A 107,295-nucleotide genomic window follows, 5' to 3' on the forward strand; every position below is an offset into this window, starting at 1 on the left:
GAAAAGATTTCTCTCCTCTGGTTTCAAATGTGCCTTCCTGGAAGAAGCTGAGCTGGGCTAGGCTATCAGAGGAAGAGAGTGGCGGGGAGTGAGTGAGAGAGAGAGGGAGAGGGAAAGAGGGAGGGAGCGGGAGAGAGGGGGAGAGAGGGAGAGAGAGAATTTGAATTTAAAAAGTCTTTATTAGACAGTCAAAACTGCCATTAAAAATACACTCAAGTACAGAAAATGAATCCAGAGAAAGAAGAGAGAGAGGCAGAGGGGGAGGGGAGAGGGAGAGAGAGAGATGGCTGAGTCTGTATTCTTGTCCTCCTCCACTCCTAGTTTAGCTGTGATGAAGACAACAATGGTCAGTAACAGTAGGATACAGTAAATGAGTGTGTCAGTGTGCCAGAGGTCAAACTATCACCTCCTCCAGTATGAGGAGTGGCTCCACACACAGCTACTGTAGCTGTAAACATTCTCTCTCTGTCTCTCTGTCTTTCTCTCTCACCCTCTCTCTCTCTCTCTCTCTCTCTCTCTCTCTCTCTCTCTCTCTCTCTCTCTCTCGGGACCTTGTTTTTACACTTGGTTTAGACATAGACAGTGTTGACTCTGAGGAGTTGCGCACAGACCATGAATGGATACTGGAAGCAATAACTCATGAAAAGTGGTATATGGCTATGAACGAAGTGTAGCCTACCTTTGCTGAAAACACTGATTGTTTAAGCAATAAGCAGGTGAAGTGCTCACGCATGTTAAATGGCCTTTCTGCAGAGAAATTCTCCTCTGCCTTTAACAGCAATGTGGTGCAGCCTCCTCATGATGTTGATGTGAAGTTGATGTTGATTGTTTAGTCCACTCTTTTAGATTTAGTTGCTTCTCTAAGATTTAGTTGCTTCTCTAAAATCCTGTATTGTCATCACTGCAAATTCATCCCCATGGCTAAATTATGACATTTGTTGCTTTAGACGCAACTGTCGGAGAGTGGAGCGTCTGTGGAAGTCCACAAATCTCCAGGTCCATCGAATTTATTTTAAAGAATTTATAACCGAATTCAACACTGGTCAAGGTGGCGAGGGTTTCCTATTCAGTCGAGATCACTTTTGTCAAATTTGAACATTTATATACAAGCGGCATAATACATGCATATGAATTTTTTGGCGGTGTGCTCTGTCCGGGGGGCCCCCTGCCTTCCACCGGCGTGGAAAGCGCTCCACCGGCGTGGAGCGCGTTAGCAGGGGGAGGCAATCTAGGTGTTCCCCCCCTCTGGGCCAAGCCCTTGGCCCAGAGAGCCAGGAAGGGGGAACGGCATCTAGCCCCCTGCCTCAATGACGATCAGAGTGGGCCGCGATCGGGAAGACGCTCGGAGGTAACTCAGCCCACTAAGACCGTCAAAGAGTGCCACAGGAGGACTGCTGTACATTATAGTCCCTGGTCCCCACGGGCCGACGCTTCGTGGGTTCCGCGGGAGATACAGCCTAGTGTCTCTGCGTCCATGGCGCCCGCCACGGAAAGCCACAGAGACCAGCTAGCGGCTACTCTGGCATCCACCGGCCGACGCAGGTGGAATACCTGCAAACTACCCCCCAAAAGAACACACCAGCAACTCCGCGGCCCGCATGCGCAGAAGGGTTGACGGAGAGCGCTCTGACTGATGAGCCAGACAACATATAATAGTGCACCAGCCACATGACCACCTGAATACGCAGTACCCCCCCAACCCAATGTCACAGTCCACTCATAGCTCTCTGGGCATCCAGAACGTGGAGCAGAACGTAGTGAAGTGAGACCATGCAGAGTCGTATTGTTTTAGTGTGGTCTTGGCTAGACCGGCTCTCATGTATCGGGAGGCGGATGACAGGAGGGGCATCAGGGCTTCATTCAGTCCAGAACCGTCTGCCGAAAAAGAGGGCAGACCAGGCCGGACGGAGCCGCATCCGGGCATAAACTGCGGAACTTCTGCAAATTAAACCGGGACAGCGAGTCAGCGATTTTATTGTCGAGGCCAGGGATGTGCACGGCGCGGAAAACGAAGTTCCCCTGCACGGACAGCCATGTGAGGCGGCGTATGAATTTGTTGATGAACGGAACGTTCGAACGACCATTGTTTATTATTGTAACTGTGGCCTCGTTGTCGCAGAAGAATAAAATACGTTTTCTAGACCACTGAGGTCCCCACAATATTGTAGCGACTACGATGGGATACAGCTCCATGAGCGCCGTGGAGCTGGCTTGGTTAGTTTGTGAGGTCAGTTCGGTAGGCCAAGCGCTAGAAAACCAGTTAATACCGAATATACCCCCAAAACCCACCGAAGGCGCAGCATCAGTAAACAGCCGGAGGGACGCCGAAGAGTCATAGCCGTCGTTGTAGAAAAATGAAACGCCGTTCCACCCGTCGCACAACTGGGACCAAAACCGGAGGTCCAAACGACAGCCCTCGTCTAAGCAGACCGGGTCCTGCAACCGCACGACGGACCGGGCCAGCTCGAGCAGCCGGGAAACGAATGAGCGGCCCTGCGGGATGACGCGCATCGCGAAGTTCAGATGCCCGAGCAGTGAGAGCAATTCCCGCTTAGATTGATTGATGGGGACACAGCTAGCATTAGCCACACCGAACGGCTAACGCTAGCTGCGTGGAGGCACTCGCAATCATGGGTGCTAGCGAGTAGAGCAGTTCGGCCAGAACCCTCGGGCTGCAACAATTGAACGCGAGAATCATGAGCTAGTATTAGCAATCTAACATAATGAATCATGAGCTAGTAATAGCAATCTAACATAATGAATCATGAGCTAGTATCAGCAATCTAACATAATGAATCAAGAGCTAGTATTAGCAATCCAACATAATGAATCATGAGCTAGTATTAGCAATCTAACATAATGAACCATGAGCTAGTATTAGCAATCCAACATAATGAATCATGAGCTAGTATTAGCAATCCAACATAATGAATCATGAGCTAGTATTAGCAATCTAACATAATGAATCATGAGCTAGTATTAGCAATCTAACATAATGAATCATGAGCTAGTATTAGCAATCCAACATAATGACGCCCCGACGTGCAACACGGGAACCTTGACGAACGCCAGCTAGTTAGCAACGAGCAGGATAGCCTGTCATGCAGCCAGCGAACCCACGAACGAGCCGCGAGGGGAGGACTTAGATGAACCAAATACATACGAGAATCCACATAGCACGTCCACGCCCGAAACTGCAAACATTTCAATGGTGAACGCACCCGGCGCACATCGACAGTTGAGTAATGCGGCAGACGAGGCACGGACAACCTCCGACATCAGTGGCTCACGAATGAAACCCAGTGACCGGCGCGTAGCAATGCTTAAACGGACTTCCAACGCAAGCTATGCGAGCAACTGAACCATACGCAAGTATGGCACGACGGTGCTACAGAGGGACGGGCACCTCGGCCTCGGAAGCCGGCGCTCCACGACGCCACTAAACGGACCCCCAAACCACGGACCGGAGAGACGACGCGGGCAGAGAGGAACGCAAGAGCAGAGAACGCGGAAGCAGCGAGGACACCGCGGGCAGCAGGTAGCAAACGCACCAAATCACAAAATGAGCACGGAACGCGAGCAAGACGCGGAGCAGTGAGCGCGCAGACACGAGCAATAGCAGGAATAGCAGTAATAGCAGTAATAGCAGGAATGGCAGTAATAGCAGGAATGGCAGCGGACGCCAGCGCAGAGAACGCGGACGCAGCGAGCATGCAATGCACAACCAGCAGTAAAGGCAAGCGCGAACAATGACATGTTTTAACAGCTTAAATACATGCGCTCTAGTGAGCTGACCAATGCTATGACAGCTACAGTCAGCTGGTGCTGCGTCATGCGTGACTGATTAACCTCTGCTGACCCCCCCGGCCGTGACGTACGTGCCTCGGCTGAATTTGCGTCGGAGACTTCATTTTTGCAAATCTCATCACCTCGAGTAGGCAAAATCCCAAAGTGCGTTTTTGACACCATAAAGAATCCCCTGACACCTGCTGTACCCGTGTTCTCTGAAAAACCTGTGTTCTCTGAAAATGACTGCAATCTTTTTTTTCTCATTTTCAAGTAATCCCTTCCAACTCCCCCCTTCCGGTCTGCCCTAACCGGCATTCAATTCTAAGATATTTCTTGCCCATCTTCCCAGAACACTGAACTGAGATAGTGAGCAGTATGAAAATACAAATGCTCTATCCTGGTGCTGCTTGATCTCAGAGCAGCTTCCGATACTGTGGATCACCGCATCTTGATAGACAGGCTTAGGGAGTGGGTGGGCGTCTCAGGGAGCGCCCTCGTCTGGTTTGCTTCGTATCTCTCAGGTAAAAGTTTCTCTGTGGCTGTTGGGCCTCATATGTCCACTCCCTTGTCCTGTGGGGTTCCCCAGGGATCCATTTTAGGTCCGATTCTCTGTCTGATTCTGCCACCCCACTTTCTAATAATTGAAACACAAGACCCTCATAACAAATTGAATCAAACGCCTTCTTCTACAAAGCAGGACAATATTTTAGATTTGTTTTGATTTAGATGTGTTTTGATGTTGTGATCACTGAGAGAATGCTGTCGTCTGTTGTTAATAAATCAATAACATCTTCTCCAGGTTGCTGCTGACACATAATTATTAGGGTCAATTTTATCCCAATTTCTCTCTCTCTCTGCCTCTTTCTTTGTTTTTTTCTCTCTTTCTCTTTCTTTCTCTCTTCTCTGTACAGCAGCAGTAATTCCACTCTTTGTTTCAAGCCTTTTATCAATCTCTCATTACTATGCCACTTGACATACACACACAATAACAGGTCTCCACAGACACAGTGCCCTGGCCGGCAGTGCCCTGGTCCACACAGAGTCCTGGTCCACACACTGTCCTGGTCCACAGTGTCCTGGTCCACACAGAGTCCTGGTCCACACACTGTCCTGGTCCACAGTGTCCTGGTCCAGGTCCACCTCTCAACTTGGCGTACCGATTTAGACGGGTTTTTACACCCTTTTTGAACACAGGGGGAACTGGCGACGCAGGTGGTGCGTCGGTGAATTACAATGTTTGATGGAGAGAGGAAGAGCGAGAGTTTATGAACGCACAATCATGTAGGCTAATAGCCCAATTCAGCACAAACATATATCGCAATGCAAGATTGTGTCCTCTTACCGGCTCATTAATGGTCCGATGTGGATTTGTTCCCCAAACTTAACCTATGCGCAATATGTCCTCACACACCTAATGCAGGCACTCCATCAAACGGCAATAATTGACCAATTAGATTGTCATTAATATGTGATCATGTGGACCTGTTTGCTGTTTAGTAAGCATATAAATGACAGTCCTCCTGTGCGTAATGCGAGCCTAAATGAATCCGGCGCTACTCGGCCTAATGGCCGAGATAGAACTCCAAAGAGGTGACGGCGATGGCGACCGCACCCACATATTGATAAGGGCACCATCAGTGAATGAATACGTCTATGTGAATCGCAAAAATGTGCACACTATAAATACCCAAATCATATGTGACGCCGACATGCTCATCACAAGTGTAGTGGCACGGTGGCCTGGCTCCACGCATGACTCATTCATCCTGGCACACAGCAGGGTAGGGGCTAGACTGGAGGCAGGCGCTGCGCGTGACAGCTGGCTTGTTGGTGTGTGCATAGCCAAGATACATATTCTTTTTCTTTTTTACTTTAATCTTTATTTGCATTTTCCATCCATACAACGACAATACAATAAAACATAAAAACTAACAATAACAGCTTATGGGTACTTCCATCCATGCAGCTTTTTTCTCACGTGGAGAGGGCGGAACACGAGGCGTGTGCACGTCCGCTGTCTTCTACGACACCGTGGGATTTATCATTGAGAAATCGGCGCAGCAGCGTGTACGCCATGTTTGATATATCCGAAAAGCGTGTAAATATTCTCGTCGTACGCGGCAGTCCGCCCTTTTCTCGTTTTCGTCGTACGCCCTCTTTTACACCTGAATTTACACGCTCTTTGATAAATGAGGCCCCTGGTCCACACAGAGGCCTGGTCCACACAGAGGCCTGGTCTACACAGAGGCCTGGTCTACACAGAGGCCTTGTCCCCAATGTCCTGGTCTGCACTCCTCCTCCCTCCCCAGCCCCACCTCCATACAGAACCAGACCAGGAATAATCAACATTCTAACAGCTGACTTTATCTGACCTGCGGGTCATGTCCGCTGTTCAGACATGCAGCTCTGTGTGTGCATGCGTACGCATCTGCGAAGAGGAAGATGGACATGGCTGGATGCATTAAATATCAAGCTGATGTCCTCTGGGAGCCAAAGTTCAGTTCCTTCTCGAGAAATGTGGAAATGAAGGAATATGAAAATCAATGAGGAAATGGAGGAGTGGTTCATTCTGGGTTAGTTTGGACCAGAATCACCATATGGATGTAAGGAGATGAGGAGGAGGAGGAGGAGAGGGGATGACGGGAGGAGAGGGGAGGAATCGAGGGGAGGAGAAGGGATGAAGGTAGGGGGTGGGGGAGGAGAGGTGGGAAGGAGGTGAGAAGGAGGAGGAGAAGAGAAGCGGGCAGAGGCAGCTCGGTAATTGTCCGAGGGTAAGGAGCAGGGTGAAGGACTGGACGACGTCACCGAGTTTGATGTCAGAGTTCAGTCCCCGCTCTGCACCCTCGTCTCATACATCATACATTAAGCGCCGTCACCTCCTGATCCCCCCTGCACGGGATGGCAGGTAGGAGCTCAGGGGGTGCTGATCCTAAACACTCCGGAACGTTCTAGAACCCTGGGACATTCTGAGAATAATTCTGGAACGTTAACAAACGTTCTTCCCATACAGGAGCCCAACCCCCCCAGACAGCTCCGACTCTGCAGGGGCTTGTCACTGGAGCGGATCTGGGGTCCGAATGATGGGATTTCAGATTGAAACACTGTGTGGTCTGGTGCACTTGATTTGGCTATCTGCTCAAGCTTATTACACTTGGAGGACTACCAGGGACTATTGTGTCCGTGTTAAATCAAGTGTACCATATGTCTCACATAATCGGTAATGAGTATTTCATTTGACCGCGGTCCATTGGTAGGATGGCTAGCGTCAGCGTGACCGATGCTAATGTCATCTGATTCCACTGCGGCCAAGCAAACGCTCCGCTCTGCAAGCATGTGACGCCCACGCCTCCCTCTATACGCTAAGCTGCTTATCCTGAGCTGCTGTTTGGTGAATTAAATCTCACTGGCAATCCTGGCACGCTCAGTGAGCCAGGTGAGACCTGGAACGCTGTCAGAGACAGGGAGAGAGGAGTGAGAGAGAGAGCGAGAGAGAGGGGGGGGGGGGGTAGAGAGAAAGGAGTGAACAGGGAGAAAGAAGGTGACAAAAAAGAGAGGGAGAGAGTCAGAGAGGGGGGGGGGGGGGTCAAGAGAGAATGAGAGAGAGGCAGACCGAGTCATCTAGGAAAAGTATTTTAGCAATAGACCGAGCCTTCTAGGAAAAGTATTTTAGCAATGCAGAGAGGGTAAGTGTTCAGGGGGTTGAAGCCAAGCAGAGCCAAATGGTTTTCTGGAGGTTGAGTGAGTTGGCATAGGCCAGTGACATCCCCACAGAGCCAGGTAATAAGGCGGTAGAGAGACTGGCAGGCTTGGGGGGGTGGGAGAATAGAAGGCTATAGGTACTGGGGGTAGGTCCCATTAATCGTTTGTGGTCTTTAAAAAACAAAAAAAACAAATAAACACGTCTTTATATATATATATATATATATATACGTAAATTGAACGGAAATAATGTCGCGCATCATCAGTTCTGCAGCGCTATATTGATTGGAATGCAGGCTAAATTACAGCGTCAAAATCAATGGAATTGTGGCCTTTTCTTTCTCTCATTCCAGTAAACACGTCTTTTAAAATGCTGGAATCAAATCTTTATGAATGCTGGCACAAAAAAATCTGATTAATCGACATGAAAAATGTGAGTTGTGCACATCCCTACTACCTGGCTGGGATAGGAGGCTGGGTACCTGGGGAGGGTTGGAGGGGTGGGTACCTAGCAGGGTGGGTGGGATAAGTAGCTGGGAGGGTGGAAGGCTAGCTGGGTAGGAGGCTGGCTGGGTATAGGAGGCTGGGTGACAGGGTGGAGAGGAGAGGGTGGGTGGGATATAGATAACTGATGCCAGTAGGTCGTCCGACCCTTCGTCTTTGGCACTGCATACATATACCCACTAACACACACACACATGCTCAAACACACACGCACACACACATGCACACTGGAACAGAGATGGAAGCGTCACAGTGTGTGTGTGTGTCGTTGTGTGCAGGTGTTGGTGTGGGCGTGAGAGAGCAAGTCACATGTCCATGTATAGTTTGTATAGGTAAAGAACAGTCACCCAGGAGGGTCTGTGGTTCTGGGCGGGTGGTCAAAGCGTGTCCTGCTGACATTTTGAAATAGCTATGCACCCTAGAGTGGAAAAATACTTCCGTCTCGCGCCCTGCGGAAGAACCAACACGGTGGCGCCACCGCAGAGAAACAGCTCCATCTACTGGAGAACCGGGGTACTGCTCTGCATCTGCCTGAGTGTCAGCTAAAGGCGTTCAATTTAATCTTTTTGCTGAATCTACAGTCTGTCAGTTTATGGACCTTTTTCAACCACGTTGCTCTGGACTCAGACTTTTCATCCAGAACAAGAGGTGCGTTTTACAATGTGGTGATGCTCCTGTCATCGCAGTAAAATCTCTGTGAGGAAAATATCAAGTCAGTTGAGTTCTTAAGTTTTGATGCAGAAATTGTCAAGCTACGCCATGTTTTTTTTTCATAGTCAAGAATTGCACATCTATTTTAATTCTGATTCTGATCAACTACTATTCACTATCCAAATGTTTTTCAGGTGTTCAAAGAACGTCAAGTGCATTGAAGCATTATGCTACAGTGGAAGTAGATTGTGGTAAATAGAAAGAAAAAAGAAAACCAAATGAATAGCAGCATGAATAGCACGCTTTCCCTTGCCCATAAGACAGCGATCAAAGCTCCCTCAGACCGAGTTTGTGTGTAGTCAACCAACCCAGCCACTAGTGGCCAGTATAAGTTCGTTTTAAGCAAGTGTCATACATTCATAACACAGTGTACCCCTTATATAACACTTTAGTCACTACAAGTTGGCTACTACAGTTTATATATCATCTATTTATTTATTTAATGGATGTGACGCAGAGGAGAACAATTCAAATACTCCATCCACGTGGTTGATTAAATAAGTGTCCACCATGGTGTCCAGCAGTGTCCACTAACATGTCACAACACCGGCCTCAGAATCACTCCTCAGCAGCCTTGTCTTTCAGTGCCACCTCAGACCGGACCACACTTCTTATAGCCCGCTGCATGAGCCATGTGGCTACATGGACGCTGACAAAGGCCCCGCCGGCCACCCACAGCCAGTTCTTCCTCAGCCAGCTCGGATTCTTCATTCCCCAAGTGCCCTCAGTTGTTCTGTAGGTGTGTGTTATCCCTCCCAGCAGGTTGTAGTAGACAGTACTCACTGATCTTTCACCCACTACTTTGCCTTGGAAGGAGCTGAAGGTGCAACGTAGGAGACGATACCGGGCTCTGGTATATAATCAGATCTGTCCTTGCGGAGCGCAGGGTGCGTCTTCACGGCGTACCAGCCCCAGTGGATGAGACCCAGGCTTGCGCTCATAACAATCAGCACTTTGTAGTTGTTCCAGATGTCCCGCACGCCCATGACTGAAAAGCACCGGACTTCAAGAAGCTGTCGCTTATACCATGTTTGGGTCCTTCGAAGTCTCCCTTATGTTTTCAGGGTCGCTAGTCGCTTTAAGATGACGTAGAATTTGAGCGACCGTCAGAAAGGAAAGCAGCCATGGTAAGTGAGCCAGCAGTTTCCAGCGCTCAACAAATCCACGGTTATAGTGTTGTTTTTTTAGCTACAATTTATGACAATGACAATATACAAACACATTTGCAGCACGTCTGTAGCAATGGTCAAACGTGGTGTATCGTTTGCATGTATTTACTCTGATTCGATTCAGATTCTTCATGATGTACTCACAAAAAATACATTTAGGCCTACAAATTAAACAAACACCATACAAATAGAGGAATTGATGTATTATATAGGGCTACATGCTATACATAAAAATAATTCGTCTGTCATATCACTATACACATAGTGGCATTAACGTTACTAACGTTAGCCCAAATGTTACGCTACCGTTTCGCTAATGTTTCCCGACGTCGTATCTTAAATGTGAAGGTATCCACATGCTCCTACGGATGCCTGTAACAAATAGGGTGCAAAAAGCATAGGCCGGAGTGAAATTAACGTTTAAATCCGATTATTTTACAGATTGTAACATGAAACCGATTCTTCGTCTTTTCTCGCGTTACTGACAAGACTCGAGTATGACGAGATTTGTATGGGAAGGGAACGCTATATTAGCGAAGCGGCATACCGTCACTTTATACGGCTATTTATACACTAGAATATACTGACACTATACACTAGATAAAGTTACTATATACAGTAAATAAATAGTCATTCCGGTGCCGGATGGCCTGTGGGAAGAAACGTCCTTATCTCTCCGTGCACGCTGTGTGGGTAGCTACAAATGCGAAACCAGTGTAGCTAGACATTACATTTTGTGTATTATCATTATTATTATGATTTTGTGTATTGTAACAACCCTCTATAAGGCAACACCAAGAGAACTAGCTCGCTTGGCGTAGCTGTTAACGAGTCGGGTTGTTGGTTCGATCCCCACTTGGGGGGAGCTCTCTACTCTACCCCCCACTCACCCCCGTTCACTACAATTGGTGTCAGAAGTGGATTGTCACGGCTGTGGGGCCATCAGAGAGGTCGCTGGGGTCGTTGGTTTGATCCTCACTTGGGGCAAGTTCTCTACTCCCGTTCGCTACAATTGGTGTCAGAAGTGGGGCAGCTGTAGCTCAGGAGGTAGAGCAGGTCATCTAAGATCGCAAGGTTGTCAGTTCGAATCTCGGCTCCTCCTTACGACATGTCGAAGTGTCCTTGGGCAAGACACTGCATAGTAGCTTGGATGGTGTGTGAATGAGAGGCATTCATTGTAAAGTGCTTTGGATAAAAGCGCTATACAGGTGCAGTCCATTTACCATTTAGAAGTGGGATGGGGCCGTGGGGCCATCGGAGAGGCGCGTCAGCACGTGAGGGACTGAATACAGAGAAGCGTGAGGAGGACATGCTCTCCTAGACGAAGGGGGGGGGGGGGGTGTAACAACCCATTAATAGCTTTGCAAAAGGAGCTAGCTCTCTTGGTGTTGCAGTTAGCGAGTTGGGTTTGGAACTGGGAGGTCATTGGTTCGATCCCTGCTTGGGGCGAATTCTCTACTCCCCCTGTGCGCTATATTATGTGTACCCGTTAGCCTGCGAGCTACGTTATCAGTCATAGGTTTCACTGTCAGTCATTGTTTGGAATTTTAGCTCATCTATCTCACCAAGGCTGCAGCCACAGACAATACAGGAAGCACACTAATCTCAGCTGTCACTAATGTTGCTCACCAGGGTCAGAGTCAGAGCGGAGGACATGGTCCTGGAGGAGGGAAGAAAGACGACAAGGTAGCTATGAACAAATTTTAATAAATGCATCAATTGCTGTTTTATAGAGCTAACTAGCTAGCCACCACTTTTCCTCCCAGCCTAGCTATCTATCTGTTTATTCATGCTAATTAAATGTGGGAGGATACACCAGCGTGTGTGTTTTCCACCTTGAAAATGACCAGACTAATGGGGGGTTCTTCTCAGGACAAGAAGAAGAAGTATGAGCCGCCCATCCCCACCAGAGTGGGCAAGAGGAAGAAGAGGACCAAGGGTCCGGACGCCGCCAGCAAGCTGCCTCTGGGTACCCTAGCCTTCGTTATCACACACACGCACACACACACACCTGTCTTTCAGTACCCTAGCCTTCATTATCACACACATACACCTGTCTCTCAGTACTCTAGCCTTCATTATCACACACACACACCTGTCTCTCAGTACCCTAGCCTTCATTATCACACAGACACACCTGTCTCTCAGTACCGTGGCCTTTATTCAATCAATCAATCAATCAATCAATCAATACTTTATTTATATAGCACATTTCCTGCAAATTGCAACGCGATGTGCTTTACAGAAACACGACATGAAACAATAACAGACAATGCAAAACAACAACAGACAAGGTGGCCTTTATTATCACACACACCTTCTGTCAGTACCCTACCCGCTTCCCGTCTCTCCCGTGCACACCCACTCCATCTCGTCCTCCTGATGGACTGACAGCTGGTGTAGTCCAGGGCGGGCTTGTAGCTGACTGGCTGACCAGACGTAGGGGACATGGGTCTGGGATCTTACCCACCATCTTTTGCTCGTCCGGGAAAATAAAAGACCATCACTTTTGTCCTCCTTCCTTTTTTTTGCTACATCATCACTGCTCAGGTCAGCTTCTCACTAGTCTCTCACCGGACTCAAATATTATGTTGAATTGCTGCGCTCTGCATACTACATAATAGAGTCTGTGCCACTTCACCGACCAAGCTGGTGTTCTGAGGGCGTATCGACGGGTCAGAATTGAAAGAGTGACAGGTCATAGCAGCAAATGAGAGCAAATGAGAGAGACAGGTTAGATGGGCAGGGCATATCTATGGGTGGGAACACCTGATCGTGAAATTCGGGATTCCAGCGCTACCAATTAATTGTCAGGATTTGAACACGAATTTTGCATGAAGTGTCCCAAACCCATAGAGAGATCTGCAGCATGCAGTAACATAGTTAGCGTAGCTTACATAGTGTATCAGCGAAATAACTCTCAAGGGTCTGGCGTTGAGACTAGCCTCTCACAGCTCCCCCCACTTTGCCCCCCCCCTCCAGTGATCCCCCACACCTGTATCTCTGCTCTGACGGTCTCTCCCCCTCCAGTGACTTCCCACACCTGTATCTCTGCTCTGATGGTGTCTCCCCCTCCCTCCCCTCCAGTGACCCCCCACACCCAGTGCCGCCTGAAGCTGCTGAAGCAGGAAAGGGTGAAGGACTACCTGCTGATGGAGGAGGAGTTCATCAGGAACCAGGAGCAGATGAAGCCCCTGGAGGAGAAGCAGGAGGTACGGCACGCACACACCGTCTATTCCTCTCTTTCTCTCTCTCTCTCTCTGTCTCTCTCATTCTCTCATTGGTTGCCTCTCTTCTAGGAGGTGCACACCTCTCTGTCTCCCTCTCTCTGTCTCTCTGTCAGGAGGTTCTTGTCTGTCTCTCTCTCCCTCTCTGTCTCACTCACTGTCTCCTTTCCTTTCTTTATCCACCACCTATCACAACAAAAACTCTTTGAACACTTTGGTCTTGATTCCTCTCCCCTGCCCCCCCCCCCCCCCCCCCCCCCCACACACACACACACACACACACACGCCCATCCCCCTCCAGGAGGAGCGTTCCAAGGTGGACGACCTGAGAGGGACCCCCATGTCTGTGGGGAACCTGGAGGAGATCATCGATGACAACCACGCCATCGTGTCCACCTCGGTGGGCTCGGAGCACTATGTCAGCATCCTCTCCTTTGTGGATAAGGATCTGCTAGAGCCAGGTTGCTCCGTCCTCCTCAACCACAAGGTGTGTGTGTGCGTGTGCGTTGTGCGTGTGTTTGTGTGTGCGCATATCAGAAACGGAGAGAAAGAGTGAGTGTGTGAGAGAGTAATTAAGGGTGTGTGTACACTATGTTGCAATGCGTGATGTGTGTGTGTGTGATGCGTAATGCACATGGAAAGTATGTACAGTTACAGAAGGTCCATAAATATTTGGACATTGACCTGTCTTTTCATTTTGGGTCGGTACACCACTACAATGGATTTTAAATGAAACAATCAAGATGTGCTTTAAGTGCAGACTTTCAGCTTTGATTTGAGGGTATTTACATCCAAATCAGGTGAACGGTGTAGGAATTACAAACAATTTTATATGTTTTTTTTTTAAGGGACCAAAAGTAATATTGAGTTTATTTCAAGTGTGGTACTTGCATTTGGAATCTGTTGCTGTCAACTCTCAATATGAAATCCAAAGAGCTGTCACTATCAAGCAAGCTGTCACTATCAAGCCATCATTAAAAATCTAAAACATTAGATGTGGCCAAATCAACTCTTTGGTACATTGTTCAAAAGAAAGAACACACTGGTGAGCTCAGCAACACCAAAAGACCCGGAAGACTACGGAAAACAACTGTGGTGGATGACAGAAGAATTATTTCCCTGGTGAAGAAAGACCCCTCCGCAACAGTTGGCCAGATCAAGAACTCTCCCCAGGAGGAAGCGTTTCTGTGTCAAAGACAACAATCGAGAGAAGACTTCACTAGAGTAAATACAGAGGGTTCACCACACGATGTAAACCAAAACAGGAAGACCAGATTAGAGTTTGCCAAAACGCATCTAAAAACCCTGTACAGTTCTGGAACAACATCCTATGAACAGATGAGACAAATATCAGTTTGTACCACAAGAGAAGAGTATGGAGAAGGGAAGGAACAGCTCATGATCAATAGCATATCACTTCATCGGTGAAGCATGATGGTAGTAGTGTTATGACGTGGGCATCTATGGCTGCCAATGGAACTGGTTCCCTAAACTGAAGGGAAACGCCCAAAGAACAAGCAGTAACTGAAGACAGTTGCAGTAGAGGCCTGGTAGAGCATCACCAGGGATGAAACCTGGCGTCTGCTGATGTCTATGGGTTCCAGACTACAGGCTGTCATTGACTGCAAAGGATTTTTTTTCAACCAAATATTAAAAATAACATTTTGATTTATGATTGTTAGTTTGTCCAATTACTTTTGATCCCTTAAAAAGTGGGGTACCACATAAAATGTGTTGTAATTCCTTCACCGTTCACCTGACTTGGATGTAAATGCCCTCAAATTGAAGTCAATTCCAATCCGTTGTGGTAGTGTACAGAGCCAAAATGATGTCAATGTCCAAATATTTAGAGACCTAACCATGTCCTCAGGTCCATGAATGTGTGTGTATCCTCAGGTCAGTGCAGTGATTGGGGTGCTGATGTGCGTGTGTCCTCAAGTCCATGAATGTGTGTGTTATCTTCAGGTCAATGCAGTGATTAGGGTGCTGATGTGTGCATGTGTCCTCAGGTCCATGCCGTTATCGGAGTGCTGATGTATGCGTGTGTCCTCAGGTCCATGCCGTTATCGGGGTGCTGATGTGTGTGTGCATGCGTCCTCAGGTCCATGCCGTTATCGGGGTGCTGATGTGTATGTGCATGTGTCCTCAGGTCCATGCCGTTATCGGGGTGCTGATGGATGACGCTGACCCTCTAGTGACGGTAATGAAGGTGGAGAAGGCCCCTACGGAGACCTATGCCGACATCGGAGGACTGGACGCCCAGATCCAGGAGATCAAGGTCAGAACACACACACACACACCCTTTTACACACACACACACAAACACGTACATAGAGCCTAAATGATGGTCAGATCATGAACAATAGATATTTTGATATAGGGATAGCAAATAGAAATGTACTCTTCTGTTCTGTCTTTTCTAACGCCCAAATTTCCCCTCTAGGGGATTATTTAAGTTATATCTCTATCTTATCTTGAATAGAGGTGAAATACAGTGCAAAAAGAACACAATTACCATAAGTTAATATCATTGTGTTATTTTAATTTATTACTTTTTTCATCGGATTGACTGGCTGATTGGCTGGATGTTTGACTGATGCCGATTGGCTGTCCAAGCTGTTGTGTGTTCAGACAATGCGACATTGCGACACAGTGAGAGCTTCTAGGAACTCAAATGACTTGAGAGGAGGATGATTGGTAGCCTAGTAGTTGGTAGAAAAAAAGCCCCCCCGTTCAGTAGCCTACTATGATTACTTTACTGTTTCACTTCACTCTGTGTTGTCATTTGTTGTCTATTGTGGGCATGTAGTTTTGCAAATTCACAAAAAATTCCAACGAAAGTTAAAATCAAAACGTAATTAACCTGATTATGACTGACACCCCTGCTCTGCTGTGTGATCCAATCAGGAGTCTGTGGAGCTGCCGCTGACCCACCCAGAATACTATGAGGAAATGGGCATCAAGCCCCCCAAAGGAGTCATCCTCTACGGACCCCCTGGCACAGGTCAGACATACATACACACACACACACACACACACACACACACACACAGGGCCGACATTCACACTTAGAAGCACAGCTAACAATCCAGTGTGTGACCCTCCTCCTCCTCCCGATTGGCAGGTAAGACCCTGCTGGCCAAGGCAGTGGCCAACCAGACGTCGGCGACGTTCCTGCGCGTGGTCGGCTCCGAGCTGATCCAAAAGTACCTGGGAGACGGGCCCAAGCTGGTCAGAGAGCTGTTCAGGGTGGCTGAAGAACACGCCCCCTCCATCGTCTTCATCGACGAGATCGACGCCATTGGAACCAAGAGGTATAGGGGGAGAGAGAGAGAGAGAGAAGGGGAGGAGAGATTGTGAAGGGAGGAGAGAGAGTGAAGGATGGAGATAGAAGCTGAGAGAAAGAAAAAGACTGACTGACTGGGCAATGCGTGTGTCTGTGTGAATAGAAGGATAACTTTCTATCAGTCATAGCTGTGTTGTGGATGTATTTATTTGTGTGTGTGTGTGTGTGTGTGTGTGTGTGTGTGTGTGTGTGTGTGTGTGTGTGTGTGTGTGTGTGTGTGTGTGTGTGTGTGTGTGTGTGTGTGTGTGTGTGTGTGTGTGTGTGTGTGTGTGTGTGTCTCTCCAGGTATGAGTCTAACTCTGGGGGGGAGAGGGAGATCCAGAGGACCATGCTGGAGCTGCTCAACCAGCTGGACGGCTTCGACTCCAGAGGGGACGTCAAGGTCGTCATGGCCACCAACCGCATCGAGACGCTGGACCCCGCCCTTATTAGACCTGGTACACACATACTCTCACACACTCACACACTAAGCATGCACTAATCAGACCTGGTACACACACACACACACATACACACACACACACGGTCACGCAAAAACTCCCACCCAGTATCTCCACTAATTCCCCGTCCCTCCCCAGGTCGTATTGACCGGAAGATAGAGTTTCCCCTGCCCGATGAGAAGACCAAGAGGAGGATCTTCCAGATCCATACCAGCAGGATGACAGTGGCCAATGACGTCACTCTGGACGAGCTCATCCTGGCCAAGGACGACCTGTCAGGGGCTGACATCAAGGTGCACTATGGGAGTTGTAGTGAAATGTGTTATGGGTCTGGTTCACATTGGGGAGTCCTGTTTGGTTGGAATAGGTGCATATCCTCCATCTGTAAATGAAGGGTACACCGGGATCTTACTGTTCTGTCTTTCTTCTTCATCCCTCTCTCCATCTGTCTCACTCACATTGGATCCCCCTTTTTCCCTTCCTCTCATTCTTCCCTCTCCTTCTATCTCTCCCCATATCTTCCCCCGTCTCTCCCCCTCTCCCTTCCTCCCTCCATCTCCCAGGCCATCTGCACAGAGGCGGGGCTGATGGCCCTGAGGGAGAGGAGGATGAAGGTGACCAACGAAGACTTCAAGAAATCCAAGGAGAACGTCCTCTACAAGAAGCAGGAGGGGACTCCCGAGGGACTCTACCTGTAAAGTCACCCCAAACCCAGTTATCCCCCCAGGCACCCTGACCCATTACCCTGTCAATTTTTTCACTGCTTCAGTCTGTGGTTCTCTAAAGATGCATCCCTCAACCTTTCATTCCTGGAGGTCATCTCTGATCTAGTCTGACTCAACAAATGTATAGTAGATTTTGGAGCTAGCCTTGTCATTAGGAGGCTGGAGATTCTCCAGGCCCCAATCAGATTCAATCCAGACTCCTCCCCTTCTGTTGTCTGAGTGTTACCATTTTCAAACTCCTCTAGTTGGGTGGTTTAAAGAAATGGTGTCAAAACATGCATCTATGGACTCGGAGCAGATTTGTATTTACAATAAAGTTTGTATTGACACTGAAAATATGTCTTCACTCACTCTAATCTCAATGGCAGAATACTAGTCAGTCTCCAGGCAACGGAGGGGGGTGGGCGCTCAATAGTCTCGTGTCACCAGGCTCTCCTTGGGGGGACAGCCTGGTTTCTATTCGCTTGGTTTCCGGTCTAGAGCCCGCTGGCATCCTGCCACAGAAATGCTGAATTGAGCAGCCTAGATGCATCTGTAAAATATATACATACCAAACAAAGAGCCTATTCCAGAAGAAGTTATTGCCGCATTGCATCATAGATTTATGGGTAGGTCTGTTTTTGGACGGTATCCGCATAGACCGGAAACCACAACTGCAAAGCAAATAGACCCCAGGCTAGGGTTTGAACTGTAGGTTTTGGTAATAAACCTTGTCATTCGTTTATCACTGCCCAATCAGTGGAACCGATTCCAGACTCCTCCCCTAATCCGATCTGAGACTAATGCTGCATTCACATGCTACTCGGATGGTCCAATTTCCAGAGTTTGGTCCCGGTGTGTTCATGAGCTTTTAAGCCGTAATATGGAAACAACATGGATGCTATAAATAAGATAATTTTATTGCCAAGGGGATTTAAACAACCTGCTGGTAGCTGTTTCTAGTTTTGCGTGACAAAGAGCTAAGGATTCCTGATGGATGACTAATATATGACTAAAAACTAAAATAAAAAAATGACAAACTAAATGGCATTTTAGTCAAAAGACAATCAAACTTTGCTGTCAAAATTAACACGGCTTCACTATGGTGGTGTGCAGTGGGTGGCCTTGTCCATGATGGACAGCAGCTTTCCCAGGGTCCTTCTCTGTCATGGGCACCAGATTGTCCATCTTCTCTCCAACCACAGAGCCAACGTTTATTGAAACAGAAATGGTGGTGCGTTGGAACATCCTGCTGATTGGCTAACACCCATCAAACATGTAGTTCAAAACAATGCACACCATTTTCAGATTGAACTCACCTTCTCAATCTGATAGGGGAAAATGCCATATATGCTGTATATCTTTAAACCAATCACAATACCTCTCCCTGGAATGGAAAACCCAGTGTACCCTCATGTCACGGTTAACAAACTCAGTTTTCACTAAACCTGCTGTCTGGAATACCTCCGAGGCAACAAACTGTCTAGTAGATTAAACTGTAGTAGAATACATATCAGATTCCACCTTTATAAAAAGTAAACATTTATTTCATAAGAAGTTTAAAGTAATAGATACAATATTCAATCCATCAAAATATGGATATTTCTGAATGAACATTTTCACATATTCCATCTGTTTTTATTGTCAATCACTGGCAGTGTGGGATCCTCAATCCCCCAGCAGCAGTGCATGTGGGATGTGTTGGTCCTCCAGCAGAACTTCTACCTCCTGCATGGACAGGCTTGGCAGCAGTGCATTGTGGGATATGTCAGTCCTCCAGCAGGATGTCTATCTCTTCCATGGGCAGCCTCAGTCTCAGCTCCTTCTCTGTCATCAGGTCCAAAAACTCCTGAACACACTCCGGGAACAGACGCACCGCGTCCATGTACACACCCTGGACCACACACACACACAGTGAATATTTTTATCAGGTGGAATATTACAGTGCAAAAGGTTCCACACATGCAGTAGTAAGTAGTGTATCAGTGTTGACCTTAGCCCAGGGGACATCCTGCAGAGCCTTGTAGAAGATACCCCTGGCTCTCTCCACATTCCCCTCAGACACCTGGACAACACACACACACACAAATAAATAAATACACATGTAAACACACACACACAAATAAAAACAAGGCATCTTGTATACACACACAACCACAGGTGTAACAGGAAGTGTTTCCTATTTTACCAGGAAGTGCATGTACATCCTCCACAGCAGTGGACAGTGAGCCCCTTGCTCCGTCGCCAAGGCATTCTCGAACAGTGAGCGGATACGGTTGCTAAGGCCGTTTTCCGGAAGGGCAGGCAGCACATCTCCATGGGAACCAGACCTGCAGAAACGGAGAGACAGCCCAGGAACAAAGTAACTGTAGGGCTCGGTCATAACACACACCACCATGCTGATACTCCACAGGTGTGTCCACCAACAAGCTGGATGTAGCTAAACAGTGCCAATCGCACAGCTGCTGAGAACACACTGGGAGAGTGCTCAGCACTATACAGCTAGCTAGCTAACATTATTTAGAATCTATGGTTGTATCATATATCATCAGTATGTACAGTAAGGGATAACGGATTCGCCTCGGGGATCCGAACGCATTGTCTGGCTTTTATTTTCCGATAATGACCAGCTGGCCATACGTTATCCCGCTTAATACACGGCTACTTACCAACGACATTAATACTATAGGCTTACACTTTTTATTACGCCAGCGACATGGTTCCGTGTGCTTGGGCAACGGGCGTTTTCAGACATAATTTCAGGCTACAACAGCCAAACTGGTATTGTTTAGAATGTTCGGCAACTTTCAACTGTCGCCCATAGACGTGTTGCCCTAAGCAGTGGTCAATATTGCTCAGTTGCCCTGACGTCAGTCAATTATCGAGAAATTATTGACCGGTAGAATGCGCAATTGTGATGATGTTGAGAATGTGATGATGTTGAGAAAGATGATGAAGATGAAGGTGGTTCACACAGCATCCATCTCACACAGCTTACAGAGTCCTTCCTACACTCGGACAGCATGTCCCCCAAAATGACACCTCCCCATCATCCTCTCACCTGAGGGCGGAGTCCAGCAGCTGCTTCCTGCGCTGCTCGGCGCTGATGGCGAAAAGGTGGGGCACCACGCAGGCGTTGCCCCTAGAGATGCGGTGGTAGAACCTGCGTGCGCGGCCGGCGCTATGGTAGCGGTTCTCCACCTGCACGTACAGCCGCCACAGGGGGGCGCTGGAGGGGTGGAGCTGCAGGGATGAGGTCAGGGCCTCCCTCAGGGGCCGCAGGGGGAACACGCTGGTGCTGGTGTGATGGCGCAGGAGAGCCGCCCGCTGGACGGCCAGGGACTCGCACTCCGTGGCTAGCTGGCTAGCCTCCTCGTTGTTAGCGCCGTTAGCATGGCTAGGATCACCGTTCACGTTAGCCTTGCCAACCTGGCTAGCGTCGCTGTTAGCGTTAGCCTGGCAGGCCCTGGAGTGGAGCCCGCCTAGCCTCTCCTTGGCCAGGCCGTACACAGCCTCAGCTGCCTCCACCCCCACCGTCAGGTATTGAAACAGGGCATAGCACCCCACCAGACCAGACACCAGGCTGGGCTGGTTGAACCGTCCCAGGCCGGCCGTCTCCTGCCCCTGGTCCACCTGCCTCTCCAGGCTGGTCAGGCAGCTGTCCAGGGCTAGCTCATAGGCCCTCCTTGCCTTCAGCACCGCTACAGGGGCCAGCTGCCCTGAGAACGCCGTGTAGCCGCCCCCCTCCGCCAGCTTGGTCAATAAGTACACCGCCGCCGACCCCGCCCCTTCCGCCACTTCCAACTGGGCATACAGCAGGCACAGGTGGCAGAGGGCGGAGTCGGCCAGCCCCCCGGCTACGCCCATCCCCAGGGCGGTGTCGAACACCTTGCGGGCGTCGGCCAGGTTGCCCAGGAGCCACTCCAGGTGGGCGTACTCACGCCAGAGCGCCAGGCGGCCGCGGTTCTCCGGCTCCTTCAGCAGGCACTTGGCCACGCGCTTGCTCCGCCTACCCTGGGCGCGCAGGCGCTTCCTGTTGCCGCTCCGCACACAGCGCAGCACCTGGGGAGGCGAGGAGGAGACACCGTCATTCCCTTGTTGTGCAACTTTTGCCTCCTGCTACTTGCAGATTGTAAGCTTGCGAGATTGCTTAGCTTGCTAGCTGAGTATTTGTTCATGACTTGTTAGTTTGCCCAAGTTTAGATTTCACTTTCACGTTCTGACAAGTATTTTAAAGTATTAAAAAAATGTTTTTTTCGCATTCTGGCTACATCCATAAACATTTGAAAACCACTTCCAATTCATTTTTATAAAAATCTATTTTGTTACACGATAAACTAGAGGCTGATAATAGTCTACCAAGAGCAATCAAAACATGAAATGGCTTAAAAAATGTTTTTCGCTGTTGGCTACCAAATGTAGGCTACGTCATCCTAGTCCATGCTTTTCTCGCTCCAACTCTTGCCCTAACAACGTGCTTGTGTTGAACCACAAAGGAAAAATAATATAGGCTATTCTTGCTAAATAGCAAGCTAGTAGCTGGGTCAGGGTAGTCAATTTAAGAAGCATTTTCGCATCTGTCTACTCCACTCTGCCCCGGGGTGCTGCCCCGCACACAAGTGTGCGTGTGTGTGTATGTGTGTGTGTGTGTGTTTGTGTGACAGCCACAGCACCGGAGCGGAGGAGAGAGAGGCGAAAATGCTTCTTAAATTGACAGCCCTAACCAGAGACCCGCAGAGAGTGTTTTGAGGGAGAAAACACAAGCATGAAATCAGCTTCTGTTCAGTTGCACTTTTCGCGAGTAACTCAAAGGTTATGACGACGTTAGTATTGGTTGTGAGTATCGGGACAAAAAATGAATACTCTGAATGCTAAATTGAACCCTGTATACCAACCTACCGAACGAATAGTGGAATAGTCAAATTACTCAGGCCAGCCCTAAGAAGTACTATAGTATAGTAGCACTTTGGAAGTACTGTAGCACGTGTACACATTTGCGGTAAAGTAGTAGTAGAGTAGTAGTACTGATTTCCTTTCTGTTGGTTTACAAACAAGTGTTCTAGCCCTGAAACCTCCCACTGTCCCAGTTCTGTCACTCAATGAATAGAAAAGAGGAGAGGAAAGAGAGAGAGAAGAAAGGGAGAGGAGGAAGAGGAGAGGAAGGAGAGAGAGAGGAGTGGAAAGAGAGAGAAGAGAGGGAGAGGAGGGGGAGGGAGAGGAAGGAGAGAGAGAGAGAAAGAGGAGAGGCCTCCCTTTTACCTTGAGTTTCTCGTAGCGCAGCCAGCAGAGATACAGCACCGCCCTGTGTTCAGCGGGGAACAAGGGGAGGAGCATCTGGAACATGTCGGTCAGAAACTCCTCCCCCTGTTTCCCGAGACCTGCCCACTTCCTGGCGCCTTGCAGGGTGGTCATGTGACCCACGGGAACGACCAGCGGGGTGGGAAGGTGGTACGCTGTGAGCGTGGGCTGGGGCCCCTCCTCCTCTCCCAACAGAGACAGGTCCTCCAGTAGCAGGCTCTGCCAGGGGGCACCGTGAGATGGGGCGCAATCTGGCACCCCCACTGGCACACCCAGGAACTGCAGGAAGTGGAGCACCAGGCGCAGCTGCAGCTCCGGACCAATCACACGTATAAGAGATGAACCAATGTCATCAAACAAAACCTGGGGAGAGAGAGGGATGAAGGGACAGAGGGGGAGGTGGAGGGATGGAGAGAGGGAGGGATGGAGGGAGGGAGAGAGAGAGGGATGGAGGGAGGGAGAGAGAGGGAGGGAGGGAGACGGAGAGGGAGGGAGAGAAGGAGAGAAGAAAGTGGGAGAGGGAGAAGGAGAGGTCAGATGGTGAGAAAAACAGAGGGATTGAGACAGCAGAAGAGGTATGTTGACAGTGAATACAGACAGATACACCCAGTCTTGAGAGTTCATTAGACACAAGCACGTGACCACAGGTCTCAGCCAATACCTGTCTGTCTGGGTCCTCACAGTCCTCCACTGATTGGCCCTTGGCTTTGTCCGGCCTCCAGGGCAACCAGTGGCTGGCCTCGCGGGACATCTCCACATCCAACCAGATCCTCCACCTCGGCCAGGTCTTATCCTTCAGCTCCGCCTCCTGATCTTCATCATCATCCTCATCATCCTCATCTGCCACACACCATTCAGTCACCGAGGTTAGAGGCTGGATTCAAGGAATCAATCATGCTTATTTGTCATAAGTACAAGATACAGTGCAATGCTCGTGTGTGTGTGTGTGTGTGTGTGTGTGTGTGCGCGCATGCGTGCTTTCACATTAACTATACAAAGAATAGTTAAACAAGAAATGTGGTCTCTTGTGGGGACACTGGATGTGTGGATTTTCGAGACAGTGACTGTTTATCTTCTGTGTACGGTATTGTGATAACACACGTCCTCTACTCTAATGAGACCTCACACCGTGTGTGTGTGTGTGTGTCCTCACAAGTTTAGGGTTAATTTTAGGGTCAAAGGGTACAATAAGGGTTAGGTTTAAGGTTCAGAGGTTATGTTTAGTCTTAGGTTTAGGGTTAGTTTTTGGTGGTTTTCTGGGGTTTTAGGTTTAGGGTTAAGGACAGGGTTAGGGTCAGGGTGAAGAGTCAAAGGTTATGTTTAGGGTTATATTTAGGGTTTAGGGTAAGGGTTAGGTTTAGGCGGTCCCCACAAAGATAGGAAGGTCCGGGCTGTGTGTGTGTTACCTGTATTAGGGAGCAGCCAGCCTCCTCTCTCCTGCTGCAGCATCCAAGCCTTCCAGCCCCTGGCGGCCCTCTCCCCCACCCTGGGCTCCCCGCTGTCCCAGAACGGCTCAAAGAACTCCACCTGGACACACACGCACGCACGCACGCACCACGCACACGCGTGCGCGCGCGCACACACACACATATATATACACACACACACACACACACACACACAAACCCACAAACACACACACAAAGGGTTGATGATCTTGTTAGGTAATGAATGATAATGATGTGTTTACCATGCCCACCCATGGAGGTACGTGGTGTTCATTAGAGCAGTTAACATGCGTGATCACGTCTTTGACTTTGTCTCTGTCTCACTCACTCTCTCTCACACACACTCAGACTCACACACACACAGTGTGAGGTCTCATTAGAGAAGGGGATATGTGTTATCACGATACCGGAGACAGAAGATAAACAGTCACTGTCTAGAGAATCCACTTGCACACACACACTGTGTGTGAGTGTGCGCTTGAGTTTGTGTGTGCGTGCGTGTGTGTGTGTGTGTGTGTGTGCGTGTGCGTGCATGTGTGAGTGTGTGTTTGTATGCGTGTGTGTGTGTGTACCTGCTGTCTGGTAGGCAGGTCTTTGACACTGTCTGGTTTGAAGAAGGTGAAGTCCAGCAGAGCCTGGAACAGACAGGTGGACTTCTCTGAGTGACCTGCCTGCCGCAGGAAATGACACTGCTGAATGAAGATGTCTGAGGACGGGGGAGAGAGAGAGAGAGAGAGGGAGGGAGAGAGGGAGAGGGAGGGGGAGAGAGGGAGGGAGATAGAGAGAGGGGAGAGAGGGAGGGAGATAGAGAGAGGGTGAGAGAAGGAGGGAGGAAGGGAGGGAGAGAGAGCGAGACAGACTCATTAAACATCCATTCCAGCATCTTCTGGTGTTTCAGAGCAACACTCCGAGCAACCGAGCGAGAGAGAAGCATAAAACCAAATAATCTCTCCAGAATGAAATATTTAACAGGCCAATCAAATCCCCTGTCCCGCGGTAATATGGTTCTCATAATCCTTTATTACTCTCTTAATTATTAATCTGAGGTCATAATTATTCATCTAGAACTGAGCCTAATCTGGCTCTGGGTAATCAGCCCCTTCTGGATCTGGAATTCTCTACATGGTGCAGCTGGTTTTATATACAAGTATCTATGCTCTGTTGTATACACAGGCTGCAATGTTCCTGTTTGAACACTAGATGGCGCCGGTGTCCAGGAGTGGAGATGGAGAGAGCCTGTGGTAGAACAGCTCCAGAGCCAGGCCCTGCAATCTATCTCTGCCCACTCCTCACATTTACCCATCCACCCACCCACCCACCCTCACTCTCCTCCCTCCCTCTCTCCATCCTCCACCTTCGTTCCATCCTCCCTTCACCTCCTCTTGCTTCTCAACCTCCCTCCATCCCTCCATCCACCCACCATCTTTCCTCTCTCCTCCTCACCGGTCCACTCTAACCAGTCAGCCAGCCAGACCAGTGGCACCACCAGGTGGATGGATGGTGCAGGACAGACAGTATGCACACAGCAACACCTGATCCAGCCTGCTCTGCTGGGCTAATATCTCCATCAGTTGTTTACATCAGCTCTAGCCTGGCGTCACCATCCTGATCACGTGAGCTCACATTCTGTTTCTCTCTGCAGATCAGTCTGGTCATGCTCCCATTCAGACTGCTAGTCACAACCGTTCATCTAATATGGGGCGGGTTGATACAACGACTGTACTCATTTAATACGATGATACAATGACTAACCCACGTTTTCGTTGCTCTGATTGGTTGTAGGTCTACCCTATTGCGTCCAGAGGCATTTTGGTCTGAGACTGTTATTGACGCCCCTCGGAAATCGAAAATAAATTCAGAAGCTCCAGACCCTTCGCATCTTTGTGAATTGGGTCTGGGGAAGCCAGGCTACAAAACATCAGCTCTACACCAAGCCTACATCATGCTGTGTGCAGAGAGCAGAGAAACAGACAGAGAGAGGGGCTGGGAAACAGAAGAAGACAGACAGAAGCAGAGAGAGAGAGAGAGAGACTGGGAGAAAGAGAGATAGAAAAAGACAGAGAAACAGAGAGACCTGTAGTCTAGCGTATGAGCAGTATCAGCAATGTGAACTCATTTACCCAGCATGCTTTCCTGGGTGCCGGGGAGGGCAGGATGTGACACCATACTCCCGTCCTGCACGGCGGAGAGCGTGCTCAGGCACTTCCCGTAGGCGGCGTTCACCCTGGAGACGGAGAAGGCACTGAAGTGGCTCTGCGCGAACAGCAGGTACTCCCGCCACAGGGGGGCGCTGTTGGGGTGCAGGAACACCAGCTTCCTCCACTCCTTCTGCAGCCTGGCAGGCTCCCAGAGCTCCCGGCTCAGACGCAGCCTCTCCAGCTGCAGGGCCACGCAGCCGGGGTTGGTCTCCACTGCGCGCTCCACGATGCACAGCTTCCTCTCCACGGAGGCTCGCACCGACCGCCCGCCACGGCCCGCCTCACCATCGGACCCCTGGAACGCTGCGCCTCCCGCCTCCCACAGCTCGTCCTGAGACACAGAGAGGGAGAGAGGGATGGGGGGAGAAAGGAGAGGTAGAAGAGAGAAAAGGGAGGAAGGGTGAGAGAGGTGAGAGAGAAAGTCAGTAACGATGGCAATGAGTAGTCAATCAGTCAATTCCTAACCAGTTAACCAATTAAACAGCTCACCAGTTCACCAATTAAACAGCTAATCTGTTAACCATGTAACCAGCTAACCATGTCACCAGCTAACCATGTAACCAGCGTACCATGTAACCAGGTAACCAGCATGCCATGTAACGAGCTAACCAGGTAACCATGTAACCAGCCAACAATGTAACCAGTTAACCAGGTAACCAGCTTACCAAATAACCAGCTAACAAGGTAACCAGCTAACAAGGTAACCAGCTAACCAGGTCACCAGCATACCATGTAACCAGTGTACCATGTAACCAGTGTACCAGCTAACCAGGTACTCAGCTTACCTGGAAGTTGAGGAACTGCAGCCAGAGCTGGGTGTCTGTGGGCGTCTCCCTCAGCCTCCTGTTGAAGTCCTCCACCCTCTCAGCCAGCAGGGCGGCGACGCCGTCCCCATCTTTGGGGGGGTCCTGGCCACACCCCTTGTCTGCCTGGCCACGCCCCTGCAGCCAGAGGGAGGTGGAGTCATCGTACACCCCCAGGGGGTTGGCCCAAGTTACCCGCCCCGGGGCGGATCCCGACGTCCCCGCAGCCCCGCCCTCAGCAGCATTGGGCGGCAGGGGGATGAAGGAGGCCGCGGTGGCGCCGGGCACTGGCTCCGCCCCCCCGGGCAGGCTGGGGATGGGTGGGGCTCTCAGCAGGGGGCGGGCGGAGGAGGAGAAGTAGCGTTCGTTCTGCTTCCTGTTCCTGTCGGACCGCTTCCTGTCTGACTCCGCCCAGCTGACCGCCTGCCTGCGAGGGTCCAGACCGAGAGAGGACTCCCCCTTCCTACGGTACCTGGGGGGAGGAGAGGGGGAGAAGAGGAGGAGAGAGGGAGAGGGAGAAGAGAGGGAGAGAGAAGAGAGAAGAGGAGAGCGTGGGAGAGGGAGGAGAGGGGTGAGGGTTCAGAAGAGGAGGAGGAACGGGGGTGATGTTTTAGGAGGACTGAGAGGGGTGAGCTCACCTGGCGATGTCCCCCCTGTACAGGGACTTGTACTCCCAGTTGGCGGGGTCTGCCTTGCGGTCCAGGCAGAAGGGGCGAGCAGGGGGGCTCTGGAGGTCATCCAGCCACACAAAGCTGCCCTCTAGCTGGGCCTGGCTCGGGGCCTGGGGGGGCGGCTGGCTGGAGGAGGAGGCAGGACAGACTTCACATCAAAGCAGAGTGAGAGTCAATCCTAACACTCAGAACACTGCGCTGGCTAGATCCTAATGCAGGGTTGCCCACACTTTTTTGAGTTGTGAGCTACTTTTAAAATGACCAGCTCCATTCTGGGGCCTCTTCTGTTCAACATTTACATGCTCTCACTAGCTCATATTATGGAAAACAACAAAATATGCTACCATAGCTATGCAGACGACACACAAATTTATTCATGTTAGTGCAGAGGAGGCAGAATCAAGAGAGTATTGAGACAACGCTCAATCAGTCGGTGATGTTTAACTGATGTCACCTCAGTTATTGGCCTATGTTAGAGCATTCTGAAGGAGGCTAGGGTCAGTAAGTCGCGGTCAGCAGATTTAGACTGCAGATGAGGACTAACTGACCGTGGGGGACTAGAACCCTCACTGGTACAGTACAGCTCTTCCTGCTATTCAAACTCTATGTCTACATACATTTAATGTAATTATAATTCTACAAATTACCCACGGAGTACCCTCACTGCTGTAACACGTCCCCTCTCATTTGGTATGACAGAATTGGGCACATAAGGTAAGTGAACATGTGAGTGGCGGCAGGTATAGCGAGTAGGGACACTCACCATATCACCAGGGGACTATAATCCCATACAAGTGCTGAGTAAGTGCATTGAACAAATCAACGATTGGATGTGCCAGAACTTTCTTCAACTAAACAAAAATAAAACTGAGGTAATTGTCTGTGGAGCCAAAGAAGAATGATTAAAAGTAAGCGCTCAGCTCCAATCAGTAATGCTAAAAACCACAAACGAAGCCAGAAATCTTGGTGTAGTCATGGACTCAGACCTGAATTTCAACAGTCACATTAAGACAATTACAAAGTCAGCCTACTATTACCTGAAGAATATATCAAGGATTTATGTCTCAGCAGGATCTGGAAAAATGTGTCCATGCGTTTATCTTCATTAGACTCGACTACTGTAACGGTGTGTTTACAGGTTTCTCTAAAAAATCGATCAGACAGCTGCAGCTGATTCAGAACGTCAAGAAAGTGGATAACATCACTCCAGTTCTGAGGTCTTTACACTGGCTTCCTATCTGTCAAAGAATTGACTTTAAAATACTGCTGTTGGTTTATAAAGCACTGAATGGTTTAGGGCCAAAATATATTTCTGATCTGCTGCTACGTTATGAACTATCCAGACCTCTCAGGTCGTCTGGCACAGACCTGCTTTCTATCCCCAGAGTTAAAACAAAACATGGAGAAGCAGCGTTCCGTTTGTATGCTCCACGTATCTGGAACAAACTTCCAGAAAACTGCAGGTCTGCTGCAACTCTCAGTTCTTTTAAATCAAGATGGAAGACTCTTCTTTTTGCCGCTGCTTTTTATTAAATCAAAGAATTACTCATTCACACACTGCATTGTAACTTTTCCTGTATTTTATTTTTCCTGCATTTTGTTTTAAATGTGCTTTTTTGCATGTTGTTTTATATGACCTTTGTCTTGATGCTTTTAATGTCTCATGTAAAGCACTTTGAATTGCCTTGTTGCTGAAATGTGCTATACAAATAAACTTGCCTTGCCTTACCAATTACTTCACACTGGAAGTAGAACGTTAACTTTGTTGTACAGTATATTTGCCTTACACAATCTTAACAGGTAACAATCAGCTTGCTTGTCAGAACAGTGTCTTCTTTAGCATACTTAAATAACTCAATCACACAGCACAATACACTCTGATGACTTGCACTGAATGGATCAGCCAGGGTTGCATAATCCTGACTATTTTGAGTGTCTGATTGATTTTGGTAGGCTTCTATCAGCCCTTTAGGGCCATGGTTCAAAATAGATTTTATAAAATGAGTTGTACAAGCCTAAGCAATGACAAAATCAGCCCACATAAAATAAAATCATTAAAATACTCAGCTAAACTGTAGTACAAAACGGTCATGTTTGTAATCTACAAAGTAGCAGGAGGAAAAAGTTGCTAATTTGGACAAGAGAGGTGACGTGACTGCTTGCCTCCGCACACGCAACTTCAACTCGCGTCATGAAGTCACCTTTTTTATGGCTTTTCTTTTGAATGGCTTGGGATCTACCAGCATAGCCTCTTCAATCTACTGGTCGATCACGATCGACGTATTGGGTACCCCTATCCTAAGGTATGGTCCCATGATTCCCCTGGAAAAGTGTTAATCACATTCACAGAAGTCAGTTTATGTAACCAACGTCAAAGCACCACGTTAGCATTGACGTTTCAACTTAATTCAAAGGGGGGCTGCTTCTGACCAATTTTGCTGCAGGAAATTCCAGCTCCGAACAGAAAATAGATTTAAAACTCCCATGAAGTTGTGGAGGTCGTTAAATGTAGGCTAGGACTGGAACGGGAGAGAATCTCAATGAAGTCTCTGTCGTTGAGAGCAGAGAGAGAGAGAGAGAGAGAGAGAGAGAGAGAGAGAGAGAGAGAGAGAGAGAGAGAGAATGTGTGTGTGTGTGTGTGTGTGTATACAGTGTGTGTGTGTGTGGGGGGGGATTTCAGAGACTGGCCCCAGCTCCAGGCGGTCATTTCTCAAGGGTCAGGGGTCATACCTAGGCTCCTCCTCCTTGGCCTTTCTCAGCAGGTCGCTGGGGTAGACGGTGTCCGAGTCCGACCCACTGCTCCTCCTCCTGTGTTTCTTCTTTTTCTTCTTCTTCTCCTTCTTCTTCTTCCTCTTCTTGGACAGCACATCGTTCCTGTCCTCCTCCTCCTCTTTCTCACTTGCCAACAGTCTGCTGGGGAGGAAGGAAATAATATAACACACACACACTCACACGTGACCCTCATGAGATCACCCACCCTAGAAGACAGAACGCAAAGTCTGAATACTGTTATATACTTGAAGACGCTATGCTATGTTCGAGCAAGGACAATATGCCATGTTGGAGGTAGACATAACACTGACATTTCAAGATTGAGTTTAGCACACTAGAAGATCCAGCTCTCAGAACGAACAGATCCACGGTGCTGCTGTGTGGAGGGATAGAAACAGAGAGTTCTTCCATCTCCAGAACAACGAAATACAATCGATCGTCAGAGCAGCAGAGGTAATAATGGCCTAACGATTAGGTGTGATTATGATGACCATGCGGCAGCAGCAGCAGCCGGCGGTACCTGGATTCTGCCTGGTCCTTCTGAGGCTCGTTGGCCTTTTCCAGCGCACGCTGGTGGAGGGAGAGAGCCTCCTCCGTACAGAAGCTCTGGTTGGTCAGCCATCCCAGCTCTGCGCAGAGGAGAGATCAATGGTTAATCAATGGCAATTAGCTCTCTGGAGCTTTCAGCCTGAGGATTTATCAGCCCTGGTGACGGCTATATCGGGCCGTGCAGAAAGAGAAAGGGGAGATGGGGGAAGGAGGGAGAGAGAGTGTGTTGAGGCCAGCAGAGATAGGTAACACAAGCCAGAGAGCAGCCATGGCTCTATTCTAATCGGGCTAAAATTTTAGAGGATTAGAGAATTAGTAATGCATTCTACAACTCTGTCTGATGATGGTAGTGGAGACAACACACAGTGCTGTTGATGAGGAGTGTGGGTTGACATCTTCCTGTTGATCATGCGCCTGTTGCTGTACTCGACTCAAGAGATCATCATCAGGGAGCCATTCATCCTCCACACTAATCTGCTGTGTTCAGTCTGTATCTGTCAGTTTCACTGTTCCCCATGATTAAAATGTAAAAGTCCATTCTACTCAAGAGCCCTAGCTTCTACTTTTCAAATCCAGTTCAGAGCTTTATGAGCTTCCTTGTTTGTCTGGTCCTTGTCCAACGTTGTCAGAATTCTCATAGGCTAGTGTGTGCAGGTTAGGTGCATTCTACACACTCTATACAAATTCAAACGGACAGTGAACGCATTCTGCTCTTTTTTTCTGTCTTGTTTTCTCATTGAATAGTAGTGGCTTGGGGCTGGCAGCACTCCAAATGTAGGTAGTTTCAAGGCCAGACACATGAGTTATTTCGCTGATATACACTCGCTGATACACGTAAACTACGTTAGCCTACTGTACGCTGCAGATCTGTATTATGTAGTATGTGGAGCGCAGCGAGCCAACGTAATATTTGAGTCTTGAGGGGTAGTAGTAGGCAGGCTACCTGCCTGCACCCTCATGTCTATTACACACCTGTTAGCCACGCTGTATTGAGGTTTACATTCACGACATAAACTCGGACAAGTAAAGGGGATCATGCATATCGCACTGAATTGGCAGGTTAGGTTTTATAACGGTAGCAGTTGAGCAACTCAAACTAACGTTCACATAACGCTAGCTAACTTCGGTGGCTAGCTAGCCAAGGCAGCAAAGTAGGTAGAGAAAGACAGCGATTTCAGGTAACTGCGCGCACAACATCTCTATACATGAATACATGGGATTCTTACCTTTAGGCGCTTTATCATCTTTTTTACTCGCTAATTCTGCAAACGCTGGAAACAGAGCCATCTCCCAGCAAGCATGTAAACAGTCGCACTAAAATGATGTCACTGCCACTGGACAATCTTACAGATAAATGGATCCTTTTCCCCTTAGCTCAACTTTTAATATTTTCCAACGCTTAATTGGCATGCATTATAGATATCGTTCTGCCCCAACTGTATTAGGTATATATCTGGTTTGTAACATTTTCTAGTCTCAAAAATAATAACATACAGAATAGAAAATATACCGGTTTGTGTATGTTTTTGTTCATAGGAAAAACACAATTTAATTTCATTTAATAATTCGTTTTTGAGCATACTTGATTAATCCTTCTCCTATAGCCTAGTTAAGTGAATTCATAATTATCGTATGGTTTGCCCCATTCAATCTGTAAACCACATAATAGGTACACAGAACACATTATGGTAGACCCATCATGTCGTTTCGAATTCTGCGACTGCTTAAATAGGCTATAGGTTTTTTTTTATTTTTGAGCGACCAATCGCTGATCACCGCTCCTTCCGACAGGAATCAAACCCCTGTCATACTGGGAGATGTGGACTATAAACTCGAATGACAAACTGAACGGAAAAAATATTGTCGGAAACATTCTTGTTACATTGCAATCAAATAAACACAGTTACAACGCATATGTGCACCGTCTTCTTTAACTGCGCTGGTATCCTCGGCGCCATTGCTTGACGCATTGCAGATCTAACGTAGCCAATCCCGGACGCTTGTACAGTGTGCAGAACATTGCAGGTCTACTGTAACCAATCAGCAGGCCCGTCTCAAAAAGAGCTGCAATTTCCCCAGCGTCAACAAAAGAGGCAGGCCAACGTGTAACCTTCCGCAGACGGAAAGAACAGTGCGTAGCATAAAGTAGTCCGCCACTGATCCAAATCAAACGCAATAGCGCACCAGCGGCGCACTACTGTCAAACCATAAAACATGGACAGAGCAGAGCAGGCCAGCGGACTGCAGATATGCTGCTGTGCCAAACCAGAGTGCTCTCTGCATTATCACTGTCAGGCGCTTTTGGAAACTTTATGTGAAACTATGCACAAGCATTATGTGTATATTTGGATAGAATTTGGAATAATATGAAGACTGGCACAAGTCAATGTACTGATAATCGATACCTTGACCGTCTTAGGCCTGCAAAGGCTATTACATTGATCAGATATAAGATGTTTGGATCTTGACTGAATTATTGTGAGTGAAGTTGAGGATTTGACGCTACAGTTATGTTGGTTTTAGTGCTAGCAAGACAGGCAACTCCATACTATAACAAATACATAACATGTATGTAACATGCCAATACTGGCATACGTGTTGTGTTCCTTCAACACAACATTTGTCAAATGGAGTCTGATATGGTCCTTTCTGCACTGAGTTACATATCCTCATGTGTCTGTTAGTGCTGATGGCTATAGTCTGTTATCATATTCCACTACATGTGTTAGCCTATTTCTCTGTGTCTGCTCTTCTCTGTCTCTCCCTCCACCCCCCATCCACCCCCCATCCCTCCATCCGTGCCAAGTGATGCTGATGAGAGAGGGATGTCGCCTACCCTGCAGAGGGAAAATGCGGAAGTGAGTGAGCAGTGTTTCCAGCGGCGGAGGAATACAGCGCGCTATATAGACGCAGCCCGCGGTGGCCGCACACACCTCCAACCCATCAGAGAGTTCACTGGGTGCGGGTCAATCTCCTAGCCTCTAGCTTTAGAAAAACCAACCCACGCAGCGCCGACAGATATGGTATGTATAATGTATTAATAGAATGCATTAAGAATATACGATTGTGTACGTTTTAAATGTTACATTAGGGCATTTGGATGGTTGTTTGGTTTTTGATTCTCGTTGCGTAAAGCGCTTCCCAACGGCGCCCGCGGATCGGCTTTGGGATCGCGCACTGACTGGGGGTAGTCGCTCCGTGCCTGGTGGTCGTTCTACTGTCTGTATTTTATGTTTCACGGCTATTCTGTGCTCCGATGTCGCGGTACGTCGTGGCTGTCGACTAGTCAGAAGCACGGTGATAACTGATCTGTGTGGATCTCAAGAGAAATGAGGATGTGGCTTCGTGTCTGCAGGACCGAGTCCACGCGCGCTGCAGATTAGGCGCAGTTAACGGTTTTGTCTGATGTTTTATCATAATCCCGGAGACACCGGGATCTGAACGGTCTAAATCTTTTAACTTGTAGCGGGTGATCAGACTTTGGCCAGGCTGGTTGTATAATATTCTGTCATATGTTCACACACACACACACACACACACACACACACACACACACACACACACACGCACAAACACACACAGTTGGACTTCTGAGGAGAACGTAGGGTATCTGTTGATGCGGTCCTGGGACCACTGCTGGACCGTAGCCTAGGCTACTCCAGATCTGAAAGGCAGCTGAGGGGGTTTGGCAGGTTTTCTTCGCAGCCCGCTCTTCTATACTTCATATCAGCTATACTTCATATCAGCGATGGCGTCTATCCCAGTAGCCTACCGATCTCTCTCAATTATAACCGGGAGAGACGATGAAATAATAATGAATCAGTCACCGTTCTGAAGCATGAAAGTAGAGGCTATTTCCATGTAATATTAATGAAGAGCGATCTGGCTCAGACTCACAGTAATGCCTGTCCCATTTCTATTGGATTCATTCTTCAATCTGTTTGATAGGCTACATCATATGGATTTATTGATCATTGTATGGTCAGAACCAGTACTTTTCATTCAAGTAACATTGATTCTTTGAAATGAGGTCTTGTTCTTGCGGTAGTCTACTAGACTGTGCGCCAGATGGGTTGCAGGAGCTCTTGGCGTGACAGATCTGTCAGTTCAGATGGGAGCGCGGCGCCTCCCCTGTCCCGCTCCCGTTCATCATCACAGGACCCAGGTTCTCTTCATCATGTGGTTCACCGTTTCTAATTGCTGTCACATGAGGCCCAGCGTTCAGGAGGGAGGGCGAGCCTCGCTGGGCGAGCCCACCGTGGGAGACTTGGATCCGGGTTGTGTAACCAGCGGGGGGGGGGGGTATCTTGGAGAAGACAACGTTTCCCCGAGCTCAAAGCGTGCCTTGTTTCCCCCGAGAGCACTGGAGGAATGTCTCCAGCTGAGTGGGAGTAACAAAGCCACGGATTGTAGCCTGTGAGAAACAACACACAAACAAACACACGCACGCACACACACAAACAAACACACACAAACACACACACGTACATACACACATCATCATCATCATCACTTCATGAGATGGATGAGTGCATTTAGTCTCCTTGTGCTTTAAGAGGTGAAATGATGTCCTGAGCTTGCTCTGCAGCCAAAGAGAGAAAGAGGAGGAGATGAGAGTAGGAGGAGAGAAGATGACAGCAGAGGAGGGAAGAAAGACTTCCCCGCAGAGTGACACAGAAGATGTCTCTTAACTTCTATGGCGTCATCCTATAGAGAGAGAAGACTCAGCGAGCAGCTCTCAACAGCCCTGGTGTCTCCATGCAGTAGAAGCAACTCTTTTACTCTCAGTTCACTGTCTCACAATGCCCACAGGCTCCATGCTAACTCTTGCTGACTGACTGACTGACTGACTGACTGACTGACTGACTGACTGACTGGCTGGCTGACTGGTTGGTTGGCTGACTGACTGACTGACTGGCTGGCTGGCTGGCTGGCTGACTGGCTGGCTGGCTGGCTGACTGGTTGGTTGGCTGGCTGACTGACTGGCTGATTGACTGGCTGGCTGGCTGACTGACTGGCTGACTGATTGGCTGGTTGACCGACTGGCTGATTGGCTGACTAGCTGACTGACTGACTGGCTGACTGACTGACTGACTGGCTTGCTGCCTGGGCCGGCTGACAAGCTATAGTAACTGACCGACTGACTTGTAACAGACACAGACAGATTCTGACTTGCCTGCCTGTCTATTTTCACTGTCTGGCCAACTCCTGCTGGCCTTTTGCAGCCTGTTAAGTTGTCCTGCCGACTTTTTACAGCCTGTTAGGCTGTCTAGTTGGCTTTTTACAGCCTGTTAGGTTGTCCTGCCGGCCTCAGAAAAGCAGGACGAGGGCTGAAGGAATGCCCACCCAGCTCACATCACCAACCCTCCGGGCGTGATTAGGGATGGGTATCGGGAACCGGTGTTTTTTGGTACCGTCACATACATCATTGGATCAGTACTGAAATATCAATAAGCTCATGGACAAACGGTGCTGCTATCGGTATTTAATGCATTCGTTTCATAAATCCATGGAGCCACGTTCATTTCATAAATCAGCCAACGCAGCTGGCATCTGTCCCCTAATCACGACGAAGCTGCTGGTGACAGGCGATGATGTCGCAAATATTGTTTGCCTCTCTCTAGTAGGCCACTTAAGGAAGTAGGCATAGTGGCGGGCAGGGCAAAATGGTACTTCACCAAATCTACCGACGGTGCTAAATGCAATTTATGTAAAAAGTTAGTTGTGTCCAAAGGGGGTAACATCAGCAACCTCATGAAACACTTACAAGTTTCACATTTGGTTAATGTGAAGCAGTGCACCATGTTTGAGTGCTTTAGCAAAGCGGCTAATGCTAACTCTGGTGGTTCTGATAGCAATGCTGCAGCAGTAGATGAGCCAGGCTAAAAATGCAGGTAACACCCATTATCATTATTATAAATAAGTCTGTACAGTGTTTCCCCAACCATTGCCTTGGAGAGGCAGCCTGCCCCCCAACGGGACGTCCCACCCCTCCTTAAAAGAACCCCCCAAAAATGAATGCCAACAATCGCAGACTTTAAGATCGCTAACGTTTTTTGTCATAAGTCAATGGAGTTTAACATATCGAAAATGAGTGAGAGATGATGAAAAGAAAATATTTTCGGTTGCTGTAGCTAGCTACATAAGTAATGTAGCCACAGTTTAGTCTATGTCTTCTGATGTTAGTAACTGTTACTGTTAACTGGTTACTGGAGATTACCACAGCCCTTAACCCCAGTTACCACCCCCCTTCCAGAGGCACATTATCAGACACCCTCATAACTGCTTGGTATGCAGTGTAAAAGAGCAACATCATAGGTGAGCTTGCCAATGTGTCAAAAGTAGCCGTAACCAGCAATGACTGGACAAGTATCACACAGGCTCACTATTACAGTGACAGTCCACTATGTAGATGAAGGCCAGCTGAGACAGAAACATCGACCCAGGCAGTGTATGAGTCCCAAAGTGGTAGATTAGTATCGATAAGTATCGGTATCAATACCGGTATCGATAAAATCCTAACGATACCCATCCCAAAGCGTGATGCTGCAATGGTCCCAGACCTCCCACCGTGTAGTGATGACTAGCTCTGGCCCTCCCGAGGCCCCCCCTAAGCCCCAGCTCAGAGATCAGGGGGAGCAGGGGGATGTAGGATGGTCCCTCATGAGAGCTGGGTAGTCAACCAGACCCAGAGACTGGCATCAGAGCTACAGAAAGAATCAATATTACATAATATACAGTATATTATGTAACATATACTGTACAGTACACTCATAGAGCAGATGAGTTAAAAACAACATGTTGTGTTATTTTAACACATCCGTGTGTTTAGTAAAGTTCAGTATAACACAACGTGTTGTTTTTAACACAAGTTCTAAGTGTGCATACAGTACAGTAAGGCCTACATTTGGTTGGTACAGTATGGTGTTTAGTCATGATGAACCAAGTCCTGTCAAGCTGTAGAATAGAGGAGTGTTTCAGTATGAGTTCTTCTGGTGATGAGAAGCCATACAGGCGTGTATTGGTCAGAGTAGGGGATCCCCGATAGACAGGCAGACAGACAGACACAGGCAGGCTGACAGACAGACAGTTAGGGAATCCCAACAAGACCCCTCCCTTCTCTCTCTCTCTCTCTCTCTCTCTCTCTCTCTCTCTCTCTCTCTCTCTCTCACTCTCTCTCTCTCTCTCTGCCTTTTTCTCTTGATCACTCACCCTTTTGCCCATTCTGTCTCTCTCTCTCTCCCTCCTTCCCCCCAGCCCTCTGAGCTTCCCTGTGATGTGTGTGTGTGCATGCGTGAGTGTGTGTGGTTTTTAGCTCAGTGTGTGTGGTTTTTGGCTCAGTGGACCAACAGCACCAGCAGAGCAGGACTGCAATAGCCCAGATTTCTGGGAGGTGTGTGTGTGTGTGTGTGTATGTATGTTTCTGCAGTATCCTAGGTCTGCACACCCATTGTAATAACCATTGTTAATGTAATAGGTGCAGATTAGGATGTGTGTGTGTAATGCAGTATCCTAGGTCTGCAGAGAATGGAGGCTGCAGCATGCCTGGCCCGGGGGCCCTCTGGGCTGTCTGTCTGTGTCATGGTTCCCAACCACCTCTGCTGCACCAGCCTGCGGTCACACTCCAGGCCGTAGGGCAATGGACAGGAGCGTGTGTGTATATCTGTGTGTGTGTATCTATGTGTGGGTGTGCGCGCGCCATGGTGCGCAGTAGTGTGTGTGTGTGCTTGTGCGCTGTAGAAAGTGCTGTTTGTGTGTGTGCGCTGACCCAGGATGCACCTGGTCATGTGACCTGTCCCTAATCAGCGGAGTGCTCTGCCACTCCCTCCCCGGGAGGGTAACTGTAGAGACGCGCTGACAGGCCAGCTCACCGCGGGGGGGTTGAGACTGAAAACCACATCAGTCACCTGCGGCAACAGGTCGCCGTCACAACCATGACATATTGAAACGGAGGAAGCGATGCGTGTCTCCAGATACCCAATACTGCTGACACCCCTCAGACCATCACCTCCAGCCAGACCACCCCGGGAGGGACTGACCTGTCCAGCCCTGACCTCTCCTGGAGCTGGGCTGAGCACCTGACCAGGATCCACTCCCCAGCACCACAAGCCTTCAGGCTGGGGCTCGGGACGGATTCTCTCTCTCTCTCTCTCTCTCTCTCTCTCTCTCTCTCTCTCTCTCTCTCTCTCTCTCTCTCTCTCACACACACACACACACACACTCAGACAGACACAGACAGACAGATGGTGAGAGAGAGACAGACAACTTGGCAGAGAGACAGAAGGCTTGGCAGACAGACAGCGATACAGTAGATCGACAGACAGAAAGTCACATTGACAGACTGGAGGGCCAACAGACCGACCGACTGACAGGTCAGACAGACCGACCGACTGACTAACAGGCATAGGCCGACAGACAAGACGAAGCTGGCCGTCCGACCCTCCTCCGGCTGTCCGTCGCCATGCCTAAGCACCGCGCGCCCCTCTACCCCCCCGAGGACGAGCTGGTGTGCCTCTCCACGGTGTACGACCTCCTGGACCAGCAGCGGCTCTTCTACCAGGAGCTGCTGCGGCAGCAGGAGCGCAGCTACCGCGGCTTCCTGCAGGTCCTGGCGGACTCGGCCACGGCGCGCGCCGACGGCCTGCTGAGGGAGCTGCGGGGCGGTCTGGCGGCCGCGCACCGCGACCTGGCCGAGGTCAGGCGCCAGGGCAGCCGGAACACCGAGCGCCTGGCCGAGGGGCTGGCCGAGGGGCTGTCGGCGGTGCGGCAGACGCTGGACGGATTGGCGGCGGGGGGCGGGGCCGGCGGGAGAGCGAGGGCGGCGGCGGGGGCCATGGGGAAGATGGGGGCGGGGCCTCTGCGTCTGGAGGCGAAGGAGCCCAGAGCCAAGAAGCTGGTGGCCGACCTGACGGACATTCACTTTGACGCCTTTCAGGTCGAGACGCGCGCACAGGCCAAGATAAGCAGTTATCTGGAGTAGTACGGGTGTACGGGAAGGAGATAAGCTCTGTCTACTGGTAGTAGTCCAACTCGTGGCTACATTAGCGCTGTCTGCTTGCCAGTTCTATTATAGGTAGTGGATTAGTCAGGTCTGAGTGATGTTTAGATGTCCTCGCCAGACTGTGACATAGTAGTACAGATACGTCTTAGCCGCGCATGCGTGTGTGTGAGCGTGTGTGTACACAGCAGGCTGCCATGGGTAACTGTTCCATCTTGTAAGACATACCTCTCATGTCCTCATCAGGGGTCTCTGAACTCAGACTGGATGGTTGGGCTGTCTGACTGTGTGCGGTCCTGGGCTGTCTGACTGTTTGACAGGCTATCTGTGAGGACAGAAAGGAACTCAACCCGCTGATGCATATATTCATTTATATATATGCTCATGAATATTCACATGTAATCAGCCACTCACAAGGTTTACATTACAGCAGAATCGATGCATGAGCGGCAGAAGGAGCTAATCAACATGCATTTCAAAGAGCTCGGAGTATCGACTAGCCCAGGTGGATGTCTTGTAGCAGTAGATACCTCATCCGTCAGTGTGTATACCACATCAGCTTGTAATGTAGCCTGCTGGATCAGCTACTACAGCTGTGTACTAGAAGCAGGGGTTGACGACAGCGGCTCATGTTCCATCTGACTACTGAAACTGTACATACATTGATTGAATACTGTTGATCATCTCCTCTCTCTCTCTCTCTCTCTCTCTCTCTCTCTCCCATCCCTCCCTCCAGGCTGACCAGCTAACAGAAGAGCAGATTGCCGGTAAGCATCAATATCAGCTAGTCTGTCTGTAAATATGTGACTCTGACTGGGAGGGTTAGAGTAGACACTACACCCAGTATACTATAGCAGTGTCTGTATCTGCAGTGTGTACTCAACTGAACTCTATTGCACTGTACTGTACTGAACTCTACTGTCATAGCAACCACACGTGTTGTAATGAGCACACTCTGACATCCATCATGAATCACCTGTATCTTCAACACATCACAGGAGCTTGTCCTCTCCATCGTTAGTTCCATCAGCTACAGTCTGGGACGTGTTTTTCAACAGCCCTGAAGGGAATCACTCCTGTGCATAGTTTGGCAGTGACTCATGACCATCTGGCAGTGATGATTTAAAGAGAACTGTGCTGAGGATTTACCTCAATGATACCGAGGCTGTTCATTTACATTTACAGTTTGGAACTATTGTTTTATAGGTTCCTTTACATGTCCATACTGACTCTCTCCTCTCCCCTCTTCCCCCCACTCCCTTCTTCTCATCTCTTCTCCTCCTCTCTTCTCATCTCCTATCATTCTCTCCTCATCTCCACTCCTCACCTCCTCTCCGCTTCTCTCTCCTCCTCTCTCCTCGCCTCCTCTCTTCCTTCCCTCTCTCTCTCTTCCTCTCCTCTTCTCTGCTCATCTCCATTTCTCACCTCCTCGCCTCTTCACCTCCTCTCCTCATCTCCACTCCTCTCTTCCTCCCCTCTGCTCTCTCTCCTCCTCCCCTCCCCTCTCCTCCTCTCCTGTGCAGAGTTCAAGGAGGCGTTTTCCCTGTTTGATAAGGATGGTGATGGCACCATCACCACTAAGGAGCTGGGCACCGTCATGAGGTCGCTGGGCCAGAACCCCACCGAGGCTGAGCTGCAGGACATGATCAACGAGGTGGACGCTGACGGTCAGTACGGCCACCAGGAGGGTGTCTGTGTGTAGGGCAGGCTGTAACTAAGCAGGTGGTGTAGTAACAGATGATGATCTACCCTGAGTTCTGGACTGTGTTGGTACAGCTCCCTGGGACCGGACAATATCTGGAGTCCAGTCAGTTCACACACACACACACACACACACACACACACACACACACATACACATACACACACACCTAGGATAGAACGGGGGCTGCACTGCAGTTAGTCAAACTCTATTTCAGGGATGTAACCTTTACTTGGAACACACAAACAAACACACGCACAGATAAACACACACAAACAAGCACACAGACAGACAAACACACACTAACAAACACAAACAAACACACACACAAACTCCCCCAACATAAACACACCTCCATAATCCTCAAGTAAATCCCATCAGCAGAGGTGTGTGTGTGTGTGTGTGTGTGTGTGTGTGTGTGTGTGTGTGTGTGTGTGTGTGTGTGTGTGATCCTGTCATGGATATAGCCACCGGGTCACCTGACCCAATCTGACCGGCCCACCTGACCTCTGACACTGCTTCTCTCTCCGGTTGCTAGGCAACGGTACCATTGACTTCCCGGAGTTCCTGACGATGATGGCGAGGAAGATGAAGGACACAGACAGTGAGGAGGAGATCAGAGAGGCCTTCAGGGTGTTCGACAAGGTGGGTCTGTGTGTGTGTGTGTGTATGTATGTGCATATGCCTCTGTGAGTGTGGGTGTGTGTGTTTGTGTGTGTGTGTGTGTGTGTGTGTGTGTGTGTGTGTGTGTGTGTGTGTATGAGAGAGAGAGTGTGAGTGTGTATGTACATTTGCCTCTGTCTGTGTGTGTGTGTTTGTGTAACAGTGTCCACGCCTCCCTTCAGGATGGTAATGGCTACATCAGTGCAGCAGAGCTGCGTCATGTGATGACCAACCTGGGAGAGAAGCTGACGGACGAGGAGGTGGACGAGATGATCAGAGAGGCCGACATCGATGGAGACGGACAGGTCAACTATGAAGGTACACGCATGCACGGGTACTCGCGCACACACACACACACGAGCACACACACTCATACACACACGGGCACTCACACACACATACACGCACGGGTGCGCACACACACACACACACATACACGGGGGCACAAGAGAGAGACAGATGCACAGGACAGGTCAAATATGAATCTTCACAGTTGTTGATGTTTTTGTTGTTGTGATGATTTGCTCCATCCTCCTAATGGTGTTTGTTTGTTTCCTTCTTGTCCCTGCAGAGTTTGTACAAATGATGACAGCCAAATGAAGCCCCGCCCCTCCTGATCTCCTTAGAAGACAAAAAAGAATCAGTCAAATGTTTTACTTACCTCTCGCAAAAATATACATTTATTCATACCGTTTCTGTATAGAAAACATAACTGAATGTTGAAAAATGATTAAATCTGTCCACATAAAGACGTTTAAAGAAAAAAAAAACTCGGAAAAAAAGCAAAAATACAAAAAATGAGTTGCATGTACTGGTTAGTGGTTATGGTCCCATGGTCGCAGAGTTGAACACCAGTAATACCAGATCTAATAACCAACCAGCAGCCACGCACAGCTCCGGGGGGCCCTGCCCCCTGGTCACACGTGCTTGTGGCGATGTTTGGGCTGGCCAATCGTCTTCTTTTATCTCCTCTTTCTCTTCTTCATGCATGCAGCTTGAGAGGTGGAGTCACGGCGTGGCGAGGGCTAGGGCCCCGCCCCCGCGGCACTCTGGGATTGGTGGGAACTTCTGAACAGCCTATCCGGAGAGAGACAAGCTCCCGGGGGAGGGGGGGGGGGGGGGGGGGGGGGGGGTGATCGAGACCTGCGCAGAGAGGCGGAGTGAATGGGACATTTGCAGTTTGCTTAACGAATTACAAAAGAGATATTTTTAAGAAAACTTTCATTTAAATAAAAATAACTCATTTTAGACTCTATGTTTGGCATGTTGGGATATTTGAAGTTCAGTTTCCTTGTTGTGCGTTGACCTTGGGTGGGGTTTGGGGGGGTGGTCAGGTGAGGGGAGGGTGGTAGGGGTCTAGACTCTTAGTTCCTGGGGCGGGTGGGGGTTGGGACACGGTTGAGCCGTACCTGCAGTATGTTTCTGACTTCTGTTTGAGACTCTGGCGTGGGGGGAGGGAGGGGGAGTCGGGGGGATAGTGTATCTCCAGCTCCCAGAGAGAGGGAGGGGGGGGGGGGGGAGCAGCACCAGAGTCTTCTCCTGACTGTTCATCTTGAGTTCAGTTGACCTTCATTCCAGGTTGTACATGTTAGCCTTTTCTTTTTTTTTTTCCAATAAAAAGACCATGAACTTAACCGTGGTTTTCTCTCTTTTGTGTGTGTGAGTGTGTGTGTCACTGGGTGTTTCTTTCCAATGAGCCTAGTGCCCTAGTCAACCTTTAATATTCACAGATTACTGCACACACACAGTCTTATCAACCATTTATAGCAGGCACTGGCTTCACCATTGCAACACATAATTTTTGTGAGTTGTTGCTCAATATGATAACGCATGTGTGCGTGTTGGACTTCATGAGGACTTTTCCGAGTGGTTTGCTGTGGAGAACGTCTGCCTTAAGAGAACCTGTGGTTGCCAGGCAACAGCAGCACCCTGGGCCAGATGACAGGATGGGGAGAGACATGTGGGAGTTCTGAAGAGAGAGACCGAGAGATACCGTGGTGAGGAAGAGAGAGGGATGAGGAAGAGATGGATAGCGGAAGTGATATAGAAAGGGAGAGCATGAGAGAGGGATAAAAGAGGAAAATGTGGAGAGAGGAAGGGAGATGTACTGAGGAGGGATGAGGGGAGGGATGTGAGAAGCCACTGAGCCTGGAGCTCCGCGAGTCTCAGCCTCTCTCCCCCCTCCCCCTCTCCTCTTCCTTTACCCCTCCCTTCTCCCTCTCCTCTCTGTCCCTCTCATTGCCCTTCTCTCTCCTCCCCCTCTCTCTCTCCCCTCCCCCACAGAACCAGCCTTTCTCTCCTCAGCCAGATTTGTATGCAACATAACTTATTAAGGCAATGAGCCACACTCCTCCATTAGTCCATCCTTCCATCTCTGTCCTAACAGATACCCGTCCATCTCTCCATCCCTGCCGGATACCTGTCATCCCTCCATCTCTGCCCTAACGGATACCTCTACTGTCCACTCCTCCGTTCTCTCTCCTCAGTCCACTCCTCCATGGCCTGTTCCGTACTGTGTATTGGTTCATTCAATTTCAATCAATCAAAGCTTTATTTGTATAGCGATTGGTTTGTTCTGTACTGTGTATTTGATTGGTTTGTTCTATTTGATTGGCTTGTTCTGTACTGTGTATTTGATTGGTTTGTTCTGAACTGTGTATTTGATTGGCTTGTTGTATGGCAGGGCTCTTCAGCTGTGAAGTGGAGCTCCCTGTGCTACTGTAATACAGGATTCAACTCTGACTCTGTAGTACTAGGACTGACTGGAGCAGGACAGACACACAGCAGGCTACAGTAGAGACATACAACCTACTGTGTGTGTGTGTGTGGGGGGGGGGGGGGTGAGCGGTAGTGTCTTGGCTGCTACTATGTTGTTCAGTGATGGGGAACAGAGCATGACGACAGAGCGTGGGAGGAGAAGAGGATGAGGAGAGGGAGAGGAGGAGAGGGAGAGGGGGAGATGGAGGAGAGAGGCTCAGCCTAGCATGGTGTGACAGTGGCCCACGCCTCACAGACCCTTCAACAGGCAAGCTGCAGGCGGATTGCCACGTGTGTGTGCGTGTGTGTATCTGTGTGTGTGTGTGCCTAGATTGTGTCCACATACACATAATAATGATAAACGGCAATAAAGCTGAAGAAGGAGGAGGAAGCAGAGATGATGCAACAATGAGCTGCATGTGCTTTTCTCCAGGGAGGTAGAGCTCTGACCTGTGTGTGTGTGTGTGTGTGTGTGTGTGTGTGTGTGTGTGTGTGTGTGTGTGTGTGTGGTCAGGCTCACCCTGCAGTCTAACCTCTCTCTGGGTAAGAGACCCCCCCCCCCCCCCCGCGGAGGTGAGACATGTTACCTGATCCCTCTAGCCCACAGCTGAACTCTGGGTCATGTAATTCTCTCTATGACACACCAATTCATTAACTGGAGGTTGTGGCCCTAAATCTTAAAAGTGAGTCTGTGTGTGTGTGTGTGTGTGTGTGTGTGTGTGTGTGTGTGTGTGTGTGTGTGTGTGTGTGTGTGTGTGTGTGTGTGTGTGTGACAACGGAACACTGTGACGGTACGCTAACGGGGATAGTGCTGCAGCCTCAGTCGAGGTCAGCTGTTAATAACCCAGCTTTTTACTGCAAATGAAAACATTCACTATCAGGACAGGGAGGTGTGGTATATCACCTGGGTGAGGTATATAAGGTGAGGTAAATGTCACAGGTATGTCACACACATACAGAGTGGTGCACTATATTTCCTGAAGGGTGTTCCATACACACTAGTTAGGTTAAGTGAAGCCTGCAGCCTTCATCAATATTTCATAAGGAGAGCAGCAGAGTGCTGTGATGGGCAGAGGAGAGATGAGGGAGGCTGGGGGGAGAGGAGGAGTTGAGAGGAGGAGGGAGGTGGGGGGAGAGGAGGAGGGAGGTTGTGAGAGGAGAGAGGTGGGGGGAGAGGAGGAGGTGAGAGGAGGGAGGTTGGGGAAGAGGAGGAGGGAGGTGGGGGGATAGGAGGAGGGAGGTGGGGTAGAGTAGGAGGGAGGTTGGGGTAGAGGAGGAGAGAGGAGGGGGAGAGGAGGAGTTCAGCCAGTCTGGGATTAGTCTCCTATTACTGATATTGGAGGTGCCTCTCTCTCTCTCTGACACACACACACACACACACACACAAACAAACACATACACATGCACACACTCTCCATCTGCAGTATATTACATCTGCTTTACATACTGTAGTACAGCAGAACAGAGCAAGAAGCAGAACAGAGACGACTAGGACATCCAGAGGGTGTTGACGGCTCCTCCTATCTGTAACACACAGGCTCATGGAGGGCTGTGACATTGCAGGTTCCTTGGGAGGGCTTCTTCGAGGGCACAGAGGCTTACAGAGGGGCACGACTTTGTAGAGAGGGACTCTGGAGAGAAGGAGAACAGCAGATTAATTACCTCCTTCCTAAGTAGGAAGGAAGTAGGCGTCAGGGGAAATCAACAAATCAAGAGTGCTGGGGATCTGCAGACGGAGGGTTAGAGGAGCTGCCCTGTGCAGACTCTCGCCCTGTCCCAACGTCACCCTGCGTCTCTCGCCCTGTCACTACTCTACCCTGCGTCTCTCTTCCCACCTCCCGACCAAACCTGGGGTGAGAGGGTGAGAGATATGGTGAGACGGGGTGGGGCTCAGGAATGCCAACTAGAGGCTTTATTTGATCCCAGCTCTTCTCCCTTCCCTCTCGCCACACCCTGCCACACACACACACACACACACACCAGTCCGGGCAAGCTGACTGATACGGACACCAGGGTTAGAGTCAGGGAGTCTGTATACGTTAGCTGGGCCCACTCTCTCTCAGACTAGTCTGGGGCCTGTCTCTATCGCAGTTGTTTCGCCGGTCTAGAGGGGAAGAGCCTAGGATGACGCGTCGCAAAATCTTCCGGTCTGGACCGGAAGAAGAACAGTTGTTGTAATGTGTGTAATGTGTGATATTATGTATCCGGCACACTTCTTCCATGACTTCTTGAAATATTTCTTCAGGTATGTCCATGTTTTCTTCCATCTCTCAGTTGCCTCGCATCAAGTATCATGCAATGTAAATAAATCAAGCGGAAGTAGGAGGCGGGCTCTACAGCCTCGAGCCGGAAGAAGAGGTGGGCTTAAGGCAGCGAAGTAAATAGACACCAGACTCTCATCCCCAAGGAAAGACTGGTGACGCAAGGCTACTCTCAGACAGAATCAGGTCCACTCATCCAGCAGCACGCTGTGTCGGTGTGAGTTTGTGAGGACTTTTTCCTGTTAGACACACGTACTGTATTGTGTTCGTGTATGGTTTGATGGAGGCCCTCACAACGTTGTTTTCACTTCATTTCATTTTCAAACCTTTATTTATACTCATGAAGCACTGAGGTTCCTCATTTACAGTGACGAGGAGTTCCCCTCCCCTGGTCCCATAATAAATTGAAGATTTTGTACTGAGAGTGTCACGTTTCTATGCATTTGTCATTGCATCTGTGCATAAAATCATCCATCCATCCATCCATCCATCTTCATCCGCTTATCCGTGGTCGGGTCGCGGAGGCAGCAGTTCCAGCAGGGGGCCCCAGACATCCCTTTCCCTGGCAGCATCAACCAGCTCTGCCTGGGGAATCTTTAGCCGCTCCCAGGCCAGTGCGGAGATGTGGTCCCGCCACCTGGTCCTGGGTCTACCCCGCGGCCTCCTCCCAGCCGGACACGCCTGGAACACCTCCCTAGGGAGGCGCCCAGGAGGCATCCTCACTAAATGCCCGAACCACCTCAACTGGCTCCTTTCGACGCAAAGGAGCAGCAGCTCTACTCCGAGACTCTACCGGATGACTGAACTTCTCACCCGATCTCTCAGGGAGACCCCAGCCACCCTCCGGAGAAAACTAATTTCAGCTGCTTGTATCCGTGATCTCGTTCTTTCGGTCATGACCCATCCTTCATGACCATAGGTGAGGGTGGGGACGAAGATAGACCGGTAGATCGAGAGCTTTGCCTTTTGGCTCAGCTCCCTTTTCGTCACAACAGTGCGGTAAAGCGACTGCAGAACCGCACCAGCTGCTCTGATTCTCCGGCCGAACTCCCTCTCCATGGTTTCCTCACTCATGAACAAGACCCCCAGATACTTGAACTCCTTCACTTGGGGTAAGGACTCATTTCCTACTCGGAGCAAACAGACCACCGGTTTCCTGCTGAGAACCATGGCCTCAGATTTAGAAGTGCTGATTCTCATCCCAGCCGCTTCACACTCAGTTGCGAACCTATCCAGAGAGTGCTGGAGGTCGCAGGCAGATGATGCCATCAGGACCACATCATCTGCAGGGACGCGATCCCCAGCTCACCAAACTGCAAAACCACCTCCTCCCGGCTACGCCTTGATATCCTGTCCATGAAAATCACAAACAGGATTGGTGACAAAGCGCTGCCCTGGCTTAGGCCAACCCCACCGGAAAGGAAGACGACTTACTGCCGAGGACACAGACAAAGTTCTCGCTCTGGGTGTACAGGGATTGGATGGCCCTAAGTAGGGACCCCCTCACCCCATACTCCCGCATAACCCTCCACAAGACCTCTTGAGGGACCCGGTTGTAAGCCTTCTCCAAGTCCACAAAATACATGTAGATAGGTCGGGCAAACTCCCAAGCCCCCTCCAAGATCCTTGCGAGAGTGAAGAGCTGGTCGGTGGTTCCACGACCAGGACGAAATCCGCATTGTTCCTCTTCGATCTGAGGTTCGACTATTGGCCGGACCCTCCTTTCCAGCACCTTGGAGTAAACATTCCCTGGGAGGCTGAGTAATGTGATGCCTCTATAATTGGCACACACCCTCTGGTCCCCTTTTTTGAATATTGGGACCACCACCCCAGTCTGCCACTCCTTTGGCACTGACCCGGACTTCCACGCAATGTTAACGTAGGTACTGTAGTCAGTGTACTACTACTCGGCAGATATAAGTTCTAAAAAAATAAAAGTGAGGGAAAAACATTTTATTATATATATATATATATATATATATATATAAGTGTGTTTGTGTGTGCAAATCAAACACTCCCAAATTACTAACTGATCAATGTTTGATAGGTGATCCTAAATAGAGTATGCGCATTGATTTTGTAGTTGTCCTTCTTATTCTTCAGTAAAGTGCAGTAACTGAAGCTCTGAGTCCGCCTGTTAATTTTAATATATATAATTGTCACAAACACAACAGTCCCAAAATCAAAATGTCAGCTCTTAGTGGCATACTAAAACACCTTTAAAATGTTGAGGAAGTGTTTCTATTTATTTTGCTCCATTCAAATAAATAGGTTTAGCTATTGTGTGTGTGTGTGTGTGTGTGTGTGTGTGTGTGTGTGTGTGTGTGTGTGTGTGTGTGTACATAGTATGTGAGAGTGTGTGTTGTTGTTGTTGTTGTTGTGCACACACAATCTATAACTGACTGCCAGGCACGCATCCGGATCTGTCAAATCTGTGAAAACAGACAATAGTAACATTTTCAGTGGATCGTCCTCACTGAAAGTATAATTCAGCGCAGAACCTTATATCAGATTCTAAAGAGAGACTTTACCAGCTCTTTCTCGGCTGAAGGGGCAGCAGCACCCAGCTGAATAGTGAAGCTCAAGCTCACTAATGCAGGGTTCAGATGGAAATTAATGTCCTTCAGATCTGAAATCACAAAATTAACATTGTTTAATCTACACAGCTACTACTGGAGAGCATTAAAAAAAAAATGCTGTCCAGGCTGTTTTGACCTCACCCCATTCCTGTTCATGAGCAAGTCGTCCCGAGCCTTTCAGAGCACGTTTTGAGGAGCATGACAGCCCTGTCTGTCTCTCCTTCGTCAGAGGCTTGTCCTCTGCCTTCAGTGCCAGGCCCATAGTTGGAGTTGATGCGGGATAAACACAAGGCCAAAAACCTGTTTTCCCACTCTCCCTGAGGCGTGGGGGGCTCAGCTTGGTCTCCAGCTGCTGTGCTAGGTCATTGACCTCATCCTCGATGGTTGGGGAGGCCATCACAGGTGGAGCGGGTTTAATGGCACCAATGGTGTCAGGCATTGTGCCGTCAGGTGCCCTGACAGTGGGGTTAGCCCCAGCCTGCCCCCTGAGAAGAGGGGAGCTCAATATGAGCTTGGCCTCCAGCTGCAGTGCCAAGCCATTGACATCATCCTCAATTGTCGGAGAGGCAATCAGAGGTGGAGCGAGTTTATGGGCACTCAGAGCAGCACAGATATAAGAACAGGAGAGCCCTGTCTGTCCATCCTCCATCCTCAAAGGCTTGCCCTCTGCCTCCAGTGCCAGGCCAATAAGTGGAGTTGGTTCAGGGGCATCACAAGGCCAAAATCCTTTCCTCCCACTCTCCCTGAGGCGAGGGGGGCTCAGCTCGGCCTCCAGCTGCAGCGCTAGATCATTGACCTCATCCTCAATTGTTGGAGAGGCCATCAGAGGTGGAGTTTTCTGTTTTAATGAGAAGGAAGTCACTGAAGCTAATCCAATAATTTCTTTGCTCATTGGTCATGTTATGTAAGTAAATCCTGAGCTTGACCTTGAGGTTCTCCCTCTTAAGCTCAGTTATTGTCTGAAATTGAGTATGAATATTAACCTCGAGAACCTTTACAGTGGCCTGGCAATAAAGAGTTGTCTGATCTTAATATAGGGTGGGTCTACAGTATGTCCAAGCCTGTACACCAGATAAACCAGATACCAGATAAACTTGACTGATCATGCTTACATGGTATATGAAATATAAACTTTTAGGGGGATCACTTACCTTTTGGTAACCAGAAATGGTCTTGTGTTGGCTGGTCCAAGAATGCATGTTGTATTCTTGAGGGGAAAATTGGATGGTTAATTTAAGTTAACTGGGGGCACAATCTTTACAGGGGCTTTAAGTTTTGGGGCAGGCAATTGACGGTGAACCAAACAATTAACAGTGAACAGTCCACCAGACCACTACACTCACCCAGCATCTGCTTCCGTTGCTGTAGTGGAATGGCAGCCAGAGTGGAGGTTGTCCGAGACTCCTCGCTCAGCAGGTGGATACCGGGATGCACAGGGGCTGCAGGAGCAGAGGTTGGACGAAGGCCCGTGGTCTGGGCAGAAACACATTGGATGGATGCTCGAGAGATGGCAGCCATGGAGGATCCAGAAGGCAGTGCAGGCAGGTTGATCTCCGTGTTGGGCATAGCACGCATGACGGTCTTTCGCTGCATGGACCTGTTGGCTAGGTACGCCCGTCGATGTTCCTTGGGCCGAACCAGGGCCACGTACAGGGGCTTGGTGGCCAGGATACGTCCATTCATCGCTGCAATGGCCTTGGTGGCCTCTTCAGTGGAGGACAGAGACACAAATCCAAAGCCCTTGCTGCGACCGCGCTCCATCATGACTTTGGCACTGATGATGGTACCAAAGGGAGAGAACTCCTTCCTCAGTTGCATGTCATCGATCTCTTCCTCCAAGTTCTTTATATAGAGATTGATGCCAGTAAACGCTTTGGTTCGGACCCTCAGCTCGGCCCCTCGTTCTTTGCTGGATTTAAAAGGGCCAACAAATACCTTTTTGTCATTGAGAAGCATGCCATTCATTCTCTTGATGGCCCTCTCAGCATCCTCCGGAGCCTCAAAATGCACAAAGCCGTAGCCCTTGGAGCCATTCTCATCACTCTCCACTTTACAAGAGAGGATGTTGCCGAAGGCAGAGAAGGTGTCATACAGGGCCTGGCTGTCGATGGACTTCTCCAAACCCTTCAGGAAGATGTTGCCAATTCCATTGTCCCTCAGGGTGCGGTCGGGCTGAGACCACATGATCCGGAGCTGTCGGCCCATGACTGTGTCATAGCTCATGGTGTCAAGAGCATGTTTGGCATGAGCTGGCTGCTGGAAGTTGACAAATGCATACCGTAATGAGCGCCTAGTGATCCTGTTTCGACAGACTCGGATAGAATGGAGTGTCCCTATGGGGCTAAATAAATCGTACAACATGGCCTCTGTCATGTCAGGGTGCAGATCCCCGACATACAGGGAGGCCATGGACATATTAGGAGCACTGGATTGCATCGCATACACCAACCACTTTGAAATGTCACTGACCACTGAAGGAGCAAAATCTAACTATGAAATAGAATGTGGTTGTCATATCATTGTGTTCAATTATGATGTCATAGTTTCATTGTGAGACAATCTGTTACAGTATGGTCAAACTTGAATTCTAGAATTGTCATATCTGACTCAATTCAAGGAAGATGAAAGGGGGACAGTGGCCATTTGTTAAAAAAAAAAAAAATCTGGGGGCTATATAACATGATGGAAAAAATACTACAACCTGCTCACGCACCGGCAGATTGTTCGGACACGCAAAGTAAAGAGCCCCTGACTCCCAATGGCAAAATCAATCGAGTTTAAACTGATTAAACTGGTAGAAATTCACGAGTATATTTTTCCGGAAAAAATAATCCTATTCACCTGTAGTGTCTCCCCTTAGTCTATAACAGTTGAGATTATCTCCTAAATTAAGTGCATACATATCTAAGCCAGGCCCTAGACTACAGTATAGGTGTAGAGGTGAGCAGCAGGAGGTTAGTATAATCAGGCTGTCAACTATGAAATACTTTACCATGCTACCATGTTACCAGTTACATACCAACCCCTATACTGTATAGCTTCCCACTGTCCCATGTTCCTCATGCTGGGAGCCAGTGCCATTACTATGAATTTTGGGCCCCCTTAAAGAATATTGGTGTGGGCCCCTACCCCTCCGACTTTTCGTCACCACTTTTTTCGACCCCTTTTTTATATATATATATATATTTATTTTTCTGTTTGTCTATGTTCTTTTTCCAATTAACCTCTCCATAGACATTTACTTGTGTACTTCCTGTGCTTGGACCGTCTCTGTCTGTAGCAGTTTCATGACTGGAACTACTATGAGCCTCTTCACTCCCTTCACTCTCTGTTTCTAACTGGCTAGGACCTTGTAGACCAGGGGTGCCCACACTTTTTGGGCGGTGAGCTACTTTTAAAATGACCAGCTCATCAAGATCTACCACCCAAACCCTGCCCCCATGGCGGGCCCCCGCCTCACACCCCCGGAACCCCCGCCCTTCTGTCACTTGTCACTTAACATTGGCTAGGTTTTAATTCGTGTCATTAAAGTCATATCTTAAAAGAAAAAATAATCCCATACTGAAAATAACATAACATTAATTAACACCTCTTGTGGTGCCAACAGAGAAATGCAGGTAGGGAGGGAGTGATAACCGGTCAAACGCTTCTAGGTGCGCTGGCCTACAGCCATGCACAAAAAAACACTGCCTCTTGTGGTAGCAACATAGAACTGCAGGTCAACAACCCGACGGAGGGAGGGAGGGAGTGACCACTGGATATTTGCCATCTTTGGTGCGTCGACACGCACAAAAATAATAACATACAACCGAAATAACAACATACGGCTACTGTTTCAAAATCAATTATTATTAATTATTAATCAAGCTACCAATTACTTCACACTGGAAGTGGAACGTTAACTTTGTTGTATATATGCCTTGCACAATCTTAACAGGTAACAATCAACTAGTGGTCAGAACAGAGTGTCTTTAGCCTGCTTACATGACTCAATCACAGCACAATACACTCTGCTGACTTGCACTGAATGGATCAGTCAGGGTTGCAGAATTCGGGCTTTTTTGAGTTTCTGATTGATTTTGCTGTGCTACTATCAGCTGTCAGCTACACATACAAGACTAAACAATGATGAAATCAGCCCACACATGATTAAATCATTAAAACGCTCAGCTAAACTGCAGGTCACCCTTGTAATCTACAAAGTAGCAGGAGGAAAAAGTTGCTCATTTGGACAAAAAGAGAGGTGATGAGACTGCTTATCTCTGCACACGCATCATCAAGTCGCCTTTTAATGGCTTTTCTTTTGAATGGCTGGAGATCTACCATAGAGATCTACCAGCATAGAGATCTACCAACATAGAGATCTACTAGCATAACCTCTGAGATCTACTGGTCGATCGCGATCGACGTATTGGGCACCCCTGTTGTAGACAGTAAGAACAGAACAGTGTATTCTTAAAGGACAATGCTCGTTTTTGACAACCTGGACCTTATTTACGACATATTATAAGATGTTTGACTCACCGAGATCACTTTGGTGTAGTTCGGAGGTCTGTAGAAGAAATTTAAAATCCAGCGCGAGCCAGTATATCCATGTAATGGCGGTGGTGGGGGCAACGAGAATGCAGTTTCTAAAAATCTATTTTCTGCCGCGAAACGGTTGTTTTCATCAATCTGTCTTGATGAATCGCTAGTTGTGCTTACATAGAGAGCATAGGCCTGTTGTGGTATTTCACATGCCTCTGTAATATGATCTTTAGAAACGTCTTTAGACACGAAATAGCTTCCTCACTTGCTCCAGCACGCATGCACACAGCGTGCTGGAGCAACGATTGCACGATGTGCGCATTAGTGCTGGAGCAAGTGAGGAAGCTATTTCGTTTCGAAAGACGTTTCTAAAGATCATGGCATGTGAAAACCACAACAGTTATGCTCTATGTAAGCACAACTAGCGATTCATCAAGACAGATTGATGAAAACAACCGTTTCGCGGCAGAAAATAGATTTTTAGAAGCTGCATTCTGGTTGCCCCCACCACCGCCATTACATGGATATACTGGCTCGCGCTGGATTTTAAATTTCTTCTACAGGCCTCCGAACTACACCAAAGTGATCTCGGTGAGTCAAACGTCTTATAATATGTCGTAAATAAGGTCCAGGTTGTCAAAAACAAGCATTGTCCTTTAAGACTTGGGAATAAATCTATGTAGCACTGTAGAGTTTACAGAAAGCTGGCTAGGCGGCTGTTGATTGGCTATTAAACGCCTCTCTTATTTCAAGAGCAAATACCCTCTAAAATAACAAAAATGAACTGAACAAATCAGCATTTAAACTGAAATCAACTCTATATTAATTTCTATGAATTAACAACACTTTATTTATTTATTGATTAACCATGAATTTCTTTATGTAATGTAACTGTTTCATAATAGGCTATCTTAACCTGGATTACATCTACATGTTGCTATTCAGTACAGTAGTTCAGTAAAAAGTTTAACTAGCCAACCAGTGTCTACCTCACTCACTCACCATCTAAAGCATCTTCTGGGTGCTGCGGGTGGGTGTCTAGGCCAGACAAGGCCACAGCTGATTCTGTGAGTAGCAGGACATAAAGGTTTTAAAAAGAAATCAACTCTATATGAATTTCTATTAATTAACTTAACACTTTTGAAGCCTCGGCGCTACCATTAAATAACTTACCGCCACCACCACAGAAGAAGACTACCTCTGAAAAATAATTTAACTCGGACAGAACGCGTCTAAATAAGTTATTTAATGGTAGCGCCGAGGCTTCAAACCCCAGCATTTGTTTAAATAGACCCTTTTGCTTAGGTAAGTGAAGTTTCATGTTTATCTGACACTTGTAAATATGAGGGCCTCTCCTACTGTAAATAGGCCGACACCGATTTATTTTGCCGGCGAAGTGAATGGAGGGTGAAAGGACTGTTTTCTGGCATGAGCGAGCATGCGACAACAGGACTGAAAAGGGCTAGGTTAATGTGAGACCGCGGGCAACTGACCGACTAAAAGTCAGGTAAAAAAAAGATGGCTGACCGACTAAAAGTCAGGTAAAAAAAGATGGCTGACCGGCTTTTAGCCAGAATTCACTAAAGAAATGACCAAACTACCTTTTCCTGGTGGGATTTCGAAGTTTCAAAAACACTGACACGTAAAACGCACATATCTAGGAAAAGTCATGAAAGCAGGGCGCTGTAACTTGAACGGTTGCAGAGAATAATTTTTTAATGTAGTTGCATGGGTCACCTTGACCCACCCTCAGCTATTCTAGTGTTAAAGAGGCGTGTCAACCACGACAGCCCCTCAACACCCAGAGCCTTCAGCATTTCTGGACGGATCTCATCAGTCCCTGGGGCTTTTCATCAGTCCCTGGGGCTTTGCCACTGTGGAGTTGTTTGACTACCTCAGTGACCTCCTCCAGGGAAATTGATGATGACCCCCCATCATCTTCCGGCTCTGCCTCGATCGTAGAGGGTGGATTAGTCGGGTTCAGGAGTTCCTCAAAGTGCTCCTTCCAACGCTCAACAACCTCCTCAGTTGAGGTCAGCAGTGTCCCTTCCTTGCTGTATACAGCTTGGATGGTCCCCCGCATTCCCTTCCCGAGGTGTCTGATGGTCATGGTATGAAATCATATGCTGTATAAATAACTTTTTATTTGATTGGTGTGCCTGTAGCTGGGACTGGTAGCCTCTCAGAGAGGAACACAGGCTATGTGTGTGGAGCAGGAGAGTTCATAACCTCCTGACTGACACATGGGAGGAGCCTGAACCTGTGTGTGTGTGTGTGTGTGTGTGTGTGTGTGTGTGTGTACAGTAGGCCTATGCTTGTGTGTGTGTGTGTGATGCAGCCTGTCACTGGAGGATTAGCATGCATGTGGAGCTGCTGACACTCTTTGTCCTGCTGTGCACAGCACTGACAACCCTCTGGCAGACCGACACCGGCCACGCCATCCTGGGTTACACACACACACACACACACTCCTCCTCGCACACATTTACACACAAACCAACACAGGCACTCACACTGGTATGGCACACATACATACAAACACACCTATATATGTGCAGCGTACACAAAAACACACACACAAGCAATGTAAGCCCTCTTTGGTTTCCAGCCTCAGCTGGAATTATGTCCAATTATGTCTATCTCTTGACATTTGGTTGATTTTACTGACCGCTAGATCGACCAGAAGATGACTAATTTCAACAACTTGTCCTGTGAGTGGGTGTGTGATCCAAGATGGCGGATGGAGACATGTAATCATTCATAATTATTCATCAGTAGTTGACCATTTAGTCAGCCCCAATTACCCCGTCAGGCCGAAAATAGACACAGACTGAGATACTGTACAGAGATATAGACGAGTGTTGAGTGTTGCTCATTTATGTGTAAGATTGTTTCTCTCCCTTTTATGCAAATTGTGACTACTAGACTAAACACACACCTGCATGCACACACACGCACACTGACATTCAAGTGGAGGTTTGATGCAGTGTTAATTGGTGTGGTTAATTATCAAAGTTCTGAAAGAAAAGTCCTTTCCACCAGGGAGTGATGTTGCTTGGCAACCAGTGCCAAATATCTTAGAAAGCAGCACTTGACAGAGAGGTGTTTTTGAAGCAGTGATGCCAGAGGGAGGGAGGGGGAGGGAGAGGGAGAGGGAGAGGGAGAGGGAGAGGGAGAGGGAGAGGGAGAGAGAGAGAGAGAGAGAGAGAGAGAGAGAGATGGTGCTGAGAAGCCCAAAAGGGTTTTATTAATATCTGTCTCATCTCAATTCCTAGTCCAGCCCGGTCCTCTCAGGATGAAGACATTAGAACCAGGGCTCTGTACTATACCATTCTAATCACAGAAACATCATAATACAGTTCTGCCTTCTAGACCAAACCCCTCAATCCTTGTCCCTAATCCAAACCCCAATATGAGTACCCTGAACCCAAGCACGGTGACGCACTCGACATTCACAGAGGCCCTAGATAATAATGCTAGTTCTAGCATTGCTAGCAGAGATACAGCTCTGTAACAGTATTCTTCTTCAGTTACACCAGTCTTCTCAGATCAGTTTATCGCCAGTGTTCAGCCGTCTGCCCCTTTCCCCTCCTCTCAGCTGTGCAGGCCTAGCATTCTAACATACAGTGGGTGGATGGGTGTGTGTGGAGAGTGTGTGTGGAGGGGTGTGTGTGTGTGTGTGTTAATGTAATTGGTTGGAGGAGACTGCAGAGCCGCATTAGTGTCAGGCCAGCAGGCAGGCAGGCGGATGACAGAGTGGCAGCTGCCAGAAGGAGATGAGGCGGCAGAACTGATGATGTGGACTGCAGGGTGTGTGTGTGTGTGTGTGTGTGTGTGTGCGCGCGTGAGGTGCAGGTGGGGTCAGGGAAGACCCCCGACAATGCGTCACTCACATCTTCTTAGCAGCAGACCCACAGAGAGGGGGGTGGGACACTGCAGCAGAGACTCCATGTCTTTTTCAGCGCTAGACACATCAGAGCAACTCCGACAGAAGAGGAGAAAAAAAGCAGGGGAGAAGAACAGAGGAGGGAGAAGAGGATGATGAGGACACACAAGACGGAACAGAGGATGAGAAAAGGAAAGAGCGTTTAAAGGTGGAGAACGTAGAGGGGGGTGACGGGTGAGGAGGGGAGAAGAGAGCAACCGTTTCTGTCACTGCCCGTCTCTTCCTGCTAGAGCTGCTGTAGAACAGACTAGCGCAGACGTCCCGAGAGAGAGAGCTCACCCAGACGCCGCAGCAGGATTCTGCTAACGTGTCCTCCCTTCCTGGGGAGATGGCTGATCTGACGTGACCGGACGGGAGACAGCTGTGCAGAGAAGCACGTGTTTTCACCCTCCAGTCACGTGAGACGATCGCGAGGAGAGGAGGAATTAAGAATTTTAGAGATTTCAAAACAAAGGTCAGAGGGGTCTCTCCCCTAACACTGAATTCCCAAAACACAAGAGAGCTGTGTCCATGTCTTGTGTGCACACGTGCGGGGATTAGTGTTTGTGAGGTATGTGTGAGTGTGTGTGTGTGAAGCACAGCCCAAACATTACTCTTAAAACAACCACACATCTTATCCAATCACTGTTTATTGACATCATTATACAGTTTGTCCAGTTACAGGATGACTGCAGCCATTTGATCAATCAGATCAAGATTTGTGTACTGGCCAATCCAAGAGGGACATGCAGGGGTCCATTGTGGGTAGTTTGATCCTGCACTAGACTAACCAAGTTAACCAGCCACACAGACTTCAGCCTCACATCAAACACACTCCCCCAGCAGAGTTGGGCTCAACATCATTTCGATTCTGTCAAATCATCCAGAAAAATAATTTCTATATTTAAGATTAGGAAAAACATTTCAAAAAATTATTTAAGATTATTTAAAATGGATGAGAATGTTTTTTCCACTGATTTCCATTGATGTTAAACTCCTAACTTCCTAAATGGACTGAATTGAAATGGAATTGACCTCAACTCTGACATATACAGCCCAGAATATCATTTACAGAAAAATATAATTTGCCTCCTAAAACATTTATAGCTTAGTAACCATTCTGTAAATAATAAAAAGAATAAATCTGAACCTATAGTCAAATATCGTGTGAAAGAAAACTATATTAATCTTTGTATTTGACAGAAACAAGACAAAAACATTAATATGAATATAATATTGTGTTTTGGCATTGATGTTAACGACATCTGATTCAAGCTTACAGTAACTCACACAGTAACACCACCCGTTTATTCTGTTGCTTTGGAGACACGTGTGTGTGTGTGTGTTTCCAAATCCTGCCCCAAAGAAACAGTATAACTGGGTGAGGGTAGAATGTAAACTATCAATTCATCAGTATATACATCTTTCAAGTGAGCATGTGGCTTTACAGGTTTCATGAACAAAATAAAAACCAAAAGCTTTATAACACGCAAATGTACACATATAGGCTACTGCACATATAGGTGCACATATACACACCATCACACACACGCGCACACAGGCTCATACATAGACAAACATAAAATACAGGCGCACACGCGCACACACGCACAGACAGACAGACAGACAGACAGACAGACAGACACACACACACACACACACACACACACACACACACACACACACGCGCAAACACACAAGCATCATTGTCAAGTTAAGAACAGTCAGCATCACTGGGAATGAAGCTACCACAATGCACCAGCACAGAGGAGGCGGGGCAACAACATCATTGGTCGACACACAGCTCAATCACGTCCATGTCATTGGGGACACGCCCAGCTCTGCTCAGGTAAAGTCAAGTGGTCCCCGATGACGTCCCCAACCCCGCAGCAGGAATCAGAGGTCAGGGGTCACCAGCACAGCAAGGAATTGTGGGACACAGCAGAGTGCAGTAAGAGGAGGAGGGACAGCAGTGTTGTTATACTGTAGCAACAGTCACATGGATGGAGAGCATGCTGGCACCCTTTAAACTACAGGAACAGAGCCGCTCCGGTGTGTGTGTGTGTGTGTTTGTGTGTGTGTGTGTGCGCACATGTGTCTCAGAGGGCCCGGGGTATGATGGTGAAGGGCAGTATGGGTCTGTGTGTGTGTGTGTGTGTAGTATATGAATGTGTGTGTGTATGTGTGTGTGTGTGTGTTAGAGGGCGCGGGGTATGATGGTGAAGGGCAGTATGGGTGCGCTGGCCTCCAGCTCCAGGGCGGTGAGGAAGCACTCTGTGGCGGCGGCGGCGTTGCCCTGCGCCTGGAGCACCTCCCCCAGACCGTTCCACACGTCGTGCGCCGTAGAGTTGACCTGCACCGCGTCACGCAGGATCTTCTCCGCCAGGCTGTACCTCTGCAGATGGTGCAGGATCAGACCCTGTGGGGGCAAGGAGAGGAGGGATCAGGGAGGGATGAGGAGGATGGATGGAGGGATGAAGATTGGAGATGGAGGGATGAGGAGAATGGATGGAGGGATGAGGAGGAGGGATGAGGAGGATGGATGAGGATTGGAGATAGAGGGATGAGGAGGATGGATGGAGGGATGAGGAGGATGGATGTAGGGATGAGGAGGATGGATGGAGGGATGAGGATTGGAGATGGAGGTATGAGGATGGATGGAGGTATGAGGATGGATGGAGGGATGAGGATGGATGGAGGGATGAGGAGGATGGATGGATGGAGGGATGAGGATTGGAAATGGTGGGATGAGGAGGATGGATGGAGGATTGATGATTGGAGATGGAGGGTTGAGAAGGATGGATGGAGGGATGCAGGGATGGCTCTCTCCTTCTCCCCAACCCCTCCCTGTCCTTCCTGAGGTGTCTGTATGTTCACTGTGTTTTCAGTGTGTGTGTGTTCAACATGAATGTGTATTCAGCATGTGTGTACAGAGTGTGTATTTATATTCAGTATGTGTGTGTGTGTGTGAGTCCGATAGAAACCCCTGTGTCTGCTGTGGATGTCCAGTACAGCCACTAACCCTGTCTTCCTCCCTCCTCCCTAGTGTCTCTCCTTCTTATATTCTAAACAGGTCCTGTGGACACCCGCCCTGTCTCCTGCACGCCACCCTCCCCTCGGCCAAGGTCCTCCAAATTGCTCCTGGAAAGGCCCCCTGCCTCCTCATGTCTAGCTCCATCCCACTCTGTGTCGTCAGCTGTCCCTAACCAGCCAACCCCACCCCCTTTTTACCCTTGGCTCTCTGCTTCCTGTTTCCCCACCTCTGCTTTGCAGCATTCTCTTTGAGCCTGTTCTGTACTTACTGTGCCTTGTTATATGATTCACTTAAATATCATATCAGAGACTACAGGGATAGCTAACATATAATGGCCTACCATGTAGGCAACATCTCTAACTATTGTGCACTCAACTGTTAGTCATGTCTCTTATATGAAGTATTTAGCCCATGTTTATTGCTCTGTAAATGTTCTTAGCCAATAGGCAAACATTTTCCAGGAGCTTGCTCAATCGTCTTGTTGAGAGAAGTCAGGGAAGAATTTTTACAGCTCACTTTTTTTCCCTCCGACTGCTTCCCTCTGGAATATGTAGGGTTGGGACCTATGCCCACCCCCCCCCCACCCCCATTGCTCTCTGTAAAGTGCATTGTGTTGCTTCTGTGTATGAAATGCGCTATACAAATAAAGTTTGATTTGATTTGTGTTACTCACCAGCCTCTGCATGGTTTTGACGTGTGTGGGGCTGATGGACAGTGCCTCCTCGTACCAGCGCTTGGCCTCGTCTGTGTGGCCCCGCAGCTCGGCCACCTGCCCCCGCATGTGCAGCACGTTATGAGACATGGGGAACAGGTTGGCGGCCTCCTGGGTGCAGGCTGTGGCCTCCGCTGGCTTCCCCATGCCGATATACACCTCCGCTACAGGGGGGAGAGGAGGGTTACACACACACACAACCTCACCTATGCCAATATCCACCTCCGCTAGAAGGGGGAGAGGGGACAGGAGGTTTACACTTACTGATACACACACACACACACACACGCACACGCACACGCACACGCACACACACACACACACACACACACACACACACACACGCCTATATACAGGCCCATGCCTCCAATACAGGGGAGAGATAAGAGGTTGCATCAACAATGAGCAACACATAAAGAGAAGTATGGGGGAGAATCATCAATCAAGAAGTTGCGATGGAACAACTTTCTGTGATGTTCCCTGAAGCCAGACAGGAAATGAGGTACGTGGCGAATGGCAGAGAGGGAGTGACAAATGGGAAGTAACCCGGACGCAGCTTCATTCACTGTCTCTGATTACTGAGGGGGGAGACAGTAGCCTCACTTCTCCTCAGTAATGAACACACAGACGAGTAGAACATCAGTCATACTCCCCATAGAGATATATGTAATACACTGGAGTAACAGAACTGCTGCTCTGGGTACTATGTTTGCTGAAGCAAAACGGAATACTGTGCTTTGGAAGTGCAAATCAGTGAAGAACATTTTACAGTCAGGGATGGGCAGTATTTCTATTACAGTAGGACCCCACTCATCCGAACTTCAGAGATCCGAACCTCCCGGTCTACCGGACAGGCTTAAAAAACTTTTTTTTTTTTGCCTGCTATCTGGTTACTGGTGGGATTTTCATTACAGTACTGTACCCTACTGTGAATAAAAACAGAACTGTATGTAGACCTACATGTTGCCTGTAGGCTGTAGCCTACTGTCACGTTTAATTTCTTTGTTACTCTAATGTCGAGCGCAAAACGCAAACGAGTCTGCTGCGCGAGAGCTGCATTCTTTGGTAGCCAGAAAGCGCGTCAGCAACCTGAAGCAGAGGAGCATAGAGTCATTTTTCGTTCCCAGTTAATGGACTTCAGGAACACAGACGTGTTGTAAGCATGTAGATTAGCTTACTAGACCTACTGTATTTGTTAAATAATAGCCTACAGCCTACTGTAGGCCACGTTAGCCTACATCGGTTGTTTTAGAGACTTTCTTTTAGGCTACAATAGCCTAAGACACGACAACTTGTCTGTCATTTCATTTATTTATTTATTGATTATCATTTGCTCTAATTGTTCTAATGTTGGGTTGTTTTTAGGCTATACCATGTTGTTCTGCGAATACAGTAGCCTATCGATGCAGCGTACGCCTCATTTGAGAATAAAGTACTGTATTTGATCAAAGCACGCACTCAAGTGGAAATTCGGTTATTTTATTATAGGCTACTGTAGGTCTATTATAGGCTAGGCTATATGAGTTTAGTTGGCTATTTGATTGCAATTTTGATGCATTTTCACAAGTAATTAAGGGTATTTATTGGTCTATTATGATTCTATATGAAACAAGTAAACCACTTATTGAATTTGGTGCATTTTAACATAAGTTTCAGTCATCCGGACATTTCAGAGATACGAACGACCTGCGGTCCCGTTGGGTTCGGATGAGTGTGGTCCTACTGTACTTGTATTTGAAATACGTATTTCAATTACTTTGGAGTATTTTGTAATTTGTATTTGATAAGGCCAATAAAAAATCAAATGTAATTTGTAACAAAATATTTTAGAGTGGAGTAATTCTGTATTTAAAATACTCAAAATACTTTCTCCACAAATAAAATAAATAAATATTCTTATAATATTTGGTGTAACAATAAATAATGTTTTAAGGCACATGTCCCTAGGCTTTTTTTCAGTTGAATGCTAGCTATCTTGCTGCTGTTTAGCTACCTAGACCGTTTGTGGACAGTGAACCGCGCAGCTCTCAGACTTGACAGGCATCCTCACGTGGATGCAAATTGACCCACACTACAAGTGCCATGCTGCTCACGACCTCAGATCTTCAAATTCAACGGATTGTCTGTCAAAGTAAATTATAATCTCAAACTAGTGATCGATGCTAACATGCTGATGCTAACATGCTGATGACGCTAGCATGCTGTCTAGGCTAGTGCGCAGCATAGCCAGTGTTGAACAAAGCTAGCCACAAAGCTAACATGCTAATAACGCTAGCATGCTGTCTAGGACGACAGACGTCAGAAGGACGACAGACGTCAGAAGTGACAAAAGAACAGTTGAAAACACCATGCCCAACACGTTGGAATTCTATGTATGACAGTTTGAATCAGCTGGCCACTTTGAGACAAACTACCTGAAATGATGGAAAAACATCAGCTCCCCCCATTAATAAAAATATGTATACATAATCAATCAAGCTGTTGTCTTTTAATAGCTTTGCTTAGTTACACTGACATTCTGTGACTGTTCTCCCTTTTTGTGGGGTTCACCAGAGCTTTGTGTATATCATATAGCCCAAACCTGAATACTCTGCTATACCAAATTGAGAGAAAAGAGCATTTCCTATATTTTAAATACAAAATACATGTATTGTATTTTGATACATTTTCTGGCACCCGTATTTTGTATTTTATTTTGATACAAAATACAAAATGCCCCTCAAATAAATGTATCAAAATACATTTTGATGTATTTTTGCCCATCTCTGCTTACAGTACAGTATGTAAACAATGCAAAAATCTTATGTCATCACTGACGTTTCTAACTTTACTGGAAGTGCTTCTCCCTCTATTCTGCGTAATAAGGTTGTTTTTGCTGAATGTTCTCTATGGCCTCCCACCCTTCACTAGCTGGGCTGGGCTGGTGGTAGAGACAGGCTGTACTCTGCCGTCTCCTGGATCTGCAGCGATAGAGATGCTGTTCGGTCGTCCGCCCTCTCTCCCAGCCTTCTGCCGTTTCTCTTCCCTTGTCTGTCACTACCCACCTTCCTTCCTACCCTCTCTCCCTCTCTCTCTCCCTCTTTCTCTCTCTCTCTCTCTCTTCTTCCATCAATCTAAGAGGGGGTATTTGTGCAGGATCAGAGCCCGGTAAGCTGCTGGGTCAATAAGTCTGTCAATGTGGGTGGCTCATGAGGCCTCTCACCAAGGCAGGCTGATGGTGGAGCAGCGGCCAAAACTGGTACCAACAGGGTAGTAAATGAAAAAATTACCAGCCTACCAGTTATTTTTTTTACCAGCCCAAAATAATAAATTGCTTTTTACTACTGCAATTTGTTATTATTACTATTTAACATGTCATCACTTAACAAAGTCACAACACAATTTTCATCATTTTGGCACTGTACATCACCACAATGAAACAATCAAGATGTCCTTTAAGTGCAGACTTTCAGCTTTAATTTGAGGGTGTTTACATCCAAATCAGGAGGACAGTGTTAGCCTGGTATGACCATTCCGATCTAGCGAGCTCACTGTTTCGCTCCACAATATCGGTCTGGCCTTCGCCCCACAGAGAGCGATTATGTGGGTGGTGGTACTTGCCTTGATAGTCAAACACCTTCAGCCAATCAGCGTTCAGCAAACCTTTGCCAAATCCCGTCGGAAGAATGGCAAAAAAGTATTTTCCACCGAGAAACTCTGCGAGTGCATACTCTTGTTCTTGTTTAAATGTTGTGATTGAGTCTATTTCTGCAATAATTGCACTTATAGCTACGTTTATTCTTCTAACGTTAACGTTACCACTCATTGCTTCGGGAGCCGCCATGTTTGTTTAGCGAGCGGCAGGGACACGAACCAATCAGGGGCTGCTTTCCACTGTGGGGCGGGACAGTAGTTAAAAAGCAGTCCCTGATTATCCCGGTATGGTCTGGATTTTGGCATAATCGCTCTGGAGGAGGCGAAGGCCAGACCGTTCTGCATTAGTGAAACAGAATGTGAGATCGCAAGAACGGGATGAAACTACAAACAATTGTATACGTGGTACCCCCCTTTTTAAGGGACCAAAAGTAATTGGGACAAACTAAGATAATCATAAATCAAATTGTCATTTTTAATATTTGCTTGCAAATCCTCGCATCTGCATCGCAATAGGGATGAAATCCCCACCACACGCGCACAAGCGCACACACGCACACACACACAAACACCGTACCTGCGTGCAGCCAGATCTGGGCCAGGGTCATCCAGGGATGTAGGGGTCCCTGTTTAGGGGCACTGCTCTGCAGAGAAGATGCCACCTCCGACAGCGCCTGCTCCACACGCGAGGCCGCGATGGATGTGGCGTGGACGGAGCCTGGAGGGGGAGACAGAAGAGATGCAGGGGGGTGAGACATCCGCTGTGGGGGAGACAGGGAGCTGGAGCCGCAGGCTATTCATTCTCTATCACTGTATAGCAGGGACAGCCTCACTACATTGCATCTAAACTTATAAAGCATGTCTGGCCTTCAAGGCAAGCCTTGTGACTGTTCTGTGTGTCCTGTATCAATATGTTTTCTGCTATGCCCATTGAGTTTTGTGAAAAGTAAAATCCATTATTATTATATAAACTCTTCTTCTTGGCTTGACTGCATCTGTACAGATGCAGCCTTGTTTGGATCAGCAGCTAGCCAAGGGAACACTGAGCACGCCAGGCCTGGATATGTGTGAGTGATTGTGAAACAGACTGGCTGGAGTTTACAGTAGGCTCTAGGCTGGAGTCCAGAACAAGACAGCTAGCTAACGGGGAGTTTTTGATTCTAGAACAGAGTTTGAACGTTCTAGAACTCTTTTTGAGAGCTTGAATGTTCTAGAACTCCCGACGGAGAGTTTGAACGTTCTAGAGCGCTCTCAGATTCGAGAATGTTCTAGAACTGAGAAGGAGCTGCTATCTTCAGCCTGAGAGGGTGATCTGAGGGGAGAGGCAGGGGAGGGGGGCTGGCTGGGAGGATTTAAATGCAGACAGATGCTGCTGCTGATAGAGCCTGCAGAGGAGGAGATTTTACGCAGTTTAAACTGAAATGGGACTAAGAGGATTTAGGGAAATGGGAATAGGGATCTCTGGGTTCTCTATCTGCAGGGCAGGCAAGCTCTCACACACGCGTGCGCGCGTGCACACACAAACATTTTCTCTTTGCTCAGTTCTGTGAGTTAAGTAGTGAAACGGCAGTGCCGTTACCCTGCATCTCATCACCCCCCCCCCCCCCCCAGTGTAACAGACACTCTTTCCATGTCTCACGCTCTCTTTCTCGTTGGCCTCCCTCTCAGTATGACCCCCGCCCTCTCCCTCCCTGGACTATAATGAACTACTCTGCTTTCCATCTCTCAGGTTATTGATGAGCCAGGGGACACAGTTTTCCTGTAAACCCTGTCATCGACCCTCCCCCCAATACACACGCACTCACGCATGCACGCACACACCATCTCTCCCTGTTCCACCACCCTACACACACCACACATTGTTACCACAGCTAACAGTAGACTAACCCCAGCCAGGATCCACAGCCAGTGCTAGCTAGTTATCTACCACTGTTAGCATAGGCTAAACCAAACCCCAGACCGAAGCCACTGCTAGATAGCTGACTAACCACATGAGCTAACTCAGCCAAGCCCCAACATCAGTCCAGAGCACTAGAGTGCAGCCCTGCGGTCATATAGCTTCCTGCTCCATAGAGCGAATAGATGGCTTTAAAAGGTTTTGCTGATCGGGTGATGGGGTGATCTAATTGGACGGAGGGCTCTCAATCAATGACCCTGGGGTTAGAGGTCAAATCAAGCCTGGAGGGCAGGAAAGTGGACACCATACATTTAGGGAAAATAACACCAACACATACACACATACAGTACACACACACACACACGCGTAGACCTCAGTAACAAGGCAGCCAGTGTGCAGTATCATGCAGGTTACGAAGCTCAAGGTACTGATTTTTTACTTTTTTTTATTAGACCTTTATTAGACCTTTATTTAACCAGGTAAGTGGGAGAGTGGGAGAGAGAGAGAAAGGGGGGGAGAGAGAGAGAGAGGGGGGGGGGGACATATAGAGAAAGGGGGGTGTGTGTAGAAAATGACAGAGACAGGACTATAAACACCCCTAGTACCTAAAGTAGGGTTTGACCCTTTTTTTCATCTTTTTTTGAGCTGCAAACTGATGTTTGTGATCCCAGGAAGGAGGGTGAGCAGCTACAGAGCTGGCCCGCTCTCCAGCATGCTGTCAGCCAGGGAAGGCAGCCTGGAGGTGCTGGGCTGGGGAGGGAGGGCCGGGCCAGGGCAGACTTGAGGTTGTGGCTGGGGGGGGCAGCTGACTAGCGCTGAGGGCGGGGGGGGCTGACTAGCGCTAGGGGGGCTGAGGGGAAATGGAGGAAAACGCTACTTACAAACTGAAAACATGGAGTAAAAACCCTGAACGCTAGCGTCTGGAGGGCCGCCTTCAACGCCAACACAAACCATGAACAAACAAAACAGAAACCCAGATGGTTAATGAAGGAGAGAAATGAGGAGAGGAGAGGGAGGAGGAGAGAGAAAAGAGGAGGGAGGAGAGAGAGGAGAGGAGGGAGGTGGAGAGAGAGAGGAGAGGAGGAGGTAGGTGGAGAGAGGATAGGAGGGAGGTGGAGAGAGAGAGAGCGGAGAGGAGAGAGGAGGAGACAGGGCTAAACTAGGCGGCTAAACTAACTTGACTGTCACAATCAAAACAAGACCACGCCCACTGGGGGAGGACCTGTCAGAGTAGCAGGACGTGGTCACATGACCATGGAGCTGAGCTGAAAACAGCAAGTGAGATTCAAAAACACACTCTGTTAGCAGCAACCGTGATTGGTCAGTGAGTCACACTCCACCCCATGCGATTGGCCAACGGGACCATGTGCGCCGTGTATTACTGGTGCCGGAGAGTCGTCCGCGGGGGGTGTGGTCACAGAAAGGGTGGGCGTGGCCGGCGGGCTTGGCGGGGGGGTCTGGTCTGGGTGGGGCGGAGGGTGGGAGGGAAGGTGGTCTGGAAGGGGTGGTTGGGGGAGGATGGGGGGAAGGGAGGATGAAGACAGAGGAGACGGGGGAGACGGGGGAAGAGAGGGAGGCGGGCTCGGAGCTGGAATGGGAGGAGGAGGAGCCAGAGGCTGGAAACAACGGCAGAAAAACAGGAAATGACATACAAAAAAAGGGAAACTTCATCAATATAAAAACCAGTTATGGATTAGAAAAGATTGAAAGAAAGCTGTGTTCTGGGGAAGAGGAGGAGGAGGAAGAGGAGGAGAAGAGAATAAACAGAAAGTGAAGACTAGAGCCGTTCCCTTGGCAACAGCCTGCTGGGAGAAGAGAGAGGAGCTCTATACCATTCCACAGAGACATAGGGGTACAGGTCAGCCTTGGTGTATGTGTGTATGTGTGTGTGTGTGTGTGCGTGCACTCTCTACCTGTCTCTGGGTCGCTGAAGTCTGGCAGGGTCATGGCGTTGAGCTGTCTCCTGTCGGCTATGGCTCTGTCCAACAGACTGCTGCCCCGGCCTGAGTCACTGCAGCACACACATACACACACACACACACACACACACAGACACACACACAAACACACACAGAGACAGACAGACAGAAAGACAGACAAACACACACATGCACATGAATACAAAAACACACACAGGCGGCTGTAGCTCGGTGGCGGTTCGAGTCCTGGCTCCTCCTGACAACATGTCGAAGTGTCCTTGGGCAAAACACTGAGCCCCAAATTTCTCAGAATGAGCAGGCTAGCACCTTGCATGGCACCATTGATGTGTGTATGTGTGTGAGTGGATGAATGAGAGGCCTTCATTGTAAGGCAAGAGAGAGAGAGAGAGAGAGAGAGAGAGAGAGAGAGAGAGAGAGAGAGAGAGGCTGGTGGTGGGGGGAGTGTGTTTTGACTGTCTGATGAAATCAAGAGCAACTCCAGTAGCAGCAGTCAGACAGCTAGCCTGGATTAACCCAGCAGGCAGACAGCTAACCTGGATTAACCCAGCAGGCAGACAGCTAACCTGGATTAACCCAGCAGGCAGACAGCTAACCTGGATTAACCCAGCGGGCAGGCAGCTAACCTGGATTAACCCAGCAGGCAGACAGCTAACCTGGATTAACCCAGCAGTCAGACAGCTAGCCTGGATTAACCCAGCGGGCAGGCAGCTAACCTGGATTAACCCAGCAGGCAGACAGCTAACCTGGATTAACCCAGCAGTCAGACATCTAACCAGGATTAACCCAGCAGTCAGACAGCTAGCCTGGATTAACCCAGTACCAGCATTCAGACACTAACCTGGATTAACCCAGTACCAGCAGTCAGATGCTAACCTGGATTAACTCAGTGAACCAGCAGACAAAGCTTCTCTCTCCAAGTAGCCTCCAGGAGTTCTAGACCCACACTGAAGGCAGCTACACTGACTGCATCACTAGGGAGGTACACATACTGTACCATTTCCTCACTGTCCATATCGATTCAGAACACAGAACTTGAAGTATCTGCTAATACAAAAACTGATACACAGTACTAATTCAGAGTACTGATACACGATACTGATTAGGGCTGTAGGATTGTATCGATACAACGATGCATCGCGGTACGTAGTCTCGCGATACTGTATCGATCTTTCAGCCCGGAGTATCGATACAGCCGGGCGCTGTAAAATTTAGAAAAAAAAAAAAAAAAAACTTTTTTTTTTATTTTTTTTTATTTAAATTTTTAAATCCAGTTTAAAAAGCATATTCTACAATATTAAGTTAAAAAAGCATACATATAAATAATTTTGAAAAACCATAAATACTACAATGTTGACAGTTTAAAAAGCATGGATATCAAATGTAAAATATTTATTAGCTAGCTCTCTGTCCAGTCATTGAGTTTGAGTTATCTATATAGTGCATTTGAGCCATTCAGTTTTCAGTCTTGAAAACTTATAATCTTTCAGTAAATGATGTGTGTATCGCAATACGTATCGTATCGTATCGTATTGTATCGTGACCTCTGTATCGTGATACGTATCGAATCGCGAAATCCAAGATGATATACAGCCCTAATACTGATTCAGGGTACTGATACAGAGCACTGATATAGAGTACCCAGTGTTTCTTGTGGAATTGATCTCTTGGTGTGGTGGTGCCAAGCTAGAGACTGCCAAAATTGGGAGGATTTCTATACTAAAGCAGGGGGTCTGGGGGTCGTCCCCCAGAAAAAAAAAGTTTCAGAGACTTTGTTTCCTGTATTCTGGTGACTTTTAAAGAATGAAAATAACAATTATGAAACGTATACTAAAAAGTATACTGAAACAGCATATTTACGTTAAATATGTTTTTCTACATTGAGTTATGAGGTGAGAATAATAAATACAATGTTTTATTCAATACAAATGAATGCTTGATGCCCATTGATGCTTAACTGCATACTCATACCGTCTAAATCATCAGACTGTCTTTCTAATCTCTCATCTTCACTCTTTCCTGTCCCCTTCCTTCTCCTCTCTTCTCCTACTCTCCTCTCAACAACCTCTATCCTCTCCTCTCTCACCTGTCCCTTCACTCGGTGGTGGCCTGTCTTCTACCACAATCACTGCCTTTTTACATACCTAAATAATAGATTAGGCTATGCTTAACTAACATTTCGTTGCTTTGAGTGGCACTTTTTAGGTGGCTGGAGGAACATTAACGCAGGCTAGATGGCAGCACCTCTGACTTACATGTTGTACTCGCGCTTGTGGTGTGGGCCGTCTCCTTGATAATACTAGACAGCAGCGTGTAAGCTACTGTACATAGCTCAGATGGAGGCTCCGCTTCGGCTCAAACATAGGCTACTGGTTGCATGTCTAGCTCCACGTCATGTTTCTTCACTGTATTTTTTAGATAATTTTACATATTTATCACACTTAAACTATATTTTTTACTTGTCCGATCAGACAACTGCATGAGGCACTTGCCCGAACAGAGTTTACTGGTCTAGGGGACGCAAGCGCCTACCTGACTGCTCTTAACATCATTCTACTTTCTGTTACTCGGATTGTCGGATGTCCATCTGGAAAATGTAGGCTTTAAGATCCGCCAGTTGTCATCAGAGAATAATAAGACCAAATAGGCAGGAGATGAGCAGAAGCTGTCGGCACTTCTTACTGGAACGTTATCTAGCTCTACCCTGCATATGAATCCACTTATTGATTACCAACATTAATTTATTTTAAACTGCTATGTAGCCTATAGCCTATATTGAGGAGTAGGCTAGGTACCGGCACATTTTGGTCCAATTCAAACACTGGTTAAACACTAGCCTACATTATTTTGTAATAGGCTCGCTGAAGAAAACATCCCAGTTTTTTGAGTTGACCACAGAAAACAGCATTCACGGAGCGCGCGGCCTAGGCTCTTGTTGAAAATAAAAATGTGGGCACGACATTATAATGGTTTTGAAAGCGCATTTAGGCCACACCACGGCAAAACCTAACCAGTGGAAACACTGGAGTACCGATTCAGAGTACTGATACAGAGTATGTGTGTGTAGTCAGATTAGTAGTTAGAGGCCTGAGGATTATGGGATTGGCCAAGTGTGAGGCAAAGCAGACAGCAAAATATTGCTCAATCTCCTCCATTATTGTCAGCCACTGCATTTGGAGGAGATGTTTTCTGTACCCATAACTCCCCTGGTGATAGTGGCATTTTCTGTATGCTTACTGTACATCATTATACCACCAAGATATATGTATTTGTGTGTATGTACAATATGTGCATGTAAGTATATATTGTGTACATCCTAGAAGCTTGCTTGTATCTATGAAAGGTGACACTTGTTAAACGACCGAACAACATAACAGCAATGGAATTATATTTGTGCCCCTGCAACCTATTTTGAAAATGCGGACCTAAATAAAGAATTCAAATGTGTGTGTGTGTGTGTATTACCTGGGGTTAGTGAAATTGTGTGTGTGTGTGTGTGTTACCTGGGATTAGTGAGGTTGTGTGCGTGCGTCTGTTACCTGGGGTTAGTAAGGTTGTGTGTGTGTGTGTGTGTGTGTTACCTGGGGTGGGTGAGCTTGTGTGTGTTTTACCTCAGGTTGGTGAGATTGTGTGTGTGTGTGTGTTACCTGGGGTTGGTGAGCTTGTGTGTGTGTGTGTGTGTGTGTATGTGAGTGTGTGTGTGTGTGTGATACCTGGGGTTTAGTGAGGTTGTGTGTGTGTATATGTTACCTGGGATTGGTGAGGTTGTAGCAGGACTTCCAGATCTGCAGCATGTGTTTACATGTGAGGAGAGCCTCTTCTGGACCCCGACACAGAGTCTCCAGCTTCACCTTGGTGAACAGCAGACTGCAGGGAGACACAGCACACACACACGCATGTACACAGACACACACACACACACATGGACGCACGCACACGGACGCATGCGCACACACACAAGTGCGCACGCACGCACGCACACACACACGCACACTTTAATTACATATCCTGAAATACACACTCTAACTGCACACACTATACAGTTCTATCTTTAGCATGTATTGGTATAAGAGGAGAGGAGAGGGGGAGGAAAACACAGAAAATGGGAGAAGAGGAAGGAAGGAAAGAGGAAGTGGAGGAGAGGAAGGAGGGAAGGAGGGAGGAGATGAGAGGAGGGAGGGAGGGAGGATGGAGGATGAATATAGCTGAACGCCTCCACAGAGAGAAGCAGAGCCTGATAAAGTCTGGATGGACACTAATTCGCTGCAAGAACGCAAAGAGGAGAGAAGGCTTTGGAGGGGGAGCGAGGGAGGGGGTAGTTATGTGAATCAGGCATCCATTTATAGACCTCCACTCCTCCTCCCTTCATCGCTTCCCCCTCAGCAGTCATATATTCATGTTAGTGGAGCTCATTCACAGGCAAACACACACACGCATACACACTTCATGAGCCTCTCAACCTCTCCTCCATATCTGCACAGTCCCCAGGGGCAGCACTCCGCAGTTCTCCTATAGCAGGGGTGGCCAACCCGCGGCTCGCGAGCCGCATGCGGCTCTTTGCCCGTCAATGTGCGGCTCCTCCAATCATTGATTACAAAAAAGGTGGCTTTTGGCTCTTTCATTAAAAAAATAAATTCATGAATTCCTTAAGAACGTTTCTCTCTCTCTCTCTCTCGTTTCGCTGTGCATTTCTTACTGCCCATTTTAGTTTATTGCAGATTTGTCATAAAATCATGATTCGTTTCGCTAGGTCGCGAGGAAGTCGCGTGAGAACCACTTCAAACCAATCATATAGGTAGCAAATCACCTTGGTAACAAAATAATTGTAAACAAAATAATTAGCTTTGCGTGGGTCATTCTCTTTTACGACAAAAGCTAACGTAGCCTAGGCTACTGTACACAACCAAAGAATGGCTGGAAAGAAATGCGCAGCGAAAAGAAAATATGAAGACGAACACAGGACATTTTTTACCCGAGTGGGAGAGTCATTTTTTCTTCATAGAACGTAATGGTAAGCCATTCTGTCTGATATGCCAGACATCATTGGGACATTTCAAAGCCTCAAATCTCCAGTCCAGTCCAGCCCAGCCCAACCCAACCCAACCCAACCCAGTCCAGTCCAGTCCAGTCCAGTCCAGTCCAGTCCAGTCCAGTCCAGTCCAGCCTAACCCAGCCCAGTCCAGCCTAACCCAGCCCAGCCTAACCCAGTCCAGTCCAGCCTAACCCAGTCCAGTTCAGCCTAACCCAGTCCAGCCCAGCCTAACCCAGCCCAAAATATATGATGTCAGAAAATATCTTGTTGTATGTATTAATTTTAAATAAATTAACTTTAAATGTATATTTAATGGACAATAACGTTTTTCTTCTTATTTTAGACTGGGGTGCCTTGGGATTTTAAGTACTTATGAAGGGTGCAGTGACTGAAAAAAAGGTTGAGAAACGCTATATGGTGTGGCTCTGGGTGGTACCACAGTCATTTTTGTGGCTCTTAGTCTCTGACTGGTTGGCCACCCCTGTCCTATAGCGTGCTGGACGCCTAACGTCTTATTGTGCTCCACTCCCCACGAGCAAAAACAAACCGGGCAACATTTTAGAAATCAATAAACCGTAAACACGCTGGTGTGCAGTGGTTTTCAAGACCAAAGAGGTTTGGAATCGCAGCTGTAGGCTAATGTGCGCATGGACTTTTCAAGGAACACTCTGTGTGTGTGTGTGTGTGTGTGTGTGTGTGTGTGTGTGTGTGTGTGCGTGCATGCCTGTGTGTGTAACAACCTAGTCTCTCATCCAGCAGCCTCTTAAGATATCCACACACCAACAAGCTGAACAAGCTGGTGAGGAGGATTGGCTCTGTCATGGGGCAACAACTGGACAGCCTGGTCTGTGGCAGAGAGGAGGATGAGGGAGAAACTGAAGTCTATCCTGGACAACCCCTCTCATCCCCTCCATGACGAGCTGTGGCAGATGGGGAGCACCTTTAGCCACAGGCTAATCCCACCCAGGTGCAAAACAGAGCGGTTCAGCGGCCATCAGACTCTATAACAGTGCCTGAGTGTTCAAGAGTGTTGTGGAGGTGTGCATGTATGTGGAGATAGATAGGTATTTTAATAATCCCTGGTGGGGAAATTGGGTGTTTCAGCAGTGGAAAAGTACAGCAGCGGTGGGGACAAAAGTACTGCGGAATAAAGAATATCAAGAATTTATTAAATTAAATTACAAAAATATATACCTACAGTATGCAATAATATATGTAAGTAGAAAGTACATTTCCTGGAGAAAATGTGAGGTGGGCTAGCTGCTGCAGCTGTACAGGCATGTAACAGCTACTGCTAGTACTACTGCGGACCCGGCAATCTCCATGCACCCACCGGCGAAGACCGTGTGTCTCTAGCCCACTCAGGGGCTGAATTGTTGGGTCCGTGGCATGGACAGTGACATGGTGGCGAGACTCCGCCCCCTCAGGTCAGAGCCGGTCGGGGGCAGTGCAATGACCTCTGGGCAATCTCCTTGCACCCACCAGCGAACACCGTGCGTCTCTAGCCCACTCAGGGGCTTAGTTGTGGGTTCTGTGGCGTGGATAGTGGCGTGGTGGGGAGACTCCGCCCCCTCAGGTCATAGCCCATCGTGGACTGTTGGTGTGTTCAGTGTGTTGGTGTGTTCAGTGTGTTGGTGTGTTCAGTGTTTTGGTGTGTTTTGGTGTGTTCAGTGTATTGGTGTGTTCAGTGTGTTGATGTTCTCAGTGTGTTGCTGTGTTCAGTGTGTTGGTTTTCTTAGTGTGTTGGTGTTCAATGTGTTGGTGTGTTCAGTGTGTTGGTGTGTTCAGTGTTTTGGTGTGTTCAGTGTTTTGGTGTGTTTTGGTGTGTTCAGTGTATTGGTGTGTTCAGTGTGTTGATGTTCTCAGTGTGTTGCTGTGTTCAGTGTGTTGGTTTTCTTAGTGTGTTGGTGTGTTCAATGTGTTGGTGTGTTCAGTGAGTTGGTGTGTTCAGTGTTTTGGTGTGTTCAGTGTTTTGGTGTGTTCAGTGTTTTGGTGTGTTTTGGTGTGTTCAGTGTATTGGTGTGTTCAGTGTGTTGATGTTCTCAGTGTGTTGCTGTGTTCAGTGTGTTGGTTCTCTTAGTGTGTTGGTGTGTTCAATGTGTTGGTGTGTTCAGTGAGTTGGTGTGTTCAGTGTTTTGGTGTGTTCAGTGTTTTGGTGTGTTCAGTGTTTTGGTGTGTTTTGGTGTGTTCAGTGTATTGGTGTGTTCAGTGTGTTGATGTTCTCAGTGTGTTGCTGTGTTCAGTGTGTTGGTTCTCTTAGTGTGTTGGTGTGTTCAATGTGTTGGTGTGTTCAGTGAGTTGGTGTGTTCAGTGTTTTGGTGTGTTCAATGTGTTCAGTGTATTGTTGTGTTCAGTGTGTTTGTGTTCTCAGTGTGTTGGTGTGTTCAGTGTATTGGTGTGTTCAGTGTGTTGATGTTCTCAGTGTGTTGCTGTGTTCAGTGTGTTGGTTTTCTTAGTGTGTTGGTTTTCTTAGTGTGTTCAGTGTGTTTGTGTGTTGTGGTGTATACACACTACACAAGGTCAGGTTCACAGTTCTATGTGTACCTTTAAGATACCTTCCAGCTCTCTCCTGTGAACTGTCACCATAGCAACCACAGCGCAGCAGCACAGCTCTACAACACCAAAGCACAGAACACACAGAATTCACTGACTCACTCGCCATGTTTCAATGGGGAGCGCAGTTGCCGAACAAATCGTCACACAGCGAAAACTATAAGTCATACAGCTTAGATACTTACATTGTACGAATCAGCACAGATGTGTGAACATTTCAATATATATGTGTATGAGATGTTAAAACTGTAGGCATAGCGACAAGTTAGAAAAAGAGTAAAAATGCTAAATTAGCAGCTCAAAAGTTTGTGCGTTGCCATACGTTTCTGTGGGGAGCGCAGTTGCCAAACAAATAGTCATACAGCGAAAACTATAAGTCACACAGCTTAGATACTTATATTGTACGAATCAGCACAGCTGTGTGAACATTTTAATATATAATGTGTGTGAGCGTTCAAAACTGTAGGTGTCAGCAGTTTACAAAATGTGTGAATATTTTCAAAGCAACAGTTGCCACCACTCTAAAAACAAAGTTTCTGTACATTCCAAAAGCAGTTTCAAGCCGTTTCAATGGGAGAAAAATTACTATTAAAAGTTAAATTACTAAAAAAATATAAAAAATATAAAAAATCTGAATACATCCGATTAATAGCTAAACGTCATGAACATTTTAAAGTTTGAATGAAGTTTCTAGCACAAAGTATGAAGAAGAAGTTAAGCGGCAAACAACTGGAGAGAACTATAATAAGTAAGAAAGAAAGAAATAGTGGGAATACAAGTTGGGCTAGCTTATACAAACTAGCCCACCTAATGAACAATTACGTATTTGCTAACACACACACGTGCCCGCACGCTCTCTCGGGGAGTGCTGAAGCTCAATCAAGCTTAAGAGGAGAAGCAGAGCGGAGAGAGCGTGACGCAGAGGCAGGCTCCTGTGGAATAAGGCTTTGAGAGTGTGTGTGTGTGTGTGTGTGTGTATGTGTGTGAATGTATGGTACGTACATGAAGTTCTCGGGGTACTCGCTCAGGGCCATCTCCATGATGTTCAGGGCGTCATGGTAGTGTTTCTGGGCGGAGAGCAGGAGGGCAAGGAGGTGGAGGGAGTGGACGTCATCCCCCTGCAGCTGGAGGGCCTGTCGGACGTAGCCCAGGGCCTCGGGGATCTACACACAAGCACCCACACACATTCTTTTGTTTATTGCAATATGAAATATTGAACATATAAGCCCTGGCCAGTAAAAACCTCTAGCCGCCAGGATAAACCCTGTGTGTGTGTGTGTTGTGGCAACCCTGGTAAGGCCAGGGCTCCAGCGTGGCCACAGAGCGGTGGACAGCGACCCCGGCCGCAGCCACTTCAGCACCATGGACAGCGCATCCTGGTTGTGAATGGCATCTACAGGAGACTCGTTGTCTCCCAGGCAACGACCAGACCCAGTCGGGGGGGGGGGGGGGGGGGGGGGGGGGTTGAATGTGCTAACCGTGGTTTTTTTTCCGGTATGCCCCTGCCAGGACTAGGAGGGCCAACCCCCGGGAAACATATCTGCCGGGAGGTGGCGACTGACGGGAGAAAGTCCCTGTTTTTGGTTGTTCAGAGCCAGAGTCCCCCTTTATTTTTTTCTGTTTTTTGTCCCTTAATAAATGCATGTGCGGATTAGCAGTAACCCTGTGTCCTACAATTTGTGTGCATCCGACCTGGCCTCACCTGATTCCCACAGTGTGTGTGTGGTGTAAATGTAGAATTACCTGTCTGGACACGGCCAGCTGCAGAGCCAGGTAGAACACAGCCAGGTGATCGGTAGGAGACAGACTCTGGGCCCTGACACACACACACACAAACATTTCTATCAGGGGATACCTGCGGTTTCACTGACACGACAGACAGAGGGGTTAACGCCGTCCGCGTATCTCTCAGGACAGTGGTGACCTCTCACCTCTGGAACGACGCCAGAGCTTTCCTCTGGTACTCCTCCTGCATCCCCCTCAATGACGCTGCGGAGACCGAGAAACAGATCAAATGGAGGTGAGACACGCACGCACACACACCCACACAGGCAGACATACACACACACAGAGACAGACACACACACACACCTCTGTGGGCGACTCACCGTCGGTGGCCTTCAGGCTGTAGACCAGGCCGATGGCCAGGAAGCCCTTCGCTCTGAACTCTGCCGCCTTGTCCCCCATGTCCACCACCATCCTGGCAAAACACTCCCCCTCCTCCAGCTGGACACAAAGGGAGATGGAGGAGGGGAGAGAGATGGAGGGAGAGAAGAGGAGAAGTGGGAGAGATGGAGAAAGATTGGTTAATGAATGAGGGAGATGAAGAAGTGGGGGATAGGGAGACAAGGAGAGGCAGAAAAAGGAGCCATTTTGTATCTGCCAGCCTCAATCTCCCTGGATGACTGAGCACAGAGCTCCGGCAGAGTGAACAGCTTCTACTGCTTCTACTTCTTCGGCTGGCTCTGTTCTAACCTGGCGGGCCAGATGGTTTGCTTCGCCTTAGTGACAGGTTTGCTTCGCATAACCATCTGGGAACTCTCCGTTGGAAACTGTTTTGAAAAGGGCAGGCAACATTAATTGGCAAGATCGTTTTCTGATCTGGCACAAACAGATCTCTATGAAGAGTATCCAGACCGATTTGCGAGAGAAACAGAATGTGAGCTCGCGAAAATCAGGATGGTCTCACGAGGATAGCTCTGGTCTGGCTGATCCAGGAACAGCTTCTACTGACCGGCTGGCTCTGGGGTCTAGTCTCTTTCCAGACTCAAATATTACGCAATAATCGCTGTGCTCCGCTTTTACATAATAGTCTGTGCCAGGATTTCGGCGTACCAATCATTTGCCAGGAGAACAAAAATCAGTTTTAAGCATTAAGCGTCCCAGACCCGTAGAGATATCTGCAGCATGCAGTAACGTAGTTAGCATAGCTTACGTAGTGTATCAGTGTAAGAACTCTCATGGGTCTGGCGTTGATACTAGCTTTGGTCTGACTGACCCAGGAAGTGTGGTTCAGTCAGTCAGTACCAGGAAGTGTGGTTCAGTTAGTCAGTTGGGAACAGAACTTTCTCCAACTCATTCTATCTGCAGTATGTTTTACCCAGCATGCAGCTGAACTGAACCACACCAGCACAGCAGATACTGTACAGTGACGTCACACCCCAGCATAAAATAAACGCTCCCTCTCTCTCTCTCCCTCTCTCTTTCTCTCTCCCTCTATCTCTCTCCATGAGACGAGCCCTCTTTATCCTGCAGACCAGCTGTGGGCAGACTTGGGTCAGTTTGAAATAAATGAAGGTGCTTTTAATTTAGCTCACTGTTAACAATGGGAGTCATGACGTCATCCATTGTTTTTTTTTTGCACCATGTGGGATAAAGCCAGCACATCCCAAGTTTAGTTAATTAGTTAGTTAGTTAGCTAGTTCGTTAATTAGCAAGTTGATATGCACTACTAACCCGCTGCAGTGTTGTAGTAATGTACTTAGTAGTTAGTTAGTAGTGTGTACTAACCCAGTGTAATGTTGGTTAGTAGTTAGTTAGTAGTGTGTACTAACCCAGTGTAGTGTTGGTTAGTAGTGTGTACTAACCCAGTGTAGTGTGCCGATGCACAGCTTGACAGCCAGCAGAGGAATGGTCGGGTCATCTGGCTTCAGACGAATACACTCCTTTAGAACCTTCACTGCCCGTGCAGACTACACACACACACACACACACAGGTTAGGTAACAGAACAGAAGTAGATGGTCAGTGATGTAATCAAGGGTGTTTCTGAGTGTGTGCAGCAGGTGTGTGTGTGTTACCTTGCCAGCAGCCATGAGAGAAAGAGCCAGCTGGTACCACAGGTGGAACTCCTCAAAGGCAAACTTCATCGCTCTCTCTAGACACTGAAGGAGAACGGAGAGAAAGAGAGAGGGAGGGAGGGAGGGAGGGAGAGAGAGGGAGAAATACAAGTCAGCATCTTAGAGTAATAGAGAAGGACGTTATAGAACTCTCCCACTCAACTAAAGGGTACATGGATAACACAAATCAATGTTGTCTATTGTGTGTTGCAGTTTTTGTAAGACTGTGTGTGTGTGTGTGTGTGTGTGTGTGTGTGTGTGTGTGTGTGTGTGTGTGTGCGTGTGTGCGTGCGCGTGCATGTGTGCGTGTGCCTAGTGAGAGTTACCAGAGGATCAGCTTCAAGCTCAATACGATCAGGGATCTACGCTGTTATCAGATCCCCCCCCCCCCCCCACCTCCCGGCTACAGAGACTGGCAGGTTTGTTCACCATGACAACGAGCCCAACGAGGCCTGATGGGTCCCTCAGATGTTCCCACGGATACCGAGGGGCAGCTGGGGGCTGAGGGGTGTGTGTGGTGTGTGTGTGTGTGTGTGTGTGTACCTCTGACAACATCTCGTACTGGCCCCGCCTCCCCAGCGCGATGGTCAGCAGGTCGTACACCACCGAGGCGCTCTGCAGACTGATGATGCGGTCGTTGTTGTGCTCTGGGATCCTACTGAGGACGGCGTCTCTGTTGGCCTAGGGCACACACCAGCTTCACTAATGACCTCTGATAAAAGGCGCACGCGTGTGTGTGTGCGTGTGCGTGTGTGTCTTACCATGGACTCACTGATGAGCAGCAGTAACAAGGCCTCCTCTGTGTTCTCCTGGGGACAGAACAGACTGAGGGAAGAGAGACACTTAGAAATAAATCACCACAAAACACTAGTGTTCCATCACCAACACACACCACCACAAAACACTAATGTTCCATCACCAACACACACCACCACAAAACACTAGAGTGTTCCATCACCAACACACACCAACACAAAACACTATAGTGTTCAATCACCAACATAAATCACAGCGTTTCATCACCAACCTGCTAGTGTATGTTTCACTACCAACATAACAGCTTTTCATTCATGATCAGCTGTCTTGGCTTCGTACCTGACAACCTCTTATCACTTAGTTGCACATTGTGCACACTGGTTTATTGCACTTAAAGGGGCATAGTCACACTTGCTCAAGTTAATATTATTTGGATTAAATGCTTAAATTTGTCTTTTAAAAATGGAAGACGTAATCGCGGAAAAAGTGTAAAAGGCCAAACCAGTCCAATGACATCACTGAACTGGTTTGTCCTTTTTTCTATGATTTCATTTAATATCAACTTAAACACAGTGTGACTATGCCCCTTTAAGTTTTCTTGATTTGACAAAGAAAATCATGGCCTCCTCTAAAAGATGGCTACCACGCGTCTCCTGCATTCCTTTGAAGCATTAGGGACTTTAAGCAACGACCGCTACGACGGGCCGCTACGGTGACCGGAAATGGATCAGTGCTCGATAGATAAACCTGCCTGCCGTAGCAGCTGATTCTACTATGGCAAAACCCCCTGTTTCATGTAGTGGCTACAACGTCTCGGAGACGCTTCGCCGTAGGGACCGGTCGGCTGTTTGCTTAACGATTTTGACCGCTACGGCGATAGCGTCATAGCAGATCTATTTCCGGCCACCGTAGCAGTCCTGAAAACCGTCGTTGCTTAAAGTCCCTATTGTCTGCGGTTGGCTGTGCATGTCTTCAGAAATGAACGCGCTACAAAATCGATGCTCGTCTACGCGTACATGCGTTGTTACCGCAGGCTTCAGGGGTGGAGACGAGCATACAGGCTGCGAGGTGTTCCCCAAAGGTACGTCTTCACCAATTTCATTAATGGCAGGAATGACTGCTCCGCTCGCAAACGCATTTTTCTCTCTCCCGTGATTTTTAATAATTACACTTTCATGTTAGTATATATGCAATCTTTTACCAATTTTATTTTATTTTCATTTTGCAAGATCTGACCTTGTCTATGTGCAGGGAAGTGTCGGTTGGATATGAGATTCATAGTTGTGAACGTCAATCACACCATCGTTTTGGGAAGAAATAGCAGTTGCTTGTGTGTGGCGATCAGCCCGCGCCGGGCGGAGACGTGTTTCAGGGACCCCGGTGGGTCTTTGGGGGCGGACGACAGGGAACCAAGCATGAGCCGTGCGCAGCGCGTGAGCCTTGACCAGACGGCGTGTTCTCAGTAACTGTCCTGCACCTGTCCTTGGCTGATAGTTTGTTTGTGATGAACATCTATTTTCCGACATTTGTGCCTGTCCAATGTTATGGGAAAAAATAGGACCCCATACACACACACAGACACACACACACACGCGCGTCCGTACTTCTCTCCAGAGTAGACCCGCGGCCGGCGACTGAGGGCGTAGTCTTTGGTGTGGGCAGAGCCTTGGCGAAGTGGGTCGTCCAATGGGGAGTGGTGGGGCGGGTCCTCCAGCGGGCTCCAGTAACTCTGCTCACACATGCCCCTCAAGAGGATCTCAGCTAGCTGTCTGGCAATGGTCTGGCGCACACACACACACACACAATTATTATACTAATCCAGTTCGCTGTCTGGCTATGGTCTGGTACACACACATACACACACAGAATTATTATACTAATCCAGCTAGCTGTCTGGCCATGGTCTGGTACACACACACACATATATAATCATTATATTAATACATGCCCTCACACACACACACACACACACACACACACACACACACACACACACACACACACACACACACACACACACACACACACACACACTTACAATTGTTATACTGTACTAATACATGACCTCTCTCTCTCTCATACACACACACACACACACACACACACACACACACTCCACCCACCATGCGTAGGTTCTGGGTAGTCCTGGTCTCCACAGCCCGTAGAATCTCCCGGAAGCGGCCCACTCCCCTGGTCAGGTTACTATGGCAACCACAAACATCAATATTACCGTCACAGGGAAAAACTGGTCATCTACCCATCTTCCATATATCTATCTACAGAGCTCTGTGCGTGTGTGTGTGTGTGTGTGGAGAAGAGTCTATACAGTAGGTGTAAACAGTCCTTTATGGATCAGACATTTGTGGATTTAAATAAATAATTTCAAGTGTGTGTATGTATGTGTGTGTGTGATCAGTGACAGGGAATCATGCCTGTACTGTATGAAAGTACTAGATATGCAGCGTTGAACATGAGAGACTGAATATTGCATCATCTGTTAACTGGCATCTCCAGCAGGACACACCTCCTCTCTATTTTGTCTCTCCTCTCCCTCTGTCTGTCCTCTACTCCCCTAATCCTCTCATCTCCTCTCCCTTCCTCTCCTATCCCTTCCTCCCTCTCCCTTCCTCCTCCTCTCTCTCCCTTCCTCCTCCTCTCTCTCCCTTCCTCCTCTCCTCGCTCCCTTCCTCCTCTCCCCCTTCCTTCCTCGCTCCCTTCCTTCCTCTCCCCCTTCCTTCCTCCTCTCCTCTCCTCTCTCTTCCTCCTCTCCCGTACTGTCTTCCCGACTCTCACAATTCTCTCGCCCCTCTCCCCACTCTCGTCATCCTCTCCTCTCATTTTGTGGAACAGATAGTTCTATTTTTCTACCCCCCCCCCACGCCTTCCAGTAGTTCTGCATGAGTCAGTATCAGCCAGCTCTCCATAGTAACCCACTGGGTCCTAGAGCCCATCCTCCAGCACCCCAGACTGGCCTTGCTCCACTGGGACCTGCTCCCATTTTGATGGATGCTGGAAGATTAGGAGCAGAACTCTAGGTATGTTGGGATGCTAGGGGTCAGTTCTGCATCCAACTCTGATTGGATCACAGCAGCACTGCACCCCTCTGTCACTGTCGCCCCCACCCCTCCCAGTACAGACTTCTAACGCCAGGTCCCGTCCCCCTGCCTGCCACACCCCCCGTCAGGGTTTTTATGACCCCCCAGCTCCACTTCAAAACCCATCACCTTGCACACTAGGGTGGTATGTGATGTCTATCCTTGCTCACAGCAGCTGAAATGAGCCAGTCCAGAACACAGCAGGTAGACTGACTATCACATCCAGGCAGCAGAGAAACCGACCAACTCTCTCTCTCTTCCTCCGTCTGCCTCTCCGCAGTCTCTCCAGGAGATGAGACATATCCCTCTTCAGGTCAGGCTCAACCTTGCTGAACATGTTCTACCTGTTGTAGTGAGTGCCATCTCCTATGCTGGGGCAGTATCAAGGCAGTGGACGCCAACTGGATGGAGAAGCTGATCAGGAGGGTGGGCTCTGTCCTGGGGCCCTGGGGGTCAGCCTGGCTCTGTCCTGGGGCCCTGGGGGTCAGCCTGGCTCTGTCCTGGGGCCCTGGGGGTCAGCCTGGCTCTGTCCTGGGGCCCTGGGGGTCAGCCTGGCTCTGTTCTTGGGCCTTGGGGGTCAGCCTGGCTCTGTCTTGGGGGTCAGCCTGGCTCTGTTCTGGGGGTCAGCCTGGCTCTGTCCTGGGGGTCAGCCTGGCTCTGTCCTGGGGGTCAGCCTGTACTCGGTAACAGTGGTGGTGGAAATTCTGGCCAAACTGCTGGCCATCATGGACAAGGTCTCCCACCCTCAACATGACACTCTGGGCAGACAGAGGAGCACCTTCAGTAACAGACTGATTCTACCACGGTACATTCACTTCATTCAAACTCTTGCACACCATGTTTGCACAATCTAGGCAGGGTCCAAAACTAACTTTTTGGTTTACCAGACAACTGGACAGATTTTTTACCAGCCATTGGCTAGTCAATCAATCAATCAACTTTTATTATGCAGACTCATGGTCCATTACAAAACACATACAACAAAAATTAAAGAAGGCAACAATACCAGTGTTTCCACATAGGTGACTGGTATCTCACCGCACTGAAAACAGGATTTGACAGCAGTAGTAAATTACTGACTCTGAATCTAGGCATGCTAAGGAACCTACCTACTACTATAGATTCAAGATTCTATAGACTAGTTTATTTGCTTTCTAGTACACTTGTATTGTACAAGAATGTCCGTGCCTGTGTTCCAGTACGTCTTTAGATGCTGTAACAGTGCAATTTCCCTCCCAGGGATCAATAAAGTACCTACTACTGCTACTACTACTACTCCAGACCCACAGTGGGCAGGCCTGCCCAGCTAACTCTTCATCTCAGGGTCATGGGTTCATGCCCCACAGTTGGTGAAGTGAAGCAGTGTGCCAGTGATGGGACAGGAAGCTCTTTTGGAGAAGGACAGGGGGCTGGGATGAGTTTATGAATAGTGTATTGATGGATAAGGGACTTGTTTGGGTACAGGGCCAAAAGTATGTTACTACTACTACTACTACTACTACTACGGTAGCTCCTCCAGCACTACAGCAGTCCTGTACTCCTGAGTCCTGTGGGAGCCAACAGCCAAGCACACAGTTAGTGCTAGACTATTCTAGTCAGGTAGCTTTGGAGATACCTACTATCTGGAAGACAAGGGGACCCTTGGAGCCCAGGGGTCGTTGCAGGTGGGGGAAGAGTGACAGTGTAACACACACATTGTTGGTTAGTGATAGTTAAGGATGACCCAACTTGTTCTTCAAACATTCAGACCCTCCCTCTCTCTCTCCCTCTCTCTCTCACGCACGCACGCACACACAAGGGCTGAACGATTTGGGGAAAATATATAATTGTGATTTTTCTGACAGATATTGCGATTTCGATTTACGATATAATTTAAGTCAAGCTTCAGTTCAATATTCACTGTGTTAACATGTGGTGGAGATGCTGGTCGGCAGCTACAAAGTATCTTGTAAATTGTTTTACATTACCTTTATTTTGAAATTCCTTGGCCAATTACTGGACATGAGTTTCATGAATCACTGCAGAAGAGCAGCTGGTCGCTATCCTAATTTTAAACTGCAAAAATGTCCAAACTCCAGACCCAGGCCCCGCCTCCCGTCGTCCCAAGCCCTGCCCCTCATCGCCCCAGGCCCCTCCCCCCGTCGTCCCAGGCCCCGCCCATCATCGCCCCAGGCCCTGCCCCCCATCGCCCCAGTCCCCGCACTCATACCCGTTTTTGAAGTGGATGACGTGCGCCCTCTGTAGTCCCGTCTCCAGGAAGAAGCCCAGCTCCTGCTCCTGCGCCGCCGGCCCGGGCTTGGGGCTGCGGTTCTGCATGCCTGCACTCAGGGCCTGCGGAGGGGACAGGACGTCAGCACGCACGTGTTTGTGTGTGTGTGTGTGTGTGTTTGCCTTTCAGACTCCTCTCTACTGACAACATGAATCTGGGAGTGCCTACAGGTTTCCCTACAATAGAGGAGAGGAAAGATGGTCGAGTGAGAAGAGGAGAAAGAGAGAAAGAGGAGAGAGGGAGGGGATAGAGAGAGGGAAAGAAGAGAGGAGAGGAGTGTCGGTGGGGATAAAGACGGAGGGTAGAGGGTGGAGGAGAGAGAGAGAAGTGGAGAAAGAGAGGGAGGGGGAAAGAGAGAGGGAAAGAGGGAGGGTAGAGAGAGACTGCAGAGAGACCTGTGTCTGGGTGATCAGAGACAGACGTGTGGATGATGCTGCAGGGACTTGGACCAGCGCCAGAACACACCAGGGTTTACTCACAACTGTAGTCTGTTTGCCTTGTTTCCATTCAGGGAGTAATACAGTTAGGTCCATAAATATTCGGACATTGACACAGTTTTTATCCTTTTGGCTCTGTACACCACCACAATGGATTTGAAATTAAACAAGTGCTTTAAGTGGTTTCAGCATCAATTTGATGGTATTTACCTCCAAATCAGGTGAACAGTGTAGGAATTACAAACAATTTTATATGTGGTCCCCCCCTTTTTAAGGGACCAAAAGTAATTGGACAGTTGGCTGCTCAGCTGTGCCATGGCCAATTGTGTGTTATTCCTTCGTTATTTCATTTTCAAGGAGCAGATAAAAGGTCTAGAGTTAATTTCAAGTGTGGTACTTTGGAATCTGCTGCTGTCAACTCTCGATATGAAATACAAAGAGCTGTCACTATCAGTAAAGCAAGCAATCATTAAGCTGAAAAATCAAAACAAACCCATCAGAGAGATAACAAAAACATTAGGTGCGGCCAATCAACTCTTTGGTACATTCTTAAAAAAAAAGAACACACTGGTGAGCTCAGCAACACCAAAAGACCCGGAAGACTACGGAAAACAACTGTGGTGGATGACAGAAGAATTATTTCCCTGGTGAAGAAAGACCCCTCCGCAACAGTTGGCCAGATCAAGAACTCTCCCCAGGAGGCGTTTCTGTGTCAAAGACAACAATCAAGAGAAGACTTCTCCAGAGTAAATACAGAGGGTTCACCACAAGATGGAAACCAAAACAGGAAGACCAGATTAGAGTTTGCCAAAACGCATCTAAAAACCCTGTACAGTTCTGGAACAACATCCTATGGACAGATGAGACAAAGATGAACTTGATGAATGATGAGAAGAGAAGAGTATGGAGAAGGGAAGGAACTGCTCATGATCCAAAGCATACCACCTCATCAGTGAAGGACGGTGGTGGTAGTGTTATGGTGTGGGCATGTATGGCTGCCAATGGAACAGGTTCCCCTGTATTTATTGATGATGTGAATGTTGACAAAAGCAGCAGGATGAATTCTGAAGGCAATATTATCTTCTCATATTCAGCCAAATTCCTCAGAACCCAATGGAAGGAACTTCACAGTCCAGATGGACAATGACCCGAAGCATACTGCAAAAGCAACCAAAGAGTTTTTCAAGGCAAAGAAGTGGAATGTTCGTCAATGGCCAAGTCAATCACCTGACTTGAATCCAACTGAGCATACATTTCACTTGCTGAAGAAAAGACTGAAGGGAAACCGCCCAAAGAACAAGCAGTAACTGAAGACAGTTGCAGTAGAGGCCTGGTAGAGCATCACCAGGGATGAAACCTGGCATCTGGTGATGTCTATGGGCTCCAGACTTCAGGCTGTCATTGACTGCAAAGGATTTGCAACCAAATATTAAATAAATGATTTATGATTATGTTCCAATTAACTTTAGGTCCCTTAAAGAGGGGGGTACCACATATATGATGTGTTGTAATTCCTACACCTGATTTGGATGTAAACATCCTCAAATTAAAGCTGAAAGTCTGCACCTAAAGCACATATTGAATGTTTCATTTAAAAGCCATTGTGGTGGTGTACAGAGCCAAAATGGTAAAATTGTGGACCTAACTGTGTGTTGCACTTGGACCTTGGTTCGATTTGTGTTCACATGGCAAAACAAACAAACTACAGGTCTGGATACGCCCTAAACGCCACACGATTGCAAACTGTTTAGTGACGGGTCAGAAAGTTTACAGGAAGTTTTGGTTTTACTGTAAACCGTTTTTCCCAGTTTCTCTCACTAGTGTGTGTGTGTGTGTGTGTACGGGAGCTTTTGCTGCAAGTCTCTGGTTGATGTTCCAGTGGAATACGAACAACGCACTCAATTTGAGTGTGTATCAAGGCTCCGGCTGGAAAATAATAGTGTTGATAAATCAAATCGAAAGACGCAGTAGGAGGTTAGCCAACTAGCTGAATATGCTAAACAGAATGTGTACGTCTGGTAACCATGCAGTGTTCAGTTTTATGCTAATGTTTGCGACAACACAGGCTACAGTGAGTGAGTTGGATCTGTTTGTTGAGGGTCAGTCGCATTCTCACGGTAAACGAACCGTGGATCGAGTGCTCCAGGTTTTCGGAACAATGAGCTGGGTGTGAATACATCCTAAACTAGCAGAGCCAGCCTCGCTCCATCACTATGACAAAGACACTAACGGGGGGCTCACACGCTTGCGTTTGATGCGTCAACTTTGACGGATGCCATTCACTTTCAATGGCTGCAGCCGAATGGCATTCTGGTTCCGTTGTTGTCCCGGTGCGTTGCGTTGCCTGCATTGCTAGCGTCGAAAGTTAAAACATTTTCAACTTTCAGATGCGTTGCCGGAGCTGCCGACCAATCAGATGTCTTGACGGAGAAAGACGTCATCGCAAGGCGGGATTTTCACATTTTTCGATACCAAGATGGAGGACAATCGCTGTTTGAATTGTTTGTTTTCAGGATAGGATGTACCCAATACCTGCGGGCACCACGTTCACGTTGCCTCAACCACAATGCATAAACGATCGCCACACGTTCGACCAGATTAGCATCCATGACAGCACTAAACGACAAGCCGGGTGGGTTTTCAAAATAGTGCGCGCTAGCAGGTTCGGAGAATCTACTGGTTGTTGCGAGCGCAGTTTTGGACAATGTGATTGGTTGTTGTTGCGTGCGGCAGCGAAAGTGAATGGCATCCGTCAATGTTGACGCATCAAACGCAAGCGTGTGAGCCCCCCGTAACACCGGGCTCACACGCTTGCGTTTGATGCGTGTCCGTCAACGTATGGCGGAAGGCGTGTCTGCCGCACGCAACAACAACGAATCACATTGTCCGAAACTGCGCTCGCAACAGCCAGTAGATTCTCCGAACCTGCTAGCGCACACTATTTTGAAAACCCACCCGGCTTTTCGTTTAGTGCTGTCATGGATGCTAATCTGGTCGAACGTGTGGCGATCGTCTATGCATTGTGGTTGAGGCAACGTGAACGTGGTGCCCGCAGGTATTGGGTACATCCTATCCTGCAAACAAACAGTGATTATCCTCCATCTTGGTATCGAAAAATGTGAAAATCCCGCCTTGCGATGACGTCTTTCTCCGTCAAGACATCTGATTGGTCGGCAGCTCCGGCAACGCATCTGAAAGTTGAAAAATTTTTCAACTTTCGACTCTAGCAACGCAGGCAACGCACCGGGACAACAACAGAACCAGAATGCCATTCGGCTGCAGCCATTGAAAGTGACTGGCATCCGTCAATGTTGATGCATCAAACGCAAGCGTGTGAGCGCCCCGTAAGACTACAGCTATATGCGTGCGCACACACACAAGCACACACACATACCTTCTCTACTTCCTGCAGGTAAAGCAGAGCGATGTCACCTGACTTCTCGTAGCAGGTGATGATCTCCTGGTCACGGTCCACATTCCGATTTGACAGAGACGGAGAGGCATCCGGAACCTTCTCCAAGCACAGACCTAGAAAGAGAGACAGAGATAGAAAGAGGGAGAGATAGAGAGAGAGACAGAGAGATGGAGGGAAAGATGGAAAGAGAGACAGAGAGGTGGAGAGGGACGAAGAGATGGGGGAAAGAGATGGAGACAGAGAGGGATGGAGAGAGAGGGAGGTAGAGATAGAGACAAAGAGATGGAGAGAGGGATGGAGAGATGGAGAGACAGAGATAGAAGAGAGAGAAAGACAGAGAAAATAGGGGATTACTGAAGAGACATTTTTCTATTCTACAACATGGCCTTCATAGAAGTGTTCCGAAAAAGTCCTGCTAAGACGTTGTGGGTCTAGGATCTACGAGTAGCCCAGTAGCCCTCAGCCTCCCTAACCCGTAGCTTAGTACAAGACCGTACACCCATCTGTGCATGTACTCTCTGGCCTGGCTATTGTCAACCCCCCAGACTAGCTAATCCTCCTCCAGGTGCTCCTCTCATTTCCAGCTCAGCCTGGTGGCTCCGTGGCCAGGGGAAGCTGATCCTCCCGGGCTCCAGACCGCATGACTCACAGGAGGAAGTCACAGCTCCCAGGCACACATGAATGTTTAATATCAGACACTGGCTGTCTGTAATTTTGTTAGTCGAATCAGATTTGGCTGTTCAAACCAGAGATTCGACAATTCGTTCCTATTTTTTTCCCCCATATGTATGTCTAGACTAAGGGGAGACTGCAGTTGTCAGGATAGCTGTTAAACTTTAAACTCAAACTCAGCACAATAAAAGATGCCTATTTTTCTTGCTAAACATGAATCATCTAGCCCACATTGTCCATCTGCTTCAGATGCCCCCATCTTTTTATGCAGTGTTTCCCAATTCCCAAAGCCTACATTAGCGTTGGGCGATTTGACGATAGTCTCCTCAACTGCACATTTGAAAGCGTGGGCAAATAGGCTCATGCATTGGGCAGCAGCCAACAAGGAAATGTTTTGGCTGTCACTGAAGCATTTTCACAGACGTTAGAGCTCAATCTTTCGTATCTCAAGCTCTCATATCTTAGTTAATACAAGAAGATTGATCTAGGACAGCATTTTTTGTTGTAATATTCCGTTCGGGAAATGCCCGTGATTGCTGGCACATAGTAGGCTAGGCTCATAGCGGAGGGGAGAGGGGTTCCCTGCCTTCTTCCTTCTGCAATATCAGTCTTAAGTCTTCTTTTACTGCACAACAAATAGCTACGGAAATAGCCTAGGTCTAAAACAAATGATTGGCCTGTCCTATATAAATCCCAAACCAGGTGATGTGGTCTTAGCTGACCAGCGCATCTTGACAGTGGAGCAAAAAAAACGAATTTTCGACCTAAAGAATCTGATGATTCGACTTGTTGATATGAATTGTTAGAGTTGGTTCTCAACGCTGTTCTCGCGACTATCTTGAATATAGAAATCACCAGATTGGTAGATGGAGATCTCTGATTGTCTGGTATGGCGAGACTAGGAGGATACCGAGTACCTGAGTGAAGGACAGGTCAATTTAGATTAAGAGAATATATGATCCTTTTTCACAGAGGCATTTTTTGACAGCAAGATCCTGGCTCTCGGCCCCCGAAAACTGGTTCAACTGTGGCCTTACTACTTTGCTGGTCTGGAACGGAGCCACTGACATCAGGGGCTCAGAGATTATCCTGAGCTGTACCCTCAACTGTTGAAATTTTGCCTCTACGTCTGTTACTGTAACTTTATTTTGTCTTAAATACGTTTTCAGATGAGAAAGTAATTCCCAATTTGTGGTCAATTTATCCAACAAAACCCTGCAATGATTATGCAATGATGCAGTCAGTGTGCCCATTAGAACAAATCCAGCACAAGATGGCTACTGCGGGGACAGAAACACTGAACAAATAAACAAGTTGTAAAACGATTTGGGGGACAATAGTTTACTAGTTTACTTTATTGTTGTGTTAACAGCTGGAAAACATGTTCACAAAAACCAAACTTGTTCGTTCATCTGAAGTTATAAACTGGAACCATCATTCGTGACTGGATGGCTGATATTTGTAACAATTACATTTGGGAACACTAGCTAGCATAACCAGTTTGGTAAATGGATATGTTGCACAGCAAACAAGCAGAACAGTATCATTCGTAGCCAAAGGCACCACAGACAAGGATTCCCAGTTGAGTTGGTTTATTCTTATAACAGACAAAGCGCAATCACTGATACTGCTCTGAAACTTGTATCTAAACAGTCATGTTACTGTATGCTACCACACACAGCTTGGTACTTGTCTAACTTAGCTAGATAAGCATAGCAACATAGCTATATGCTGTGGAATAGCTGTTATACTTGAAGCTGGCACTAGCTGCCGAGATGTGAAGTGGCTCTCTGGGCTGTGGAAAAGCAAACCATTCGCAAGTTGCACCAACTGCGAACTGGCACTGTCATAACAAATACTGTCCGGTTGCCAAAGAAATGTGTACGAGTGATGTAATCGGACTCCCGTTGCTATACCAACGTGACGTGGCTTTTATGACATCCCATTCTAAATTCATAGGCATTAATATGGAGTTGGTCCCCCCTTTGTAGATATAACAGGTTCCACTCTCCTGGGGTACTTCAATTTAGTTGGATAAATTGACCAATACTTTTGTCCATATAGCGTATGTTTTGCCTCAAAAGCACCATTGGTTACTGGGCTATCTTAAAAATGTGAAGTTTGCGTACATAGAAACTAAATCTGTTCATGGATTCCTCCCCCCCAGCAGATATCTTAGTTACAACAAGATTGAGCTAGCCAGGCAGTTTTGTGTTTATATGTCTGGTATTTTTTCATGTTGGGAAATCCCACAGTCTCTAGAAAGCTTTAGCTTCAGTCTGCTCCATGTCTAGCTCCATTTTTAAGCTCAGTAATCAATGGAGAGTAGAGTTGAGAGGAGAATAACAGAGTCGATTTGAAGGGAGGAGAGAGAACAGAGGAGATGAGAGTAGAGAGTAGAGTACAGAGGAGATGAGAGAGTAGAATACAGAGGACAGAGTAAAGTACAGAGGAGATGAGAGAGTAGAGTACAGAGGAGATTGTAGAGTAAAGAAGAGATGATTGTAGAGTACAGAGGAGAGAGTACAGTATGGAGGGGAGTAGAGTACAGAGGAGAGAGTACAGAGATGAGAGTAGAGTACAGAGGAGGAGAGGGTGGGTCTGGCCTTGGGTGCTAACCTTGAGATGACTGCGTCATACCCAGTGTGTGTGTGTGTGTGTGTGTGTGTGTGTGTTAGTTAAACAGACTTGTATACACACACACACACACACATACACACAGTTATGGAACTCTATCTGCAGTTTCCAGACCCCTTTTCAGACAACAGATGAATAATACATAATGGCCTTAATAACTGATCATTTATTGATGTTTGTGGTCTCTGGAATTACAGAGAAACAGGTCAGCCATGTCTCGCTCTAGTAGGCCCATTCACTGGAGCCACTCACCCAGATTATCTCAGCATTTACCCGGCAACTAGACCTCACTGGCTGACACACCCTGCTACCTCCTTCACACACAGTCACACACACACGCAGACACAGACAAACATACAGACCGCGTGCACACACACACACACACACACACACACACACACACACACACACACACACACACACACACACACACACACACACACACACACACACACACACACACACACAGGGACAGGGACAGAGACAGACAGACAGACAGACAGACAGACAGACAGACAGACAGACAGACAGACAGACAGACAGACAGACAGACAGACAGACAGACAGACAGACAGACAGACAGAAAAAAGATAAAAATGTTCGGTGGAGTTAAAGTGATGCCGGATGGCCAGAGCGTAATAATCTGTTAAGCCGAAACTGCTTGCCAGCTAGCTGTCCGAAACCTCGTGTCTGTGTTCTACATATTCTATACAAATTCAAATGGACAGGGAATCTCATTCTACTCATGTTCAGTCTGTTTTATGACTGACTAGTGTGGCCTAAGGATCCCAGTGTCTAGGATGACATCCCAAGACTATAAGCCTACTTGCTTCACCTATCTATCAAGTAACCGAAAAATACTTGTACTCCAGTACCTTTTAAAGAGCTAAAAGAAAGAGTCATGTCTTGGACTAGTACTAATCATCTGAATCAGCAGTACTTTTACTTCCAGGAATGCTTCTGTACTTTTTTCCACCTGTGCTTGTTGTGTGTGTTCAGGATAGTCCACTTATGTCTTTAGGGCTGGTGTTGTCTGACTCAACGGATGTAGGTTTTGGCAATAAACCTTGTCATTCGTTGTCACACTGCCCAATCAGTGGCGAGACTGGCGACGCAAATTAATCTGATTCAGGCCGAGAGATTCTCTCGACACCAATCAGATTCGATCCAGACTATTTTGCAAGAGCACCGTCGCTGCATCCGGGGCTGTCACGCCCAAGACGACTGTGATTGGTTTAAAGAAATACTACGTTTTATCCACCCCTATTGCAGAATGGTAATATGTCCAGCCAGACCTGTCTCCGGCACTGGCACAGCGTAAATGAAGTGTGGAGATAGGTCTGGCTATGCGAGACTAGGGCTGGTATGACAGGGTTACTCTTCATCTTATCACAGTCAAAATTGCCTCCGATTTCCACTAACCTACAACTAGCAAAGCAAGATTGATTTGGATATTCAAATAGTGATTATCTAACAAATGCTCATTCCTTGTCTAGACGTGGGCCAGATCTGGGGATTCATCTCCTCCAAAAGCGAGTGCTTTTTCAAAGTTCCTGTGGTGTGTGTGTGTGCGTGTATGAGGACTAGGTACTGTAGGGTTCTGGATGGCCCACATCACTAATTAATCTACCTGAGGCACCCTCTTCCCAAGCCTAATGGGCTGCTGTGTTCCTCTACACTCAGAGGTGCCCCCCAACACACACACACACACACACACACACACACACACACACTGCACTCCATTAGAGTTCCCATTACTAATTAAAGAGCATTCAAGTCTTAAGTCATCCCATCACCATCCTCCTCCCTCCACATAAACACACATACAGTAGGAGTCTCCAGTACTCTGTCCTGCTCTTCTGCAGAGAGGGCCTGTGTGTGTGTGTGTGTGTGTGTGTGTGTGTGTGTGTGTGTACGAGAGAGAACAAAAGTGAACCTCTAGCACCATCCTGTGGACAGCAGCAGTAATGCAGGGGCTATGGAGTCAGGCTGCAACATCAGCTCTCATCTCAAACACATGACTTTCTACTTCCTGTCAACTCTACAGTCACAACCTGAGAGAGAGAGAGAGAGAGAGAGAGAGAGAGAGAGAGAGAGAGAGATCTAACGCTATGTTCACACAGGCTTTCCGAAGCGCAGCACAGCGCAAGCGCGAAGCATGCACGCGCGCACAGGAGCGTTGTTCACACCAGAAGCGCATTTCTCCGCGCTCGTCAGAGATTTTGAACTGAACTTGTGTTGCGACTTGTTGACAGTGGATAGAAATAGAAAATACCTGGCTCTCCAATGGCCTTGGCAATGACATCCCAAAGCTTCAATTTTTTGTTGGTGTCTTTGTAGAGCATGTGCTGGGGATCATACAACTCCCTATATTTTTCCACTTCGAGGATTAACTTGATGTCGTCAATCATCTTCAAAAATTGCACTAGTGTCGTTGGGGTTCGTCTCTCTCTAATGTGTTTGGTCACCCCAACCCCACCCCCACCCCCAGCTCCTCTCTCTCATTTAAATTCAAAGGTGCTTTATTGGCATCGAAAGCTTACAGGCTACATTGTCAAAGCAAGTGTGAATCCTAAACAACGAATACGTAGGCTAGTATATTACTATAGTATATAATTACAGATTTCGGCTACTGAAATCAAATCTTTACTTGACAGACAAAAGATAGGCGTGGAAATCACAGTTTGAAAGCCTCTTCTTAATTGCTATCTACTTGAGAAATGACAAATATATATAAAAAATCGATTAATCGATTCTGAATCGATTCTGAATCAAATGATTCAGAATCGATTCATGAATCCCAAAATCGATCTTTTATTTAATGAATGAATGAATGAATAAATGAAGGAATGATTAGTTCATTAATTAATTCAATGATTCATTAATTTTTTGAAATCAGTATCGATACCCAGCCCTAGAATTGATGTGTTGCATAACTTGGCAGTCATGTAATTAAGGTTACAGATAAAAAAAGAAGGTTTTAGTAACACTAACCGAATCAAATCATGATAAACGATTCTGAACCTTGTGAATCTTGAAATTCGAATCGATACCCAGCCCTATATGTTTGTGTCTACATTATATACAAACTGGATGGCCAATGCCTTGTAGAAATAGGTTTTATTTGAAAGAAAAAAAATAAAAAGCCCTTTTCCCCTGTCCGACATTTGCAAATTTGCTTGCATTCAGTCGCGGCTCGTGCAAAAATAGACCAGAAGCGTAAACTATCCCCTGCAGCGCACGAGCCGGTCGAGGAACTTCACTACGTGATGCTGCCGGTGTGAACAGTCACGTTGGTTAACATGGGCGCCAAAAGGAAACGGGCTGCGCTGATGCTTCCGGTGTGAACTCGGCATTAGTGAGTGAGTGTGAGTGTGTGTGCGTGCGTGCGTTACCTTTGGTGGCATAGGCCTCAGCGATGATGGAGAGGCGGTATACAGGGGCCCCCACCAGCTGCATGTCGTCCAGGGTAACCTTGTTGTACTGGCTGAGGGCCTCTCTGTAGTCTCCCTCCACATAGCTGAGCTTCCCCATCAGCAAGCTGGCTTCCTGGAGATAGTCTGGCTGGAGAGGGGGAGGAGAGGAGGGGGGGGAGGAGGAGATGAGGGGATGAGGAGAGGAGATGAGGGGATGAGAGAAGGGGAAGTAAAGGAGAGGAGGGGGTGAGGGGAGGAGACGAGAGGGTGAGGGGAGGAGAGGAGGGGATGGAGAGGAGGGGGTGAGAGGAGGGGGTAGAGGAGGAGAGGAGGGGATGAGGGAAGCAGAAAAGGGGATGAGATGAGGAAGGGTAGAGGACAGGAGAGATAGAAAGCAGAGGAAAGAAAACATTAATCTGTCACAACACTGGCGTATGCTGAGATAGTTCTAAAGAGACTGTCAGACCAGTAAATTGATCATCCAGCGACTACTAGCTACTGCTGAATAAGGTTTGGTTTTCCCCCCATCATGCACCAGTGCAGCGTGTCGACTCGCCACCTACCTTGAGGTTCCCACGGTCGAGCGCGGCGGTCAGGTGTTTGCGGACCTCCACCAGGCGGGGCCTGTGGCCACGGGGGCTGGCCCCCTGCTTCAGAGGATTCTCCTTCAGGTACTGCTGTAGCTTGGCCTCCCCCAGGAGGAGCTCTCCAAGGTCATCTACACATGCACGCACGCACAAACACACGCACACAGACACACATACACACACAGACCGACAGAAAGGCGACATTAGATCTGGTGAATGCAGGCCTACATTACTGTGTATGGCCCAAGTTGTTGAGTTACAATGGGAGATATGGACGCAGCTAGGTGTAGGTATACACTGTAGGTACCGCATTTGTAATGTGCTCCCCATCCAGTTGTTACACTGGCCCGGAGCGCCATTCACACACCAATGGCGGCAGCTGCCATGCAAGGCGCTTGCCTGCTCATTGCCTGCTCCCAATTTCTTGCCCAAGGACACTTCGACAGGTAGTCAGGAGGAGCCGGGATTCGAACCACTGACCCTACGATCACTGAACGACCCGCTCTACCTCCTGAGCTATACCGCCGCCTAAACTAAACTATAGCTTAGTAGGCAACTCTTTCAGATTCCTCGCCTCTTCATACAGTCTCTGCTGTGAGTATTCATTCAGGGCCAGAAGCTGATTACTGCAGGGCCTTATCTATAAAGATTTACCCTGATGCTTTAGCCTGCTCGAGCCTTCAATGTCTTGCTTTGTTGGATCTGAACGTGACTCGTAATCCAGCGGTAATACCGTTTAGCTCAGGTTTAACTGGGCACCTTGGGGGACCAAGGAGGCGCGACTCAAGTCAACAACAAGCATCGCGTGATGTGATCTAACTCGTCTAACGTTACCTGTAACGTAGCGTTAACTAGCCGGGCTACTGACATGCACGACATCCTCCTCCTGATTGATGAAGGAAACGTCCGTGCAGGGATAACGTTAGCTAGATAACTTTTTCAGTGTGGCTATTAACTAAAGCTAGCTACCCGTTTAAAACAGTTAACCTACGAGTCATTCTCAAAACATTCTGACAGCTGAGCTTACTCAGAGTCTCTGAAATTTCAGAAAACTGTCAAAACAGGAACTAGGAAGTGAATTTGGATCAGATTACATCAAAAGCGCCACGTTCACTTGTGTAAAAATACTTTAAAAGGACGGTTTGATGTCCATTATCAGTTTGAGAATGTAACCCTCTAGAAACGGCCACCACGGTGACGAGATACTGCGGGGAATGCGTCCAGGTTCGCCGGCTGACGTGGTCAGGAAAGACCGCGGATTCACTGCATCTGTCCAGGCCTCTCCGTCGCTGAATGAACCGCCACACAGCGACAACGCAAACCGACCCTCGTATCTACGTTTCTCTTACCGTTGGATATGAGTTTAGCGGAGAGTTGTCGTACCAACTCCGGTATCTTGTCCCACAGCCCCTCGGAGCGGCATCTTTCTATCTCCGTCTCGAGTCGTGACCCGGCCTTCCTCGCCGTCATCTTCGGGCTCGAGGACCAAAACACCACAAGTGGGGCACGCGCCACGCAGATCAGCTGCGGCACGAGCACGGCACGGAACAACAAGGCACCGGGTGGGAAACATCAACCCCTACCGACACAACTCGTTTTCTCTTCCTGCCCCCAATTCAAATTAATTCCAATTTGAACTAGAAAAGGTAAATTTTCTTTAGAAAATGTGTGTGCTTCCTGTGTGAATTCAATTCAATCTTTATTTCAGACTCACCAGCGGGTCCATATCAACATAAAATACAACAATCCACAAAACATACAATAATACAGTATAAAAATATAGAACCATGTAAGTCTATCTGCCCATATCCTCTTTCGCCAGTGTTTTCTGAGCCTGGACGTAAACCGAGAACAGCTTCTTCTAGGGTTGGTTAAAGCCAACCTGATGCTGTTCTCTGACCCATCCAACCGACACATAAAATTATACATCGAATGTCGAAAAAGTGCTTCAAATGTAGGGACACTAGAGGACACAAACAGTTGGCTGGCACTATGCCATCTAGGGATCTGAAGCAGCAGCCTCATAGCATCATTGTAGGCCACCTCTGCATACTACTCTTCTTGTAACAACACCAGAGATAAGCTGTATACAGAGGTGTGCAGAAAGCTCTAAATAGTGAGCATTTTACTTGTACCGAGCACATGCTGAACTTACGTAGCAATATATTGGCATGCGCATATAATGTGTGTCATTCAAGTCCTCAGTAAAGAAATGGCCAAGGTATTTTAGTTCCTGGCATGTCATGAGAGGAATATCACTTAAGTGAAAAACATGAAAGACTTATTTCTTATCTTCTCTACTTCTATCATGACATTACTCTTCTTAGCATTGTATTTTATGTCAAATACTTCGCCGTAGGCCCACTGTGAGCACACCTTCAGTAATTGCTGCAACCCAGCACTGTATGGACTAAAAATTACTAGGTCATCTGCATAATGACAGATTCACCAACAAGACAGCCCGACTTGCAGATATTCAGGTGCTTAGATAGATCATCCATATATACATTAAAAAGGATAGGAGACAAGATCCCACCTTGGCGAACACCATTGCTAACTTTAAATGGGGCTGATATAACATTACCCCATTTAATCTGATGGGCATACCAGAACACCAATATTCTGACAATGTATTTAGGAACACCAACACCTCTAACGAGCAGTTTTTGAAATAATTTTTTATGATTGATCCTGTCAAAGGCCTTGGATGGATCAATAAAAACAGTGGAGTTTTGGCTTCTATATTTAGCTATTACTGTATCTCATTTAGAGCGTATGCTATAGGCTGTATTCTCTGCTTGCCATGTGTTTGACGGGGCTCATGGTACATATCAGTGCCATGCTTTCTCTTAAAGCCAAACTGATTGTCAGTGGTGAGAACAAACATTTCTAAGTTAGCAAGATTCTTGTCCTTAATGACAGGTACTACCAACACAGACGTGATAGAATCAGGAAGGATCCCATGAACCATGAGCCCCGTCAAACACATGGCAAGCAGAGAATACAGCCTATAGCATTCTTTAGATGTTCAGAGGTGATACAATCTATACCACAAGCCTTGTTATTATCTAACATCATAATGGCATCAAAGACATCCTCAGACTTAAAGGAGTAGTAAAGGGAAAATGCATGTTTAGCCCTGTTTTAAGGTTATGATCATATACAATGGTTCAGATCAAAACGTTGACAAAACTAGCACTTTTGAGAACTTCTGATAATTGCTCTACCACCGTTTTGGTCATACAATGGATGTGGATGGGCACCTTGAAAAATCATTCAAAAAACATGTTAAACTCTCAATTTCAAAGACAAGAAACTCACAGAGGTGTTAGTTGGCGTTCTGACATATAATTCACCATAAAGTAAGATTGTAGTTCATCTTGAAAGGCTTTTTTAAATATTTAGCATAGAACTATTTAGTCGCAGCACATACGTGTGTAAACTTCCGCAAACTAGGTAGCCTAGCCAAATAAACAATAACAATAGCTACAGTAAGTAGTTCCCTTCCTGAATCCCCTCTGCGGATTGATCTACGCATCTACAACGGTCGCTTCAATACAAGTCAATGGATTTCATAAAATGATCAATAAAACCCTACAGGATTCATACTTTGCGGCGAATTTGATGTCAGAACACCAACGGACACCAATTACCCCCTCAGTGAGCTTCTTGTCTTTGAAAGCGAGAGTTTAAGATGTCTTTGAATGATTTTTCAAGGTGCCCACCCACATCCATTGTATGACCTAAACGGTAGAGCAATTATCAGACTTTCTCAAAAGTGCTAGTTTTGTCAACGTTTTGATCTGAACCATTGTATATGATCATAAGTAACCTTAAAACAGGGCTAAACATGCATTTTCCCTTTACTACTCCTTTAACTATCGTGCTTTCAGAGAGATCAACATTTTCAACTGCCATGTTATTGCTCTTAACACAGTTGAATAGGTTGCAGTAATGCTCATGCCACCCCTCAGCTATTTTGTCTGGGCCACATGTACCCTCAATGTTGGATGGTAGAGAGCTTTTACAATTATTCATAATCCTGACCTCTTTCCAGAAGTCATAATGGTTATTATTCTGCAGCTTTCTAGCAAGTGAGTCGGCTCTCATTGTATTCTCCTTTCTTTTGATGAACCGGAGAGCAAAGCGTTTAAATGCTTCTCTGGCTGCAACATGTTGTTCTGCCACAAAATCATTCCATCCAGGTTTAACATTATACACCTTGTTATTCTGATTATGAAATGGCTTACTAGAAGCATTAAGAGCTAACACAATATTGTCATACATGGCACATAGTTCAATGTCATAATGAGGATTTTTACAGTTCATATTAAAACACATCAGAGCATCCATAGGCAGTTTAATATTACTTAAGGAAGCTAAAATTCTGTACATGCCAATTTGGTTGGTATGTAAGACAATGGGGACAAATATGGGCAGCAGGTCCATCTGTTCCTGTCATTTCCCCCCTCTGACACAGGAGTGGAGGCATGTATTGCTGCGTGCTTGGCTGACATTTCGGAGAGTGGGCAGTTCATTCCACCACCACAGGGCCATGGAGTGGCAACCAAATGCCTCGAGGCAGTGTCCATGTCACCTGGTAGAAGCGACCCGTTAGGTAGGATGCAAACAGGGAGAGCGCAGAGCTTGTGACACCTTTGAGGGTGGAGAGGACAATCAGTCCATGAGTATCAAGACAGAGGAGAGAGAGTTGCTCTCGTGGCGTGAAGTGAGTGTCACTGCAAGGAGGGCCTAGGATTACGCAAAAACTAACAGGCCGCTTTTCATGACATTCAGTGGAGGGGTGTAGCATGGGCCAATTTAGAACCCATCCAATTTTGGAGTGGATCTGAATCACAGGGTGGGTCCACGAGCCGCCCAAACATGGCCGGCCATTCACCTCCATTCATTTTTTGGACTTGGGGAGCGAAAAATTCCCCCCATTCATTGTCAATAAGGGGAATTGAAATGGCCGTACAGTATCTCGACATGGGAAGGTCACAGAGACATGGGGTTTGGAATGACATAAAGCTCTCAACCTACTGAATGCAGCAATACCAAACATGTCCTGCTCACACGCATGTGCATACGCACAGAGACACAACATGCATTCATGGGCAGAGGTCTGTGCTCTCTGGGCACCATTTCTAGTATTTGCACTGTCATGTCTTTGCACTGTCCTGTCCGGCATCCTGTTCTATGTCATCTGCCTTAACACTAGTCAAATTCCTAGTAGCCTATGTGTGTACCATTACTGTACCTAGTATATGTGTAGCTTTAGTTGTGTTGCGTGTATCTTAAGATGTTTTTAATTTGTATTTTCAGTTTTTATATATTTTTTTATTCTATTTTACATTATCTTTTAATTTTTAATTATTTTAATTGTATTGTTTCTTAGAAATCTGTTCTCACTGTCTTTACATGATTTATGTTTTTATCCATCTCTTTTTATGCAAAGCAGTATGTGCTACATTTATTTGTATGAATGGTGCTATATAAATAAAATTACATTGGCATAGCCTATAAATGGCAAATAAAACATCTTGAATCTTAAAGACTGGTGGGGGACCAGGAGGTTGTTCTGGTGGAGATACAAAGACAGCTGGACAGGATGTTCAAGTGTTTTTGATAGAAAGGATAGAAGGGAAAGTGGGCTATAGTTTTTGACATCAGAGGGGTCACGTGATGGAGAAGGGGGAGGTCAAGATCTCAGCACTGTTCCATGTTCACTACCTACACTTTCTCTGCTCCTTTCCCCATAGAGACTCTATAAAACTATAGCCTCAAACCAGCTAAAAGACACTCCCCAAGCTATACACTGCACCCGGACCCAGCTATTACCTGGAGTGTTACGAACAGAGAAAATCAATCACACGTCCAGCTTGAAAATCCATCACACGTCCAGCTGGTTCCATTACTGGAACTCAGTCACGATTACCATGGGGCTTAATCTGATTAGTATGTAAATGTTTGGGCACAGCGCCATCTAGTGTTTAATAAAGTGTCTCTGCAGCTCTATTTCATACGTCAAACGTTGTATTAACTTCTATGAGTATTGATTATTTACCTATAGATCCTCAATCCTCAATCCAGGAGTGCAGTGTGATCAGAGTCTGTTTGTGCTCTCTCTCTCTTTCTCTCTCTCTCCCCATCTCTCTCTCCTCCAGGTAATTTGCTATCCAGCAGATTCCTCTTCAATCAATCAATCAATCAAAGCTTTATTTGTATAGCGCATTTCATACCCAGAGGCAACACAATGCGCTTTACAGAGAACAAGGGAGGTGGGCATACGACCCACTCTCTACATATTCCAGAGGGAAGCAAAAAAACAGTAACAAAAACAGTCTTCATGGTTGTCTTGGAAAACAAGTGAGAGCAGCTCCGCCCCCAGTGGTTACCATAGAGCCAATAGAGATCATGTATATCCTTACTTCACATATCAGGTGACATCAAGGAGTGTGAATGTGATAGGTATACTGTAGGTATGAGGTGTGTTAACTGGCATGTTCTGGTCAGTGAAGAGTTTGTGCAGATTCTCTGGTCTTTATTGGGTGTGTATAACAGGACATGTAACTGTGATCTGATGTCAAGTGTTGGCTGGATGGATGGATGGATAGATAGATACTTTATTGATCACCCTAGGGTGAGATTTGGTGAAATTTCTATGGATCACCCTAGGGGGAGATCAGAGATTTGGTGAAATTTGGCTTCATGTGTAATTTAAGCTCTGAAAACTTTCTTTTGTAGAGGTTGAGTTTTATTAAAAGGGTTGCCACCACATGCAAACCTGGTGATTGCCATCTATGGCTTCTCAGTAGCTCAACAAGATCAAGGTGTCTAAGGTTGTGAATTCAAGCCCTGAGTGATGCAGAATAAACATGCTAATGCCTACTCAGACATTGTTCTGTGGATTTGAGACACGTTTTTACAGATATATATTTTTAACTCTCCTGTCTTCTTCCTCTTACTACTTCTTCTTCTTCATCCTCAAAATACCCGTCCCCGACCCAGTGCTGCGCAGCAGCCATCATGAGTTTTGAATTTGAATAACAAGAACTTAATTTGAATTGTGAGGACTAATATGGTTTCAGACCAAATTAATTATATTTCTGCAGAGGCCATGTGCGCCTTCATCTCGCGGTGCTTGGAGATCTCCTGCAGCAGACGGTTGGAGCACGTTCGAGCTGACAGCTGACAGTGATCGGTGCTGATAGGAGACTGCCTTCTTTGACACCAGCGATTGAAAGTAGGTCGTGTAATTTGACGGGAAACGTTACCCTATAATAGTTTAAATATAAATCCTGTACAAAGTTATGTTTTATTATGTTTATCAACATTTCAACGACAAGTGAGCTAATCTTTTCAACTCTAACCTTAGCTAGCTAACTAGCTAACGGTAGCTATTTTTTCTTGTTCGGTTCGGTTGCTTGCATGTGCTGCCACGTTGTGCCACATGACGTTAGAGCTAATTAGCCTCTAAACATTGGCTAGCTAAAGCTTAGTTCCCATAATGGAACCGTTAGCTATGGTAACTTGTAACAACCCTGACTTTACTCTAGTTGTAGCACCAAACAGAAATGTTCACGCATCTTCAAAGGTCGCTAACGTTATTATTTCTAAAATAACGTTAATGTTACCTTTATTATTTCCTAAAAGAAAAACTGCAACTTTAACATAACATTAGTCAGTGTTTGAAATTGGCTAGCTAACCTTTGAAAGAATGTGCAGTGGACCAGCGTCCCCACGCGGATTTGGTTTTTGAATTAGCGTTTGAGGATTTAGTTTTTGAATTAGCGTTGGTCGTAGTCTTTTCATTCAGGGCTTGACATTAAGCTTTTTCATGTACTTGTCCTTCGGACAAGTGAACATATATAAGTGATATATCTTTTACTTGTCCGGTCCAAATACAATGTTTTTGAAAAAGCAATATACGTCAGTGCAAATAAACAAATAACAATTTTCAATTAAGACTGGCCATAATATGCATCAATATTTACCAAAACTGATTTGGGTAAGTACCCCGCCCCCTCCCTCCCCCCCCCCAATGGAAGCAATCATATTAGCTTATTTTTTTAAACTCCCAAGTTGTTTTGGATTTCTCCGCTTTCCCTGGCAACCTGCCCAGTTTTAGGCGGTTGAAGGAACATCTCATCTGCCTAACGTTACTAGCTCTGTCGCCGTTGTTCCCTCACCACTGACAAGGAAACCGTTCGCGGAGAGGTTGCACTTGGCGAGCAGTGGGGGTTCACGCGCACGCAGTAGCATTTCTGATGGAAGCTGCGCTGCGCTAGCCAGACCACCCTGTGATCGCACGAGCTCACATTGTTTCTCTGCACACAAACCATCTGGCGGCGTCAGTTTAACGCCGCGCCTCTCAGGCATTGAGAATGAGCCTGTTATACTTTTTTTTTTTACTTTTCCAATCGGACAACTGAAGGAGGAATTCATTGTTGCGGATATTAATACATATTGATTCCTCTCTTAAAAAAACTGCAGGAGGAAGTCCACTTGTCCGTACATAAAATGTACTTGTCCCGGACAAGCCTTAATGTCGAGCCCTGTCATTGATCTAAAATGTATCAAATGTGAGGAATCATTGGATTCCTTTCGGCCTACAAAATGTAGCTAGCCTTGT

General features: G+C 47.6%; 4 protein-coding genes across 5 annotated transcripts; 2 read left to right on the forward strand and 2 right to left on the reverse strand.

The window, feature by feature from the left end:
- Positions 1–9,803: 9,803 nt before the first annotated feature.
- LOC311309341 (26S proteasome regulatory subunit 4-like) lies at positions 9,804–17,933 on the forward strand. Its single transcript, XM_084438575.1, has 11 exons — positions 9,804–9,830; positions 11,505–11,558; positions 11,745–11,841; positions 12,960–13,084; positions 13,401–13,586; positions 15,249–15,377; positions 16,007–16,103; positions 16,224–16,413; positions 16,731–16,882; positions 17,024–17,178; positions 17,449–17,933. Exons 1-11 carry the CDS (start codon positions 9,828–9,830, stop codon positions 17,581–17,583), a joined length of 1,323 nt encoding a protein of 440 aa, XP_084294701.1. The 5' UTR covers positions 9,804–9,827; the 3' UTR covers positions 17,584–17,933.
- Positions 17,934–19,319: 1,386 nt separating this feature from the next.
- nrde2 (NRDE-2, necessary for RNA interference, domain containing) lies at positions 19,320–32,616 on the reverse strand. Of its 2 annotated transcripts, none has more exons than XM_084438671.1 (14): positions 32,555–32,616; positions 31,300–31,408; positions 30,738–30,917; positions 27,975–28,133; positions 27,319–27,808; positions 26,456–26,864; positions 24,908–25,041; positions 24,294–24,414; positions 23,549–23,727; positions 22,849–23,250; positions 20,651–21,651; positions 19,778–19,919; positions 19,583–19,654; positions 19,320–19,483 (listed from the first exon to the last, which is right to left on the reverse strand). In XM_084438671.1, the coding sequence occupies exons 1-14, from the start codon at positions 32,613–32,615 to the stop codon at positions 19,358–19,360; spliced, it is 3,585 nt and encodes a 1,194-aa protein (XP_084294797.1). In that variant the 5' UTR covers position 32,616; the 3' UTR covers positions 19,320–19,357. The 2 variants fall into 2 exon arrangements, with proteins under 2 accessions (XP_084294797.1, XP_084294796.1); XM_084438670.1 differs by having other exon boundaries at positions 30,738–30,920.
- Positions 32,617–34,267: 1,651 nt separating this feature from the next.
- Positions 34,268–43,788, forward strand: calm1a (calmodulin 1a). Its single transcript, XM_084438700.1, has 6 exons — positions 34,268–34,351; positions 41,063–41,093; positions 41,850–41,993; positions 42,567–42,673; positions 42,874–43,009; positions 43,263–43,788. The coding sequence occupies exons 1-6, from the start codon at positions 34,349–34,351 to the stop codon at positions 43,289–43,291; spliced, it is 450 nt and encodes a 149-aa protein (XP_084294826.1). The 5' UTR covers positions 34,268–34,348; the 3' UTR covers positions 43,292–43,788.
- A 15,652-nt stretch (positions 43,789–59,440) lies between these two features.
- On the reverse strand, positions 59,441–100,135 carry ttc7b (tetratricopeptide repeat domain 7B). Its single transcript, XM_084438849.1, has 20 exons — positions 100,010–100,135; positions 98,637–98,791; positions 98,053–98,221; positions 91,328–91,461; positions 87,437–87,558; positions 84,256–84,334; positions 83,737–83,912; positions 82,138–82,201; positions 81,920–82,057; positions 81,338–81,421; positions 81,126–81,230; positions 79,647–79,764; positions 79,470–79,527; positions 79,282–79,354; positions 78,541–78,701; positions 73,704–73,820; positions 69,930–70,027; positions 66,697–66,837; positions 62,448–62,650; positions 59,441–61,159 (listed from the first exon to the last, which is right to left on the reverse strand). The coding sequence occupies exons 1-20, from the start codon at positions 100,128–100,130 to the stop codon at positions 60,938–60,940; spliced, it is 2,538 nt and encodes an 845-aa protein (XP_084294975.1). The 5' UTR covers positions 100,131–100,135; the 3' UTR covers positions 59,441–60,937.
- Between the last annotated feature and the right edge of the window lie 7,160 nt (positions 100,136–107,295).

This window comes from Borostomias antarcticus (genome assembly GCF_949987555.1).
Source record: "Borostomias antarcticus genome assembly, chromosome: 5".
Lineage (NCBI taxonomy): Eukaryota > Metazoa > Chordata > Actinopteri > Stomiiformes > Stomiidae > Borostomias > Borostomias antarcticus.

Excerpts from the sequence above, each read along its gene's own strand:
- LOC311309341 (XM_084438575.1), top strand. Across the intron at positions 13,587-15,248 it reads CCGTCCTCCTCAACCACAAG|GTCCATGCCGTTATCGGGGT; the intron begins GTGTGTGTGTGC and ends ATGTGTCCTCAG. Across the intron at positions 16,104-16,223 it reads CTACGGACCCCCTGGCACAG|GTAAGACCCTGCTGGCCAAG; the intron begins GTCAGACATACA and ends CCCGATTGGCAG.
- nrde2 (XM_084438670.1), bottom strand. The coding sequence starts at position 32,615 with ATGGCTCTGTTTCCAGCGTTTGCAGAATTAGCGAGTAAAAAAGATGAT. Across the intron at positions 23,728-24,293 it reads CTGGCTGCTCCCTAATACAG|ATGAGGATGATGAGGATGAT; the intron begins GTAACACACACA and ends GGTGTGTGGCAG. Across the intron at positions 19,484-19,582 it reads AGGATGTCCCCTGGGCTAAG|GGTGTGTACATGGACGCGGT; the intron begins GTCAACACTGAT and ends TGTGTGGTCCAG.
- calm1a (XM_084438700.1), top strand. Across the intron at positions 41,994-42,566 it reads CAACGAGGTGGACGCTGACG|GCAACGGTACCATTGACTTC; the intron begins GTCAGTACGGCC and ends TCCGGTTGCTAG. Across the intron at positions 43,010-43,262 it reads CGGACAGGTCAACTATGAAG|AGTTTGTACAAATGATGACA; the intron begins GTACACGCATGC and ends TTGTCCCTGCAG.
- ttc7b (XM_084438849.1), bottom strand. The coding sequence starts at position 100,130 with ATGACGGCGAGGAAGGCCGGGTCACGACTCGAGACGGAGATAGAAAGA. Across the intron at positions 98,792-100,009 it reads CGCTAAACTCATATCCAACG|ATGACCTTGGAGAGCTCCTC; the intron begins GTAAGAGAAACG and ends GTGCATGTGTAG. Across the intron at positions 79,528-79,646 it reads CAGCCTGAAGGCCACCGACG|CGTCATTGAGGGGGATGCAG; the intron begins GTGAGTCGCCCA and ends CGGTCTCCGCAG.